Raw genomic sequence first — 139,670 nt, 5'->3', positions numbered from 1 at the left:
CGGTCCACTTGGCGACGATTCCCGGCCACGATCGCCCTGAAGTTTGTTCGAGCAGCATCGCCGCCGCCCTGGGCTTGCCCGCCCCACCGGCCTGCGTGCCGCTTGTACTCCCGCTGTCGGGTGGACACTTCCTCACCCTTCCCACGGTCCCGAGGTCGCACGCACGCACGCACCGGGGCCCCCGCGGCTTCCCGGATCGCCGGCCACCACTTACTAGTGAACGGCGCCAGCAGAATCTTGCCGCACTGGGAGTGCGCGTAGGCGCGGCTCTGGGAGTTGAGGTCGCACGGGTGGCTGTACGGCTCGATGCCGACGTTGGCGCACGACGCCAGCGCCTTCCAGCGGTTGCCGAAGTTCACCGAGTTGCTCTCGATGTCGCCTGCGCGCGCGGAGGGAGAGACGCGACGCCGTGAGCGGGCGAGTGTGTGCGCCGCCGACAAGCTCGGAGAGCACGCGTGTAACCTTTGAGACTTTTTTTGGGTTTCGTACGGCTGCTGATGCAGAGCAACGATAACGACAATTTCACATTCAGGTGGTTAAGCCCAGATAACCGCGTCAGCAGGAGCAGCGGAGTAGCGTATCGTCATCGCTGCGATGTTTCCTTCGAATTTGTGGATCGGGGCATTGGATCGTTTCCACCAGGGGTGGGGAACGTCCGGCCTGCGGGCCTTATCATTTGGTCTGGCCCTACCAAGGCAACCGCAGGCGGGACTCGAAATTCAACAAATCTAGGAGCAAACCTGGAAAAGCAGTTGCGAGTAGCAACATCGTCAACACCAGCTAACATCACACGCCTCGCCAAAGAGAAGCAGTTCCAGCCATCGCATTAGGGGTGAGTTAATTAAATGTTTGACCAAATATAACAGGCTAATTTTTAAGTTGATAATTTTGTATGGCCCGCGAATGATGTTATAAGTATCCAAATGGCCCTTGGCAGAGAAAAGGTTCCCCACCCCTCGTTTACACGTTGCACGGCCTCTGTTCTGAATAATCACAGGGTGTCCGCATCCGCTGATACCATGGTTGGTGCAGTGGATGTGGCTAGATGTTAACTACCTCGCCTGGTCTAGAGGAGATCGTGGGTTCGATCCCGACCCTGACGACGCCTGCTGTATATTTGGAGTTTGCGTGTCTCTCTCTCCCCGTGGTCGCGTGGATTTCTCTCCGGGTCCTCCAGTTTTTCCCTCCACATTTAGAATCAATGTCACGCGTTTAGAGTATTTGGCTGCTATAAATCTCCACGCGATGATACAGCCACTTCGTCCGGCTATCATTTGTGATGGCCAGGCGGAGCTACACAGCTCAGCGGGCACCTTACCTGGTCAAATAAAAATAGTTTCTAATTTCGTTTTGGTTTGAGCGATCCCCGTTTTGTCTACGCCCCTCCCCCCCCCACACACACACGCGGCCGATCTCGGACACCTTCGGGGGTGAGGAAGTCGTCCATCTGCACGCGGTTGAACGTTCCGCACAGGCCGAGGACGCGTCCCATCATGACGCTGGGCGCGGTGATGTAGAGGGTGGAGCGGCCGTCCCACAGCATGAACACGCCGTTGTCGAGGGTCACCTGGGATATACGCCGCGCACAGAGGGGGGTGGGGGAGAGATGTACGTATGTACATCGGACTTCTTTCGCGCCGTACGTTAGCAACAGCGCTTATCGGGCGAGCGGGGCGAGCGGGCGGGCGAGCGGGCGGGCGAGCGGGGCACACCTTCTGGAACTGCTGCGTGACCGACTCCACGTAGATGGAGCCGCTGCGGAAGGGCAGATAGTTGGGGTAGTCGGCGGCCGTGATGATGAGGTCCTGTGTGAGCGTCACCGTCTTATCTCCCGCCGTCACGTGCACCGCATTCAGCCGCTTGGCTCCCGAGCTGGGGCGGCAACGGGTTAGAGTCTCGGTCATCATCGCCGCCATGGCCACCACCACCGCGATGGTCGTCATTATTATCGCAGCGCGAGAGTCCTTGCCGAGTCTGGAGATGCTATCTATAGGGGACCTTCTTTGCCGGTATCAAAGTGTGAAAAATAAGAAGAGGTTTTTACCCCTTTATGACTATAAAACAGGAGTTGTGCTAAGACGTCCAAACGCCCAGTAAGATGCCTTTTGCAAGGGAATCGAGCCTGCATTAGCCGCACGTACTTGTGGCAAAAACATGCAAACGAGCACGCTCCGAAAATAATAATAATATAGATGCGTTGTCTTTGAAACTGATTGATCAACACTGCCCGTGGTGGACACTGCCCGTGGTTGACACGGGTCATGATGAACACTGGTCATGGTTGACTCTACCCACGGTGGACACTCGTAGCATTTTCCACCCCTAGTGGTCCCGACCAGTAGAAGTACGCACGCACACACAAACACACACACACACGCACGCACGTTGAACTTCTTCCGCACCGTACGCAGTCCCCCGTGCTCACCTGCACTGGTAGTACTCCACGTCGATGTTGAAGGCCAGGTCGTCGGGCGCCAGGTTCCTCACGGCCGTGTACGTGCAGTCGCCGAAGAAGTCGTACGTGCGCCCGTCGAACGTCAGGTAGTGGCCTCCGCCGGTCACCGAGCAGACAGCTGCGTGGGCGGAGGAGGCGGCGGAGGAGGTGGTGGAGGTGGTAATGGAGGAGGTGGCGGAGGTGGGAGGAGGTGCAGGAGGTGGGAGGAGGTGGGGGTGGGAGGAGGAGGTGGGAGGAGGTGCAGGAGGTGGGAGGAAGTGGGAGGAGGTGAGGGTTTAAGGAGGTGGAAGGAGGAGGTGGGAGGAGGAAGTGGAGGAGGCAGGAGGAGGAAGTGGAGGAGGTGGGAGGAGATGGAGGAGCTGCTTAGCTTGTGCGAGATCCGACACCATCGGGGAACACTCAAGGGGAGTTTCTAATTGACGCTGACGTAGTCGCGAGTTAAAATCCCCCCCCCCCCCTGGTGCCTGGCGCGCTCCTACGAATTACGATGAACACTCATAGTAGTAGTAGCCATCATAGTAGTAGAAGTAGTCATCGAAGAAGCACTCGAAATAGTCATAGTAGTAGTCGTAGTAGAGTAGTCGTAGGCTTTCGCGACCAATGTTATTCGTAATATGTGGGTTAGATCGCGTAAATACAAATGTGTCCGTTATCACACCGGTAGCTGATTGGCACGTTTTGTTCACGTGACAAACCTTCACTCATTGGCTGCGTCGGGTGGTGGCGGGTGAAGGACACATTTACATTAACGCTCTCTAACCAACAACAAAATACTTGATTACGGACGATGTGAGCACGACTTTCAGATTAATCACTCTCCACTCACCGTCGCAGATGTTTTGGGTGCAGTGCCAAATTCCGTACATGCACACGCTGCGGGGACACACGCACACGCACACACACGAACACACACACGCACACACACGAACGAACGCACACGAACCCAAGTTAGTGCATATTTCTCCGGCTCCAACTTCGCACATTAGTTTGCCGTTGTTCTTGTCTTACATAGATCAAGGGCTGTAGGCCACACGTGCACATAGCCTGGCGCACGCGCCGTGTTGACATCGCCTAATGGCGCTTGTTGTTGATGGTTTACGCTCTGTGACTAGATCAGCAAGGTGGAGTGGGGGGAGGTGGGGAACTCACCACTCGTTGCAGTCCTGCGTGACGCGTGAGCCGGGCTGGTACTCGGTGCGCATGAGCAGGCAGGGGCAGGACTCGCGCACCACGCAGGCGCCGTCGTACAGGAAGGTGCCGTTGGGGCAGTGGCAGCCGTCCACGCAGTGGTCGTCCTCGCAGTCGTACACCGTGTCGAAGCAGGTCCGCGGGCACGCCGAGCCGCACATGTCGTACACCATGTCGGCCGGGCACACCATGGCTGGACATGGGGGGGGGGGGGGGCGAGGGTGGGAGAGGTTCGCGCATGAGGACACGGGCGGTGGCGGCAGGCTCGTGGTCTCGCCTGGCCGGACCTCCAGTGTAAATAGATATTCTGATTTTGATGATTCTCACGGCCTGGCGGTTGGGTGGTTTGTTGGAGGAGGTGGGGGGGGTCACGATTGCTGTGGTTGTCGGAGACACTGAGCCAGCACCGCTAGGAGCCTGGATTTAAGCCCTGAGACTGGCCGTCTCTCTCTCTCAGGAAGTTCATAGAGGCCATGTTGGAGGCAGTGAGCAATCGTGGCCGAGACCGTGAGATATAATCTCTTGGACTCGGTTGTGTTCCACCTCTGTCCAGGGGGGGTTCACGATGCCCGTGTGGGCCACCACTGCTGAGACGCTGGGTTTAAAACTCTGAAAACCGGGCATCTCTCAAGTCTTTGTTTGCCGGGGCTCACGGTGACCGCGTCGTAGCAGCGGGGCGCGACAAATACGACCGAGGCTCCTCGTTTCAAAACTCTGGTTCTCAGAAGAGGCTCACAAATAGCCGCGTCCGAGACGCCGAAACCGTAACCGCTGAGCACCCGGCTCCGAATCACAAGAACAGCGAGGAGCGCAGAGCGGGGCAACTTAAGGGACAGTGTACGGGACAGCGAGTGGGACAGCGAGTGGGACACCATATGGGACAGCGTACGGGGCAGCGAGTGGGACAGCGAGCGGGACACCATATGGGACACTGTATGGGACACCGCACGGGACAGCGTGTGGGACAGCGTGCGGGTCACCGTACAGGACAGCGTACGGGACAGCGAGCGGGTAAGGCGAGGACGGTGCGGGGAAGGTGGGGGGTAATCCGAGAGGCGCCGATCGGCACTCACGGCATCGATCGGTCGCCCTCCAGTCGATGTAGACGCCGAAGCGCGTGCACTCCTGGAAGTAGGCAGCCATGGAGGCGCAGGCGCACGGCTGGTTGCCGGAGCACGCGCACACGTCGTCCAGACACGCGTCGTAGTACGGGATCGAGTCCACCACCTGGGCCACGCACGTGGACACACGCACGGATGAACACACTTGGGAATGGATCGTTTTTTTTACTTTTTTTACTTTACTGGGACCAGCGTCATTAGCTTAGAGCCAACATGAGACTGGGGCCAGTGGCATAATACCAAGAGGAACGCAAGACGCTGACGAGAATCGGACGGGGACCAGTGTTAGCCTGTAAGCAGCGTGAAGACTGAGACCAACGTGAAGCTTGGACCGCAGTCAGACTGGGACTGCCATAACAATGCAACGACCGGGACTAGTGCTGGACTGGGATCAGTTTTACACAGGAACCAGCTTTAGCGTAGAACCAACTTTAGAGTTGGGGATCAATGTTAGGCCGTGGCCGCGTGGATTTTTTACTCCGGGTCCTCCCCCTCCGCATTTAGAATCAACGTCGCGTGTTCAGAGTATTTGGCTGCTAAAAATTTCCACGTGATGAGCCACTGAAAAAGAAACCAATAGCTCAGTGGGGCTTCACCTGCTAAAAATAAAAAAATAGTTTAATTTGTATATTCTTTCAGTGATTCACTTGCCATTCCTATACTTTGCACTCTTATCGTGCTTGTGTCCTGTTAATTGTCGTGACGTTCTGACCCCGTGCCCTTGACTGGACATGTGTGAAAAAATAGAGCTTCGTAGCTCATCAGATTCCTCTGAATAAATATTCCGATTCTGTTCCGCTCAGGCTCTTACTGGACCGGACCCGGGGCAGCGGGGGGCAGCATGGGGGCAGCGGGGGAGGAGGGGGCAGGGTAGGCCCCGCGCCGTCTCACCTCCTGGCAGGGCGTGTTGAGCAGGTAGAGGCAGTGATTGACAGCGCTCCTCGCCAACTCGGCCGACTGGACGCTCAGTCCAGTGTTGCAGGAGCTGAAGCCGCAGTAGTTGGTCTCACGCCCGGCCATGCACACCTCTGCACGCGCGCACGAGACGACACGGAGATGACACGGAGACACCAGAGGTCCCTCCCGTCAAGGCCAGAGCGGCGCGCGTGCGGACGACGATGACAACGACGATGACGACGCGGAAGAGGTGGGGGGGAAGGAGGAGCGCGAGATCTGAGCGGACGTCAAGCGGTGGTACAGGACGGTCACAAGACGCGATGACGGGCAGGCAGCCACGGGGAGACATCGCAAGGAGTTACCGGTGAATAAAACAGAGTTATCGGTGAAAGAAATGGAGTTATCGGTGAATGAAACTGAGTTGTAGGTGAATGAAACTGAGTTATCCGTATAGGAAACTGAGTTATCGGTGAATGAAACAGAGTTATGGGTGAATGAAACTGAGTTATCCGTAAAGGAAACTGAGTTACAGGTGAAGTAAACAGAGTTATCAGTGAATGAAACAGAGTTATCGGTGAATGAAACTAAGTTATCGGTGAATGAAACTGAGTTACCGGTGAATGAAACTGAGTTATCGGTGAATGAAACTGAGTTACCGGTGAATGAAACAGAGTTATTGGTAAATGAAACGGAGTTATCGGTGAAGGAAACTGAGTTATCGGTGAATGAAACTGAGTTACCGGTGAATGAGATGGAGTTATCGGTGAATGAAACTAATTTATCAGTGAATGAAACGGAGTTATCGGTGAAGGAAACTGAGTTATCGGTGAATGAAACTGAGTTATTGGTGAATGAGACTGAGTTATCGGTGAATTAAACTGAGTTATCGGTGAAGGAAACTGAGTTATCGGTGAAGGAAACTGAGTTATCGGTGAATGAGACGGAGTGAAGGAAACGACCTAAGAAGAAAGCGACGAGGGGAAAAGGAGGAACCTAGTGGGTAGGGGCGGTGGGGGGCCACCGCGCGGAGTGAGGTGGGGGGGCAGGCCTCACCGCCCACGAAGGGCTCGATCCACGCGTTGGCGAAGGTGATGACGGACTGCAGCGTGAGGCCATGGCGCGTCGAGAAGTCGTCGGCCTGGTCGCGGTCGAACTTGCCGCAGAGGCCGCACGTCTTGCCGTACATTTCCTCGCCGACCTGCGCTCACGGACCCAGCGCAGCGGCAGCGGCAGCGGCGGCAAGGCAGAACTTTTGAGATCCTGCGCCCTCTGTGTACGCGTGTGCGTCGACCTTCTTTCGCCACCGAACGTAGCCGACCGTGCCCGTCGGAAGTGAAGGGAGAAGGTGCGGGGGACGACACCGCCGTGCGGAAAGGCGGCGGTTCGATTCCATCTCCCGGAGCGGCAGTTGTGACAATGGGCGGGTGGGGGGGAGGCGGTGGGGGAGCAGGGGGGGCGGGGTGGGGGACTACGACCCAGTTTCTCAGTTTTTTTTACCCGCGGTAATAACCACACAGAGCTGCCCGCGTGGCCGACGGTGAGAACAATGAGGAAAGGTGATGACGATGGCAACGACGACGATAAAATTGATGACATGACAATGACGGACTGTGACGAGTTTCGGCCTAGGACCAGCGTTAGCCTGGAAGACTGAGACCAACGTGAAACTTGGATTGCCATAATAATGGAACGACCATTAGACCGGGACTAGTGGTGGACATTTTTATACATGAACCAGCTTTAGCCTGGAACCAACATAAGAGTGGGGACCCACGTTAATCCGTGTTCGTGTGGATTTTTTCTCTCCGGGTTCTCCGGTTTTTCCCTCCGCATTTAGAATCAACGTCGCGCGTTTCGAGTATTTGGCTCCTGCTATAAATTTCCACGCGATAAGCCACTTCGTTGAGCTGTCATTTGTGGCCGGGTCGCTTCTGAAAAAAAGAAGCCAATAGCTCGGTCGGCTTCATGGCCAACGATGAGAACAATGACGACGATGGCGATGACGATGATATTGATGATATTGATGATATTGATGATGACCGCGACAATGGCCACGACACAACGACGATCACGACGACGACGACGATGGCGGCGCCGCCGACGATGGGCGGCTACCTTGAGGTAGATCGCCTCCGAGCCGTCCCACTTGAGGTCGAAGCCCAGGGAGGAGCGCACCATGATGTAGCTGCTGGACTGCTGGAACACGAACCCGTAGATGGTGGAGGGCAGCGCCACCACCTCGCCGTTGGACATCACCGAGGGGACGCCGTTGGGCTGGCGCCGGAGCTCGAAGCTCAGCAGCCCCACGTGGATGGAGAGGGCGCGGTCGCACGGCGCCCCGCCGGCCGGGCAGTCGCGATCGTTGTGGACGACGATCTGGAAGGTGTTGTCGGTGCAGTCGCCCGCCAGCAGGAACGAGCAGCGCCCGTCGAAGCGGAAGATGCGCCCGTCGAACGTGCGGTAGTGGTGCTGGCCCCAGCTGGTGCAGTAGCCCGTCATGTAGGGTGGCACCGAGGCGCTCTCGAACACGCCCGACCAGAAGCCGGTGCCCGACGGGACGATGGCGCTCGCCGACACTGTTTTTCACGCGGGATGCACGCGAGCGAGCGTGAGCGCGCGCGTGTGAGCACGTGAGCGAGCACGCGCGGAAGACCGCGTGAGTTTTCGTTTCTCTATCCTGCTTGCCATCGAAGGCCGTCCGAGGCACCATGGATTGGCTTGGCCAGCGCTCTCCGCCCAGGTGAGAGTTAGGGAGCGTGGACTCTTGATTGGTTTATCAAATTTTTGTTTGCATGTTCACCACAAGTATCTGTGGTTAATGCAGTACCATGATACCTCGCAAAAGGTTTCTGTTTGATGTTTTAACATCTTAACACAACACCTGTTTTATTGAAAGGTTAAAACCTATTGTTATATTTTGACACTGGCACGGTCCCGTATTGGGATCTATAATGTCCACGCACGCGCCCACCGCAGTATTAACCGGTGCCGCCGCCGATCCGGCACCACGAGCCCTTGCCGCCGCGGCGAGCGGAAAACGCGATAAGAGTACCGATTCATCGAGGGATAATCGCCGCGTCTCATTCATTGGCAAGCGAACCGATGGGATCGAGTCATCCCTTTGGTTGGCGTGACGTGGCGTCGTGTGAAACGCCGCCCCCCCTTCTTTCGCGATTGGCTAATACCCGCCACGATCGGCGACTCGCTTGCGCGGTCCGTCATGGTCGCGTCACGGCGCCAGCAGCGGCAAGAGAGAGACAGAAAGAGGCGGCGGGTACTCACGGACGCAGTCGGGGATACCGCCGGGTGGGTACCACTGCCCGCTGACGCAGCTGTAGACGGGAGCCACGTAGTAACCCTCGGCGAAGCTGTAGCTGGCGTCACAGCTGCGGAGCGGAGGGGCAGGGGGGGCGCAGGAGAGGACATTGCTAGGAGGCTCGATCGGGACGCGGGAGCAGTGGAGAGGGAGGAAGGAGATCGCGCGACTCACGTCACCGCTCGAGCCCATCGGCCGACAACGTCGCCGGCGCTCTACGAGATTTCTAGGAGGCTCTATGGGTACGCGGGGAATGTGGGGGCGGAGGAGGGCGGAGGAGGTGTCGGCCGCGCTCACGTCGGGAAGCACTGCTGGAGCCCGTCGGCCGACACGTTGCACGCCATCTGGCCGTTGAGCGGCGCCTGCGGCTGCTCGCACGAGTCGGTCGTGTTGAGGCAGTCGGGGAACGCGGAGGCGTCGCCGGGCAGCTGGGGGGTCCACGCGCCCGTGGCGTGGTCGCACACGTAGACGCGAGAAGATGCCAGGCGGGTGCCGCCGTCGCACGCCAGCGTGCAGATCAGGAAGTCGCCGCCGTCGTCCAGGCAGCTGCTGCGCCCGCCCAGGGGCGAGGACGGCGCCTGGCAGAGCGCGGCTGACGGTGGGAAGAGACGGGGGGGGGCGAAGGACGGGAGAGGAGAGAGCGGGTCAAGCTACGCGCTTCCAAGTCGTCGTAGCCGTCGTACCACACGGCCGAGGAGCGTCAGCTCGTTCGCGCATACGTCAGTGACGCGAGCTTGAAAGCTCGTCTCGCGTGTAGCGGTGCACCGGTGCACTCGTTACGGAGCTGCTGCTCGTGCCGACGCAATGACTGCTGAAATTGTACTCTCCCGGAAGGCCGCGGAGGCCGATGGGTTACGTTAAAAAAAAATGAAGCGTACTTTTTTTCGTTTGTTAAGTTTTGGTTTTACGTGCAGAGACGGACATGAGCGTACACAACGGTCCGCTCATCTCCGACGTCATCCGGCGGGGGGGGGGGGGGGGGCGAGGTCCCGCGTCGCCGCCGCGCCGCGCTCACCTTTCTCGCACTGCGACCCCTCGAAGCCACGGGCGCACCGACACGTGTCGGGCCACACGCACGTGCCCCCATTCTGGCAGCCGTCCAACGAGCCGAAGCACAACGCTGCCGAGGGGAAGGGGCGGCGGGGTGGGGAGCAGGAGGCGGGGGGGAGGCACAGAGAGGGTTGGCACCGTGGTTAGAACCCGTGGTAGACACCTCGCCAGGATCGTCCATAGATGGGGGGGGGGGGGGGGGTGCGGGGCCCGGGGCAAGCCACACCGCGTGGGCACTCGCTGCTTTAGAAGGTCGCGCTCGCCACACACAAAGCACGACACCTTGGCTGATCTCGTCAAGGAGCGTAAACCACCATCATCATCATCGCGCGCGAACTCCGGTCATCGTCCCAGCGGCAGCGGCTTCTGCCTGGCCGTCGAACAATGACGGCCGCCGGCATCGCCGCGTTTTCAGACGCGCTGCTTCTGCTAGAACGCTCTTCCGCGCACCAACGATTAGCGCGGTTGGCTACGTACGGTGCGATAGAAGTTCAAAATACACACATACTGCCCATAGACTAACACTACCCATTGACTCAACACTGCCCTCTGAAAGCGCGCGTCGCGTCCTTAGTTCGATGGCCGAGCCAAAAGCCGCCACTGCTGCTGCTGCTGCTGCGAGGATGACCGGAGTTTGCGCGATGATGATGATGATGGTTTATGCTCCTTGACGTCAGCGTGCGTGCGTGCGTGCGGGTGAGAGTGCGTGCGCTTACGCAGGCACGACGGGAAGGTGTCGGATGGGTACCAGACGCCCTCCGCGGTGCGGCACGTGTAGCGCGTGGCGGCCGCGTTGGGGTCTAGCACGAAGCCGGTCCGGCATGCCGGGGAGCACACTCTACAAGGGGCAGCAGGGGGGGGAGGGGGGGGAGTGTAGAGTCCACGAGCACCATCAGCATCGCAACCGCCAGTAGCGCCAGGGGCACCAGATTCAGGTGCAGCAGCAGCAGCAGTGGTTGTCGTCGTGACAATCGAACTCAAGTTCGATTGTCAGGGATGGGACTGTCCATCCGTCCCTCTCTCCAGCCACCCAGCCATGTGTGTGTGTGTGATGCTATGTGTGTGTGATGCTGTGTGTGTGTGATGCTGTGTGTGTGTGAAGCTGTGTGTGTGTGTATGTTTGGCCTCTGTGGAGAAGTCTCGTGAAGGACGCTACTGGGCAGTTGGAGGCAGTCGCCCTCCAACAACAACGGAGGGCGGAGGAGCGACGCTCACAACAACGAGCGGAGCGCCGGGTGGCTAAAGCACAGCAAGTTGGTACAGTAGGGGGCACAGGTGGTGCATCAGCCAGTCATCTCAGTCAGTCGACCCGTGGCACCTGGGTCTGCCCCGTGACCTCCTGCCAGCGGGCGTTCGACACTTCACCTGGCCTCAAGGTGCACATGGCCTGGCACAAGCGTCGTGGTGACGTCACCGCCACTTAGTGGCGAATGGCGGTTGTTGTTGTGCGTGATGGCGTTAGCTGTCAGCTGGAGGTCACTCACTTCTCATCGACAGTGATACGACACTGGACGCTGCCGTTGGAGGGAGGAGCCAGGTTGGGACATGATACGTCGGCTGAAAAGACAGACGGGAGAAGACCACGATGAGAAGGCCGTATCTGGTGTAGGCCAATCAGTTTCAAAGACAATGCATACATTTTTATTTGGGTCTTTCGGTAAAGTCCTCCTGATGACGATTGCTTGTGATCTTGATTTGAAGCTTTCGTGACTGCAGGAATCCAACTCTTTGGTTCTTTCGGTAAAGTCACGTGGGTAGAAGAATAATAGATCATGACGTTTCGATCGCAACACAAGCAATCGTCATCAGGTGGGACAGCCACAGCAGTTTTTGCTTGCTGTGGTAGTCCCACCTGATGACGATTGCTTGTGTTGCGATCGAAACGTCGTGATCTATTATTCTTCTACCCACGTGACTTTACCGAAAAAACCAAAGATGATTGCTTGTGTTGCGACCGAAACGTCGTAGTTTTTTGTTAATTTTTTTATTATATTTTTTTGTTCTACTTGACTTTACCGAAAGACGCAAAGAATATGAATTCCTGCAGTCACGAAAGCTTTAAGTCAAGATTGAATGCAGACATCATCAGAGCATGTCTGTTTGCATGTTCACCACAAGTACTGTGTGGTTAATGCAGACTTGATGCCTCGCAAAAGAGTTTTATTTGGTGTTCGAACATCTTAACACAACTCCTGTTTTATTGCCAGAAAGAGTGAAACAGCTATTCTTGTTATTTCATCAAGAGCAATTTTTTTCGAATTGGGTAAAAAAAAACCTCAAATATCCAAGACGGTGTCCTTAACGAAGAACGTCGATAAGCGGTCCTTAAAGACACGAGGTCGGCTGTCGCCACCAATATAATCCGTAATAAGTTGTTTGTTGTTTGTTGGGTTAGATCGCGTAAATATCAATGCGTCGTTAAACCCACCACCACCCGACACGGCCGAATCGTAAGGTTTGTCACGTAAACAGAACGTGCCCAATTCGTTTCTGGTTCAGCACTACACCAGTTGTGTGTTGGACAGTAAACCCACAACGACATTTACTATTATAGTGTAATGTATAGTGTAGTGTATAGTGTAGTATACTAGTTCAGCACTAACCGGTTGTGTGTTGGAGAGTAAACCCACAACGATATGTACAATTATAGTGTAGTGTATAGTGTAGTGTATAGTGTAGTATACTAGTTCAGCACTACACCGGTTGTGTGTTAGAGAGTAAACCCACAACGACATTTACAATTCGAGTAGCCGTGAAGTTTTGTGGGTAATTAGCCGCGCGCGGTTTTGGAGTCACGGGATGCCGACCTTCCTGGCTTAGGGGATCGGAGTGAATGAACGGCAAGACCGGAGTGGAACGCAAGAGTTGAGCAGTGAATTCAATTCAGAGTACTCACCACTCTGTAGGGTTGTTGTGGTTATCGTTGTAATGGATCTGCAAGTCACAGAAAATAGCAAACGATGGCAAATTAATATCTGTGGGACCTTTCTCTGCTAGGATCAATGTGATGAAAAAAATGTGTGGCGGACACAGACTTGATGCCTTACAACAGTTATCTATTTGGTATTTTAACATCTTAACACTTCTTCTTGGTTATTTCGGTAAAGTCACGTAGAAGGGAAGTAACGCAAGCAGCCGTCCTCAGGTGAATAATGTTTGTTTTCATTCTTCACCTGAGGACGACTGCTTGCATTGTGGCCGAAACGTCGTAAGAATTATTTTATTATGTTTTATTAGTATTATTTTATTACTTCCCTTCTGCGTGACTTTACCGAAAGAACCAAGAAGATGAATCCCTGCAGTCACGAAAGCTTTAAATTGAAATTTTAACACTTGTTTTATTGCCATGAAGGGTAAAGCCTATTCTTATTTTGTTCAGCAAATTAGTACACCGCTACGTATCATCATCATCATCATCACCCATGGTCAATCGACTGCTGGATGAAGGCTTCCCCAAGCCGCCACCATCTCTCGTCCAGCAGTGCACAGAGAATGGATTATAATGCCGCGTTAATTGCAGCATGGGGCCTTCACTGTGAGTGTTGTGCTGTGAAGGCCACGGTGAATTGTGGCACACGTCCTTACCCAGTGCTTGAAGAAAATGGAATGCTGTAGGGGAGACACGCACACACGCACACAGTGTCAGTGACTGTCATTGCGTAGGGAAATCTGTGGACAAAAGTCTATGGCTTGGTTCATATACACTGCTCGTCTGATTGTCGAACAAGTTAGGATGAGGTGTGATTTTTTTTTTCCATAATAGAGGTTTTTTGGGTTAGATCGCGTAAATATATAAATGTGTCGTTAAACCCACCGCCACCACCCGACACAGCCAACTAGTAAGGGTTGTCACGTAAACAGAACGTGACAATTCGTCACTAGTACAGCACTAACCGGTGTGTTGAAAAGTAAAGCCATAACATTTATAATCTGAGTACGACGTTTCACCAGTAATTACAACCAGCTTCATGTGTTAAGATGTGTGATTTTTTAAGTAAAAAACATTTTTTAAATGCCTGCGGCCTCGCGCACAATATTTATCGCGGAAAAAAAACTCTGCGGAAGAACTAGGGGGGAAAATCCAGAGGAATCTCCCCTGTGCGTTCCTCGCAGCCAGAGACCAGGTAGGGAGTGGGCAAGCGTTCGCTTTGTCCATCACATTAAGACTTGCGGGTAAACATAACGAATTTTTTAATTGCAAACTACTGAAAATAAATTCAAGATTGTCCAGTTACGGTTTGGCCATGTTTGCTTGTTGTAGTACAGAGTTAGACTGATGGCCTTAATCTAAGTTGTCTTGTGGTTGTTGTTGTTTGACTTGCATCCCACTGGGATTTTTGCACACAGTGTTGGTGTACGGTGATTTTTCTGCAATATTTTGTTGTCTTTTCTTGGATTTTCTGTTTGCACATAGTCACTTCAAGATGTTTTCTTGTTCATCTTTTTGTTTTTTTGTTTGTTGCGGTTGCACCCGATTCAAGAGCCGAATGGCTCACAGGGCTTTACCTAATAAATGAAACTTGAAAATTTGAAACTTGAAACCGAATCTTCAGTGCAGCGACGTGAGCAGTTGAGGCTCAGGCATGGTTCTACCTCCGGTGAGCCACGGCTCGGAGCCCACACCCAACTGGGGACTACGACGCGATATACATCGACACGAGGTGATATTCACAGCGTTACAAGGGAAGTCAATTCGCTGCTGCCGACCCTGTCCAAAGGGACGTTCAGTGGGCGGCAAAAGTAATAACGACGTCATACTCTTAGGCTTTTTCGGTAAAGTCACGTAGGTAAAAAATAAAATGTATAGAAGTAATAATAGCAATCAAATAATATAAAAAATCACGACGTTTCGGAGGCAACACAGGTCTCCGTCATCAGGTGGGACCGTCACAGCTAAAATTACTGCATCAAGTGATGCCGACGTCAAGTGATGCAGTCATTTTCACTTGATGCGGTAATTTTATCTGTGACGGTCCCACCTGATGACGGAGACTTGTGTTGCCTCCGAAACGTCGTGATTTTTTATTTTATTTTATTGCTCTTATTACTTCTATTAATTTTATTTAAAATTTTTACCTCCGTGACTTTACCGAAAAAGCCTAAGAGTATGAATCCTTGCAGTCACGAAAGCTTCAAATCTAGAATTAATAACGACGTCGCCCTTGAATTACCCGGGAAAGCCTCGTTGAGTCTCGAGACGCGGTTGTCAGGACGGGGTGCTGCTACGTTGGGATCCTTCCCCAAGTTCCATTTAAAGCAAAGCAGAGAAGCCGGAGAAACCCCACGGCGCTGTAACACTCCAGCAATGTCACCTCCTGGCCACGCGAGACAAGCGAAGATCGCCCCCCCCCCCCCCCCACGTGTAGCCTAAACAGACTGTTGGGGCAAGTGCTGTTAGCGAGTAGCACCGACGAAGGTCGGCACGGCACACGAGGGGGTGGGTGGCCAGCACCACGGCCGAACCGCCTTTGTTACCCTAGTGATGATGTTTACACACCGCCCCAGGTACTCATTTGAGGCTGAGTCGACCTACGGGAGGGCCCAAGACCGACGACACCAGACACAGCCAATCAGCAAGGTTTGTCACGTAAACAGAACGTGCCAATTCGTAACTTGTACAGCACACCAGCGTGTTGGAGAGCTGTACTCGTAACGAATTGGCACGTTCTGTCTACGTGACAAACTTTACTCATTGGCTGTGTCGGGCGGTGGCGGGTTTAACAACACTTTTATATATTTTCGCGATCTAACCCCCACAAAAAAACCTGTATTATGGATGATATTGGTCGCGAAAGCCTACTGCGTATTAAACGGTTCAGGTAATAATCGCTGTGTTTTGCTGAAAGTGGGAATCGAACTCGGGTCCTAGACGGCGCTGACAACCTCTGCGCCACCGCTCGGCACTGCTGGCCACACGTGGCAGTGGCCGCACCTGCAACACCTGGTGGTCAAGCCATCCAGGTACGGCTGCTGAGCTTTCGCGATCCCAAGAGACGGGACGCATTCGGGGCGACATGATCATGGGGAACCCTGTCAAATGTCAAGTTTGGCTCAGCTATCGAAGCAAGGATGGTCACCGCCATCGCACGCTTTCCGATGCACTTCTGCGGCCGTCTGGAACGCTCTTCCTTCCGATATTAGGAAGCCACCGAAGCTATGCACTTTTAAGTAATCATCTAGATTGACAAACTCATTTATTTAGAACTGCTTTTTGTGTTTAGCGTTGTTGTCCTTCCGCCGCACCTCCGATTAGCACGGTTGGCTACGCACGGTGCGAAAGAAGTCCAACATACATACAAGTCGAAGTCTGTCTCGAAAACTCGCCTCTGTAAAGTGCCCGTTTACCCTGCGCAGGTTCTGTTTATTTCCTGGCTTTCCATACACGGCGGTGGCGCAACGGTGGGATCTACGGATTAAATGCGCCACCTTACAAACGTAAATTAATATTATTATTAAACTGGCGGGGGGAGAACATTCTCCCTCCTTTCCGATCCAACCTTCGGCTCTCTTGAGGTATAGTCCCTTGGCCAGTGCGTGTGTGTGCGTGTGTGTGTGCGTGCGTGTGCACGAGCGAGGCCCCTTCCCCTCTCACCTGCCCGAAGCTCTCAGCACGAGCAGCTCCAGCACCAGCCAGGCAATGGTCGCGCCACCGCGGGGCGCCATGGCCTCTTGTCTCGTCGCCTCCTCTCACCCTCTGGCTCGATCGACCTCACCACGTCTTCCAAGAAGGTCACCCGCGCCGGACGATGCTGCCCTCGTAGCTTACGCCTGCTCGCCTTCGCTCGCTCTCTCTCTCTCGCTCACTTACTCTCACGATTCACCCGACGTGGCAGGCAAGGAGATCCTTCTCTGCCTCGCTGACTTGGGTGCTCATCGCATCGAGGTTTTATACCGGCGCTGGGCAAGGTGGGCTGGCGGGACGATCGGGGGTTGGGCTTGGACCTCGAAGAGCCCTCCCACGCCAACCACGTCGTCTCGAACGTCGATACGGCGACGGCAGAGGGGGGGGGGTCTCCACATCCCGGGCCTGCACGCAACGCCCCTCACACGCGGCACATCCTGAAATTGATTTTCGTCAAAAAAACTTTTTTTTTCCATCTTCCCCAATTAACGTTGTCCGTTAAAGGGCCCTCTCGGTTATTCTGAGGGCGCAGAGAGACCTCCAGAGCTCTTCGCAAGTGAACGAGTGCCCTTTCCAGAGTGGATTTGCAAAAGTGCACTTTTTTTGTGTGCGAGGTTAATTGAGGTTGATTGGGACACCAGAGGAAGATAAGATGCTCCGGTCCGTGTTTTTACAGAGTTGGCTCATCCCCGTTACAAACACGGTTGCCTAGCCTGGAGTGTGGAATCACTCACCACAGTTTGCTTTGTCAGTTGTTCTGCCAAACAGCCGATATATCCGCTCAGATGTATCATCATCATCGTCATCAGCAGGAGCAGCAGCAGCAGCAGCCAGGGTCAACCCACTGCTGGATGAAGGGCTCCCAGAAGCCGCCACCACCGCCATATTTCACGATCCAGCGGTGTAATAGTCCAGCCAGTGCCTGCTGCACGCACGAGCTGACCACCACGCTCCATCTCCTGTGGCAGACCTCCCCCAGCAAGCGTTCCATCCCATCGGCAGCCGCTCCGTAATCAATCTGGACATACGCAAGAATAGAGAACCGATTTTTGATTTGTTTAGAGTTGTTGTCCTTCCCCCCCCCGGCACCTCCGATTCGCACCGTTGCCTACGTATGTTGCGAAAGAAGTTCAACATGCGTGCGTAGAATAGGTGGCCACAGATTCCAAGAACACAGGATGGGATGTTACTATCCTTTGTGCAAGCACTTCCAAGAGTTCATGAACAGTGAGCCTGGTGAAATTTGGGGAGCGCATCGTCAGTAGTGAACCTTTGGTTCCTAGGGTGTTCCGGCCTTTCACACTATACACCCTCCCCAAAGGCGGCCAGCGACAGGGTGATCAATCCTATGCTTGCGTCCCATCCCAATTAGTCATAGGAGTTGCCTTGTTGTTGATAGCCAACATCCCATGGGATTAACTTAATAATAATAATTCACAATGTTCATACACTTCACAACATTTTACCTCGGCAAAAAACCCCACTTCACTATATTCTGGACAATGAGATATTATTTCTTTTTGGTGGGCTGTTAAGTTGTTCTCGAATGTACGTTGTAGGGTATCGGGTTGGAAGCTCATGTCCCCCAATTGAGCCGTGCCAAAATAAAAAAAAATCGCAATAATTTTCGTAGTCGAGTCGACTCACGATTATCCGCGTGCAGTTTATCCGATTTGCGGATTAGCCGCGCACCTGAGATTTTTGTACATGAATGAATAACCCACGGATTTTCCCTTCAGCACAATTGAACAATCTAAAAACAATTGTACGTTGTTATTCTTGGAAATGTTTATTAAAAGTCACTGGCTTAAACCGAACAAATATCTTGCATCCGGTTAAACCGAAATCCACGTGATTGCCTCTACAGTACAGTAGTTGCATATCTTTACAACTGTGGGCGCAGTTTGATTGATGTTTGTGGCGTGGCTCTGCTGCTGTCATCAACTTAGCGGTCCGAGTCTTCTGTGCAGGAGCAGGAAAGTGTTATCACTGAACGTGCGCATCGATCGCTCGATTGTTAGTTTTCGTTCTAAATGGAACGAGTACCAATTAAAAATATTTTCCTAACTTAAACAAAATTATCATGGGACTTTTTGCCAGTATCAAAGTATGAAAAGTAAGAATAGATTTTATCCTTCCTGGAAATAAAACAGGTGTTAGGATATTCAAACACCAAGTAGATGCCTTGATTTCCTTGCGAAACACCTCCTGTTCTATTGCCAGAAAGGCTAAAACCTCACCATTGGAACCTCATTTGCCAGTAGCAAAATATGATAATTTTTGTTGCCAGATAAAAGGGTAAAAAAACAATTATCAGGCTAAAACCTATTCTTATTTTTTTTATCTTTGATACTGGCAAAAAGCTATCCCATGATATCGCTGCTCATGCCGAGCTAGAAGTGCTTTGCTCGTGTTGCATGGTCGTTGTGCTGTTCGCCTTTTGGCGTTAGTCTCTGGTCTGACACTGGTGGTGAGACTGGGCCATGAAGGAGGCTGCTCTCTCTGATGTAGGCCAATCAGTCTCAACGACAATGCAAATATTATCAGAGCCACGTGTTTGATTGCATGTTCACCACAAGTAGTTGTGGTTAATGCAGACTTTATTCCTTCCAAATGATTTCTATTCGTCGTTTGAACATCTTAACGCCTCCTGTTTTATTGCCAGAAAGGGTACAACCTATTCTTATTTTTCATACTAAACATCTACATTAGTGTTTTTTGGAATAGAGATCCGCAGAAAACGGTTATATTCTTGGATTATCCGCGATTTTCAATCATCCTCCCCGTCATTAGCACGGATAATCGAGAGTCTGTCTAATTTAAAAATTAAACTTTTTGCACAACAATATAAAAAAAGACAATCTTATGCCTCTATTCCAGGCAAGTTAGTTAACATCTCACCACAGAGAGAGAGACACGCAAACTCCAAATATACAGCAGCAGGCGTCAGGGTCGGGATCGGACCCACGACCTCCTGTAGACCAGGCGAGGGAGTTACCATCTCGCCACTGCGGCGCTAACTACTTCACAAGCAGGAGAGTCCTGTATTGGGATGTTTAGCCACATGCTGTGAGAGTCAGGCTTCCCCAGAACCCCGAGAAAATGAGACCACCGCAAATACGAGGCGACGCTCAAAGCTCCGCACAGATAGATTCAACAATCCACCGCTACACTGCCATCTCGTGGCCGCACCTCGCAGCCCAAGCGGGCTCAACATCTCACAGGGCGCAACGATCTCTGCGCGATCCGTCAAACCCGGCCCTCCGAAGCATTGATTTAGCGACAAAGCACTCGAAGGTCAACATCACTTTTGAGTGCACTTGAAGATTTCGTAACGAAATGTGCCAAATTAACTTGGGTGCAAGTGAGCCGGCTACACAGTGTCCCCTGTAGGGAAAATCCTCGCCGAACGCGCGGCGGCGTTCACGCTACAACGTGCGGTGTTTGCTCTCACGCGCTTCTTCCGCAAGGGAACACGTTTCGCTCAACACAGAGCACGGGACCCGTGCCGTCATAACGCGGGACGCGCACACCGTTATAACGCAATTTCTGAGCGGTCGTTGACGAACTACTTTCTTAAGCTGCACGGCTGAGCAGTGCTGTGATGCAGTAATGCGGCGGAGTAGAGATTCTCATCGTAATCGTGAATGTTGATGGTTGGTACGAACATGAATCCTCACACCCCTAGATTCGATAAATTGTCACGAATTAATTTGATTAACTACTTGTATGTACCTTGAACTTCTTTCGCGCCATACGTAGTCAACCCACCCACCCCCCGTACATGACGCTGCTTCTGTGTGGCCACTCCCACTCTGAACTCCTCTCCACTCCACGCCCACTGTGGAAACGGACGCCGCTCCGAGCAGCAGCGTCGAGAGGGCCTGATGCTGCCACCCATCCTCATCTCTCCTGACCCTTTGGCTCCTTTTCCTATCCTCGTCTTAGCTCACGTAGATTTATATAGCAGCGCCTTGGTGCAAGGCGCTTTACAATAATTATAAAATTGTACACAAGATGACAGCGGTGAAAATAAAGAGTGGGGGTTGTTGTTGTTAAAAGTGGTTGTGTAGTTGTGGTGACAGTTGTGACGACAGGCAGGGGTGGTGGTGAGCCACCAGGGGTAGTTTACTCCTGCCTTACATGTCCTATCGGTCTCGTTTGTCCCGTCTTGTTCGAACTGTCTCGTTTGTATTGTCTGCCTCGATAATACTGTCAGAATCATTTGTCTAGGCACGTCTAATTTTTTTACCCCATTAGCCTGATAGGTGACATTTGCCCACACCGTAATTTGCATGAATCGTAACGGTACGGACCACAACACAACCGATTTTAATCCACGAAGAAGCGATTCGTCATTACGCGCCTCCTGTCAAAGACATCATCACTAACGTCTCTGTCAACAACTCCCGTGCCCTGCTACTGATACCGATTCTGCCACCGCTGCCGATGCTGTTGCTGCTGCCGATGGCGATGCTTATGAATTGTTCACACTTAACGCGACTCACGATCCATCTCGAAACAATTTCCACGAGCGGTTGCCGTTTGGCGTGGAGAGGGCATCGCGTGCCACCTCCAAGTGTCGAACGCCCTCGATCGCTCCCGAGGGCCCTTGCCGCGCCTGCCAAGAGCCCTTCGCCCCATCAAGAGGTTGGGGTGAAGACACCCGTACGTGGCCACGAGTGGAAGAGGCGTCTCTGCAAAGTGTCCGATGGACCACCGATCAACAAAGCCCTTGACCCTGGGTGACTCGAAGACACAGAGCTTGCCCGAGTGCATCTTTTAAATGAAGCACCCTGTTTGTTCCGCTTGTGAGCAGGCTGTTGTTTTACGATGCCGCTACGGAGCGGGTGGACTGGGCAATGCTCTTGTTATTAATTATTTATCTGAATCTGTTCGTGCGGCTTTAGATTTACAGCTGGTTTCTCGACTCACCGATTGGTTAAATCTTGATTTAAAGCTTTCGTGACTGCAGGGATTTATATTCTTGGTTCTTTCGGTAAAGTCACGTAGAAGGGAAATAATAAAATAATATTTATATATAATAAAATAATATTTATATAAAAATATTATTTTATTATTTCCCTTCTACGTGACTTTACCGAAAGAACCAAGAATATGAATCACCGATTGGTTGTTAAGTTGGTCGAAAAGTATGCGTGCGTCAACGTTTTTTATTGTTTAAACTCACCTTGGTTTACTTTGGGTTTGCACACGATGTTGAGACACTCTCTCCCCTCTGGGTGTCTCAGCAGGGACACAGAACTCTGGCATAGCAGCAGCGCATCACGACACGTTAGAGAACACCCCCCCCCCCCCCGCTGAAGCAGATATCACAGAACTACTTCAGAGATTCCTTAAAGTGACCTCTCATTCATTCACACCGCGAGCACTGCACTTTCCCGTACACGTTTGTCTGCAGCTGCTGTGCACTGCGTGTCAGTGAAGCGCAAACAAACACACGTGGTAGGAGGCTTTCGCGACCAATATTAACCATGAGGCTTTTTTGGGTTACATCGCGTGAATATATAAATGTGTCGTTAAACCCGCCACCACCCGACACAGCCGAATTGGTAAGGTTTGTCACGTGAACAAAATTTGGCCAATTCGTCACGAACATTTCCCTTTCACAGCTGACATATTTGCCGAAGTGAAAACCTAAGTAACAAAAATATATATACGTTTGTTTTTTTAATGCAGTTCATTCGTGACCAGGCCGAGTCCATCAACTCGCATACGCTTGAGAACCCAGTTGAATAGGTTAATCACGGGAGACTGAGAACCAAATATCGAACCCAGGAACTAAGCGGTGCTGACTCAGATACCTGGGTAGCAGAGTAGTCGGTGGAGCTACCCCAGTAGTGGGAGAAGTGATGCCACCCACCCATCTGTACCATCACAACACCTTCTCTCATCCGGTACAGACCATCAATCACCCTGAGTGATGCCACCCACCCATCTGTACCATCACGACACCTACCCTCATCCAGTACGAACGGTCAACCACTCTAGCTGAGTGATGCCACCCATCCATCTGTACCATCACAACACCTACCCTCATCCGGTATATACGGTCAACTACTCTAGCTGAGTGATGCCACCCATCCATCTGTACCATCACAACACCTACCCTCATCCGGTATGAACGGTCAACTACTCTAGCCGAGTGATGCCACCCACCCATCTGTACCATCACGACACCTACCCTCATCCGGTACGGATGGTCAACCACCCTAGCCGAGTGATGCCACCCATCCATCTGTACCATCACAACACCTACCCTCATTCTGGACGGACCGTCAATCACCCTAGCTGAGTGATGCCACCCACCCATCTGTACCATCACGACACCTACTCTCATCCGGTACGGACCGTCAATCACCCTGAGTGATGCCACCCTCATCCGCAGCGCACCCCAGTCTCTGCCCAACTGAAGCCCGCTCGGCCATTCATTTCACGTAAATAATTTCATCCGTGCCACAGATATTGCCCCACCTGTGCCACCACAATCCGCCCACGACGACGATGCTGTCGTTAGCTCCGGCGGGAACACTTTGCACGGACATTCGGGTTCAATTGAAGACTCTGAACGGTTGAATACTGTGACCTTAAAAGGAAACTGATATTTTAAACTGTAAAGCGATGATTAAATCTTAACTTAAAAGCTTTCGTGACTGCAGGAATTCATATTCTTTGGGTCTTTCGGTAAAGTCACGTAGATAGGTTCAAAGAAAATATCAAAACACTATGACGTTTCGATCGCAACACAAGCGGTCGTCTTCAGGAAAAGGGGCTAAAGATGACCGCTTGTGTTCCGATCGAAACGTCATAGTGTTTGTTTTTTGTTATTTTCTTTGAACCTCTCTACGTAACTTTATCGAAAGACCCAAAGAATATAAAGCGATGATTGTTTACAACTTTACACACACATACGGTGCAATGGTGGTTGTATGTGTGTTTGTGCGTTGTTAATCGATTAGTTTATGAATGTAGCGATTTGATTAAAAATCGGATGCACGCTTGCGATTTGATTATATAAAGAGCAATTGTGAGGAGCAGTGGAGTTTCGGTTAGCGCTACGAACCCGGCGACCTGAGTTCGATTCACACTCACGGCCAACACCGGTGACGATTATCTGAACCGGTCCTGAGCCTCCCCTAGGTCGACTCGGCCTAAAATGAGTACCTGGTGCGGTGTGTAGTAAACATCGCCACTGGGGAGACAAAGGCGGCCAGATGTGGTGCTGGCCACCCACCCCCTCGTATGCCGTGCCGGCCTTCATAGGTGCTGCTCGCTAACAGCACTTGCCCCGACAGTCTGTTCTTCTTCTTCTTTCGTATGGCATTGTGAAAAGTAACAGTTTTTATTTTTTCTTAATGATCGTCATAAATGAATGCAAAGGTTCCTCATCCAGTCCACTGATGTGGTTGACGCAGTGTGGATTTCAGCGATACCGCCAGAATGTGCATGGATGGAGAGCATTCATCGGTGATGCGCTTGATGGTTTGGGACTTCTCCACAGTCGCAGTTGGGCAATTCTTTGATCTTCCATTTATTGAACGTGTACGCGCATCTGCCGTGTTGTGTTCGAGCGTGGTACAGCGTGGTCCATAGTCGTCGTGGAAGAGAGAGTCCCGGTACTTCCACCGTCGGATCGCGAATTATGTTTTTGTTTGCCACGTCTGTAGCCGCCCACGATTCAAAGCACCGAGTAGCCGTGTCTTTATTTACGGCTGCTAGAACAGAGGCACGTATCCAGAACGCTTCCCTGGATTTTAGCCTTGGGCAGCGTGGGGGTTCCTTTAGATGTTGAGCGACAGAGTGAAGTTCTTCATTATCTTGTCGTACTCCCGGATCGTCGCATCATCGCCTCGGATGTTTGCCGGAGCGATGTTCGCCAGCAAGGGAAGCCACGGGAGCGGAGTAGACTTTAGGGAACCGCCGATGACACGAAGCGCGTTGTTCATTTCGGCATCGACAAGGTTCGTGTGAGGGCTTGCACTAGGCCTCGGCAAGGTAAGGTAAATTACCCTTTTACCTTACCTTGCCGAGACCTAGCTTGCACCCCACACCGGGGCACGGTACTCCGCAGTGGAGTGAACAAGAGCCTGCGTCGATATCTTTAACGTGCTGCCATCGCTTCCCCAGGTTGTTCCTGCAAGTTTCTGAATAATATTCACTCGTGCTTTCGTTGTAGCTTTCGCTTGTTTGAGGTGGTGATGGTAGTTAAGCGTCCGATCCAGGGTAACTCCTAGATACCGAGGGTGTTCATCATGCCTTAGCTTCGCCCCGCAGAAGTTAACGTTTTCGAAGCTTGTCTGTTGTTCATGTGGAAGGCAGAGACGACGCTCTTCCATGGGTTTTGGCTTAAGGCGCCAATTCTTGAAGTATTCATCTTCTTGGTTCTTTCGGTAAAGTCACGTAGAAGGGAAATAATAAAAATGTAAAAAATATATATATATTTTATTTTCTTATTTCCCTTCTACGTGACTTTACCAAAAGAACCGAGAAGATGAATCCCTGCAGTCACGAAAGCTTTAAATCTTGAAGTATCCTTCCAGAGTCTTCAGATCTATTCCGAGGACTGCCTCCGTGTCCTCCATCTTCCGTGCTTGGGTTGCGAGTGCGATATCGTCCGCATATGTGAACATATGGCAAGATCTTCTTGGTTCTTTCGGTAAAGTCACGTAGAAGGGAAGTAATAAAATAATAAAAATAAAACATAATAAAATAATTATCACGACGTTTCGGCCACAACGCAAGCAGCCGTCCTCAGCGTCTTTCCGACAGCCCTGTTCTTCACCTGAAGACGGCTGCTTGCATTGTAGCCGAAACGTCGTGATAATTATTTTATATTTTTATTATTTCCTTTCTACGTGACTTTACCGAAAGAACCAAGAAGATGAATCCCTGCAGTCACGAAAGCTTTAAATCGAAATATGGCAATCAAGATGTCGCTGCACTGTCGCTAGTATAGAGACTGAACAGCGATGGTGCAGGACTGTCCATTGTTCAATCTTCGTGTAGCTGCTGGCAGCTTCACCAAGGTGGACGGTGAACCATCGGTTGCTCAGCATTTCGGTGATTCGTCTAATTGTCGGGCGGCAAGGCACGGCTTTCGCAAGCTTCAGCAGAAGTCCCTTCCGCCATACGGTATCATAAGCTGCTGCAGAGGTCGGCTCGATGAAAGCTGTTGCTGTTTTGAGCTGGCGTTCGAAACCGGCTTCGATGTGACTTGTTAAGGCAAGCACCTGGTCGCAACAATTTCGACCAGATTCTGCTTACTCTTTGGTTATTTCGGTAAAGTCACTTATAAATATAAAATAATAAATTAAATACTAGCATACGACGTTTCGATTGCAACACAAGCAATCGTCATCAGATATAAATGAAATAGAAACACAAATCTAGTATACTTAGAAATGGAATGTAATACAACAGAGAGTCGGATAACATAACAGTCGACACCCTACCTGCTTGATTACGTTCTTCCTGAGAATGCTAAATTTGAGAGAGAATAAAACACAGAACCAGAGACATATAGACAGACATATAAGCATACAGATATCACAGAGATACACAGAGAGAGAACAAACATAGGCACACAGAGAAAGCCACGTCTCTGTGTCGAGGCCTTAAAGCAGCAGCAGCAGCAGATCCTGCTTGTTCCCCGGGAACTATTTCATCAAGCGTGGCCATCATCAGCCTCTTGAGAGGAAGCCGCTCCATTCGTTTGTAGCAGACACTGAGTCGGGAGAAAGGGCGGGAGTTTTGAGCGTCCCATGCGTCCATGCCTGGTTCCAGAATGGCTATTATCCTTGCCTCTGTCCACTCCTTGGGAACGATGCTTGTGGAATGGATTAAAGTGAAGAATGTGGCTAGACATTGTCTTGCTCTTGGTCACAAGTTATTGATTAATTCTGGATAAATAGCGTCAAGACCTGAGGCTTTTCCGCATTCAGTCTGTTAAGGCTATACGGTTGATCTGTGTGATGTTAATCGATTCGTTTATAAATGTAGCGAGTCGATTAACATTCGGACGCTTGTTCTCGATTCGATTATTTAAAAAAAAATCGATTATATTTTTATCTTGTGAATGTAGCGGCCTATAATGACCGGCTGAAGGGTTGATCGTTGAACCTATTACAGTGCGAACACGCGACACAAGACGGAGCCGAACTCATCGATTGTAAAACCGCTCGAATCGATTCACGTTATCGATATCAATAATCGACGCCCAACGCTTTCACACTGCGTGTAATCTTTACGACAGTGTTTTGTTGTTCAAAAGCGACGGACGTCGTTTGACTTTACGACCTTTACGGCTGAGGACAGGGGGATGTGACTTATTTATTTATATAAATCTTGCTTTACGACAAACGGTCGCTCGTCAGCTGGCGTGTTGCCCCTGGCAACCCGCGGGCGAGCCAGCGTTTGAAATCCGCGGGCGATCATCCTCGCGGATAATTAACTCGTTAAAGATTAATTAACTCCTAATTAACTTGATTAATTAGCGCGCGAGATGTCGCGCGAGGTGACGACGGCGACCTCGCTGTCGCTGAGCGAGTTCGACTCGGAGGATCTTCTGAGCCTCGAGAGCTCGGGCCCAGTAGCAGCAGCAGCGGAGGCTTCTGCTGCTGCTGCTGCTGCAGGGCCCGAGGTGAGGGCCGCGCTTCAACTGTGCCGCGTGCGGCTCTCTCAGAGCAGGCTGGCGGTGGAGACACTGCAGGCCAGCAGGGACGTGCAGGTGAGGGGCACCACGGGGGGAGACACGGGGACACGGGGGGGACAGGGACGCGCAAGGTGAAGCCACACGGGGACACCCAGCGAGGTGTAGGTGAGACCATACGGAGACACAGGTGAGACACGGGGAGACACGGGGACACAGGTGAGACCACACGGAGACACGGGGACACACAGGTGAGACCACACGGAGATACGGGGACACACAGGTGAGACACAGGGAGACACGGGGGAGACACAGGTGAGACACGGGGGAGACACGGGGACACACAGATGAGACACGGGGAGACACGGGGGAGACCGCACGGAGACACGGGGGACACATGGGGAGGTACACGTGAGACCACACGGGGACACACAGGTGAGACACGAGGACACAGGTTAGACCACACGGTGAGACCACACGGTGAGACCACACGGTGAGACACAGGGACACATGGGGAGGTGCACGTGAGACCACACGGGGACACACAGGTGATACCACACGGAGACACGGGGACACACAGGTTAGACCACACGGAGACACGGGGACACACAGGTGAGACACGGGGAGACACGGAGACAGGTGAGACCACACGGTAAGACACGGAGACAGGTGAGGAGACACGGGGACACATGTTAGACCAAACGGAGACACGGGGGAGACCACACGGGGAGACACGGTGAGACACGGAGACAGGTGAGGACACACGGAGACACGGGGACACAGGTGAGGACACACGGAGACACGGGGAAACACGGGGGAGACCACACGGAGACACATGGGGAGGTGCACGTTAGACCACATGGGGACACACAACTGTGCAGAGTGCATATCTCCTGGAACAGACTCGTCGTAGCGATCCTACAGGCTAGCAGCGACGCACAGGGGAGACACGGAGACACAGGGACCAGCAAGTGAGACACAGGGACACACACAGACACGTGGAGATAGGGAGGAGACAGCTGTGCAGAGTGCGATTCTCCCAGAGCAGGCTAGCAGTGGAGACCAAAGACAAAGATCCCCCGTATAGCCTGAACAGACTGTTGGGGCAAGTGCTGTTAGCGAGTAGCACCTGTGAAAGCCTGCACGGCACACGAGGGGGTGGGTGGCCGCCTTTGTCTGCCTAGCGGTGATGTTTACACACCGCACCAGGTACTCATTTTAGGCCGAGTCGACTTAGGGGAGGCCCAGGACCGGTTCAGATAATCGGCTCGCCGGGTTCGTAGCGCAGCGCGCTACCCGCTACAACTAGCACAGTGGAGACCCTACACACACTCACACGCGTGGCTGTTTATCCTCGTTGCATTGTGCAGGTGGAGGAGCTGGAGGAAAAGCTGAGCGATGCACTCAACGAGAAGAAGCTGCTGCAGGCTCGCCTGGAGAGCCAGCTCCAGCTGCAGGAAGAGGAGGCGAGGTACCGTGGTGGAGCGACCTCCTCGAGATCTCCTCCCCCCGCTCGCTGTCGCCCAGCGTCCTTGTGCCCAGTGCTCCCATCCCTACCGCATGGAAGTCCATTCCATGCGTGTGCACCGGGGCAATCTTATAGCATTCGGCCCACGAGAAAACACTCATTAATTGGCAGCTAACATCGTAATGTATCCTGAATGTAGCAGAGCAATAAACTGAACAATTTTTTATTTGAACAGGTAAAGCCTACTGAGCTGTACAGCATAGATCTTTTTCAGAAGCGGCTTGGCCACAAATGATAGTCCAACGAAGTGGCTTATCACGTGGAACTTTATAGCAGCCAAATGCTCACAACGCGTGACGTTGATTTTAAACGTGGAAGGAAAAACCGGAGGAGGACCACGGGTAGAGAGAGCGAGAGAGACATGCAAACTCCAAATATACAATGGGCGTCAGGGGTCCGGATAGAGAGGACCGCAAAGCTTTAGCAATTGTTAGCTCCGTCTCACTGCCTGGCTGCTGCTGCTGCTGTCGCCTTCCTGCTCGTGTGTCGTTCCTCCTCGAGCCTGCCGAGTCGTTCTTCGTACGAGAGCGCCGAGTGAACACCGCACGGCGTAAACGGTGACCTGAAGTCGTTCCAGAAGCGACGGCGTCGCGCCTACCCAACGAGATCCCTCACGCTGGTGCCCGCGCTCGCGCCCCTTCCCCTCCGCCACCCGCCGCAGGGTTCGGCAGGAGCGCACGCAGCGTGAGGTGGACGCCATCGTGACGCGGCTGCGCGAGGTGGAGGAGCGCAACCGCGAGCTGAGCGACCGCGGTGGAGCGCTGCGCCGGGGCCTCGTCGACCTCGAGCTCACCCCCGAGCAGCGCTCGGCGCTCGGAGCGCTGCCCGCCGAACAGCGCAACCTTCGCGAGCACATGCAGGTGCCGAGATGACACCCGCCCTCCCTCCCCACCCTGACGCTGACCGCCGCCGCCCCGACCCTAACTGTGCCGTTGCCCGTCTCTCACGGCGGCAGGTGCTGCTGTTCGACGCGGTTCACCCGCTGCGGGAGGAGTGCCGGAAGCTGAGCGAGCTGAAGAGCCGGCTGGGCGGCGAGCTGGGCGCCTGCCGCGCCGAGGTTTACAGCCTGAGTCAGGTGCGCGCGCGGGCGGGCGCCACGGCGCGCACAGCGGACGCCGCAGGAAGACGGCGGAGATCTATTTGCGTGGGCGGGGGGAGTGGCGGTGCGGCGGTTAACGCTCCACGCTCCGAGCCCGGCGACCCGAGTTTGATTCCCGCTCGCGGCCGATAACGGTGGCTAATATGTAAACTGGCTTTAAGTGAGTATCTGGTGCGGTGCGTGAATGTAAGCGCTGGGGAGACAAAGGTGGCCAGACATGGTATTGGCCACCAACCTCCTTGTGCGCCTTGCCGGCTTTCATAGGTGCTACTCGCAAAGAGCACTTGCCCCAACAGTCTGTTAGAGGCTATACAGGGGATCTGTTTATGTGTGTGGTGAGGGCTTGGAGGATGAGCGGCGTCGCCGTGGCGACCTGGAGACCCGTTGCCAGCGACTACTGTTGGAGCTGGAGGACGCCCGGCAACAGCTGGCCCTCGGGGACCATCGCCGTGACAACTACGACCGTGTCAAGCAGTGAGCACACCTGCATACAAGACAAAGACATAGTTCCCCCGTATAACCTTTAACAGACTTTTGGGGCAAGTGCTGTTAGCGAGCAGCACTTATGAAGGCCGACATGGCACACAAGTGGGTGGTGTGGCCAACCCAGTGGCGATGTTTAGACACCGCACCAGGTACTAATTTCAGGCTGAGTCAACCTTATGAAAAAATAAGCTAATAGCTCTGTTGGCGTTACCTGGTCAAATAAAAAAAATGTTGGAGTTAGTTAGTTGCTTACCTTTTCGATACTTTGCGCTCCTATCGTGTTTTTGTTGTAACTTTTTGACCCGCCCCTACCGTGGACATCTGTGAAAAAGAGCTTCATAGCACGTGGGATTCCTCCTCCAGTATAAGTAAACTTTGTGATGATACTGTGTAGCCGTGTCCGGTGACGCCGTAGCTTCCTCGCGCCGGCGGTGTCGTCCTCTCGTGCCAGCGAGCGGGACGCGCTGGAGCAGGACAGCGAGGCCTCCAAGCGGCGGCTGCAGGAGCTTGAGATGATTTCGGCGGCGGTTACCAAGGAGCGGAGCGAGCTGGCCTCCGAGGTGGGCGTCCCGGCAAGCGGTGCCGTCGTGGGGGGAGGAGGGGGGGGGGGGGTCAGGGGGAGACAAATATGGTCGGGCTCCATGTAGTGTTGTCACCTTTCCTGGTTTTCCCAGCATTGCCCAGTTGTCGAGGGCAGCTGCTGTCCCGGGAAATCTCCGCGTGTTTTTCCTAGACCTGGTTTTGCCACCTTCGTATGCACGTACGTACGTTTAACTTCTTTCGCCCCGTACGTAGCCAACCCGTGCTAATCGGAGGTGCTAATCCTTCGCGATAACGACAACAATAACACGCCGCGCCAGACAACTTGTTATCTCCTCTTCCGGTATCGTGAAATATTCTCTCTCTCTCTCTTCCCATGATGCATCCTAGCTTGTAGCTCAGCGGTGGCAACCCTAGCGTTAGTGCTGAGCCTTACCAGCAGGTGTCATGGTGGTGTTCAGTGCCCATGGTTACGGATTGGAGATGCCTGCAGCTTTCCCCTTGCTGCTACGAGATGCTTCCATGTGTAGGCGCTCTTGTCAAGTAGAGTTTATTATTTTTATTCTTGCCTTAGTTGCCATCCTGCTGCTGCAGAAACGTCCGCAGTTTTTGTCCATTTGCTGCAACGCAAATGGATTGGGGGCCGTCCATAAATGACGTCACGCACCTGGGGGGGGGGGGGGTCAGACATTTGTGACGATGTGTGACGAGGGGGGGGGGGGGTTTGAGAAATGTGACGTCACATCAAAATGCGCAACTTTAAATAAATATAGACAACACATTCTACTTAATTAAATAGACTTTTTAATAAATGTTTTCTCCTACAACATCAGAGTGCAGCGCCACATTAAATACGCACTACAATGACAATAGTTTAAATAGATTTAAAGCATGTTTTATTTTCAAAATGGAAATATGGTTTGGGGGGGGGGCAGAGCTTTGTGACGTCATATTTGAGGGGGGGTCTGACTTTTTGTCACGCCGTGTGATGAGGGGGGGGGTCAAAAATCGTCCAAAATCGCGTGACGTCATTTATGGACGGCCCCTTGTTTGCTATCGCCATTCCCGCCCATCACCTCGGCCGTGCTAGCACCGCTGTGCGCCGTCCGCTGTTCCAAACAACAGCAGCTACTGCTGCTGCCGCCGTACGACTCGCAGACCAAACGAGACGGCACCAACCAGACCAAACGATACCAACGAGACGGACAGCCACCCACAAAGGGGGCGAAAGAGAACCGGTTTTAGAATCCACTCACGACCCTGCGTCGTCACAGGTCATGCCACCTCAGGCGACTGAATCGGCGACCTTTCTCCCACCAGTGCCTGTTCTCAGGCCGACAGCACGGGGGCGATGTTTGTGCCACGTGTGCCTCTGCGTGTGCGCGTCTGCGAGTCGACTCGGCCTCGAAAAAGTACCTGCTGTGCGGTTGTGTAAAACATCGCCACTGGGGAGACAAAGGCGGCCGGGCGTGGCGCTGGCCACCCACCACCCCCTCGTGTGCCGTGCCGGCCTTCATAGGCGCTGCTCGCTAACAGCACTTGCCCTAACAGCGTGCTGAGGCTATACGGGGGGGGGGGGGGATCTTGTCTTTGTTGTCTGCAGGTGGCCGCTCTGCGCCAGACGGTCTCGCTGCTGCAGAAAGATAAAGACTACCTGGCGAGGAAAGTGTCGGAGTTGGAGGCACGCAGCTCGGTCGAGTCAGAGCGAGCAGAGAGAGCACAGGCTAGTGCTGGCCATCCATCCTCTATACGCGGGCGTGTGTGTGTGTGTTTATACATCTGCCAGTCATCTCAGTCGGTCAACCCGTGGGAACCTGGGTCTGTCCCATGACCTCTTGCCGGCGAGCCTTCGACACTTAACATGATGGCCTCAAGGTGCACATAGCCTGGCACAAGCGCCGTGTTGACGTCGCAGCCACTTAGTGGCGAATGGCGGTTGTGTTATGCATAAATCTGTTGTGTTATTTTGGTTGTTTATTTAGCAAAGGCATACTGAGTCAACCTGACTCTTTCTGGACGGTCCTGCCAAGTGTTCGCAGTAGTGGCTAATGATTGAGGTGTACATCTTCTTCTAGATTTGAAGCTTTCGTGACTGCAGGGATTCATACTCTTGGGTTTTTTCGGTAAAGTCACGTAGGTAAAAAAAAAAATCACGACGTTTCGGAGGCAACACAAGTCTCCGTCTTCAGGTGTGACGGTGGGTCTATGCAAGTCTGTGGATCTGTCTGCAAGCCTGCGTCCGTGTCCCTGCATAGATACCCATAGACTCGGTGGGCTAATGCCTGTCTCGAAGTCCAACCCTGTGTCTGTCTGCGGTGCAGGCACAGCTGGAGCTGGCAAAGCACGGGCGTGAAGAGGCGTACGAGAAGTACCTGAGCGCCCGGTGGGTGTCCCAGAACCCCCCGGCGCGTGCGCGGTTCGTTAGCCGGCGTCCCGGTGACACCGGGCCCGGAGGGTTTCCCCGGACGTGGGTGTCGCGGCGGCGAGATGTTGACCGCCTCGCCTGGGTGGGGCAGCGCGGGGGGGGGGGCCCTGCTACCCTTCCGCCCCTTTCTCGTGGTTCCGCCGCGCTGCAATAGATGCTTGCGGATTTTTTGTTGTCGTTATGTATCCTGTCGTTGGGACCTTTCGGTGTGGCTTGCCTGTTGAGAAACTGTTATGCGATCGAATCGATAATCGGTTGGTAAAACGATTACTTAAGTTATATCGCAACAACAACAAAAAAGCCTTTAGGGGTGCCACGGTGGCTAGGAGATGTTAACTACCTCGCCTGATATGCAGGGGGTCGTGGGTTCGAGCCCGACCCTGACGAAGCCTGCTGCTGTATATTTGGAGTTTGTGTCTCTCTCTCTCACCGTGGACGCGTGGATTTTTCTCCTGATCCTCGGTTTTTCCGTCCACATTTAGAATCAACGTGCGTTCTGAGTCTTTGGCTGCTGTAAATTACCACGTGATGACAAGCCACTTAGTTAAGCTATCATTTGTTGCCACGTCGCTTGTGAAAAAGAGCTAATAGCTCAATGGGCTTTACCTGGTAAAATAAATTCAAAATTTTTTTTTTGTGGGTCCCATGTTCTTGAAATGCATCCCAGACAGTCCAGGGGAGCTGTCATCGTTGTCATCGTGGTCATCGTTGTCATCATTGTCATCGTTGTCATCGTTATTTCGGCGAACGGGATTTGCCCCGCTGAGGCTGCGCGTGGGCGCGGTGTCGCGAGCAGGGAGCAGTACAAGTCCGAGTACGAGATGAGGCTGCGGGACGAGATGGACGCAGTCCGCGCGCAGACCAACCAGGAGATGGAGCGGCTCAGGCTCAACGGCAAGGAGATCTACGAGCGGGAGAACAGGTGGCCACGCACGCGCGCGTTGTGACGGGAGCGGCCGGATCTTTTGGAACTCGCGCGCAGTGCCGCGTGCCGGCGCTGTCGACGCACGCCATCGATCCCGAGACGGTTCATCGCGGTTGACGTTCGCGTAGCGCTGCCCAAGCGCATCTGCGCCGTCTCCGCGAGGGGGGGAATGGCACGATATCCCTGTGCTCGTGAACACAAATCAGGACTCAAGTCTCCACTTGTACAAGGGCAGCAGCCGAGGCTGAACTGCGCGAGAACGTTCATGCACAAGGTGGTGGTGGTGGTGACTGCTAACCGGGTGTCGTGGTCGACTGTTACGGTTGACGCCCTCCAGGAGCCTGCGGGAGGCTCGTGACGGAGCGATCGCGGAGAGGGACCGGGCGCGCGAGACCGAGAGGCAGGCGACGGAGAAAAACGATGCGCTCATGGCGCGGTACGGAGACACGCACGCACGCACGCACACGCGCACAAGGCAAATACAGAGATCCCCCATGTAGCCTTAACAGATTTTTGGAGCAAGTGTTGTTAGCGAGTAGTGCTTATGAAGGCCGGCACGGTACACAAGGGGGTGGGTGGCCAGCACCACGCCCGGCCGAGTTTGTCTCTACCAAGTAACCATTTCACCATAACCCTCGGAAACGTCCAGAACCATTACAGATTTTCACGATTGTCCACGCACACACGTGTGCGTATGCGTCACGCATGCGATGACACGCGTCCGAGTTTGTGCGCGTGCGTCTCTGCATGTTTTGGGTCACGCACGCGGCTGCACGTGCCCGCGCGCACTGGTCATCGTTACGATCGTACGAGCGTGCACGTGTGTGTGTTTGCAAGCAGCCTGGCGCAGGGGCAGCACGTGTGGGACACCAAGGCGGCGGAGCTGGGAGGGCAGCTCAAGGTGAAGACGTTCGAGGCGGAGAGGGCGCTGCTCGTGCAGGAGGAGACCCAGCGGACGCTGGGCCTCTGCCAGCTGCAGTGCGACAAGTTCCAGGCCAAGGTGGAGGTGGGTGACCAGCGGAGACTAACGACGCTCCGGTCCCCTCTTCAGCCGCACAACCGATCGGCGCACGCTGCTGTTAGCGAGCACCGACTAAGGCCGGCGCGGCGCACGAGTGGGTGGTGGGTGGCCAGCGCCACGCCCGGCTGCCTTTGTCTCCCCGGTGGCGATGTTTACACAGCGCTGCGTCGACCTAAGGGAGGCCCAGGACCTGTTCAGGGCCGGATTAAGGCACGGGGCTTTAGTTGCTGCAGCCCAGGGGCCTCCGCCAGCTGGGAGGCCTCTAGAGATGAAGTGAAAAGTTATTTCATTTGTGAACGCTGAATTTTATTTGTTGTTAGCCTTGTAAAAATTCATTGTATTTTTCTTTAACTTTGTTTTCCTTTTGAAAATATCACTGGGGGCCTCACGGTACCCGTAGCCCAGGGGCCTACACAATCTTAATCCGGCCCTGGATGGTGGCCATGAGCGGGAAATCGAACTCGAGTCGGCGGGTTCATAGCGCAGCGCTAACCGTTGCACTACCGCTCCCCACACACGACACGCCACAAAGACAAAGATCCCTGTATGGCCTTTAACAGACTGTTAGGGCAAGTGCTGTCAGCGAGTAGCACCTATGAAAGTCTCCCTAGTGGCCATGTTTACACCGCACCAAGTACTCATTTCAGACCGAGTCGACCTAGGGGAGGCCCAGAACCCTTTCAGATGATTGTCACCGGTGTTGGCCGTGAGCGGGAATCGAACGCAGGTCACCGGGTTCGCAGCGCTAAGGGCTCGGCGCACGCACGGCTCACCCGGCCGCCCCCGTCGCCCCGTGTCTGTGCGCGAGCGAGCAGCTGCTTACGAGGGAGTTCTACGCGCTACAGGCCGCCAGCGAGCGGCGCGCCACGGAGCTGAGCTCCCAGAATGCCGAGCTGCGAGCGCGCGTCGACACCTACGAGCGCCTGGAGGCGGAGCTGGACGACGTGGTCATGCAGTCGGCGCAGAGTGCGGCACTCGCACACACGGCACTCGCACACACGGCACTCGCCTGCACTGTGCCACACCGGCACTAGCAGGGGCACTGTGACACTTTCCAATACCGCGCAACACCAGTACTAGCGCAGGCATCATGACACTCGCCAACACTGTGCCACATCGGCACTAGTGCGGGCACCGTAACACCAGCCAAGACCACACCAGCACTAGCACGGCCACTGCTACACTCGCCAACACTGCTCCACACCAGCGCTAGCAGGGGCACCGTAACACCAGCCAACACTGTGCAACACCGGCACTAGCGCGGACACCGTGACACTCGCCAACACCGTGCCAGCGCTAGCACGGCCACTGCTACACTCGCCAACACTGCTCCACACCAGCGCTATCAGAGGCACCGTACACTTGCCAACACCGCAACACACCGGCACTAGCGCAGGCACCATGACACTCGCCAACACCGCGCCACAACCAGCCGACCTTCATAGGTGCTGGCTATGAGCGCTTGCCCCCAACAGTCTGTTAAAGGCTACGCGGGGGATCTTTGTCTTTGTGTGGCGTGCGTAGTGGAGAGCGAAGAGGAGGCGGAGAGGGTTCTCTTCTCGTACGGTTACGGCGCAAACGTCCCCACCACCGCAAAGAGGCGCCTCAAACAAAGGTACGGCACGCACGCCGTGTAGCCTGCGTAGACTGCTGGGGCAAGTGCTGTTAGCGAGCATTTACGAAGGCCGGCACGGCGCACAGCTGCCTTTGTCTCCCCCAGTACCTGATGTTTACACACCGCGCTAAATACTCATTTAAGGCCCGAGTAAACAATGCAGGAAGGCAACGATTGCCGACATCACTAAGATGGAATACAGCACCCAGAGAGAGTGCGAGAGAAAAACCTGAGGGGAGGCCCAGGACCGTTTCGGATAAACTCGTCGTGACCCGGCTAAAATCAATCCTGGGCCAGCGAGCGCGTAGCGCGGTGCGCCGACCGCTCCACTACCGCTCGCGGCAAAACACCGCGGTCGCCACACGGTCGCAGCGGCAGGGAAGGCACGCGGCGGGGGGGATCACCGCTCGGCGTGTTGTTGCGTTGCAGCGTGCACCTAGCCCGGCGCATCCTGGCGCTGGAGAAACAGAACACGCTGCTCCGGAAAGACCTGGAGTCTCACCAGCAGCAAGCGCAGGCCATCGCCAAAGAGGTAACGCGCCGGGACGGAGCGCCACCACCGGCACGCTAGGGGGCGCCGTTCGGCAAGCGTGTATCGTATGTTGTATGTATGTTGAACTCCATGCATACACAAGCGTGTATGCGCGTCGTACGTAGCCAATCGGAGGTTGCGCGACTGGCGTCAGCGACACGGTCCGGCGGTCACGCGCCGCTCGTCGCATCGAAGCCTCGCGGTTCGAATTCGGCGGCCGCCCCTGGCCAGACGCCACGGCGTACAGCAGCGACACGGCGCCGTCTGCTGCGCGGTGGACGTTGGAGATCCGCCCCCCCCCCCCCACGACGTCATTCGCAAGAGGAGGGCATCGTGTGTGCCTGGCGCCACGGTCCACCTTTGTGTCGTCGAGCGCCGTGATCCAGCGGCGTCGTTGCGCGTGTCCCCCCCCCCCGTCCTCCCCGTCCCCCCCACATCGCCAGCTGGAGAGCGCCAACTCGCTGCTGAGCGGGGTCCAGCAGCCGCACGCCTACCTCGTGGAGCGCCTGCGGGAGCGGGACCACCAGCTGCGGGACCTGGCCGACAGGGCGGCCAAGCTGGAGGCGCAAGTCGGGTGCGTGCGGCGTCGGCGGGCAAACTCGGCAGGACGTCTCGCGCCGTCCGGGGGTTTCCGGTTCAGTGTCCAGGGGGTGGAGACTCTTGCGTGTCGTACGCAGGCAACGGCGAGTGTCCGTGTTGCCGCGCAGAGCCGTCGAGGCACCGGGCAGCGCTAGGGAACGGTGGCTGCAGCTGTGCCGATTTTCAGAATCGCCGCAATCGGAATATTTATTTCATACCGGAGGAGGAATCCGATGAGCTTTGCAGGTCTCTTTCGCAGATGTCCAGTAGGGGGCACGAGAGTTAGAACGTTTACATCAATCAACAACGCAAAAATACGATGGGAGTGCAAAGTATAGGAAAGCTAAATAAATCGCTTAAAAATAAATACAAATAATACGAAGTCATGTTTATCTTACCAGGTAAAGGCCACTGAGTTATACAGCTCTCTTTCATAAGCGACCTGGCCACCAATGATAGCAGCTTAACGAAGTGGCTTACCACGTGGAAGTTTATAGCAACCAAATACTCTAAAAGGCGTGATGTTGTTTCTAAATGTGGAGGGAAAAACCGGAGGGACCCGGAGACAAATCCACGCGACCACGAGGCTCGAACCCACGACCCGAGTTCGATTCCCGCTCACGGCCAAACCCAGTGACGATTATCTGAACCGGTCCTTGGCCTCCCCCAGGTCGACACGATGAGTACCCGGTGCGATGTGTAAACATCGCCACCGGGGAGACAAAGGCGGTCGGGCGTGGCGCTGGCCACCCAACCACCTCGTGTGCTACTGTACCGGCCTTCCTAGGTGCTGGCGCTCGCTATAACAGCACTTGCCCCAACAGTCTGTTAAGGCTACACTGGGGTGGGGGGGTGATCGTTGTCTTTGCTTGATGCGCGCGCCGTTCAGTGACCTCCGCAAGGAGCGCGCCACCCTGCAGCGCACGCGGGACCACATGTCGGCCGACCTGGAACGACTGCTCAACCAGAAAGAGGTCGGTGAAGAATTACAAAAAAGATCCACGCACACACCGGGGTCGAACCGGGAATCGGGAGCTCTCCACCCCCGCCTGGGGACGCCAGAACAGACCGCAACAACGCATAACGACGCAACGCTCGGTCCACAGATACCAAGGAGACGTCGCAGCGATGATTCACTCCGGGGCGCCTGCTGACGCAGTTGTCCGACTTGACCACCCGAGCGTGAAATTGTAGTCGTCGTCGCTCTGCATCTACATCAGCAGCCGTACTAACCCGAGCGCTCTTTAAGCCCGTGACCCCTGGCCCCGTGACCCCTGCAGGAGCTGGCCGTGATGCGCCAGGTGGTGCTGGCCCTGCAGCAGCGTCGCGGTGCCGGCGGCGGCGGCGGAGACGCGGCCACCGTCCTCGGCGGCGCGGCGGCGCTGCGGGGGGCCCGACTCTCCGCTCCGTCCGTCTCCAGGGCCGAAGGGCCGTCGTCGCCGCACAAGCCGCGGCCCACGGTGTTTGTGAGTTCCCACGCACGCACGGCGACACCGGTTCACACGCAAGCACAGAGGTGGCCCGACCCGACTTGTACGTACGTAGAACTTCTTTCGCGCCGTGCGTAGCCGACCGTGCGGGGGAAGGGTAACAACGTCGCCTCCCCCAGACGTTTGTCGTCGCCGGCCCGGCGGATGTTTTGTTCCCACTCGTGGATATTTGGACGCCAAGGGTTAGTTGGGTTTGGGGGTTCGTTTTTTGTGACCATGGTTTGTGGTTACTGTTAGCATTAGAAAAGCTGCATTGGTTAGGACGAAGGACCAAACAGATGGTGGGTTTTCTCCGGGCGCTCCGGTTTCCTCCCACGTGTAAACACTCATTAATTGGCCGATAACATCTTACTACATAGAGGACTACAGACCTTGGGCAATCGTTGGTAGCGCTGGGTTCCTCACCACCACATGGCGGCTGCTGCTGCCTTCCTGCTCCACGTCTATGGTTTCTCCTCCCTGCACCGCCGAGTCGTCCTCTCTCTCTCGCTCTCTGAGTCGTCCCCTCACTCCCTCTCTGAGTTGTCCCCTCTCGCTCTCTGAGTCGTCCTCTCTCCCTCGCTCTCTGTGTGTGCGATGCCACCAGACGAAGCCCAGGAAGGCGCCGTCTAAAACAGCACCCACGCTGTGAGCTCCTGCGGCGACCGCCCGCTCCGCCACGCAGCGGAAGCCGTGCGGGGGCTCCCCTTTAAACCCCCGCACACACATACATACACACATACACACACACACATACACACACATACACACACATACATACAAACCCTTGCTGCGTGGAGCGTGGCACGCTCGCAACTCGCCCAGCCGCTAGCGCGGTGGCATTGACGCGGTGGGGTAGCCACTGGTGGTGCCTTACAGCCACAAGAGAGCTGAGTTCGGTTCCTGACCAGGGCGCCTTTTTGTGTGGAGTTTGTTTGTGCTCCCCCTGTTCTACAGTGTGAGTGTGGAGTTTGTATGTTACTCCCTGTTGTACAAAGTGTGTGAGTGTGGAGTTTGTATGTTCTCCCCCTGTTCTACAGTGTGAGTGTGGAGTTTGTTTGTGCTCCCCCTGTTCTACAGTGTGAGTGTGGAGTTTGTATGTTATCTCCCTGTTCTACAAAGTGTGTGAGTGTGGAGTTTGTATTTTCTCCCCCTGTTCTGCAGAGTGTGTGAGTGGAATTGTAATGTTCTCCCGCTGTTCTACAGAGTGTGCGAGTATAGAGTTTGAGTGTTCTCCCGCTGTTCTGCAGAGTGTGTGAGTGTGGAGTTTGTATGATCTCCTGTTCTACAGAGTGAGTGTGTGGAGTTTGTATGATCTCCTGTTCTACAGAGTGTGTGGAGATTGTGTGTTCTCCCCCTGTTCTGCGTGGGTTTCTTCCCATAGCTAAACCCACAAACACAGTGGAACTGGTATTGGCCACAACATCCGCAATGCTGAAACGTGACCTGCAAATCGCTCAATTGGGATTGCACACAGCAGTAGCAGCACCAATCACCGGCCCCTTACTCCGAAAACTTGGCAGGACCCTCCTGAGAAGGAGTCTCAAGGCTCTGCGATGCTTCCCGGGTGGAGCTCAGTGCTTTGTGTGTTACTCGCTTGTGTCGTCGTCGTCGGTAATGTGCTGCATCCGCCGCCTTTGTGCGTCGTCAATTCTCCGTCGTCGATTGCGATGCGTCCTATAATGCACATATTTTGTACAATCGGAATGTAATTTTTTTATTTAATAAACGTGCTTTGTATAACAGAATCTTTTTTAATTTTTTTCTAGTCCACTGTCCCAACAGAGCGGTTTCATTTCAACGTACATTGCAGTTGGAGTTACATTGTCCGTTATTCAACCATCTGGCAAGGCCATTGACGATTGATTGTCGTCGCTTACTTGCACGTTGTTCGCTCCTCACTCTCGACGGGAGAGGACGACTCTGAGAGGCGCCACGAAGAGGAGGGAGGAGGAGCGGCAAGGCGGCACCACCAGCTGCCCAAGCTTTGCGGTCCTCTATATATCAACCCTTTCCCGTTCCGAATGACGGTACGTGTGTGCACATCATCTCAGTCGGTCAACCCGTGGCACCTGGGTCTGCCCTGTGACCTGCCAGCGGGCGTTCGACACTTTACGTGGCCTCAACGTGCACATAGCCTGGCACAAGTGCTGCGGTGACGTCACCGCCACTTAGTGGCGAATGGCAATTGTTGTTGTACGTCATCGGAACAGAATCGGAAGGGAAACTAAAATCAAATGACCGTATCGGGGTACGTCTTTGCGTCGGAGGATTAGCACAGGTTGGCTACGTACGGTGCGAAAAAGAAGCTCAACGCACATACGAAGATGTACCGAGGCTCCCACAAGGCCGTGCTGGGTGGGCGTGTTGGTCGAGTTTGGTGCCGGCTATCACGGGGTGAGGTCGTGTCGCTACGGTTCTCTGCGCTGTGTTCAGTTTTGTCGTCCTCTCCGCACCTCCGATTTGCACGGTTGGCTACGTGCGGTGCAGAAGAAGTTCAACACGCAGAGATGATTGCGTCATTTCTCCAAGTTGTTGCTGAAAATGGTCGGCGAAGAGGGGGGGGGTAAGGGTGGTTGGGAGGGGGGGCGGTGAGTTGCAGTCCTATCACGAAATCGCACTTCTCGGAAAGGAAGCAGAATTAAGCAAGCGATGGCGATAGCGCCATAGGTTGAATTGTTTCCTCTTTGACAAAAACCGCGGGACTGCAGAGTCACCCTCTCTTGAGTGTTGACGCTGCTGCCCGCTGCCGCCACTCCACAACCCTCTCCTCCCGTCGTTCGCCTGCCGTGCGCCGGGCCAGCGCTCGCTCCACATCATCACCCGGGTGAGAAGCTACGCCACAGTCGGTACAACGCCCGGGGAGTGACCCAGCAGCGTCTGTAGCGTGTCGTCTGCAGCTTGACGAGGGATGCGGCACGGCTAGTGTCATTGATGTTTTGCCGGTGAACGAAATCAGTTTCGGTGGCGCGTCCGACGTCGAAACCCTGCTGAAGGCTCAGCAGGGTTTCTTTTTTATTGGGGGACCCTGGATCGTGCTTTGGTGGGTGACCGGCAGCGTGCATGGAAGATCGTGTGATACAGGGTTGGCCCAAAAGTCAGGACACATACGGGTTTTTAATAAAAATTAACTCTTATTATTATTACGTGCTCATGACTGCCGCCAGCACCCAGTGCGTGGTTCGAGTACGGTCGGATTACCCCCAGAAAACAAACCGGCGGCGTCGGGAGACCTTCATCTAGCAGTGGATTGGCGGAATGACTCGATTGAATGTGCATGACTAGTCCTACAATAACTGTGAATATTAACAAAGAGCATGCAGCTAAATGTAGCTGTGTGTGTACTATAAATATAGAGATATGGCAGGTCAACTCACCCTCAAATGAGTACCTGGTGTAGTGGTGTGTAAACATCGCCGCTGGGGAGACAAAGCCGGCCGGGTTTGACGCTGGCCTCCCACCCCATTCGCGTGCCGTGCCGGCATTCAGAGGTGCTACTCGCTACCAGCACTTGTCCCAACAGTATATTGAGGCTATACGGGGGATTTATTTCCCTTTATATCTGCCGGTTATCTGTCAGTCAACCCATGGCACCTGGGTCTGTCCCTTGACCCCGTCCGTGCCAGCGAGCCTTCGACACGTCACGTGGCCTCAAGAATGCACCTAGCCTGGCACGAGCGCAGTCGTCGACGTCACAATCACTTCGTAGTGAATGGCAGCTGCTGCTGCTGTTGTTGTGTCGGTGGCATTTGGAGCAGGGGCGGTTTCTTCATTAGGGCGATTGGGTGACGCACCACCAATGTCATTCAACCACAGAGTCACGCTAGCCGTCACTGTGCCTCTGGATATAGTCCAATCAGCGACATGTCACGTTTTGTGGAGTACCGCCTCTTTTTGGGCGATTTCACTCCGGCTGAGAATCGCCCCGAGTGGCCCCATAGACTTACATTCAAAGATGTTTTTTTTCGAACGGGGGGCGCTGCAATGCATTCTCTATGGCTTCCGGGAGGGCTCGCACTAACGTGCTTACGTCATCATACGTAAGCACGTTTCAGTCAACAATTTTATTTGTCGCCACCTAGTGGAATCTTTAATAAAAGAAACTTGAGTGGATTGTATTAATAGTGAGTATAGAAACAAACAAGATGTATTGTAAGAGTCACTTTATTTTTCATTAATATTAAAGAAGTGAAGTTGCCTTTACATGCTTAAGCTGTTAATTTATCCTTTGCATGGGTGGACCTTATCCTTATAAATCATCCAGACATTTGCCCCCCCTGAGAGATTTAGCAGGAGCCGCCACTGATTTGGAGGAATGGAAATATTTCTTGTTCACGTGCACGGACGTGACTTGGCCTTCATAGTCCAGCAGTGTGTCAACCACGGCTCACGGTGATGGTGGTGGTGATCGTGGTGATGGTGATGATGGTGGTGAAGGTGATGGTGATGATGGTGGTGAAGGTGATGATGATGGTGATGGTGATGATGGTGGTGATGATAGTGGTGATGATGGTGGTGATCGTGGTGGTGGTGATGATGGTGGTGAAGGTGATGATGATGGTGGTGGTGATGGTGATGATGGTGGTGATGATAGTGGTGATGATGGTGGTGATCGTGGTGATGATGGTGGTGAAGGTGATGATGATGGTGATGATGGTGGTGATGATAGTGGTGATGATGGTGGTGATCGTGGTGATGGTGATGATGGTGGTGAAGGTGATGATGATGGTGGTGGTGGTGGTGATGGTGATGATGGTGGTGATGATAGTGGTGATGATGGTGGTGATGGTAATGAAGGTGGTGGTGGTGATGGTGATAATGGTGGTGATGATCGTGATGATGGTGGTGAAGGTGATGATGATGGTGATGATGGTGGTGAAGGTGGTGCAGCGTGGCGTGTGGTTGGTAAGGCCGCGAACACCAGCCGAGTGTAGGTGAGCTGGTGGTGCAAAGTGCTCCGTTCTCAAACACGTTCTGACATAGGAGGAGAGAGGTTGGAGAGTGCGTCGAGGGGAGTAGAGTGAGATAAGAAGGGAGATGTGGGAGAGTGCGTGGAGGGGAGTAGAGTGAGATGAGAGGGGAGAGGTAGGAGAGTGAGTTGAGAGAGGAGAGGTGGGAGAGTGCATGGAGGGGAGTAGAGTGAGGAGAGAGGGGAGAGGTAGGAGAGAGCGTGGTGGGGAGTAGAGTGAGAGGGGAGAGGTAGGAGAGTGCGTGGAGGGGAGTGGCGTGAGATGAGAGGGGAGAGGTAGGAGAGTGAGATGAGAGAGGAGAGGTAGGAGAGTGAGTTGAGAGGAGAGTAGAGTGAGATGAGAGGGGAGAGGAGAGTAGAGTGAGATGAGAGGGGAGACGTTGGCACGGGCTAGTCCCTGGATGATCTTGCAGGCGCTGGGTGAACGCAGCTCCCTCTCTGTGACCTCACCCTGCCTCGCCACGTGCAGGTCCCAGACACTGCCGGTCGACGCGTTGAGGGGGGTTCTTGCGATGTGCGCCCTCGCCCTGCTGCTGCTGCTGCTGCTTCTGCCGCACGAGGTCCCGGGTGAGTTTCTGTGCACGTGAAGGGGCAGGGCTGGCGAAGGGAATGGGTGTTCGAGCCATCGCCACCACCACCACCACCATTGACCGTCACGTGGCACGTGCGTGAAACTGTGATTGGTCGTTACGGCCTTTGTGACGTAAACCGCTTGCTCGGGCGTGAAACCACCAGGCCCCTTCGCCCTCTCACACAGGTCACGACATCCTTGAAGGAGGGGCCAAACTTACGGTCTCATCATCACCAGCGCCATGCGCCACCACCACCACCACCTCCACCATCTGGTTTCAGGGTTTCCCCTTTGTCAGTGGCCTCTGGGTTGCCACTCCGAGGCCTGTCTCAGAGGGTTCACAACGGCCGCGGCCGACCCGACCACTCAGGGCTTCGCTTCAAATGCTGGTTGCTGCCGCCTTCCCAAGCGCGAGAGAATCGATGGACTGAATCGCCCCCACTGACGCAATGGACTGTTAACCGATGCGTACGTACGTAGAGTTGAGCTTTTTTCTCACCGTACGTGGCCAAGGGGCCGTCCATAAATGACGTCACGCACCTGGGGGGGGGGGGGTCAGACATTTGTGACGATGTGTTACGAGGGGGGGGGGGGGTTGAGAAATGTGACGTCACATCAAAATGCGCAACTTTAAATAAATGTAGAATTGTTATAACAACACTAACTGTTATAACACTCCTACAACATCAGAGTGCAGCGCTACATTAAATACGCACTACAATGACAATAGTCTAAAGCGATTTGAAGCATGTTTTATTTTCAAAATGGAAATATGGTTTGGGGGGGGGGGCAGAGCTTAGTGACGTCACATTTGAGGGGAGGTCTGACTTTTTGTGACGCCGTGTGACGAGGGGGGGGGCCAAAAATCGTCCAAAATCGCGCGACATCATTTATGAACGGCCCTCAACCGGAAATAGATTCTGAGGCCACGAATATCACCGGATGAGCCTGAAAATAAATCAGAGAACCACGGGGCCGTCTTTGCGATCCCACAACAGTGGGGACAAAGGTCTCTTCCGTGAAAGTAAAAAAAAAATCTTCGTCGATTTAAATGTTTCTTCCAGGCACAGAATCTCCCCCGGCGGTTTGGATGAAGGCCACTTTGACAAATCCCGCTGCAGCTCATACGGACGACCGTGGACGCGGTCGGCCCTCTCCGCCGGCGTCGATGAACCATCGCCACCAGCACGGCGGTAATCGCTTGTCGCGGTCGCTTCGGATATTTGACTCGCTGGGACCGCGCTCCGTCGCTGCGTTTGGCCTCGTTTCTCGGTGGCAGGGCTAAGGGTGCAGAGGCGCTGCTTCTGTGGCCGTCTGGAACGCTCTTCCTTCCAATATTAGGAAGCCAATGGGAGCTTCGCATTTTTAAATCATCATCATCATCTAGATTGACAAACTCATTCCTTGAGAACTGATTCTTGTGTTTAGATTGTTGTCCTTCCCCCGCGCCTCCTTTTAGCGACGTTGGCTACGTACGGTGCGAAAGAACATCAACATACAAACTGTTGTTTCTATTTTAGCACGTCAGGCCCACTGAGCTATTTAGTTATTTTTCAGGAGCGACCTGCCCACAAACGATAGCCCAATTAAGTGGCTTATCAAGTGAAAATGTATACTCTAAACGCGTGACGTTGATTCTAAATGTGGAGAGAAAAATCCACACGGCAACGGGGGAGAACATGCAACCTCCAAATATACAGGTTTGTACACACACGCGTGTCGGTTCGTACGCACACACGTGTCGGTTCGTACGCACACGCGTGTCGGTTCGTACGCACGTGTCGGCTCGTACACACACACACGTGCCGGTTCATACGCACACACGTGTCGATTCGTACACACACACACGTGCCGGTTCATACGCACACACGTGTCGATTCGTACACACACGCGTGTTGGTTCGTACGCACACACGCGTGTCGGTTCGTACACCGGCAGCAACAATGATACCGGGGCGGCCGCACGAGTGATACCAACCACAACCTCTCGGCAAACGCGCCCCACCACGCGGCGATGTCACCACCAGCCCCAGATTTGGACGTGAAAAACGAAGACGATGACGACGAAGTTGAGGAGGAGAAGTTGGACGAGGCGGGCTACGACTATGGCTCTGCTGATGGTTTCAAAGTCCGAACGGACCTTCCTTCAGAGGGTCCCAAAGCAGCTCACGTGCCCTCGTCGCATCCCACACGGAACTCCTCTTACAAACCAGCTCCAGCTGACGGTGGGTATCATTCTACTGCTGCTGCTGCTGGTGATGATACTTGTGGGGAGCGGTGGTGCAGCGGTTAGCGCTACGCTGCGCTCCGAACCCCGGCTACCTGAGTTCGATTCACCGCTCACGGCCAACAACCGCTGACGATTATCTGAACCGGTCCTGGGCCTCCCCTAGGTCGACTCAGTCTTAAAATGAGTACCCGGTGCGGTGTGTAGTAAACATCGCCACTGGGGAGACAAAGGCCACTCACCCCCTTCGTGTGCCGTGCCAGCCTTCATAGGCGCGTCTACTCCGCTAACAACAATTTGGGCTGTCCGGGTGAATCTTTGTCTTTCTGAGTCTCTTGTGTTGTTGTATCGTCTGGCGCTGTGCCCGCAAAGATGGTGGCAGCTGCTGGGGGACTGGCTCCTGCAGGGCCGGCATCGCCACCTTCGTGGCGATCTCCTGCTTCACGCTCCTCTTCCTCCTCGTCTCCGTCACCTTCTGGAGGAGGTGGCTCTGCTTCGGCAACGAAGGTGGCGCGCTTCCCTCGGGCAGTCCCCACTGCAGCTCCACAAGCGACACATTCGGACGAAGGCTGGAATCCTGCCGCCACGGTGGCTTGGAGATGTTAACTCCCTCGCCTGGTGTGCAGGAGGTCGTGGGTTCGGGGATACCTGAGTGGTGGGCGGGGCTACCTGAGTGATGAGCGGTGGCTACGTCACTAGTGGGCGGGGTTACTTGAGTGGTGGGCGGGGCTACGTGCGTAGTGGGCGGGGCTACCAGAGTCATGGCGGGGGGGGCTACCTGCGCGATGGGCGGGGCTACCTGAGTGATGAGCGGTGGCTACGTCACTAGTGGGCGGGGTTACTTGAGTGGTGGGCGGGGCTACGTGGGTAGTGGGCGGGGCTACCAGAGTAATGGCGGGGGGGGCTACCTGAGTGGTGTGCGGTGGCTACCTGAGTGGTGGGCGGGGCTATCTGAGTGGTGGGCGGGGCTACCTGAGTGGTGGGCGGGGCTACCTGAGTGGTGTGCGGTGGCTACGTCACTAGTGGGCGGGGCTACCTGAGTGGTGGGCGGGGCTCGTAGTCGAGTGGGCGTGTCCATGTGAGGCAGAGGGAGGGGCTTGCCAGCTGACCGTGTCCAGGTTGAGCCGTCCATGAATTCGGCCGCTTTAGAAGTCCGTTCAGAAATTCGTTTTTTTTTATTTTTCACGAAATTATCGAACGAATTTCCTTCGCTTTGTTTTTGCGCCAGGGAGCTGCGCCGCTTGGAAGCATCGAGGAACAATGGTTGTGTAGCGCGTGGGGACGACGACACCTCTCCATTCATCCCACGTCACTCAGGTACCCGCACACAGACAAAGATCCCCGACCCCCGTGTAGCCTTTAGAGGTTGTTGGGGCAAGTGCTGTTAGCGAGTAGCACCTACGAACGCCGGTGACGGCGGCCAGCACCCCGCCTCGGTCACCTTTGTCTCTCCAGGATGATGTTTGCCCGCCGTACTACAAACCTGTCAACCCCTTCTCAGTGCCCCACCTTATTACAGACCAAGTCAGACCTTATTGGTCACCCCGTGCCCCTTATACATCTCAACGTTCATCCCACAAAGTCCCATCACAAGGGAGAAACACAAACAAAGAGACATGTTTGTGCCCGTATTGAAACGGCTGAACGCCGTATGGAGCTGAAAACTCAATTTCCCTGTACAAGAATACGGGGTAAACCGTACGCGTTGACAGGTATGGTACCAGGTACTAATTTAAGGCTACATAAACCTAGGGGACAGCCCAGGATCAGTCCAGATAATCGCCGTGAGCGTCAATCACGACGGTGAATAATCGTCGAAATTGTTGTGGGCGCGTGCCGTGGAGATCCGCGGACGAAACTGCACGTTGGAAAGTGTGACGGGAATCCACGCAAAGGCACGATTTTTCTTCCTCGCTTTTGTTTTTGCAGGTCACGAGTGTGAGCGACGCTGGAGAGAGAAGGGGGGGGCACGGTGCCCCCCACCCAACGCGTCGTCGGATAACGTTCTTGCACTCGCGGTCACGCACGCACACACGCACGTACTCCTGTACGGACACACGCAAGCACACACAGACAAACACGCGCACGAGTACACACATGCACGCACACGTACAGACACACGCACAGACACACGCACACGCACGCACACGCACGCACACGCACGCACCCACAAGCACACGCAAAGACAAACACGCACACACGCACGCACCTCCGATTAGCTTCAAATCTAAAGTTGAACATAGTATTCACGGTAAAGTTATTTTCCTGGAAAGTCTCACGACTGAGTCTCAAGATTCGAATTCACGAGGGTCTTGCCTTGGGATGTTTGGCACCTTCCATATTTAAATTAAATGCTAAAAAACTCTTTTTAATTTCACCAGGTAATGCCCACGAAAGCTATAGAGCTCTTCTTTTTGAACTGGCCAGAAATTATATCTCAACGAAGTGGTTTGTCATGTGGAAATGTATAGCAGCCAAATACTCTAAACGCGTGATGTTTATTCTAAATGTGGAGGGAAAACCCGGAGGACCCGGATACAATTCAACGCGACCCAGGGAGAGAGACACGCAAACTCCAAATATGCAGCAGCAGGCATCGTCCGGGTCGGGATCGAACCCACGACCTCCTGTAGACCAGGCGAGGTAGTCAACATCTCACCACGGGGAGAGAGAGAGACACGCAAACTCCAAATGTACAGCAGTCGTCAGGGTCGGGATCGAACCCACGACCTCCTGTAGACCAGGCGAGGTAGTCAACATCTCCGAGCCACCAAATGGTGCTGGAGAAAACCCAGCGTACAAAGTGGATGACGCTCAAAAGGTCTGCAGGGATGTGTTTATTTAACCACGTGTCTGTCCTGTCATCGCTGAGCCACCCTGGCGCTTTAATCTTGATGGTTAAAAGTTAAATTGTGTATTTAGGTAACAAAAAAGCGATGTGGATCTTGTGATCATTATGGTCTTCATCAGAATTGGCCACGGTCTATTCACTCCTTCCTCCACACCGGTACCATTGCTCATGGCGAGACTGCAATTGTGTAATCCGTTTCGCGTCCGTGGTTTGGTCGGAGCTAATCTTATCACTCCACAATACCTCGTTTCGCGGGGGGGGGGGGGGAATTATGCAAGGTGTAAGCTTAATCTAACGATATGCTAAATATGGCAGGTGGTGGCGGAAGCGGTTTTGCGCAGCGGTTCGTGCACTGCGCCGGGAAAAAACCTCACACGCACGAACCTCTGATGAGCGCGGTGGGTGCTACGCGCGAGAGAAGTCCAACGTGCAGACGCGCGCGCGCGTACGAGGAGGGGCAGAAGGGAGCTGGCGCGGAGGAGCGGCGTCGGTTTTCACAGCGGGCCGCGGTGGGGGAGAGGGGGAGGGATTCAGAGTTGGGGGGGGGGGCACATAGGAGTCACGTGGTTTATGGGAGGTTTGAGCTGGTTTAGAGAGAGAGAGATGAGTAGATGAGAGATGTTCAGGGTGGGGGGTGGCTCACACCGAAGTCAAGTGGTTTACGGAAGGTTTTAACTTTTATATACTGTACACTATATATAAATATCATGGGACCTCCTTTGCCAGTACCAACATGTGAGAATAGGGTTCCCCCTTTTATCTGGCAACAAAACAGCTTTGTTAAGTTGTTAAAACACCAAACTGAAACCTTTTACAAGGAATCATGTCTGCATTAACCACAATGCTTGTGGTCAAAATGCAAACAAAAAACATACTCTGGTAATATGATGGCATTGTCTTTGAAACTGATTGGTCCACAACAAAGACAGCTTTCTTTTGAACCTCGTCCTCTGGTCTACGGGCAACACAAACAATGTTTGTGTCTCTTTGTTTGTGTTTCTACCTTGTGATGGGACTTTGTGGGATGAACGTTGAGATTTATAAAGGGCACGGGGTGACTAGTAATGGTCTGAAGCGGTCTCTAATAAGGTAGAGGCACTGATAAGGGGTTGACAGGCATGCGAACTCCGACTATACAGCAGTCGTCAATGTCGGGATCGAACCCACCGACCTCCTGTATACCAGGCGAGGTAGTTAACATCTCCGAGCCACCGTGATGATGATGATGCGAGATTTTTAGGGCACGGGGGTGACCAATATGCAATTGAGTCGTCACACATTGCATGCAATGCACAGCAAGTTCAGAAAACATCGCCCCCTACCGCCGGGCAGCAGACGAACGATTATTATCTGAACCGGTCGGCTGACCCTCCCCTAGGTCGACTCAGCCTCAAATGAGTAGCTGGTGCGGTGTGTAGCAAGGCCGTAGCCATGGAGTCAACATTGGGGGGGACCAAATCTTCCAGGGGGTCTGGGGGTCCCCCCCCAGAAAAAAAAATCTAAATTTGAAAACGTATTTCCTGCCTAAAATATTAAAAAAATCCACTAACACATGGGATAGTCTTTTTTTATTTATTTTGTACAATAACGTCTAATAGTGTATTGTATTACATTGCTCTGTTTTTTCTTTTTTTACCTTTTCTTGTTTCATTGTTTGTAATGGCAGAGATTAGGGATGATTAAAGTACAACCATAACCACAATCATATAAACAGCAATCTATGCATTGTTATATGAAGACACGTCCAGATATTGTGGCCAAGGTTTAGCAAATTATTATTTTCATTTACATGGCATAGCAAATTTTTTTTATAGCAATATATTGGGGAGGGGGACATTTTGAGCATATTTGAATATTGGGGGGGGGGGGGGGTGTGTCGTCGTCCCCCCATATATATTATGACGGCCTTAGTGTGTAGTGAAATCGCCACTGGGGAGACAAAGGCGGCCGGGACGTGGTTGCTGGCCACCCCCACGCGTGCCACAGTGCCGGCACTTGCGCCAACAGCCTGGTAAAGGCTACACGGGGGATATTTGTCCTTGCGTAGCTCAGGAAGCGTGCCCGTGGTCCATCTGTGAGGAAGTTGATAAGCGTTGGCAGCAGATTTGCGGCGAACAATTGTATATTTATTTTGTATTGTAAGTGTTTATAAAGGCGCAGCAGATCCAACAAAGGGCTTTCACAGTTCCGTACAGAAAGTAAAAAAAAAGCATTTGTAGTTTACTGAACATATCCTAGGAAATAAGAACGAGGGGGGTTTTAGCGGCTTTCTAAACGGGCAGGAATCTCAGCGGAGAGCGTTCCAAATCTGGGGCGCGACAAAAGGCGCTGGAAAAGGGCCGAGCCCCGAAACGTTTAATGTTGTCCCGAAAAGCGGTGACCGACAAGCGGCGCGAGTGACGAATTCTTGAACCGATCCTCGGGTCCCTCCCCCCCCACCGCCCCCCCCTTAGGTCGACTCAGCCTAAAATGAGTGCCCGGTGCGGCGTGTTGTTAAACGTTGCCACTCGGGGGGGGTCCAGGCCCGCTCGTCGTCATGTGCCGGTTCCGGCGGCCTTCAAAGGCGCCGCTGCTATTCGACAACGGCGCTTGCCCCCGCACGGTCTTCGTAGCCCGGGATGGGCAGCAGTTTCCGCAGTAGCAGCCCAGGAAGGGCAGCCCGGGCTGGGCAGCCCAGGAAGAGCAGCCTGGAGTGGGCTGTAAAAGCGTGGTCGAGTTTATCGGTCAAATAAATGTTGGAGGCGATTGCTTGAGCGCGTGCTTTGTGAGTTCAAGCACCGCCATTTTAACTGCACCTCAGGTTCAGGCCAATCGGTTTCAAGGACCACGTGTTGTACATTTGTGTGTGTGTGTGATCTTGGTATCACAATAAATGTGTGGTGAATGCAGACTTGATGTATTTACCTAATTGATGTGTATTTGGTGAATTGCTTGAGGTGCGCCGATGTGTCGTGGCATTTTAAAGCTCTGATTAAAGTAATAATCATTATTGGATTTCCATGAGAACTGGTGAAATCGTGAATCTGTTGTTAGCTACGCTCGCTTGCCCGGGCAGAGCCCTCGCTTACTCTGAAGACTCCTCTTCTTTGCAGCAAGGTCCTGACAAAGTGTTCGCAGTCGTGGGAGGGTGGAAGATGATTTCCTGTGCACCTACGTACGGTGCGAAAGAGGTTCAACGTACATAGCCCTCAGCCCATACGGCTTACTCCGTATTCCTTATTGGTCACCCCGTGTCCCTCATAAATCTCAACGTTCATCCCATCACGAGGGAGAAACACAAAGACATTTGTTTGTGCCCGTATAGAAACGGCTGTACGCCGTGTGGACCTGAAAACTCAATTTCCCTGTACAAGAACACGGGGTAAACCGTGATGGGTTGACAGCTGTGATGATGATGATGATGAGACATCGTCTCTGGCTGAGTTGTGGGATGTCTGTGCAAGCCGGCCGGATGTATCGGCTGCGCCCTGGTCCACTCCCCGAGACAGATTTGCACGAATAAGGTTTTTATTCCTTCTTCCAATTCCTGTTTTAAATAATTAATTGTCTGTGTAATGACGAATTGAGATGGCACTTTATTGAAGACACTTCACTTGACATCAGGCGGAGACTCCATTGCAACAGCCCCGAGTCTCCCACGCATCTCCCTTGTATACCGACCGAGGCCACGCCCCCCTTCTCGATCATTCTCGCCAACTCTGGACGCTCGCTCCACCGGCAGACTCCACCGTCCTCTTCCGTCGCCTGACCACGCCCCCTTCTCGATCATTCCCGTAGCCACCAGTCCCTTCGCATTCACAGCTGACTCCCCTGTCACTACCTCCCGTGGCCACCAGTCCCTTCGCATTCACAACTGACTCCCCTGTCACTACCTCCCGTGGCCACCAGTCCCTTCGCACTCACAGCTGACTCCCCTGTCCTTACCTCCCGTGGCCACCAGTCCCTTCGCACTCACAACTGACTCCCCTGTCACTACCTCCCGTGGCCACCAGTCCCTTCGCACTCACAGCTGACTCCCCTGTCCTTACCTCCCGTGGCCACCAGTCCCTTCGCACTCACAACTGACTCCCCTGTCATTACCTCCCGTGGCCACCAGTCCCTTCGCACTCACAGCTGACTCCCCTGTCATTACCTCCCGTGGCCACCAGTCCCTTCGCATTCACAACTGATTCACCTGTCATTACCTCCCATGGCCACCTCTACCGCCACTTTCGGCACGTGCCCTTGTCCTGGCTTCACCCGGGATTGTTCGTCCACAATGTTGCCCCTGGGGAAGAAGAAAAAAAAACACCAAATCTGTTCAATCTTCCCAGGACGTGAGAAGTGCCGGTGGTTTTTATTTCGTCACCGTAATGACACCGCTCGAGACGATGCATTTACACGTTCGTATTCATGCACCGTATGTGGAACTTCTTTCGCGCCGTACGTCGCCGACCGTGCTAATCGTCTTGTGGCACCGTGAAATATTTCTCCATCCATGGTGTTGCCCTGGGTGGGGGGTGTGGGGTTTGTTCCTTTGTAAATCAGACGTAGGCAACCCTGAACCCCAGGGCCGCCCCGAGCGCGTGGCTGGGCAGCCCAGGTGGTCACCCCACGCTCGCGCTCAAGAGGACCTCGACCCCCAGATTCACCGGCTCTGTCAAACTCGCCGATCTCGTGGTTTGGCTGTGAGGTTCACTCCGAGGATTCTTCTCGTGAGCGCGTGGTGCATTGGCAGCGAGAACATTTCCACGAAACCGAGAATTGGGCAACGCGGGTTGCCGGCATGTGGCCGCCGCAAAATTGACACACGGAGGAAGCGAGCCGGAGCGACACCACCACCACCACCCCCGCCCCGCCCCGCCAGCGATTTTCTGAGATTCGTTAGCGACCAAACGCAGCCCGTCGCAAACCAAGCCGGCTACTCGGTCCGCAGCGGTCGCAGAGCCTCTCTCCCCGCCTCGTCTCAGCCGCGATGATCGCGCGGATGGAAGATGTCGCCCTGCTGCTGGCCACGTCCTTGTTGAGCTGCTGGCAGAATGGTGAGGACTGTGTGTGTGTACGTGTGCGTGTCTGTGTGTACGTGTGCGCGTGTGTGTCTGTGTACGTGTGTTTTCTCATTTCTAGTTCTCCGCTCAACAATCGAGGGCTTGCGTGCGCTGGGGCGCTCAATGCCCCGGCGTCTGAAAGCGCCTCCCAACCATCACGCCTCGTCCCCTAGGGGACCCCCCCCCCACTAATGGCAGCTGTCCCTGTGCAGCACAAGGTGGAGGTGTACAGGGCACGCGTGTGTGTGTACATTGTACGTGCGTTGAACTTCGTTCGCACAGGTACGTAGCCAACCGTGCCAATCGGAGGTGCGGGAAGGGGGGAAGGACAACAAGCTAAACACAGAAAGCAGTTCTAAAGGAACGAGTTCGTCAATCCGGGTGATGTTTTAAAAGGGTGTGTCTCCAGCGGCTTCCCAACATCGGCAGGAAGAGCGTTCCAGACGGCCGCAGAAGCGCATCTGAAAGCGCCGCGCGACAATATGCAAGAGGTCGTGGGTTGGATCCTGACCCTGACGAAGCCTGCTGCTGTGTATTTGGAGTTTGCGTGTCTCTCTCTCTCATCATCATCACGGTGGCTAAGATATGTTAACTACCTCGCCTGGTACGGAAGAGGTCGTGGGTTGGATCCTGACCCTGACGAAGCCTGCTGCTGTGTATTTGGAGTTTGCGTGTCTCTCTCCCTCCTCATCATCATCACGGGGGCTAAGAGATGTTAACTACCTCGCCTGGTACGGAAGATGTCGTGGGTTGGATCCTGACCCTGACGCCTGCTGTATATTTGGAGTTTGCGTGTCTCTCTCTCTCCGTCGTGAGATGTTAACTACCTCGCCTGGTATGCAGGAGGTCGTGGGTTCAGTCCTGACCCTGACTAAGCCTGCTGTATATTTGGAGTTTGCGTGTCTCTCTCTCTCTCTCATCGTCATCACGGTGGCTAGGAGATGTTAACTACCTCGCCTGGTACGCAGGAGGTCGTGGGTTGGATTCTGACCGTGACGACGCCTGCTGCTGTGTATTTGGAGTTTGCGTGTCTCTCCCGTTGTCCCTTGCATGTTAGAAACGCGCGTTTCGAGGTATCAATGTCCACGCGGCGGTGAGCTGTCGTTTGTGGCCTGGTCGCTTCTGAATGAGAGCTCCGTAGCTCTGCGTCGCCTTGCGTGGTGAGATAAAAATGAAGAGTTTAGTTTTAAATAATAAATTACATGACAGGTGACGTTTTGGGATGTGGTCCTTCTTCGTTGCACATGATGGAGAAGTGAAAACACCCACGGATGCATCCGTATATGAGCAATGCTAGTCTATGGGCTGTGTTAGTCTATGGGTAGTGTTGAGTCTATGGGCAGTGTTAGTCTATGGGCAATGTCAGTCTATGGTGCAATGTCAGTCTATGGGTAATGCTAGTCTATGGGCAATGGTAGTCTATGGGCAATGTCAGTATATGGGCAATGCTAGTCTATGGTGCAATGTCAGTCTATGGGTAATGCTAGTCTATGGGCAATGTTAGTCTATGGGCAATGTCAGTCTATGGGCAATGTCAGTCTATGGGCAATGCTAGTCTATGGGCAATGATAGTCTATGGGCAATGCTAGTCTATGGGCAATGTTAGTATATTAACAATGCTAGTCTATGGGCAATGTGAGTCTATGGGCAATGTTAGTCTATGGGCAATGTTAGTCTATGGGCAATGCTAGTCTATGGGTAATGTTAGTCTATGGGCAATGTTAGTCTATGGGCAATGCTAGTCTATGGGCAATGCTAGTCTATGGGCAATGTTAGTCTATGGGCAATGTTAGTCTTTGGGCAATGTTAGTCTATGGGCAATGCTAGTCTATGGGCAATGCTAGTATATATATAAAAACAATGCTAGTCTATGGGCAATGCTAGTCTATGGACAATGCTAGTCTATGGGCAATGCTAGTCTATGGGCAATGCTAGTCTATGGGCAATGCTAGTCTATATAAACAATGCTCGTCTATGGCGAGCCGAGCCAACTCAAGCCGAGCCAGCCGCCGGCCCACGGGGATGAGAACGCTCACGTTGTGTCCCCCCCCCCACAGCCTACTTCCTCCAGATGGTGGTGAAGATGCGCAGGAAGTACAACATCAAGCATCCCTTCGTGACGGGCAACACCGAGCTGGAGATCGTCTACAGGGCCAAGTGAGCCACCCCCCACCACCACCACTCCACTACCGCCTCCGTCTGCCCCCCCACCTCCCAACCTCTGCTCTTAGCTCATTATAACAGTGCAGTCTGTTCTCCTATAAAGCTGTCGTTGCGTTCCCGTTGTGGAATAATCGCGTTGTGATGAGTGATAACACGTGGATGTAGGGAGTACAGCACAGCCCGCGATAACACGTGTGTGTGCGTGCGTAGCCAAAACCTGCAAGACTACTACCCCATCTTCCTGGTGACGATGTGGACCGCCGGCCTCTTCACCAGCTCTGGTGCGACCTCCCGACGAGCCCTGACCACCCACAGGGGCACCGAGGCCACGTGCCACACACACCACGACACCACGTGACCACGTGTCACACACACCACGCACACGACACCACGTGACCCACCTGCCACAAACACCACGACACCACGTGACCCACCTGCCACACACACCACGACACCACGTGACCCACCTACCACAAACACCACGACACCACGTGACCCACCTGCCACACACACCACGACACCACGTGACCCACGTGACCCACCTACCACACACACCACGCACACGACACCACGTGGAGGGGTGGGGAACCTTTTTTCTGCCAAGGTCTATTTGGATATTTAGAACATCATTCGCGGGCCATACAACATTATCAACTTCAAAATTAGCCCGTTATATTTGGTCAAACGTTTAATTAACTCGCCCCTAATGCGATGGCTGGAACTGCTTCTCTTTGGTGAGGCGTGATGATGTTAGCTGGTATTGACGATGTTGCTGCTACTCGCAACTGCTTTTCCAGGTTTGCTCCTAGATGTATTGAATTTCGAGTCCCGCCTGCTGTTGCCTTGGCATGGCCACACCAAATGATTTCGCGGGCATTGTACGGCCCGCGGGCCAGACGTTCCCCACCCCTGAGTCGTACGGCAACGCAGTCCGTGCCGGTGTCGTACCAACCCCATGCCCGTGCAAGGGACGTCGCGTCAATGTGTTCTTTTTGCTTGTCGCTTGAGTGATTCGTCTTCGCTTTCCGGATGCTTCGCACTCCGATCGTGTGTTTTGTACCGTTTGTGGTCGTGACCTTCTGACCCGCCCCCCTGCCCCTTCACGTAGCTCATCGGATTCCTCCGGTAGAAATCAAAGTTCCCACTCTGGTTCCATCGTCGCGTTCGCCGCCGTTGTCCGCGGCCGTTCGTGAGTGGGAATCGAACTCGGATCCGGAACCGGGTTCGCAGCTCGGCGCGCTAACCACTGCGCCGCCGCTCCACCGGATCGCTGCGTCGAATGCGTCGCATGCGTCGCGTTGACTGTGAATGGAGGTGGAGCAGAGACTGATTTGGGGAGCGGTGGTGCAGCGGTTAGCGCTACGCTGCGCTACTGAACCCGGCGACGCGAGTTCGATTCCCGCTCACGGCAAACACTGCCGGTGGCGATGATCTGAACCCGTCCTGGGCCTCGCTAAGGTCGACTCTGCCTCAAATGAGCACCTGGTGCGGTGTGTAGCAATCATCGCCACTGGGGAGACAAAGGCGGCCGGGGGTGGTGCTGGCCACCCACCCCCTCGTGTGCCGACCCGACCTTCATAGGTGCTACTCGCTAACAGCACTTGCCCCAACAGTCTGTTAAGGCTACACGGGGGATCTTCATATTTGTTTGCTGGGATTGATGGAAACGTTCATGATGTCCTCCACGTGTTACAAAGCTGACAATTCTCAATAACGTCTTCATTATTATTATATGCCTCCTTGTTTGGTCCCGAGTAAACACGCCAAAGTTGGCACCAACCACATGCCACCAACGTTGGCCAACGTTGGCCCAACTTTGGTGGCATGTGGTTGGTGCCACCGTTGGGGGCATGTGGTTGGCGCCACCGTTGGTGACATGTGGTTGGCGCCAACTTTGCGTGTTTCCTGTCTGCAGCCGCCGCCGCCTTCATCGGCCTCATGTACATCGTGGCGCGCTACAAGTACTTCAAGGGCTACATGGGAACGGACAACAAGCGGTGAGCGTGCGACACCGCGGCCCCCAACGCACGATCGCCCCAACGTCGGGTCAACGTTGCGGCCGACGTTAAACTCGACGTTCAACGGACGTCAACCCACGTGCCAACGCAAATGACAGCTCAACGGAGCGGCGTATCGTCACCGGTTGGGAATGTTTAACAGCGGCCGCATACTCACTCCTTAGACACGCGGCGTTGATTCTAAATGTGGGAGGGGAAAACCGGGAGAAGAACCCGGAGAAAATCCACGTAACCACCGAGAGAGAGAGACACGCAAACTACAAATATACAGCAGCAGGCGTCAAAGAGGATCGAACCCACGACCTCCTGTAGACCACGCGAGGGAGTTAACATCTCACCACGGAGAGAGAGACACGCAAACTCAAAATATACAGCAGGCGTCGTCAGGGTCGGGATCGAACCCACGACCTCCTGTAGACCAGGCGAGGGAGTTAACATCTCATAGCCACCGCGGCTCACTGCGGTGAACTCATTGGAGGGGGGGGGGGGGTATTGAAGTAACTGGACCCCCCCCCCATTGTTTTCACAAAACTGCGAGCGCGCCGGGAGTTGGAATCGAACCCGGCCCCCGCTGCCGCCGTGCCATGTGACCGTTGCGTCACAGCGGGAGCTGTCCCTGGGCACGTGGCGAATGATCATGGTCATGATAATCATTTCGACGACGATGATGATGATGTCATCGTAATTATGATTGCACCATCATCATTACGTGTCGGATTTTGCGAAAAAGTCAACGAGCCCACAGGCGGGGAGGCAAAGCTGAGGGCTGCTCGACAGCCCTGGCCCAGACAGGCAGAGGAGGAGGCCTTGAGGTGTTGTGGATATGTTTAGTAGTGTAGTGTATAGTGTAGTGTATAGTGCATAGTAGTGTAGTGTATAGTGTATAATAGTGTAGTGTATAGTGTAGTGTGTATAGTAGGGTAGTGTATAGTGTAGTGTATTGTAGTGTAGTGTATAGTAGTGTAGTGTATAGTAGTGTAGTGTATAGTAGTGTAGTATATAGTGTAGTGTATAGTAGTGTAGTGTATAATGTAGTGTATCAGAGGCCTTGAGATGTTTCTTCAAAGTCCGAGTGTCGTCATCTCCTCCTCCTCCGTCTTGTTGTTGCAGAGTCCCCGGCTATTTCCTGGCCAAGCGGTTGATGTTCTCGCTCTCGGCTCTCTCCGCCGTTGGGCTGCTCAACTTCGCCCTGTGGTGGTACTACCAAGTCAGCCTCCTCGACCACCTGAACCTCGTGGCCAAGGCAGCCTCGGCCCTGCTGCTCTTTGTATGAACGTGGCCTCGACCACGTGGCCTCGACCACGTGGTCGAGTTGCAGAGGTCAGGGCGCTGAGACGCCAACGGTGAAGGCCCGGGTTCGAATCTGGGCGATTGCCTGCGATTAAGGGGCCGTTCGTAAATGACGTCACGCACCTGGGGGGGGGGGGGGGGGTCAGACATTTGTGACGATGTGTGACGAGGGGGGGGGAGGTTTGAGAAATGTGACGTCACATCAAAATGCGCAACTTTAAATAAATTTAGACGAATATATTCTTAGGTTTTTTCGGTAAAGTCACGTAGGTAAAAAAAAATTAATGAAAGTAAAATAAAAATAAAATAATTTTACTTTTATTAATGTTAATGTTAATATTTTACCTACGTGACTTTACCGAAAAAACCTAAGAATATGAATCCTTGCAGTTACGAAAGCTTCAAATGTAAAATATAGACAACACGTTCTATTTAATCAAACAGACTTTTTAATAAATGTTTTCTCCTACAACATCAGAGTGCAGCACCACATTAAATACGCACTACAATGACAATAGTTTAAAGCGATTTGAAGCATGTTTTATTTTGGGGGGGCAGAGCTTTGTGACGTCATATTTGAGGGGGGGGGGGTCTGACTTTTGTGACGCCGTGTGACGAGGGGGGGGGGTCAAAAATCGTCAAAAATCGCGTGATGTCATTTATGGAGGCCCCTAAGCCGGCTTCTCAAATTGTTAGTGAGTTCATGACCTCGGCCTGGTCACGAGTGACTGCACACAACAACAAACAACAACAACAAACAACAACAACAAACAACAACAACAAACAACAACAAACAACAACAAACAACAACAACAAACAACAACAAACAACAACAAACAACAACAACATATTCGGTGAAATGTAGCCGTGCACTAAATTTGGCTAAATTCCAGCTCTGAGAATGAACAATATCGACAGATTCGACTCTCACGCGACGAACATGACAACATGCACGTGGGCGAGTGCTGCCCTCTGCTGTATGGAGCAGGGATCTCAGACGTAGCTCCTTGGTGTACACTTCCACTGGCCGCTCTCCGACACGGGAGGAGTGGTGTAACTGCTCTGCGAAAGTTCCAAAAGGTCAAACAATAGAATAATACAATGTAATAATACAAGATAACAATACAATGTAACAAGACAAACAATATAGCAATACAATAGAAGAATAAAATATAACAATACAATGTAATAATACAAGATAACAATACAATGTAACAGCACAAACGATATAACAATGCAATAGAAGAATAAAATATAACAATACAATGTGATAATACAAGATAACAATACAATGTAACAAGACAAACAAACAAAACAACAATAGATAACATCTAAGCAAATATATATTTAAAGGAATAAAATGTTTCAAATTGAATAAGTGGCTTTTAACCCCAACCCAATGTCCCCTCTCCCCCCACTGATGCTTCGTCACATGACCACGTGGTACGTGTGCCTAAAATAAATAAATAAAAACTCTCAACACGTGTGCTGTGACGACTGTTGTTCTTGGTTCTTTCGGTAAAGTTACGTAGAAGGGAAATAATAAAATTATAAAAATAAAACATAATAAAATACAATTCTCACGACGTTTCGGCCACAACGCAAGCAGCCGTCCTCAGGTGAAGAACAGGTCTGTCGGGAAGACAGCGTCTGAATGAACACCACCAGGCTTGGAGCGTATATTTAAGCTGAGTTGGAGGGGGAAGAGCGCCTTGACAAAAACAGGTCCCTGCGGGGTGGGCTGGTAGGAACGAACAAATACGATACGAAGGGAGAGTTTGAGGCCTAGTTCTAGGCTTTAGGCCTAGCTGTAGGCTTTAGGCCGCTGTGAGTTAATTTTTAATGTCAATGTTTTAATTTAAAACTATCTCAGGGAATTAAAAAACTATCTCAGGGAATTATAAGGGAATGTTACACTTGTTTAGCCAGGAAAGCCTCACTGAGTCTAAAGGTTTTTGTAGGGTCCTGCCAAGTGTTTGCAGTAGGGGGCGATCTTGCTACACCTAATCGGACATCGGACGGACGGACGATATAATCTATTGTAGGCTGGTTCACTTCGTTCCTACCAGTATAATTTGCATCTCTTACCTTATTAGTGAAACACGAAGGTTTTGGCGACCAACATCATCCTTACTAGAGAAGAGCGCACAAGACGTGGTGGTCACCACACCGACGCCTCAACACAAGGCACGAAACAGACGGACTTCTCCACACATCTGTCTGCGGACCTCCTGATGAAGCCGGTTGTGATTGCTGGCGAAACGTCGTACACTCGGATTGCAAATGTTGTGGCGTCGTGTTGTACGAGTAACCAATTTGCCACGTTCTGTTTACGTGACAAACCTCACTAGCTGGCTGTGCAGGGTGGTGGCGGGTTTAACGACACATTTATATATTCACGCAATCTAACCCCCTCCCCCCCCCCCCAAAAAAACAACAACTCTATTATCTTTCGATTTAAAGCTTTCGTGACTGCATGGATTCATCTTCTTGGTTCTTTCGGTAAAGTCACGTAGAATGGAAATAATAAAATAATAAAAATAAAACATAATAAAAATAATTCTCACGACGTTTCGGTCACAACGCAAGCAGCCGTCCTCAGGTGGAGAACAGGTCTGTCGATAAGACAGAGTCTGAATGACACACCCCAGGCTTGGAGCGTCTATTTAAGCTGGGATGGAGGGGTGCTTGCGTTGTGGCCGAAACGTCGTGAGAATTATTTTATTATGTTTTATTTTTATTATTTTATTATTTTCCTTCTACGTGACTTTACCGAAAGAACCAAGAAGATGAACTCTATTATCTCACTTTTATTAATACATATTTCGAAAGTGATTTGTTTACATATCCTATACTTTGCACTCCTATCGGTTTTTTTTAGTATTGTTGTTTTAACCTCCCGCCCTATCCAGACATCTGTGATCAAGAGCTTCATGGATAATCGGATTTCTTCCTCCAGTATATCATAAATTATGTTTATGAGGCTTCCACCACACATACCATATATGGTAAGGGGGGTCTGATCGCTGCGTCACGAGCCTGCCAGCCAATCAACGCGCGCCGAATTGAACTAGCGGACGAGTCTACTTGGACCGGTAATAACAGGGGCGTTCGCCAAAGTTCAACTCTCTCGTCCGCTTCGACGAAGGCGCTTTGCGGCAATCAATCATCGCTACAAACGCCGTCGTCTTCGGCCGAGGCGGTGCGGGCGAGCGAGCGGTTTCGTGCAAGTCTCGCTCTTCGTTATCAACCTCGCCCGCTACTTGGTATCGCCCGACGCTTGATAAACAACACGGTGATCTGGAGCAAACACCCCCCCCCCGCTCAATGGAGGAGGTGGTATTGCTGCTGCTGTGATGTAAAAAAAATGTCCCTTACGCTGAAACATCATCGCTCATGAATCGCGGCCGCTCCAATCGACTCGTCTAGAAACGCCGCGAGAGAGCTTCACGCAGCGGCGCCGACTCGAACGTAGGTCGAAGCACCACGTCCGTGTTCACGCTGACAACAAGGCGGCGTCTCTCTCTTCAACACCAACACCCCCAACCACCAACACCCACCACCACCTTCACCCCGACCACCCCGGGGTGTGTGTGGTAGTCCTAGTAGGGGGTGAGAGGGGTGTAACAAGGCCCTCCAGTGGCTCTGCGTGGTGTCAAGTGTTGTGAGAGGGGTGGTGGTGGTAGTGGTGGTTAGCGGTGATGGTGTTGTGGCTAAACTGGCGTGTGAAAGGGTTTAAAGTGGAGCTTTAAAAGTTAAAAGTTTTGCTCGGAACGGCCTCCTACGCTGCGTGTGCGCTCGCTGGCGACGGCTGCTGCTGCTGCCGAAGGCGCCAGGCCGTGCAGACGTGACGCTCGTGAGAGTTGGAGCGCCGTGGGCTCGGGCCGTGGGCTCGGGCCCTCGGCAAGGCCTGCGCGCTTAGGCCGCGGTCGTGTTGATGATGCGGGGACGGGGGGCGGTCGGCCCCCGGGCTCACGCTCCGGCGGGCGGGGTGGGGGAGGCCTCACGCATTGGGAGTGAGGCCTCATTAAGAGTGAGGCCTCACGCATTGAGGGTGAGACATTGTGAGTGAGGCCTCACGCATTGTGAGTGAGGCCTCACGCATTGGGAGGCCTCATTGTGAGTGAGGCCTCACGCATTGTGAGTGAGGCCTCACGCATTGTGGGTGAGGCCTCACGCATTGTGGGTGAGGCCTCACGCATTGTGGGTGAGGCCTCACGCATTGAGTGAGGCCTCACGCATTGTGAGCGAGGCCTCACGCATTGTGAGCGAGGCCTCACGCATTGTGAGCGAGGCCTCACGCATTGTGAGCGAGGCCTCACGCATTGTGAGCGAGGCTTCACGCATTGTGAGCGAGGCCTCACGCATTGTGAGCGAGGCCTCACGCATTGTGAGCGAGGCCTCACGCATTGTGAGCGAGGCCTCACGCATTGTGAGCGAGGCCTCACGCATTGTGAGCGAGGCCTCACGCATTGTGAGCGAGGCCTCACGCATTGTGAGCGAGGCCTCACGCATTGAGGGTGAGACCTCATTGTGAGCGAGGCCTCACGCATTGGGGAGCGAGGCCTCACGCATTGAGGGTGAGACCTCATTGTGAGCGAGGCCTCACGCATTGGGGAGCGAGGCCTCACGCATTGAGGGTGAGACCTCATTGTGAGCGAGGCCTCATGCATTGTGAGCGAGGCCTCACGCATTGGGGAGCGAGGCCTCACGCATTGAGGGTGAGACCTCATTGTGAGTGAGGCCTCACGCATTGGGAGGCCTCATTGTGAGTGAGGCCTCACGCATTGGGAGTGAGGCCTCACGCATTGGGAGTGAGGCCTCATGCATTGTGAGTGAGGCCTCATGCATTGTGAGTGAGGCCTCACGCATTGGGGAGCGAGGCCTCAAGCATTGGGAGTGTGGCCTCATTGTGAGCGAGGCCTTGCGCTTTGTGGAGTGAGGCTCACGCTTTAGAGAGAGGCTCACTCATTGAGAGTGAGGCCTCACGCATTGTGGGTGAGGCCTCACGCATTGAGGGCGAGGCCTCACGCGTTGTGGGTGAGGCCTCACGCATTGTGGGCGAGGCCTCACGCATTGTGAGCGAGGCCTCACGCATTGTGAGGGAGGCCTCACGCATTGTGGGCGAGGCCTCACGCATTGTGAGCGAGGCCTCACGCATTGGGGAGCGAGGCCTCACGCATTGAGGGTGAGACCTCATTGTGAGTGAGGCCTCACGCATTGTGAGTGAGGCCTCGCGCATTGTGAGCGAGGCCTCACGCATTGTGAGCGAGGCCTCACGCATTGTGAGCGAGGCCTCACGCATTGGGGAGCGAGGCCTCACGCATTGAGGGTGAGACCTCATTGTGAGTGAGGCCTCACGCATTGTGAGTGAGGCCTCACGCATTGTGAGTGAGGCCTCACGCATTGTGAGCGAGGCCTCACGCATTGTGAGCGAGGCCTCACGCATTGTGAGCGAGGCCTCACGCATTGTGGGCGAGGCCTCACGCATTGTGAGCGAGGCCTCACGCATTGTGAGCGAGGCCTCACGCATTGTGAGCGAGGCCTCACGCATTGTGAGCGAGGCCTCACGCATTGTGAGCGAGGCCTCACGCATTGTGAGCGAGGCCTCACGCATTGTGAGCGAGGCCTCACGCATTGTGAGCGAGGCCTCACGCATTGTGAGCGAGGCCTCACGCATTGTGAGCGAGGCCTCGCTCACGCATTGTGAGCGAGGCCTCACGCATTGTGAGCGAGGCCTCACGCATTGTGAGCGAGGCCTCACGCATTGTGAGCGAGGCCTCACGCATTGTGAGCGAGGCCTCACGCATTGTGAGCGAGGCCTCACGCATTGTGAGCGAGGCCTCAGGCATTGTGAGCGAGGCCTCACGCATTGGGGAGCGAGGCCTCACGCATTGGGGAGCGAGGCCTCACGCATTGAGGGTAAGACCTCATTGTGAGCGAGGCCTCACGCATTGTGAGTGAGGCCTCACGCATTGGGGAGCGAGGCCTCACGCATTGAGGGTGAGACCTCATTGTGAGCGAGGCCTCATGCATTGTGAGCGAGGCCTCACGCATTGGGGAGCGAGGCCTCACGCATTGAGGGTGAGACCTCATTGTGAGCGAGGCCTTATGCATTGTGAGCGAGGCCTTATGCATTGTGAGCGAGGCCTCACGCATTGGGGAGCGAGGCCTCACGCATTGAGGGTGAGACCTCATTGTGAGTGAGGCCTCACGCATTGGGAGGCCTCATTGTGAGTGAGGCCTCACGCATTGGGAGTGAGGCCTCATGCATTGTGAGTGAGGCCTCACGCATTGGGGAGCGAGGCCTCAAGCATTGGGAGTGTGGCCTCATTGTGAGCGAGGCCTCATTGTGAGTGAGGCCTTGCGCTTTGTGGAGTGAGGCTCACGCTTTAGAGAGAGGCTCACTCATTGAGAGTGAGGCCTCACGCATTGGGAGTGTGGCCTCATTGTGAGCGAGGCCTCATTGTGAGTGAGGCCTTGCGCTTTGTGGAGTGAGGCTCACGCTTTAGAGAGAGGCTCACTCATTGAGAGTGAGGCCTCACGCATTGGGAGTGTGGCCTCATTGTGAGCGAGGCCTCATTGTGAGTGAGGCCTTGCGCTTTGTGGAGTGAGGCTCACGCTTTAGAGAGAGGCTCACTCATTGAGAATGAGGCCTCACGCATTGGGGAGTGTGGTCCACGCTCATAGACAAGAGGGAGAGGAGACCGGCGCTTCGTGGCCTTCTGTCTTGTAATGGTCACTTGTCAAGGCCTGTGGCTTCAACGTCTTTGGGTCCCCCACTCTTCGTGGTGTGAGATTGACATGCGTGTTGTTGCTGCTGCTTCAATGAAACTCAAGTCCCCGTGGCATTGGCCTGATGTAGATGCAGAGCAACAAGAACGACAATTTCACATTCAGGTGGTCCAAGCCCAGATAACCGCATCAGCAGCGGAGTAGCGTATCGTCATCGCTGCAATGTCTCCTTCGAATTTGTGGATCGGGGCATTGGTCCGTTTACACGTTTCACGGCCCATGTTCTGGATGACCACAACCGGCACACTGCTACTGGAGAGTTTTAAATTTTGCATTTGTGCATCGTCAGGGGTTTACGCATCCGCTGCTACCATGGTTTGTGCAGTGGATGCGGTTTAGGGTGGATCCCAAGGCGTTTCGTGGAAGATCAATCCGCCGGGGATCATCTGCGTTGGGTCTTTCACAACAAGCCGGTGGTTGTTCGCGAGTTCTTTTGAACTCCATTCAGCGCTCCAGGCTTCAACAGGAGGTTGAACTCGTGTTGTTTGAGGTCAAGCGCATTGGTGGTGGGGGGGGTCCAACAGGGCTTTGCGTGACTTGAAGCGATGCCGAGGGGTGTTATCGAGGTCCTGGTGCTCGTGGAGTTGAGACTCGTCGCCGAGTCTCGTGTGGCAGTGACACCCGCCTGGCCCATGTTGGTGTGGGCCCCTGTGGGTCCCTCTGTGGGAGGGGGAACTTTCAAGGTGATCTCGCGCATTGCATTGCAGCGACTCCTATCAACAACATCTGTGCCAGAGGCCCCCTGCGGGAGATGGCTGTGGGATGTTCACAGCCTCGCCGGGTCTACAGGAGGTTGCGGGTTCGATCCCAACCCTTTGACGCCTGTTGTATATTTGGAGTTTGCGTGTCTCTCGCCCCATGGTCGTGTGTATTTTTCTGCGGGTCCTATGATTCCCCCCCCCCCTCATTTAGAAACGACGGTGCATTTCCACGTGAGAGAAGCCACTTCCCTGGGCTATTGCTTGTGGCCAGGTCGCTTCTGAAAAAGAGATATATCGCTCGGGGTGGGCCTTACCCATTAAAAAATTTATCTTGTTTTATCTCCGTTCTTACACACGGAGAGGGAGGTTCACCCGTTGTGGAGTGAGACGCCTTGAATTGTGGGTGCTCCTGCCTCGTGCGTGTTGTCGAAGTGATATTAGTCTGTCCCTCGGACTCCCGTGGGAGGAGGAATATCAAGGAAGGCTCTCGGCTATTCTGAGCGGGACTTGCGCATTGTGGTGTCAGTCAATAGTCTAGCTTGGGCTCCTGTGGATTGGCTGCTGCGGGAGGGAAGGCTCAACTCATGCTAGGGGTGCGAGGCTCGGGCATGTATGGCGGGACTCGACACTTGTCAATGTATTATGTAGCTTCTTTCCCTGTGTGTTCCTACTGGCATTTGGATCAAGCCAGCAGTGGATTAATCATGGCTAGGTGCTGATGATGCTGTTGTGGTTGTGTTGCAGTCGTCGCCCGAAGGAGACTGCTGCCCCGAGATGGCGTCAACGTTGGTGGAGCAGGGCAGCCTGGCGTTGGAGCTGCCCAGCTCGGCACCTGCGGTGGCCGCAGAGGAAAAACAGGTTGGTCTCACGCGTTCGCTTTGGCCCATGAGTCCCAACGGGAGTCGGTGGGTACCACCTGGGGTGGAAAATTGGACCAGAGTCGGGGCCGCGGGCAAAGATCTTAGCGTCGATACCACCATCAGTTTTATAGAAACATACCCTCTCGTTTCTTTTCACATTCTGCGGATCTTTCGTGTCGCATTCGTTTTCCCCAATAACCGTCCGCCACGGTGACCTTGCCAGCGTGCGTATTTTTGTTCGAGAGATCACGTTCCTCGTGAGGGGCATTGTTAGCAGTTTGCCGATCGGCCGTTTGTGGCCCAATGGCCGGCGGACCTTTGTGATCTGGCCGATGCGCCGTGGCGAGTCTGTGCCGACACCAGTGCACGTCTGTCGGCTTCACAGTTAAAATCCGGGCCTACACTGATGAACCTCCAGCCACTGCCCCGGCAGTGTTGTGTATGTATCATGGCAGCCTTTATTTTGCCAGTATCAAAAGTATGAAAAAAATATAAATGGGTTTGAACCCTTTCTGGCAATAAAACAGGTGTAAAGATTTTGATTTAAAGCTTTCGTGACTGCAGGGATTCATATTCAATTGTTTTATTTGTATTATTTTTATTATTTCCCTTCTACGTGACTTTACCGAAAGAACCAAGAATATAGGTGTAAAGATGATCAAACACCAAATCAAGTCCGCATTAACCACACGTATTCATGGTGAACATGAAAACAAACATGCTCTCATATATGGCAACTGATTGGCCTACACCAGAGACAGCCATCTTCATGGCCTTGTCTCACCAGTGTTAGACCACAGTGTTGTGTCTGTGTTATGCTTTTTGCACTAAACGAAAACCCAAATTTGATCGAGAGCATCCTTGCCTATAAACAACTAGTAGTTCACCAGCATTTTGGGACAAGAAAGCCTGGCTGCTGATGTGAGACACAAAATGTGAATGCCGGTCCAGATTTTTCAACAGCATTGGGACAAGCAAGCCTGACCGCTGATGTGAGACACAGAATGTGAATGCCGATCCAGATTTTTCAACAGCATTGGGACACGCAAGCCTGACCGCTGATGTGAGACACAGAATGTGAATGCCGGTCCAGATTTTTCAACAGCATTGGGAACAAGCAAGCCTGACCGCTGATGTGTGAGACTCTGAATGTGAAAGCCGGTCCAGATTTTTGCTTGTGTTGAACCAGTGCCATTGAAATTACGCACTCCCAGAAGGCCGTGTGTGCGTGTACGTTGAACTTCTTTCGCACCAACCGTGCCAATCGGAGGTGGTGGGATGCGGAAGAAATATTTGTGTATTTTTTTTGTTTTACGTGGAGCGACAGGTAAGAGGAGGGTGGGGGGAGGCGTATCTACCAAAATATTAATTTATTTGGAAAAAAAACCATGTAAGGTGGCGCGCACGCTCCGTACCGCGACTCGATCGTTCGTTTTGCTCCCGCAGGACGATTTCCCTGCCGTGGTGGTGGAGGCCCTGCCCACGCTGGACGGGAGTCTGTGCTACGCCGCGTACAGCGGTGGCGGCGGCGGAGGAGGAGGAGGTGGAGGAGTTGAAGGAGGAGGTGAAGGGGGTGGAGGCGACTCGACCATGCCCTGCGGGGAGGCGCTCATCGTGGCCCAGGAGCAGGTCATCGAGGATGCCCTCGTCGTGTGCTGCGGTAGGGACTCGCGAGTCGGCGTGCGGGGAGCCACGAAGCCTCGCTCGGAATCGGCATCTGCCGTTGGTCATGGACAGAGGTCGCAACCGGGTACCCGATACCCGTATCCTACCCGATACCCAGCTGGGTACGGGTACGGGTAGCCGTTTGCGACCCTGGTGCGGCCGGGTACGGGTACGGGTAGGCCGTGAGTCACTGGTGAGTAAATGTTTGTCACTCATTTCGGGTAGGGTACGGGTACGGGTAGGGAACGGGTACCCGTACCCGGTCGGGTACCCGTTTGCGACCCTGGTGCGGCCGGGTACGGGTACGGGTAAGGAGTCAAACCCCGTTTGTGACCTCTGGTCATGGCGAAATCCGATGAGTCCGTGAAGCTCTTTTTCCACGGATTTCCAGTAGGGGTCGGGGTCAGAAAGTTACAGCAACAAATTGGACAAAAACAACACGATGGGAGTGCAAAGTATGGGAACGGTAAGCAAGTCGCAAAAAATAAATACGTAAAATAAAAGAAGTATGTCAGTTCAAATTGCACACCCAATTCCCAAGCTCGCGGCCACCATCATTGGTGACGATTATCAGAGCCGTCCCTGGGCTTTCCCTAGGTCGGCTCGGCCTAAAATGAGTACCTTGTGCGGTGTGCAAATGTCGCCACTGGGGGAGACTAAGGTGGCCGGGCGTGGCGATGGCTACCCACCCCCTCGTGTGCCACAGTGCCGTCCTTCGTATGTGCTCGCCAACAGCGCTTGTCACAAAAGTCTGTCAACGGCTATACGTGGGACCTCGTGTGTTGCCTGCTTCCTCTGCTATCATTCCACTCGCGTATGGCAGCAATATGTCCAGGGGCTCGATGTCGACGTTGATCGGACTTCAGGAGAGAGAGTTTGTGTCGAACAACGGGCGTCACATCGTCTGCCCCAGCGTGCATCTTGCGCTGGTCCTACTACTCTACTCGTTTCTCGCAACTTGTTTTGAGTATTGTTATTCTATTGTAAGATATATGATGGATTTTTCCATGCGATGTGTATAAAAAAAACTGTTTGTCGCTTTCTCATTTGTGATTGTCATCACCGTCTTGGGGCCAAATATCTTCCATAGGAACGCATCTCCAATTCGGTAACGGAAGTCAATGGGTAATTTTGGGCTCGATAAAAATGGAATTTCACTTTCCAGACAACTTTTCGGGAAGGTATCTTTTGCGTCCACGTCGACGGACGCCCGTATTTGTGCGATCCACCAAACCTTGCCTCCATGTGATTTATTTGTGTGTTGCTCATCAGAATGGCAATATTTATTTCTACTACTGGAGGAATCCGATGAGCCATGAAGCTCTTTGTTGTCACATGATGCTGAAATCAGCCCAACTTTGCGGCCCGATTCAAGTTCTACAGTCATTCCTTGTCGTTAATTTCCATTGGCGTTATTACGTCGGATAAGCAAAAACATGAAACCTTGAATAATAAATAATAATTAGGGGGCTTCGTGCCCCCGTGTGTTTGCAAACGACGCAATATTATCGCGTAATTCTGACTTACTGGAGTTTAATTCTTACTTCCGTGATCTTTGTCGTCATGTTTGATGCGGTTTTAAAAATGAGAAGTATCATTGTCAAATTTGACGGTTGTAATTGTTCTCCAGCCCAATAATAATTATCGGCGCGTTAAGCCGCGTGACAATTTCATCTGGGCGCCGTGGTGGCCGGGAGACGTCAACTCCCTCGCCTAGTGTGCAGGAGGGTCGTGGGTTCGATCCCCAACCCTTTGACGCCTCTTGCATATGTGTAGTTTGCGTGTATCTCTCTCCGTGCTTGTGTGTATTTTTGTCCGGGTCCTCGGGTTTTCCCCTCCACAGTTAGAATCAACATCACGGGTTTAGAGTTATTTGGCTGCTAGAAATCTCCACGTGATAAGCCACTTCGTTGAGCCATCGTTTGTGGTGGCCAGGTCGTTTCTGAAAAGAGATTCAAAGTCTTAGTTTTTTTCGGTAAAGTCACGTAGGTATTTAAGAACTTGCATCTTGGAATCCCTGCCTCACTTGATACAGCAAATCTGGCTGTGACGGTCCCACCTGATGATGGAGACTTTTGCTTCCTCCGAAACGTCGTGATTTATTATTGTTTTATTTTTATTAATTTTAATTTCATTGTTTACCTACATGGTGACTTTACCGAAAAAACTAAGAGCATGAATCCTTGCAGTCACGAAAGCTTCAAATCTAGAGTCATAGCTCAGTGGGCCTTACCTGGTCAAATAAAAAGCTTACTAATTTCTAGTTTTCACTACCTCGCCTGGTATACAGGAGGTCGTGGGTTCGATCCCAACTGTGAGGCCTGCTGCTGTATATTTGGAGTTTGCGTCTCCCCGTGGTCACGTGGATTTTTCTCTGGATCCTCCGGTTTTATTCCCCTCCACATTTAGAATCAACATCAACGTCGCGCGTTTAGAGTATTTGGCTGCTTTACATTTCCACATCATAAGCCACTTTGTTCAGCTACCATTTGTGGTCAGGTCGCGTCTGAAAAATACCTCTATAGCTCAGTGGGCCCTGAACCTCGTCAAAACAATATATAGTTTGGCTGCCGGGTGGCGGGAGAGAGTCTTAACACATATTTTGTCTAAAATCGTTATATCGGTGGCTGCTAACAAAAAAACTGCATGTTAAAGTTTACACGATGTAATGTTTGGTCAAACGTCACGCGATACAATTTTTAGCTGTTCGCAAACAAGAATCGCCTTCTTGCTGTTTACAGAGGCCCTCGGACATTTGTCTTCACCGATGGTCTGCGCTGATAGACATGCACCACCAATCGACCACTGTCTCTCTCTCTCGCTATACATGGCACACCTGGCGCATGCACAGGATAGCCCGTCCGTTAACCCCCACTGCGTCTGCCACACCCGCCAGTGCAGGTGGATGGGGAGCCACGGAAACACAGCAACGGCACTCGCGCCACGGCTGTGTGGGAATGAGGAATTTCCACCACTCGTTGAGGGCATGCTTGGGAGATCCATGTGTGTATGTGTATGTCTGTGTGTGTTTCTGTGTGTGGGAGCGGTTGTGTCGCGGTTAGCGCGTTTCGCTACGAACCTGGCGGCCCGGTTTCAATTCCCCGCTCACGGCCAACACCGGTGACGATTATCTGAACCGGTCCTAGGTCGACTCAGCCTCAAATGAGTACCCAGTGGCAATGTTTACTGTTCACTGGGGAGACAAAGGCGGCCAGGCACGGGGTTGGCCAACCACCCCCCTTCTTTGTGTGCCGTGCCGGCCTTCATAGATGTTCACTTAACAGAACTTGCCCCGACAGCCCCTTAAGGCTACGCAGGGGAACTTTGTCTTTGGCGTGCTGCAGTGAGTGGTCGGTGCACTGTGCTCCAAACCTGGACCCCCAAAGGGTCAAGTTGGTGTCCGCGGCTTGCAGTGGGCGGAAATTTATCTGAAGTGCCTCTGCTGGGTCGACACGGCCCTGAATGAGCGCCCGGTGTCGTGTGTTAATATATCGGCACCGGGGAGACAAAGGCGGCCGGGCATGGTGCCGATCTCACACACCTCTCATCTCACATGCAAAAAGATCCCCCGTATAACCTTAACATACTGTTGGGGCAAGTGCTGTTAGCGAGCACCGATGAAGGCCGGCACATCGCACCAGGTATTCATTTGAGGCTAAGTCAACCTAGGGGAGGCTCAGGACGGGTTCTAATAATTATTGCTGGTGTTGGCCGTGAGCGGCAATCGAACCCGAGTTGCCAGGTTCATAGCGCGGCGTGCTAACCGCTACACTACCGCTCCCCACACACACGCACACACATCTCTGATCGCACATCTCTCATCGCACACACTTGGACTCTGTTTGCATGTGCAGCCTTATCGCCGCATTTTTGCGATTCGGCAGAAATGTCCAGCGCTGTGCTACATGCTGCAACAGGGCATGCAAACGGTCCACTCGGTCGTATGTGTTTTTGTTGAACTTCTTTCGCACCGTACGTAGCCGGACGTGCTAATCGGAGGTGCAGTGTTGAGTCTGTGGGTGGTGTTGAGTCTGTGTAGTTGTTAGTCTATGGGCAGTGTTGAGACTATGGGCAGTGTTAGTCTATGGGCAGTGTTAGTCTATGGGCAGTGTGGAGTCTATGGGCAGTGTTGAGTCTATGGGTAGTGTTGAGTCTCTGGGCAGTGTTGAGTCTATGGGCAGTGTTGAGTCTATGGGCAGTGTTAGGTCTGTGTAGTTGTTAGTCAATGGGCAGTGTTGAGTCTGTGTAGTTGTTAGTCAATGGGCAGTGTGAGTCTATGGGCAGTGTTGAGTCTATGGGCAGTGTTAGTCTATGGGCAGTATATGTGTACTTTTTTTCTTTTTTCGCACCATATGTAGACAGCCGTACTAATAGGAGTCGTCAGGATCGAGAATGGTGGTGCGATTCAAGAATGGATTCCTAATCTGCCTTTGTGGTGCTTTTAGTGTTATTGAGAAATAAAAATATACTGCAGAATGTATTCTGGTGGTGGGGATTGATAGCATCGGGCAATAGAATGCACAGTGGCGATCATCTTGAGCATTTATTCCATAGATTGCAAATTGGTCTGAGTCTTTAGCATTGATTATATATAGTGAATATTTGACATTGATTCTATATAATCTACTGCAATGAATATTTGACATTGATTCTATATAATCTAGTGGAGTGAATATTTGACATTGATTCCATAAAATCCAGTGGAGTGAATATTTGGCATTGATTCCATAAAATCCAGTGGAGTGAATATTTGACATTGATTCCATAAAATCCAGTGGAGTGAATATTTGACATTGATTCCATAAAATCCAGTGGAGTGAATATTTGACATTGATTCCATAAAATCCAGTGGAGTGAATATTTGGCATGGATTCTACAGAATCCAATGGAAGTGAATATTCATCATTGTTGCTAAAGAATCGAAACAAGCAAATGTCCCACGCATGAATCGATGATGTCAGTATCTTTAATAATCGATTAATCGTTATATTCCTAGCACAGGAGTTAGCGTATGCAGAGAATATAAACAAATCTCTTAAAAGTATGTGATTGATTGCCTTACGCAATAATATTAATTCGTATGTATTGCTAGAAAATAAACGATTCCTACGCTCACAAATCGGTATCAGAATCGCATGCGGAGATAATCGACGACCGTCGGAATCGAATCGAAACCATCTGTGCGGGAGGCAAAAAAATAAATAAAACCGGTGCGGCGGTGCACTTGGCGGAGCGATACACAAGTCGGAAGTGCGCTCCCATTGGCCGGGCCCCTCGCGCAATGCCGCGCTGTGATAGGTCGTCGCTTCCGGTTGAGCGCGCGCTCGCCCCCCCCGCCCGTCGCCCCCCCCCCCGCCTAACGGAAACGAAGGGGGGGGGGTGCGCGTGCCAACGGGGGCAACAAGAGACAAAGGTCCCCCGTGTAGCCTTTAGCAGACCGTTGGGGGCAAGTGCAACAACAAAGACAAGACAAAGGTCCCCCTCGTAAACCTTTCGCAGACTGTTGGGGGCAAGTGCTGTTAGCGAGCGGCTATGAAGGCCGGAACAGCACACGAGGGGGGGGGGGGGTGGCCAACACCACGCCCGGCCGCCTTTGCCTCTCTCACCCGGTGGCGATGTTCTACGAACCAAACCGCGTCACCCATTTAAGGCTGAGTCGACCTTAGTGTGGAAGGGCCCCAGGACCGCTTCAGATAATCGTCACCGGCGTCAGGCCGTGAGCAGGAATCGAACTCTGCTCGCCGGGTTGGAAGCGCGCTTTGTGGGGGGGAGGAAGAGGGGGAATGGTGGTTTGGGATTCATTCGCGACGGCGGCGGCTGTGGGTGGTAGTGCTGGTGGGTGGGTGGGGGGCAGTGGAGGCGGTGACGCGGCCCCGCGCACGCGCACGGATACCGAGCGAGGGAGAGAGTGAGCGCGCGCTGCTGGGGGCAAGATGGCGGCGAGCGTGTCTCGCTGGGCGGGCGGGAACCAACTGGACCTGCTCCTCAAGGCCGGTACGGGGACCTTGGCCGACACTGGCGACCCGAGCGAACCTCGCTCGCCTCCACGCACACACACACGGGAGGGGGGAGGGGGTCACGACGATATCGACAGCAGCCAAAGCGAGACGCAGCAGTGGGGTACATTGGCTAGCGGCGGCCGCCATAAGTCTTGCATTGCGATCTCAGTGTCGTGGGGTTTTTTCTTGTTGTTGTTGCTGCTGCGAGGGAAGGTGGTGAGGGTGATGGCCATGTTTGTGGTGAAGGCGCAAGGAGGAGAGGCATGGGGGGTGGGGGTGGATCGCGCGCGCGCCATTTGTGGCGCTGCGTGCTTTTCTTTATCCCCGTGCTGCTGCTGCTGTTGTGTTTCGCGTGGTTCTCCGTACGGCGCCGCCGTTGTTGTTATTGTTGATCACCTATGGGGGGGAGCGGGCGGGTAACAGGAATGATTGCTGGTTTGGCTTCCCCCCGCCCGCGCGAACAACCACCACCACCCCATGTGGCAGACGCGTTCGCCGTGTGGACCATGTGGGCCATGTGGTCGCGTGTGCTGCTGCTCCTGGGTTGCTGCTCCTGGGTTGCTGCTGCTGCTTCTGGGTTGCTGCTCCTGGGTTGCTGCTGCTGCTTCTGGGTTGCTGCTTCTGGGTTGCTGCTGCTGCTTCTGGGTTGCTGCTCCTGGGTTCCTGCTGCTGCTTCTGGGTTGCTGCTGCTGCGTGTGAGAGTGTTTGTGTGTACGGCAGAGCCCAAATAAGCCACGCACAACACTCGCGTTCTGTTACCAAGATGGGTCTGCCCTGCCAGCCGGGACGTTCGACACTTTTAAACTTTACTTGTCCTCCAGGTGTACCTAGCCTGGCACCGAGCGCTGTGGCGACGTCATGTTGTGTGGTCGCGCGCACACACGTGGCGCTTGTGTAAGACACGTGCTCGCGCCTTGTGTGCTCCGTGTGTGTCTGTGTGTGCGCTCCTTGCTAGAGTGTATGTGTGTGCTCCTTGCTAGAGTGTGTGTGTGTGCTCCTTGCTAGAGTGTGTGTGTGTGCTCCTTGCTAGAGTGTGTGTGTGTGTGTGTGCTCCTTGCTAGAGTGTGTGTGTGTGTGTGCTCCTTGCTAGAGTGTGTGTGTGTGCTCCTTGCTAGAGAGTGTGTGTGTGTGTGTGCTCCTTGCTAGAGTGTGTGTGTGTGTGTGCTCCTTGCTAGAGTGTGTGTGTGTGTGCTCCTTGCTAGAGGGTGTGTGTGCTTGCTAGAGGGTGTGTGTGTGTGCTCCTTGCTAGAGTGTGTGTGTGTGCTCCTTGCTAGAGTGTGTGTGTGTGCTCCTTGCTAGAGTGTGTGTGTGTGTGCTCTTTGCTAGAGTGTGTGTGTGTGTGCTCCCTGCTAGAGTGTGTGTGCTCCTTGCTAGAGTGTGTGTGTGTGCTCCTTGCTAGAGTGTGTGTGTGTGTGCTCCTTGCTAGAGTGTGTGTGTGTGCTCCTTGCTAGAGTGTGTGTGTGTGTGTGCTCCTTGCTAGAGTGTGTGTGTGTGCTCCTTGCTAGAGTGTGTGTGTGTGTGTGCTCCCTGCTAGAGTGTGTGTGTGTGTGTGCTCCCTGCTAGAGTGTGTGTGTGTGCTCCCTGCTAGAGTGTGTGTGTGTGCTCCCTGCTAGAGTGTGTGTGTGTGTGGGCTCCCTGCTAGAGTGTGTGTGTGTGTGTGCTCCCTGCTAGAGTGTGTGTGTGTGTGTGCTCCCTGCTAGAGTGTGTGTGTGTGTGTGCTCCCTGCTAGAGTGTGTGTGTGTGTGCTCCCTGCTAGAGTGTGTGTGTGTGTGCTCCCTGCTAGAGTGTGTGTGTGTGTGCTCCCTGCTAGAGTGTGTGTGTGCTCCCTGCTAGAGTGTGTGTGTGTGCTCCCTGCTAGAGTGTGTGTGTGTGTGCTCCCTGCTAGAGTGTGTGTGTGTGTGTGCTCCCTGCTAGTGTGTGTGTGTGTGTGCTCCCTGCTAGAGTGTGTGTGTGTGTGCTCGCTGCTAGAGTGTGCGTGTGTGTGCTCGCTGCTAGAGTGTGCGTGTGTGTGCTCCCTGCTAGAGTGTGCGTGTGTGTGCTCCCTGCTAGAGTGTGTATGTGTGCTCCTTGCTAGAGTGTGTGTGTGCTCGTGTGTGTGCTCCCTGCTCGAGTGTGTGTGTGAACGCGTGTATCGCTGCCGAGGGCGCGATTCGCCATTGGGCGCGAATACGGAAGAGGAAGAAGTGGGGTGGTGGGCGACACGCGGCCGTGTTGTTATTGTCTTTGTGTTGTTGTTGTTGTCTTTGTGTTGTTGTTGTCTTTGTGTTGGTGTTGTTGTTGTTGTCTTTGTGTTGTTGTTGTTGTCTTTGTGTTGTTGTTGTTGTCTTTGTGTTGTTGTTGTCTTTGTGTTGTTGTTGTCTTTGTGTTGTTGTCTTTGTGGTGGGCGAGGGGTCTACTTGAGCGTGCGCGTCACGTGACAGACTGTCGGGGCAAGTGCTATTCGCAAGCAGCAGCAGAAATCCCTTCTTGTGGCACATTGGGGGGGGGGGGGGGGTGGCCAGCACCACGTCCGGGCCGCCTTTGTCTCCCGAATGGCGACGTTTGACGTTGACACGCAGCACCGGCTTCTCGTTTGAGGCTGAGTCGACCTAGGAGGGGGGAGGCCCAGGACCGGTTTGGGTATTCGTCAGCATTTGTTTGAACCGTGAGCGGGAATCTGAGCTTGGGTTCGTAGCGCAGCTATAACCGCTACACTCAACAACAACAAGCACCACTAAGTGGCGGTGACGACGCTTGTGCCAGGCTAGGTGCACGTTGAGGCCACGTGAAGTGTCGGAACTCCGGCCGGCAGGAGGTCACGGTGGCAGCAGCCCCAGCAGGTGCCACGGGGCCCCACAGATACACACGGAGTCGTGTTTGTAGACGCACACGGTACAAATACCCCTCCCCATGGCATTGGGGATGTGAGCGAACGCCTAATTAGGGACTGCACACGAGGTGGTGAGGTGGCCAGCAATCCGCGGCCGCCTTTGTCTCCCCAGGTGTGCCATGTTCACACGTGGCACCGGGTTACCCACTCGAGGGCTGACTCGACCTAGTGAAGGCCCAGGACCGTAACTCTTTGATTGACTCGCACACTCGGGGCCCGACAAATCCACCACGTGTGAGTGTGTGAGTGAGTGTGGAGCGGTAGTGTAGCGGTTAGCGCGCTGCGCTACGAACCCGGTGACACTGGTTCGATTCTCGCTCACGGCCAACACCAGTGACGATTATCTGAACCGGTCCTGGTCCTCCCCTAGGTCGACTCGGCCTCAAATGAGTACCTGGTGTGGTGTGTAAACATCACCACTGGAGAGACAAAGGCGGTCGGGCGTGGTGCTGGCCACCCACCCCCTCGTGTACCGTTCCGGCCTTCATAGGTGCTACTCGCTAACGGCACTTGCCCCTACAGTCTGTTAAGGCTACACGGTGGATCTTTGTGGCCACGCGCGCTCTCGACTCGGCATGCTTCCGGTCTGCGCGTGCACTGCCCCGCTCTGCGTTTCCGCACTCGAGATGACTTCCCCTGCAGAGGAGGAGGAGGGAGTCCCCCGGCAGTGTTCACCAGGCCCGCAGTGATCACCAAGCCCGCAGTGTTCTCCAAGCACGCATTGTTAGAAGCGTTGTCCTGAAAACCTCGTGTGAGACGTTCTTCATCCAGCATTGGATTGACCGTGCTGTACACGCTTGTGTTTGTATACGCGCCATACAGTACCGTCAGTTTAACACGTAGGCTTTCGCGACCAATATTATTATGGGTCACATCGCGTTATTTATAAATGTGTCGTAACCCTCCACCACCCGACACGGCCAAACAGTAAAAAATGTGTCACGTTTTTCAAAGGACTAAATAATTCACTTCTTGAGCCCACCGGTGTGTTGAAGAGAGGATCAACAGCATTTTAAGTGAATTATTTTGTCCTTTGAAAAACGTGACACATTTTTTTACTGTTTGGCCGTGTCGGGTGGTGGAGGGTTACGACACATTTATAAATAACGCGATCTCACCCAAAAACCTTTATTATGAATACGGTACCGTGTTGCTTCTCTAACGATGCCTGCTTCTATCTATTTGGGGTTTGCGTGTCTCTCTCCCCCCCCTTCCCCCGTGGTCGCATGGATTGTTCTCCGGGTCCTCCGGTTTATTTCTTTGACGTCGCCACGCGTTCCGAGTGTTTGGTTGCGGTGACTGTCCACGCGATGAGAAGCCACTTGCTTGGGCCATCATTGGTGGCCAGGTTGCTTCTGAAACGGAGCTCTATTGCTCAGTGGGCCTTACCTGGTTAAAATAAAAAGTAGTTTTCTAGTTTGATCATTGTAATTGCAGGACTCTAATGATAGTGTGCATGACTGCACTGGAATGATAATGTACACGTGTGTAGGATTGTATGAGCACTGAGGCCGCCCATCAAACTCCCGAGACGGACCGATGTATGAACTGTAGACTCGGTACACGTCTGAAGTGTGTGGTATAGGCACATGCCGTTTGGAGTTTGCGTGTCTCTCTCCGTGGTGAGATGTTAACTACCTCGCCTGGTCTACAGGAGGTCGTGGGTTCGATCCCGACCCAGACGCCTGCTGTATATTTGGAGTTTGCGTGTCTCTCTCTCTCTCTCTGGCGAGATGTTAACTACCTCGCCTGGTCTACAGGAGGTCGTGGGTTTGATCCCGACCCTGACGACGCCTGCTGCTGCTGTGTTTTTGGAGTCTGCGTGTCTCTCTCTCTCCTTGGTCGCGTGGATTTTTCTCCGGGTCCTCCGTTTTTTTCCCCCTCCGCTTTTAGAATCGACGTCACCACGCGATTAGAGCGTTTGTCTGCTGCTGTAAATGTCCACGTGATGATGATGATGCTCAGCCACTTGGTTGAGCTGTTAGTTGTGATGGTCGCGCCGCGTCTGCACAAGAGCTACACAGCACGGTGGGGTTTACCTGGTGAAGTACAACGCAGTTTAACATAGTTTAGTTGTGTCCTTCACTACACACGTGTGGTGCTGCAGTTGGCCTCCAGTGACGCGTTTCCCTTTGCCTGCACGTTGCACTGCTGTCGGTGCGTGTTGTGTTGTGTTTGTCGTCGTTGTGACCTGCTGACCCCGTGGGGGGGGGGGGAGAGCATCGTAGCATATCGGATTCATCCTCCGCCAGTCTACATAAAGATTCTGGGTCTCTGTGCGAGCCTGTGGGTCTCTGTGCGAGTCTGTGGGTCTCTGTGCGAGTCTCTGTGGGTCTCTGTGCGAGTCTCTGTGGGTCTCTGTGCGAGTCTCTGTGGGTCTCTGTGCGAGTCTCTGTGGGTCTCTGTGCGAGTCTCTGTGGGTCTCTGTGCGAGTCTCTGTGGGTCTCTGTGCGAGTCTCTGTGGGCCTCTGTGCGAGTCTCTGTGGGCCTCTGTGCGAGTCTCTGGTTGCCAGTGACCTCCCCCATTCCCCTCCACCCCCTCCCCAGCTGCTGCTGCTGCTCGGTCACTGCCTCCCCACCCCACCATGTCTCCCCCCCCCCCACTTCATCTCCCACCGCCGTCTCTCCTCCCACTGTCTCCCTCCGCCGCTTCTCTTCCCTTTCCCCCTCTCGGCCTCCTTCCACCCTCGCGAGACGAAACCAACTCCGTGTCTTCTCATCGGCTGTACCCATCGTCTGGTCCCGTGACGCCCGCTCCCCATTTACACACCCGGGCCTCCGTTTGCTTGAACAGCAGCAGCCGTGTCGGTGACCCCACGATCTCTTCATTACGTCTTTTATTTCTTGAGCCATCTCTTCGAGTCTTTCGTCACTTCCGTGCTCGCAGTTAGGACGCAGATTATCATATGAATAATTTCCCATGTGCGGTTGAGTGATTTCCCCTCCCGGTCACGAACGCGGTGAGTGTCGCTGCATCACCGCTGTCGTGCCGCATATAAAAAGCCAGCGGTGGGATGTCAAAGGCCCCGGCGTGAGACTGTTTAGCGGCGACCGAGCGCGCAACAACCGCCGGCGACGATTTCAAATGGCTGTGCGCGTGAAGCCGACGCGTACCGCGCGCTGTGTCGCACTCTTCACAGAGGAGGGGGGCTAGGCCGCCGTGCATCTCGATACGCGACGACGACGACAAAAATGAAACCACTCGGCAAGAAGCACCTTTTGCGTAGCGTTCACAAATGACACGAGCCTCTTGGCTCTTCAACTGGCCCCCCCTGCAAAATATTCACTGTGTAGCGCCTTGTGTATTGGCGAGCCGCGCGTGTTTGTGTGTCGTGGCAAGTGTTTGTGTCGCGTTGGGGCACGCGTGGTGTGGCGCGTGGTGTGGCGGTGGGTTCGCGTAAGCTGCGCCGTCGACTCGGGTTCGATTCCTGGCCACGGCTGACGTGGGTGGCGAGGAGTGATATCTGGACAGGCCCCCCCCCGCCCTCGGGCTTACCCTAAGTCCGTGCATGATGAGTAAACATCAGAACTGGGGAGACAAAGGTGCGTGACACTTAACGCAGCGCTCCCACGGGCGTTGTTTCGGCTTCAATAGGTGCTTGCTAACAACACTTTCCCCAATCATTTATATGCCTCTACAGGGATATTTTCTTTGTTTATATTAGAGCAGCATATTTACGTAGTTTATTTGACGTGTGTGTACATGATCAAGGGCTTTGTTTATGCACGTTGCTACCTAAACACGTGTGCGCCTAGGTACCACAAAGCGGTGTGTGTGCGAGTGCATGTAGTGTGAACATGAGCGCTTTGGGAGACAAAGGTGGCCTGGCGTGATGGTGGCCACCCACAGGCCTCGTGTGCCGTGACCAACCCTTTTGACAAGTGGCCGCTGAGTAAAACGGCGCTTGCCCCAATAGTCTGTGAAGGGTGTACGGGGAGGGGGGGGCGTCTCGGCCTTTCGAGCAGAGCGATATCTGCACGCGCACCACACACGCGCTCCTAGCAGACGACTTTCAAACACAAGGACTCTCACTGATAGAGAGAGAGAGTGCTAAACACGGAAATGTAACACGGAAGTGGATGCCCCCCCCTCCTGCACCCCCCTCCCTGCCTAGCGGGGCCTCTGCTGCCTTTCCGCCCTCCCTCGCCAGGGTGTGCTGTTGACACGTGCTGGGAGGAATGCGCTTGGATAGCGTGCGGCGGTGGTAGTGCTTGGCTAGCGTGCGGTGGTGGTGGTATTGGTTGGCTAGGATGCGGTGGTGGTGGTAGTGGTTGGCTAGGATGCGGTTGCGGTGGTGGTGGTGGTGGTCGTGATTGGCTAGCATGCGGTGGTACATGTGGTGGTGGTGGTAGTGGTTGGCTAGCATGCGGTGGTGGTGGTGGTTGGCTAGGATGCGGTGGTGATGGTAGTGGTTGGCTAGGATGCGGTTGCGGTGGTGGTGGTGGTGGTCGTGATTGGCTAGCATGCGGTGGTACATGTGGTGGTGGTGGTAGTGGTTGGCTAGCATGCGGTGGTGGTGGTGGTTGGCTAGGATACGGTGGTGGTGGTGCCTGGCTAGCATATGGTGGTGGTGTTTGGCTAGGATGCATGCGGTGGTACATGCGGTGGTGGTGCTTGACTAGGATGCATGCGGTGGTTGTTAGTGATGCTTGGCTAGGGTGCGGTGGTGCCGTTACACAACCCTCGATTCACGTTCATAAATCTGTTACAAAGCTCTTCACTTTCGTATAGCTATTACACAGACCTCTTTTCACTTTTATGGAGGCCGATTATGCTGACCTATTCACTATCGTAGATAATTATTCGACGAGTATCTAAAAAGGTTAGCCAGTACAGCATGCGGTCACAAGGCAGTGGTGATCGCAGGGTGTTTCAAGTTCGTCTAATGTGGGTTCATCATGCGGCATTTTCGCACCCCTTGCGTGTGCAGGCAGAGTAGCTGGTGGTGAGTGTGCGTGTGTGTCTGCGTGTGTGTCTGCGTGTGTGTCTGTGTGTGTGAAGGGGAGCGGTAGTGCAGGGGCTGGGCGACGTTGCGCTACGAAACTGTCGATCAGAGTTCGATTCCCGCTCTCGGCCAACACCAGTGACGTTTATCTGAACCGGTCATGTGCCTCCCCTAGGTTGACTCAACCTAAAATGAGTGTAAACATCGCAACTAGGATAACAAAGGCGGCCGGGCGTGGTGCTGTCTACCCCACCCCCTCGTGTGCCGTGCCGGTCTTCATAGGTTCTCGCTTAACAGCACTTGCCCCGACAGTCTGTTAAGGCTACACGGGGGATCTTTGTCTTTGGCGTGCTGCAGTGAGTGGTCGGTGCACTGTGCTCCACCCCCAAAGGGTCAAGTTGGTAGCCACGGCTTGCAGTGGTCGACAATTTATCTGAAGTGCTCCTGTGCCTCTGCTGGGTCGACACGGCCCTGAATGAGCACCCGGTGTAGCACCGGGGAGACAAAGGCGGCTGGGCACGGTGCCGATCTCGCACACACACTCACGCGCATACCTCTCATCCGCCTTGCCGGCAGTACGCGCTCGCTCACGGCACTTGCCACGATGGCCTTTGTCGACTGCGCCGGTGGTGGGGGTGGGGCGGTTGATGGCCGCGCCCGCGTCTTTTGTGCGGCGTGTAGCGGGTAGCGTATTCTGCCCATGTGCCCTGAAACAGCCTTTCGTAACGGACGCGCGGGCTTGAGGGTTTACTATCCGGCCCCCCCCCCTCCACCCCCCCCCCCCCCGCGTGTAATTTGTTGTCGTTGTGCTGATTTGTTAATTAGCGCAGGTCGTGTTGGCAGGCCGCGCTTCCGAGTATAAACTGGCATCTTGTTCTCCCGTCGCTCGGAGTTCCCATTGGACCCGAGATTTCTTTTTAACGCTCTTTGGACCAAGCGACCGTGAATGTTGGAACATTGTTTTTCCCCCGGCGACGCCGCGCCCACCCAGCGTGTCGTTTGGGGGCGGGGGGAGAGGTGACTCTGCGTATGGGAGCGCTCAGCTCGCACCGTTTGAGTCTCTCATCCTCCACTGGTGTGGGTGGAGGTGGTCAATCGATCCTCTTGGCAGAAATGCTGCGTATGTATACTTGGCCTCCGAGCGGTAATTCTGGCTCCAATGATGTGGCATTTAGCACCGTTTGATAATTCTTCGTAGGAGCACAGGCTGGTGCTAAGACAAGCAAGACGAGGACAAAGATTCTCCCCCACCCATATAGGACCGGGTTGACGTATTCGGCGCTGTTATTGGTCGTGAGCGGGAATCAAACCGGGGTTCGTAGCGCACTGGCGCCGATGAACCACTGCGCCACCGTTCGCTGCGTGGTTCATAGACTCACAGCAAACAAACAAAGATCCCCCGTGTATCCTGAGCAGGCTCGTAGGACAAGTGCTGCTAGCGAAAGTCCGGCACGGCACACGAGGGGGTTGGTGACTAGCACCACGCCCGGCCACCATCGTCTCCCCGGTGGCCATGTTTCCTTACACACCGCACCGGGTACTCGTTTGAGGCCGAGTCTGCCTAGTGTAGGAGGCCCAGGACCGGTTTCGGATGATCGTCTCAAAAAGTGTTGGCCAGTTTTTAAAGAGGCGAGTTTTCAAGACGGCACTTAAATCTAGCTCGCGACTCCCGGCGGCCGTACGTCAGCACAGGGCAAAGCGTTTCGGAGCTCGAGAGCTGCACTTGCCAAATGCCCGGTCACCCCGGTTGAGCCCCCCCTTGCTTTGGTTCTGCGAGCCATGTGGGTAGCTCAATGTGAACCCTGCGAGCATCGGCTCCGTTGGTTGGCAAGGTGAGAACAGTTTCCCGCTGGCCGTGCGCGTGCCGTGCGCGCGACGCCGGTTTCTTCTATCGCGAAGCCTTGGGAGCTGTTCCCGCGCCGAATGCCCTTCAAGGAGACCTGAAGGGTCTTTAATTATTACTTTTAGGCTGTGATCCAACAAATACACGTGATTAATTGGGTGATATAGCTCGTGTACTTACAGCTGAAATTATTGTGTTCGCGAATAATTCGTGGGAAATTTGTGTAACAATTTGTAATGCAGACCGTACGATCGTCACGGAATTAGTATTGTCCGGTTCAACGTAACGCAGCAACCCGACTCGTCATTTTATTTTGTACCGTACGCTCGTCTTGCTGAACCAGGCAGCAGCCTTCTTTATCAGCGGTTTGGAGTCTACCTTAGTCCACCTGAGCGCACCTGAGTCCACCTGAGCCTGCCGCCAACCGCATCAATAGAGTTGGATGGGGCCGGCGCGGTAGCGCAGAGGTGCGTCGGGCGCCGGTTAAACTTGAGAAAGCGCAAGCGGGCCGCATACACTCCAGCTGCTGCTGCTGTGCAGCTCCCGTCCTGGACGCTTGCCGTTGTCTCGAGAATCGGCCGTGTAAGCGTCGGCACCGCTTCCGTGGAGGCGTGGCACCTTCCGTAGACCTCCGCCGTGTCTACCCGAGGCCAGCTTGTCCGTGAACACTTGCCTGTGAGTTGCTAAGACGACTTGCGGTGTGCGTGACGTTGCCCTCTTGTGTGGGGAGCGGCGGCGTAGCGATCGACGCGCTGCGCTACGGAGCCCGGCGGCCCGAGTTCGATTCCCAACACCAGTGACGAATGTCTTGAGCCGGTCCTGGGCCTCCCCTAGGTTGACTCGGCCCCGTGAGTACCTGGTGTGGTGTGTCGTAAACATCGCCACTAGGGAGACAGGCAGCCAGGCGTAGCGCTAGCCTTGTGCTGTGCCGGCCTTCATCGGTGCTGCTCTCGCTAACAGCACTTGCCCCTGCGGCCTGTTCAGGCTATATAGGGGATCTTTGTCTGTTACTTGTAACCGTGTATTTCTTGGCATACCCCCCCCCCCCTCAAGCTGTGGGTGTTACTTCGCCATACTTCATGACATCGGGCAGTGCGGATTTTGTAAAGGTGGGGAGCACAGAAGTATGGTGCAACGACGTTCATTGTATGCAGTTGACGATGATGACGATGATGACGAGGACGATGACAATGACAACGGTGACTACAATGATGACGACGATGGTGGCGGTGGCCGGCCGTGTCTCTGCAGTGGAGGTGTCGGCGAGCAGCCCAGAGGGCATGGAGATGAACGACGAGGTGTCCGAGCCCGCCGAGGAGGTGGTGGGCCCGAGCGAGGAGGGCGGAGGAGGTGGCGCCGAGGCTATGGAGGCGGCGGAGACGTTGCTCCACATGGAGGCCCCAGACCCCAACTGCGACGCTCACCACATAGGTGAGTCAGCAGGCGCTGAACAAGGACAACGGACGTTTCCATCGTGGTCATCGACATCATCGTACGTCCATCGCTCCATGCCCGCAGTGGACATCCTGATTCGGCGTCGTTATCTGCTTTGGCATCCACTCCATCGTTAGTCTCGACCCAGCGGCTGTAGTCCTGCCTAGCGACCTGTCAGTGACTGAATCGGCATTGCACGCCGCGGCAGTCAACACCCTCGATTGGCAGCCTTCTGACGCTCCAGGTCGCTCTGGCGAATACGAGAGGCTCCCTCCGCGTCTCCCTCGAGTTCTCGCCACGGTTTTAAACAACATCAACCGAAACGACTTGACGGGCGTACGCCTTTCTACGAGTTTCAGCCGCGGATTGCAATCGACCGATCGTCACTCTCCGTTCCTGCGTGCCCCCCCCCACCCCTCCGTGTCGTCATCGTCGCTGCAGTGGCGGCCGAGGTGGAGGTGTTTGTGCCGCCCGACTCCCCGGGATCGTTCGACAAATCTCCGTTGGACGACGGCGCCCAGTCCCCGCGGAAAAAGAAAGGTGATGCCCCCCCCCTTCCCCCACCTGCGTTCATCGACAGCAGTGCGCTTGCTTGCAGTTGCTTCACAGCAGAAAGGCGTTGCCAGTGATGATTGCCCCCAGCGACTGGTCGCCTCTGCAACTGCCCTGGTCGTTCTGCTGGTGTGCCGTGTGTGCCGTGTGTGCCGTGTGTGGTGTGCCGTGTGGATGTGGACGTAACGGCCGCGTCTTCGCCGTTTCAGGGCGGAAAATCAGGACGACTTGGCCGTGCTCCCCCTCTCTCAACCCGGACACGCCGGCCAAGAAGAAGTCGCGAGAAGGTAACGAGAGACTTGCAGAAGTTGGGTGCCCGCGATTGCACGTTCGCTCGCCCGATTAGTCGTTACGCCCGCCCGCTGACTCGCCCGCCCGCTCACTCGGTCGCCCGCCCGCTCGATCGCCTGTCCGGTCCGCCCACTCATTCGTTCGCCCCCCCCGCTGTGAATGCGTACTTAGACGTCGTCCCCGCCACCACCCCCCCCCCTCCCCGTGCCTTGCCCCGCTTGGCCCCCTGGACCACCTCCTTGGCCCTGTGCCAGGTTCGGGTGCGGCACGTGAGGCCATCGCATCGTCGCTGTCGGGTACGCCCGGCCTGGCTTGGGTTCCTGCCTGACTGGGAAAATAGCCACGTGGGGGTGACCACCCCATTACCACCATACCCTGAGAGTCCTGCGCTGGCTCTCGGCGTTTTTGGAGAAGGGGTTCACGAGTCTCATCGGCACCTCCGCTTTGGCACGGTTGGCTATGTACGGTGCAAAAGAAGTTCAGCGTACAGAGCCAGGCCTTTGAAACACAACGCTGCTCTGTTGCCGTGTGTTAGTTATAGGCAAGAGGCATTTCTTAATTTGTTTATACATTTTTTATTTTGCTTGGTAGAAAGTAGTAAGGTTTTTATTTGCTTGGTATGTATGTGTGCGTGCGTGTGTTGGGCTTCTTTCACGCTCTACGTAGCCAACCGCGTGTCCGCATAATGAATGTACAGATTTGTGGGAAAGCCGTTGGCATGAATGATGCTGCTGTCTAAAATGAAAGCGTTTATTTTTGTAAGTGTTATGACCGCCGCGGAACCTCAATGATCGAGCAAACTTGCGCTGACGTGTCGACCCCCCCCCTGCCCGCCCCCCGCCTGCGCGCAGGCCACACCGTGTACCTGTGGGAGTTCCTGCTGTCGCTGCTGCAGAACAAGAGCACGTGCCCACGCCTCATCAAGTGGACCGAGCGAGAAAAGGGAATCTTCAAGCTCGTCGACTCGAAGGCCGTGTCGCAACTCTGGGGCAAGCACAAGAACAAGCCCGACATGAACTACGAGACGATGGGTCGGGCGCTACGGTGAGCCCAGGGTCGGGGGGGGGGGGGGTGCCGGTTGATTCTGCCCCGTCCCGTGGGCTCGGGGGAGCCTGATGATTGGTCCCGGTGGCTCGTGTGGTTTTTGACAGCCGCGCGAGTGTGTGTCCCTGAGACTGCCCGGACGCTAGGCCGAGGTCGCGCAGACGTAACCCTAACCTGCACCTTAAACCCAGTCTCACACAGACTACTCGGTGGCACCACGGAGACACGAAGTTTACTACCTTGCCAGGTATGCAGGAGGTTGTGGGTTCGATCCCGATCCTAACGCCTTCTGTATATTTTGAGTCTGCACGCTCTCTCCGTGGTCGCGTGGATTTTTCTCCGGGTCCTCCGGTTTTTCCCCTCCACATTTAGAAACGACGTCACGCGTTGAGAGATTTTGGCTGCTGTGAATCTCTCCACATGATCGGCCACTTCTTTGAGCTATCCTTTGTGACCAGGTCGCTTCTGAAAAAAGAGCTGTGTAGCTCAGTGGAGCTTATCTGGTAAAATTAATAAAATACTCTGACCCTATCCATATTCTACCCCAAACCTACCCTAATGTTTGTTGTCTTGCCCTGAACCTCCGATTAGCACGGTTTGGCTTCGTACGGTGTGAAAGAAGTTCTACATACATACGTACAGCAACAACACCCGCTATTCGCCACCAAGTGGCGGTGACATCACCACGGCACCTGTGCCAGGCCAGGCGCACTTTGAGGCCACGTGAAGTGTCGAACGCCCGCTGGCAGGAGGTCACGGGGCAGACCCAGGTGCCATGGGTCAACTGAGATGACTGGCCCGATGCACCACCTGTGCCTCCTGCTGTATCAACTTGCTGTGTTTTAGCCGCCCGGCGCTCCGCTCGTTGTGAGCTCCCCACGAACTCTCACACACGCACAACAACGACCGTGGCGAGAACAGCGTCGCGATGTTTTATCGGGACATTCCCCCCCCCCACCCGACCCGCGGTGGTAAACTCACGAGGCAGAGAATAAACGGAGCCACTAGAGGGCATGAGAGCCACTTGGACCGGCACGAGCTTGGTGGGGTTTTCGCTGGGAGCACAAGTCGGCAGAGGGAGTCTCGATCGTGCTCCGCATGCGATGGTGGGGCTAGGCAGCTGCGCCTGCTTTGCTAGTTGGGGGTCAATCCGTTTTTTCTAGCCAATTGGTCAAATCTGTCACGCAAATTAGTTGCTGCTTCGGCACGCCGGCGTTGTTGGAGAGTAAACCCAGCATTTATATTTACTCGGTCTTAACTAACTTTGCAAAGGATAATATTGGTCACGAAAGCCCCAAGTGTTCAACTCCGTAATAACGATCTGGCTGGCTGATTGTGGCGAGTGTTGTGCGGGGAATCGGCGCGATGCCAGCGGCCGTGCCCCCCTCAACTCGCAGCTGATCCCATACTCCACCCACAACCGTACCAACAAACCATTCCCCACTCCACCCGCATCTGTGCCCACCTCCACCCGCAGCTGATCCCATACTCCACCCACAACCATACCCCCCTCACCCACAACCATACCCACCTCCACCCACAACTGTGCCCACCTCCACCCACAACCGTGCGTAGCCCCCCTCTTTTCCCCTCTTTTAACTCGCCCTCCCCCCCCACCTCTCTGTCTGCCGCCGCAGCTACTACTACCAGCGCGGCATCCTGGCCAAGGTGGAGGGCCAGCGCCTCGTGTACCAGTTCAAGGAGATGCCCAAGGGCTTCCTGGACGACCTGGGCGACCCGTCTGACGACTCGGGGCACGAGTCGGTCATCGCCTCGCTGAGCGCCGAGCTGCAGCAGGGCACCCCCCCGCCGCTGCGAGTCAAGGCGGCGGCGGCGTCTCCCGCCAGGCCCAAGAAGATGGGTGGGACGCCGTGCGTGACGACCGTCCGGTGGGTGGCGCGCGTCGACGGGAAAACTAAAATAATGATAAAAAAAAATGCACGTAATGTGAAAATGTTAATACGTAACACGAGAAGGATTTCTCCGCAAATCTGGCTGTCGCCTGATGAAGCTGGTTGTAATTACTGGCGAAACGTGGTACTCGGATTGTCAATGTTGTGGATTTGCTCTCCAACACACTACTAGTATACTACACTATACACTACTACACTATACACTACTACACTATACACTACTACACTATACACTACTACACTATACACTACTACACTATACACTACTACACTATACACTACTACACTATACACTACTACACTATACACTACTACACTATACACTACTACACTAGTGCTGTACTAGTGACGAATTGGCACGTTCTGTTTACGTGACAACCCTTACTAGTTGGCTGTGTCGGGTGGTGGTGGCGGGTTTAACGACACATTCATATATTTATGCCATCTAACCCAAAAAACCTCTTAAGGACAAAATAATGTAAACTATTAAACTATACATTTTTATTTTGCCAGGTAAGGCCCCCACTGAGCTGTGTTTCTGACACAACGCCCGCCATCACGAATGAGAGCTGGAGGCAGTGGGCGTATCTTCACGTTGGCAATTAACAGCAACCAAAATACTCTTGGAACGAGTTTAAGTCTTCTAAATGTTTGAGGGAAAAACCGGAGGACCCGGAGAAAAATGGACGCGACCACGGGGTGCAGAAAGAGCGAGAGACTCCAGCTCCAAATGTTCAGCAGGCGTCAGGGTCGTTATTAGACCCCACGACCTCCTGTAGACCAGGCGAGGTAGTTAACATCTCACCACGGAGAGAGACACACAAACTCCAAATATACGGTAGACGTCAGTGTCGTTATCAGACCCCACGACCTCCTGTAGACCAGGCGAGGCAGTTAACATCTCGCCACCGTGGCGGCATGATCACGTGACGTTATTACGCCGCTGCGACACGCGCAGTTTACGCGTCGCACCGTGCGTACCCCCCGTCCTTCTCGCGTGTCACCTCGCCGGCCTCATCTCTTTGTGTCGACGAGGGCCGATTCACGGGCCTTCCTCTTGCGGGGGGGGGGGGGGGGCGGGGTGGCACGCCAGTTGAGAGCCGCCGATCTGCGAGATGTCCCGAGTCGCTGGCACCGTCTCCGATTGTCGCTGACGCGCCGTCGCGCGCCCGCGCGTTCTCGTCCGCAGCGCGGTGCAGATGCCTTCGGTGATCTCCATCGACACCGCCTACCGGCAGTCGGTAGCGCTCTCCTCCGGCCAAGTCATCAACCTCTCCGGCGGGGGCGGCGGCGGCGCCGGCAGCCCGAGAATCCTGCTGCAGACGGCGGGCGGCGGCGCCCTGCACGACCTGCCGCCCGGGACCGTCATCGCCACGACGTACGTGAGCGACGCGGGCGCCGTCGGCTCGGCCGCCACTCCCGCCATCGCCGTGGGGGGGCAGCATCACCACCAGCAGCACCACCAGCCGCACGAGTACATCCTGGTGCTGACGCCCGTCGCCAACGGGGAGCACGGAGAGGCGACGCAGCTGCTGTTCTCGCTGCCGAGCGAGCAGGCGCAGACGGCGCCCGGCGCCGCCGCTCCGACGGCGAGCGAGGAGGTGCCGCTGCACATCGTGCCGCACTCGGATGTGGTCGTGTCGGAGAGCCCCGAGGTGGAGGTGGTGACTATGAAGGAGGAGAGGGTGTGACGGGTGGTTCGGGGGGATTGGGGGGGGGCGGCACGGCGCGGCCGCTGAACCCGTCCGCCCCCTTGTCGTCCTCCTCTTCCCGCTACACCCCCCCCCCCCCTTGACCCCGCGTGCCCGGCGGGCGTCACGTGGGTGTACATACCGCGAAAGGGATCAAAGTGGACTCGGGAGAATATACAAAACTAAATGACAATCAATTTATATGCTTCTCAAAGAAGAGAGTTGTTGTTTGTTTTGGTTTTCTGTTTATTTTGTTGTTGATTTCTTTCGTTTTATCTTGTTTGTTTTTGTAACTTAAAGCACCGTTGGAGCCCGCCAAAGCTGTCGCTTCCGTCGTAGTAAGTGCCATGACACACGCAGGCCTCCGCCCCCATCGGTTACCCCCCCCCGCCAATGAGGACGGTACCGTCGCCTGTACCGACGGACGTTCTCCCGTAACGAAAACAAGCATCCGCCGCCGCCACCTAGTTTAGACCAAAACAAATGTTTACCCCGCCTCTGGGCAACGGGGAGCGAACGACGTTTTTTTTGCAGTGCATCAAAACACTTTTTTCTTTCTTTTTAAGTGACACGGACTTCCGACCGTTGCCGGGGAATGTTGGCGCAGGTTTTGTCGGCCGCTGTTCATATTGTATAGAGCCTGGTATGTTGAAATTACCAGTATATTTTTGAATTCCCGACGACCCTTCTTTGTCTCGTACCTTATCGGTCGTTTCACGACGGCTTTAAACAAAAACAAACACGTCCTTCCGTTGCGTTATTGCGGCCAGCACCTCGGGCAAAATCAAATTCCCGTGTCCGCCGTTGTACCTGAAAACTTATGGCCAGCGCTCTCTTGTATCTCTCGCTGGTGTACAAATGCAAACTCAAACACTACTACCCCGGAGTTGCGTAACAGCGGGCTCGATTCACCGTCACTCTCCCCCACCGTCTCTCTCTGCCTCTGCTACAAATCGAAGAGGAGCTGTTTGTTGCTGCTCCCTCGTCCTCGGCCGCCGTGGTCACACGACCGCCCTCCTCGCCCCCCCCCCTCGCCCTCCTCCGCGTGTCACCGTGTCACCGCGTCCCCCGCGAGCTACGGGGCAGCGGCCACCTTGGCACCGGCGCGACATCCGGGATCGCAAGTCGCCGGTGTCGCTCGCCGGTTAGCAGCCACTGTGGCAACCCCCCCCCACCACCCCGGTGGAGAGTTGGGAAACGTTTTAATAATGCCGATGAAATTTCGGCAAAAATACTCGGGCGTGACCCCCCCCCCCGTTGGCTTGCGCAGAGAGAGCGGCTTTGGGTTTGCCCAGCCGCTTGACCCCCGCCCCCCCCCTCCCAAATTAATTTTCTCACCGCCGCTTAAGGTCGCCCGGCACTGCGGTGTCTCGCGTCTCGCTCCCAACGAGTACGCTGTTGAGTGGGCAGGTCCACGCCGATTGTTCGCATTTATAGAAACGTCCGGAGCAATAAACGCAACACGGTTTCTTTTCTTTTACCGAGAAAACGAAGGGAGCTGTCGTGTGGTGGGTGTATCGGTGTTGGCACGCGCTGCATCCAACCAGAAATCTGGGATAACGGCCAACGTAGCTGCGTTGCCTGCTGAAAGATGAAATACATTTTTTGTTTATTAGCTGTCGCGGTAAATAAGAGCCTGGATTTTAATTTGAGATTGGGACCCGGCGAATTTCTATTCGCTCAATTTCTTGTCCTCGCGGAATGCGCCGGCCTCGACCGCTGTGGCCTCGCGTGCCGCTCATTCGGCCGCCTCGCGGCCCTCAAGCAGCTTGGTCGCATCGACGAAGACCAGTTGTTGCTGTGGGGAGGGCCCATGCCACCTCCACCCCCACCCCCCCCCTTGCACGGTCTGTAACAGCCTCAGCCGCCGCCGTCAGACGGTGCACGGCACCTCCAGCAGACGCCGGCGGAGCGAGATGAGCGTGGTGAGGAGCCGTCGTTCGGTCATCGGCGGCGGCCGAAATCATTGATCCGTGACGACGGCGGTTTTGGCAAAATACGCAACCCCAGTCGATTACGCAACCCAATACGAGAAGTAGTGGCATTCCGGACCATCTTGACGCAAGCGTCATTGAAGCTTCCGATTGAGAAGAAAATTTTACTTTTCAGTGACTCTGGCGAGCCGCCGTGAGTACAGCCTCCTAGCGACACGATGGCGTGGTGGCTTTGTAGCTCGGCTGCTGTGAGTTTCGGGTTGTCGCTGCTGTGCGCTGCTGTGCGCTGTTGAAGGTGATCTCACGTGCAGCCCTGGGTAAGGTGTCTGTCCGACATCGACTCTACATCCGGTTGGATCTTCGTGATTTAAAGCCTGTCCCTTAAATTTCGATTTAAAGCTTTCGTGACTGCAGGGATTCATCTTCTTGGTTCTTTCGGTAAAGTCACGTAGAAGGGAAATAATAAAATAATAAAAAGAAAACATAATAAAATACAATTCTCACGACGTTTCGGCCACAACGCAAGCAGCCGTCCTCAGTTCATTCAGACGCTGTCTTCCCGACAGACCTGTTCTTCACCTGAGGACGGCTGCTTGCGTTGTGGCCGAAACGTCGTGAGATTTGTATTTTATTACGTTTTATTTTTATTATTTTATTAAAGCCTCTCCCTTCTTTTACCCCCCCCCCTCTCTGGTCCTTTTTGGTTGCCGATGAACACGAATTTGATGGGGGGACGGACAATAACGCAGTTTAGCGCCGAGCATAACGCGCGGGGTTTTTATGGTTAGAGCGTGAATGTAAGCGTGCCGTTAAACCCGCCACCACCACCCAACACAGCCAATTGGTAAGGTTTGTCGCGTGAACAGAACGTGCCGATTCGTCACTAGTCCAGCACTAACCGGTTGCGTTAGAGAGCAAAGCCACCCAACGTTTACAATCGGAGTCCGACGTTTCGGCAGTAATTACAACCGGCATCATCAGGCGGCAGCCAGACTTGTGGAAAAATCCTCCTCCTGTTTCGTTAGTTAAATAGAGGGATAGATGTGCGACATCTACTCTCCTTACTGATTGGCCGTGTCGGTGTTGGCGGGTTTAACGACACATTTATATTTACGCGATCTAATCTAATAAAAACCTTTGTTTATGGATAATATTGGTCGTGAAGGCCTCTTACTCTCTGCGTGTGGAGCAGACACGCCCTGTCGTCACCCACTGGGTGCTGACCATCCCTGGCCACACCGACGATGACATTGTATGTTTACAATTTCTTTCATTTAAAAAAAACTAAAATTCTTAGTTTTTTAAAGGTTTCTTAAAAGTCACCTTTTTGTGCGTTCACAGCAACCGTATACCCCCCCCCCCCCCCCCCCGCGAACTCTTCTTAAAGTGTCCCCGAAGTTTCTAATCGCCGCTCGTTTTCAAATAGGGGTACAAAAACACCCCGCACACGCGAAAACACAACTTGTTGTTCCAGGAGACCTGGGAGGGCGCCGGAGAAATTTATTTTTAAAGTGTCGAAGCGTGCCAGGGAGAGAACTCGTCGCAGAACCTGTACCCCCCCCCCCCCCCCGTATTCCGTGACATTTTCTACCTAATTTTTAAAGGCTCTCAGCGCGGGTAGCGTGGCGCGTGTATCGCAGGCCTCCTAAAACTGTAGATTCGCTATAAATGGCGCCACATATCTACAAACTAAGCCTGGCTGCGTCTACAAACTAGTGAGTGCAAGACGTACCGCATCGTTATACCGAGCATTGCAGCTGCAGCAACATGGGAGGGAAGAAAGTGGTGACGCCGTTCCAATCCCCACACACCCTTCAGTATGGGATGGAGCTCATCACGACGGAGGCCAATGGCGCGCAGTCCTGTCGTTGCTTGTTCTGTGTTCACCAAGGCCGTGATGTGGTCGAGGTGACGGGCGACTCGGGCCGCAAGCGCAAGAACCGCACCGACATCAAGTACTTCACGAAGCCGTTCCTGCCGCATCAGTACCGCCACCATCTTGAAGGGCAGCACAAGGAATCGTGGATGCTCTACCAGACGCTGTCGCCCGATGAGAAGAAGAGCTACTTCAACGGCATGGCCAAGCGCACCAACACGCTCCACAACTACATGGACCTGTCGACCGCGTCGATCGACTACGTGATCCAGAACAGCATCATTGAGACAATTATCGGGGACTTGTTCTTTCGCGATGACGACGAGGACAGCGGCGACGACGAGGACGCGGCCGCAGCCATCGCCAAGAAGGCCGCCAAGAAGGCCAAGGAGAAGGTCAACGCGATGAAGCTGTTCGTCAAGAAAGTGAACATCGAGACGGGGACGTATACGTACACGGCAACAATCAAGAACGAGATGCGCTTCGAGCTCGCCATGGACCACGTCGGTGTCGGCATGTCGTTCCGTCAAACGGCTGCTGCCATCGATCATGCCAGGATCCGCACCAACACGCCGAAGCTGCAGGGCATGAACGACCTCATCGTCGCACAGTCAATCCGTGTTCTGGTGGCCGTCGGGCTGCAGATGATCGCCAGGATAATCGACGATCCATCGGTGTGGGCCTCCTCTCTGGCTGGCGACGGCAGTACTCACCGCGGCCAGTCGTTCTTCGACCTGCGCACCCGCCTTTGTTACCGCGGCTTCCTCGTCAATCTGCACCTGGTCGCGATCCCTATGTTCGAGCGTCACACTGCTCAGAACATCTTCCGCATGCTCGTCAAGTTCCTCGACGCGCTGTACCCCAACTGGCGCGCCAAGCTGATCGGCTTTTCATCGGATGGCGAGAATACGATGACTGGGCGTCATGGGGGGCTGGTGACGCTCATTGTGAAGGAGGCCGAGAACGACGTCATTCGAATCTGGTGTCCGCCTCATCAGATCGATATTGTGGTCAAGAAATCCGCCGAGTGCGTCTTCGATGGCAGCTGGGTGAAGATCGTGTACGACTTTTCGGTGTACCTCCGCGCCCAAAACAACCTGATCATCAAGATGAAGGTCAAGTGCCCCAGGAAGGCTAACCGATGGGCCAATCTCGGGAATGTGCTCAAGTTCTACAAGCAGTACCGCCGAGCATTGATCGAGTACACTACTGAGAACAACCCCGCGAAGCTGCCCACCGCCGATTGGTGGGTTCTTACCTACGCGCTCGCGCCCGCCATCGACGCCATCAACGTCACTATCGTCCAGCTCCAGAGCCAGTCGCTGCGCATCGCGCAGCAGGAGGAGCATATTCAGTCGCTTATCGGGTCGCTCACCGTTTTGTTCAGTGTTGAGATTGTTGATGGCGTCAACAATCACGATGAGGCGTACGTGTCGTATCATGATCAGGCGATGCGCATCGCGTCTGCCGCGATCATTGCCCACATTGAGGACCAGGGATCGTTTGCGCAGGAGAGCTACGAGGGTCTCAATGAGGTCGACAAGACGAGGATCGTCAAGGAGAACTCGATATATGCGATGACGCTGATCGCGGGTCTCAACGACGTCAAAGCAGAGCGTAACGACGCCAATCGAGCTCTCGACCAGGATGCGGCGCCCGTGATGCCCGCTCAGCTCGTGAAGATGCGTCCTGGTGTGTTCGTGAAGGACGTGCTGCCAGTGCGTCGCGTGCATGTTACGAAATTCTGGTCAGCTGTGAAGGTCAACATGGTCGAGGAGGAGCATCGCCAACTGGTCAAGCTCTACAAGGAGGACACGATCATTCACGACGCCATCAACAAGCACACCAACACGACGACATTCAACGATGCGTGGGATGTGCTGCCGAGTGGTTTCGACAACCTCCGCGCTTTCAGCGGCGGGTTGGCATCGGTGCTCGCCAACACGACGGCGGTCGAGTCGGACTTCTCGATACTCAAGTGGGAACTCGACGAGTTCCGCAGTTCTATGATGCATCTGTCCCTTGAGGGTATCTTCCAGACAAAGGAGCGTCGCCTCCTGGTGTCGTTGCTTCGTTAGCGAGCGTAAATCAATGAAACAATGGGGCTCTATAGATGATCTACATTTATTCTACAAACTAATCCTGGCGGTGTCTACAAACTAAGCTAGTCTGTATAGTTTGTAGATATGCACAGTTTTAGGAGGCCTGGTGTATCGCCTCCGTCGCGACGCGCTGTTTGTGGCGGGGGGACGATCGCGACGCTCGTACGTAGTAAAACCTAAAACGGCAGCGACCACGTGACCGGAGGTTTGTTTTGGGTTGGATCGCGCAGACGTACGAATGCCTCGTGAAACACCGCCACCACCCGCCACGGCCAATTAGTAAGGTTTGTCACGTGAACACAACGTGGCAATTTGTTTAGAGTTCAGCACGCACACCGCTCGTGTGTTGGGAGAGTAAATACCGTGTTGACATTTTCGCCGCTCCGTACAACAGCAGCGGCAGCAGCAACAGCAGCAGCAGCAGGCGGCAGCCAGAGTTGCGGAGAAATCCCTCCCCCTCCTGTTTGAGTGGAAACAAATCCCGGCTTGCTGTACAACAGACCGTGATCTCGAGGAACAGCGCTATGTGTGTGCGTGCGCCCATTCGCCTTTTTGAGCGACGCGAAGTATATTTGACGAGAAAGAGAGACAGAAAAAACTACAAATTTCGTATTTTATTATTTAGACTTTTTGTAAACTCGCAACGTGTTCACCAACCCCCCCCTTCGTCGCGTGCCGACTTCCGCAGATGCACACACGGCCAGAGCTGGAGCCGTGACGTTTAGTTGGAGGGCGCTGCAATTTAACGCGTACTTTCGGTAATATTCACACGGTAATATTCACACGGTAATGTTGGCCGTGTAACCTACGCTTCCAAGATGTAGCAAATGTTCACTTTAGATTTATTGTTCCCCCCCCCCCCCCCCCGGCTAGAGGCGACTGTAGAGGTGGGTAGGCGGGGAGGGTAACGCTCGCTCGGATTTTAACAGAAAATTAGAACGGCGTTTGTTCATGCGTCATTTAGTTAGGTTTTAACCAGAGGGGATCCTGGGTAACGTTTGGGCATTGTCCAAAGGTTAACGGAGGTATTCGTCCGTTAATTGATAGCTCAACGAAGTGGCTGATCATCATCACGTGGAAATGTGTCGCGGGCAAATAGTCTGAACGCGCCACGTCGATTCTAAATGTGGAGGCAAAAACCGGAGGTGGACCCGGATAAATATTCACGCGACCACCGGGAGAGAGAGACACGCAAACTCCAAATATGCAGCAGGCGTCAGGGTCGTGGTCGAACCTACGACCTCCTGTAGACCAGGCGAGGTAGTTAACATCTCACCACGGGGAGAGAGAGACACGCAAACTCCAAATATACAGCAGGTGTCAGGGTGGGGATCGAACCTACGACCTCCTGTAGACCAGGCGAGGTAGTCAACATCTCACCACTGCAGAGTTTAGATTTCCCTGTCGCACAACCACTCGCTGGGACGTGGACAAAGCGGCCGCGTGAGCGTGGAGGCGGCTACCCGAGTCCCGATTGTCGAAGCGCCGCAACCTCTTACTCCGCCTGCGAGTTTCGTTCCGTGCCGTCTCTGCGCGTTACACCGCGAGCAGTCCTATGCAACTTTGTTGCTTCGGTGGCGTTTTGAGCTGCGCTTGCTGCCGCTTCCAACGCACGCCGTTCCCTTCACTCTTCTGGCTTCGGCTCGGTGATCGGTTTTGACGCCCTTTGACATTTTTTGCTCCCGACCATTTGGCCAGCGGAGCTCGCCGACACACGAGACGAAATCCGAGTTGGAGTTCTGCGTCACGGGAGGACCGCGGCTCTTTGGTGAGCCACGCCCAGCTGAGACCGCCAGGGATATCGGCCGAATCGATCTTCTTCTGTTTTGAGCGACGTGACAAAAAAACATTTTCACGTGATTTTTGGCCGCGCGTTTTGAGAGTAAGGAATTGGATCGCCGTGCAGTGCTCCCTCGATACTCGCGGAGGATGATGCTCTTCCCGGAAATGCTCGTGAGTAGGACATTTCTGCGGGTAACGATGTTGGCTTTGCGAATATCCTGCGCGGCTAAGTCTGCAGATGCGTCTAAATCTTCGAAATTCTCTCTCGCCACGATCTCTCTCCATCTCGTGTCGAGTCTCGGATGCGATTCCCGGATAGCCGAAATCGTGGGGGGCCATGGCAAGTTGGTGAGTAACGAGTTGGGGGTCCTGTTAGGAGGGGAGCCATCGCAGCGTCGTCCTCAATCCCGGCGCACACCGCTCATCGCTTTTGCAGCGGCGGCAGTGGTAGCGGTGCCTGCCCTCGCCTCGACCACCTGGTCCACGGAGCTCGCTCTGAACGCGCGTGGTATTGAGGTGTGTGTGTGCAACGAAAACTTCAAAAAATACTACTCTTGTGGGGGAAAACGCAACTTTTATAAAGAGTGCTGTGCGCTTAAAAAAAAATAGCAGAGGGTCAGTTTTGTTCATGTGTACTGAAGGTGGTTGGCTTTTATTTTAGCGGGTGAAGCCCACTCGGCTACTGGCTTTTTTTTTCCCAGAGGCGACCTGGCCACGTGTGATGGAAAGTCCAAGTGACTTGCATCATCATCATCACACGTGGGGATTGATAGCAGCAGCCAAATAATATAGATGCAGGTTTCTAAATGTGGAGGGGAGGCAAAACCGGAGGAACCCGGAGATTACTCTACGGGAACATGCTGCAGACTCCACTCACTGACACTACCAACACTCTCACACCCACTCACTACCAACACACTCACTAACAACACTTTCACTCACTCTCACCCTGCCACTCACTCACCCAGCCACTCACTCTCACCCAGCCACTCGCGCAGCCACTCACTCACCCAGCCACTCACTCTCACCCAGCCACTCACGCAGCCACTCACGCAGCCACTCACTCACCCAGCCACTCACCCACCCAGCCACTCACCCACCCAGCCATTCACTCTCACCCAGCCACTCACCCAGCCACTCACTCACCCAGCCACTCACTCACCCAGCCACTCACCCAGCCACTCACCCAGCCACTCACTCTCACCCTGCCACTCACCTAGCCACTCACTCACCCTGCCACTCTCTCACACAGCCACTCACTCACCCTGCCACTCACTCACCCAGCCACTCACTCACCCAGCCACTCACTCACCCAGCCACTCACCCAGCCAGCCACTCACTCACCCAGCCACTCACCCAGCCAGCCACTCACTCACCCAGCCACTCACCCACCCAGCCGCTCACTCACCCAGCCACTCACCCACCCAGCCACTCACCCAGCCAGCCACTCACTCACCCAGCCACTCACCCACCCAGCCGCTCACCCACCCAGTCACTCACCCACCCAGCCACTCACTCACCCACCCACCCACTCACCCACCCAGTCACCCACCCACCCAGCCACTCACCCATCCAGCCATTCACTCTCACCCACCCAGCCATTCACTCTCACCCAGCCACTCACCCACCCAGCCGCTCACTCACCCAGCCACTCACCCACCCAGCCACTCACCCAGCCAGCCACTCACTCACCCAGCCACTCACTCACCCAGCCACTCACTCACCCAGCCACTCACTCACCCAGCCACTCACTCACCCAGCCACTCACCCAGCCACCCACTCACCCACCCAGCCATTCACTCTCACCCAGCCACTCACTCACCCAGCCACTCACTCACCCAGCCACTCACTCACCCAGCCACTCACCCAGCCACTCACTCACCCAGCCACTCACCCAGCCACTCACTCACCCAGCCACTCACCCAGCCACTCACTCACCCAGCCACTCACCCACCCAGCCATTCACTCTCAGCCAGCCACTCACTCACCCAGCAACTCACTCACCCAGCCACTCACCCAGCCACTCACCCACCCAGCCATTCACTCTCACCCAGCCACTCACTCACCCAGCCACTCACTCACCCAGCCACTCACCCACCCAGCCATTCACTCTCACCCAGCCACTCACTCACCCAGCCACTCACTCACCCAGCCACTCACCCAGCCACTCTCACCCTGCCACTGAAGAAGACAGCGAGGGCCGGCGTTCCGAGCGCAGCGTCGTCGCCCGCCTACACAACAAACCGTTCCACCGGCAGGAAAGGGTTTTTTTGTTGCGCCCCCTGCAGCTCTCGTTACCGAGTTCCCCTACACGTGCAGTAGCAATATCCACACTAACTAGCCCAAGTAGCCCACCCACACTCCACCTTTGCGTCCGATAGATCGCGCCGTGGGCACGGGGAGTCATTCGGAGGCAGGGGGGGGCGGGTGCTTTTAGAATCTCCGGCGATGTCTGTGGCCTGGACTTTTTAACAATTTCTTATTATTACAGACCCCTTGTCTGCGACACGGCGTGTGTGTGTGTGTACATAGTGTTCAAATGAAAAAAAAATACCGCGTAACATCATTTGCAACATTTAATCCATGGAAAAGGAAGAAAAGTCGGAGGAGAATATATGCCTTAACCGTGTGCTTTTTATATACCTGTGATTATTCATTATCATGAATAAAGTACTTTGTCATAATATGACTCGAACGTTATGCATTTGTACGCTTTATTGAAACGCACTTGTTAACATCCGGGTAAACGTGCGGAGGAGATTCGCCGGACATCCCCGGTGTGGCAGGGACCTCCTGGAAACAATGTCTTGAGACTCTGTGCAACTCCTGGGGAAACACGTGGCATTTGCCAGACGTGGTGTGGATTTATTCAATTAAATTAAACTACATCATAGGACCTCCTTTGCCAGTACCAAAATAGAATAGGTTTTCCCATTTTTTCTGGCAACAAAACAGCTGTGTTAAGTTGTTAACACACCAAACTTTAACCTTTTACAAGGAATCCTGTCTGCATGAACTGGCAAAGTAGGTCCCATGATGTAGTTGCTCACCCCCAGCCCTCATTACTCTGATAGTGCGTTGTCTTTGTGCGGTACGCCTTTGGGCATCCTCTGGTCTCGCACCGTTTGAGACGAGGCTCAAAAGAAAGCTGTCTCTGGTGTGGACAAATCAGCTTCAAAGTCAATGCATATATTATCAGTGTGGTTTTCGTTTGCATTCTGAGCACAAGTATTGTGGTTAATGCACACGTGATACCCTGTAAAAGGTTTCAGTTTGGTGTTTTAACATCTTAACACATTTAAATTTTGATTTAAAGCTTTCGTGACTGCAGGGATTCATTCTTGTTTCTTTCGGAAAGTCACGTAGAAGGGAAATAATAAAATAATAAAAATATTAAACAATAAAAATTCTCACGACGTTTCGACTGCAACACAAGCAATCATCATCAGGTGTGAAATCCACAAATTTTCTTGCTGTGAATTTCACACCTGATGATGATTGCTTGTGTTGCAGTCGAAACGTGAGAATTTTTATTATTTAATATTTTTATTATTTTATTGTTTCCCTTCTACGTGACTTTACCGAAAGAACCAAGAATATAAACTATTTGTTATTTTTACCAGATAAGGTCCACTAAGCCATTAAGCTCTTTCGGAAGCGACCTGGCCACAATTGATAGCTCAACAAAGTGGCTCATCATCACGTGGGCATTCATCGCAGCCAAACACTCTAAACGCGTGATGTTGAGAGACACGCAAACTCCAACAAGAAAATTTGTGGATTTCACACCTGATGAAGATTGCTTGTGTTGCAGTCGAAACGTGAGAATTTTTATTGTTTTATATTTTTATTATTTTATAATTTCCCTTCTACGTGACTTTACCGAAAGAACCAAGAATATATATCTTAACACAGTTGTTTTGTTGGCAGAAAAAAATGGGAAAACCTATTCTCATGAACTAAACTACGTTTATATTTGAGCAGTTAAGGCTCCACTGAGCTACGCAGCTCTTTCAGAAGCCTCCTGGCCACGGATGATACCTCGACGAAAGTGGCTGATCACGTGGAAATGTATCGCGTCCAAATTCTCTTAATCGCATGATGTCGATTCTAAATGTGGAGGGGAAAATCTGAGAGATCCACGCGACCCAGGGGAGAGAGACACGCAAACTCCAAATGTACAACAGACGTCAGGATCGGTATCGAATCCACGACCTCCTGCATACCAGACGAGGTAGTTAACATCTCCCAGCCACCGTGGTGGATTTATTCCTAGCACGGCGGCGGCTCATGCCCGGGGTTGGCGGATCACGCCGAGATGGAGCCCCGTTAAGGAGCGAGGCACCCACCAACAGTGTGGTGCCTACCACGAGGTAAGGTGGGTGGCCAACACCACACCTGGCCCTGGCGATGTTACCACACCACACCAGGTACTCCTTTGAGGCCGAGTCGACCTAGGGGGGGACGCCCAGCACCGGTTTGGATAATCGGCGTCGTTGGCCGTGAACGGGGGGAGCCCATCGACCCACGCCGCGGTGGCTGCTCCGGTCCACTGGACACGTGACCCCCTTCGGACACGTGACTCGAAACAACTCCACAGAACAGAGAGAAAAACTAAAATATTGGAAAGGTTTTTTTTTCTTTTCAGAAGACAGATGCGTAACCGCGCTGCCAGGGGGCTTTGGAATAATAAAAACCCCACAAAACTACCCCCCCCCCCCCATGGTTGTAGGAGCGGTCCTGGAGGCGACCCGGGAGAGGTGGTTTAAACACATTCCTCCTGCGGAGGGAGATGGTAGGAACGTTGGGTTGCTCGGTCAATGGCCTGCAGGGTCAACGGCCGCGTGGTGTATTCCGTAAATATGCCCGACTGTGAGGGCGGGCACAAGCCGGCGTGAGTAGGTTAAACGTTGAGTTTCATGAGGGCACCATAACAAAATATTACAACACTGAGCGCATTTCTAATTACATTTTGAGTTCCGAGATACGAACAAATCGACTTACGAACGGTCCCCGTTGGGGGAGGGAGGGTGACGTCACTCCGTTCGTAAGTCGAGGACCGTCCGCAGTCAACGCCAGGGCCGAGACAGTAACGCGCGCGGTTGGCGGCCATCTTTGTAAGGGACGACTCCATTGAATCTTGGGCCACGTGCGTGGTGGGGGGTGCGGGTGGGGGAGCGGTGGTGCAGCGGTTAGCGCGCTGCGCTCCTGAACCTGGCGAGCCGAGTTCGTTCCCGCTCACGGCCAACACCAGTGACGATTATCTGAACCGCTCCTGGGTCTCCCCTAGGTCGACTCAGCCTCAAATGAGTACCTGGTGCGGTGTGTAAAAACATCGCCACTAGGGAGACAAAGGCGGTCGGGCGTGGTGCTGCCCACCCACCCCCTCGTGTGCCGTTCTGACCTTCATAGGTGCTCGCTAACAGCACTTGCCTCTACAGCCTGTTAAGGCTACACGGGAGGAGGTCTTTGTCTGTGTCATTACCCTACGTAAGATGGCCGCCTGGTTACTCCGTCGCGTTTCGCGTGACGCCACCCCCCCTTCCACAGTGCCGCTCACGAGCCGCAAGGTGACACGCGCGGGGCCTGTGGAGTCCGTTGCGTTTCGTTCCTTTTCATCGTTCGCGAACGATTAAAATAAAAACTTAATCGCTCCTCGTTTGCGTCTCGTTCACCCCCCCTGTCCCTTGTGTGGACAGGATCGACATGATGGTGGAGGGAGCGCCACAGGCCGACCCCGAGCTGCAGCGCTTCATCGAGAGCGAGACGCAGCGGCAGCGCTTCCAGCAAGTGGTGCACAGCGTGACGGACATGTGCTGGGTGAGACTCGTTCATTCGGTCGTTCATTCCGTCGTTCATTCAGTCGTTTATTCAGTCGTTCATTCAGTCGTTCACTCGGTCATTCATTCACTTGGTCATTCACTCGGTCGTTCACTTACTCATTCACTCGGTCATTCATTCACTTAGTCATTCAGTCATTCATTCAGTCATTCACTTAGTCATTCACTTACTCATTCACTCGGTCATTCACTCGGTCATTCACTTAGTCATTCACTCGGTCATTCACCCAGTCATTCACTTAGTCATTCCAGCAAGTGGTGCACAGCGTGACGGACACGTGAGCTGCGTGAGCCTCCCACATTCAATCACTTATTCCTTCACTCATTCGCTCGCCCTATTCGTTCACTCATTCACTCGTTCGCGGCTGGACTCAGAGCCGTCGTTGCCAGCAAGTGGGGCGTGCAAGGCCGCAAGGTCACAAGGTCACGGTGCCAGGGCACGTGCACGCAAAGAAGCCCCCAACATGTCTGTCTTGTTACATCGTGAAGGGACCGTCGGCTGAGCAACTGCGCTGCTCGTTCATTCGTGGAATGAGACCGTCGTAAACATCCACGTGTGGTCACTGATGAATGAAGAACCTTTTCCGAATGTATGTTGAACTTCTCTCACACCGTATGTAGCCAGCCGTGCGAAGTGGAGGTGCAGTGTTGAGTCTATGGTGCAGTGTTGAGTCTATGGGCAGTGTTCCGTCTGTGGGCAGTGTTGAGTCTGTGGGCAGTGTTGAGTCTATGGGCAGTGTTGAGTCTGTGGGTAGTGTTGAGTCTGTGGGCAGTGTTAAGTCTGTGGGCAGTGTTGAGTCTGTGGGCAGTGTTGAGTCTGTGGGCAGTGTTGAGTCTGTGGGCAGTGTTGAGTCTGTGGGCAGTGTTGAGTCTGTGGGCAGTGTTGAGTCTGTGGGCAGTGTTGAGTCTGTGGGCAGTGTTGAGTCTGTGGGCAGTGTTGAGTCTGTGGGCAGTGTTGAGTCTGTGGGCAGTGTTGAGTCTGTGGGCAGTGTTGAGTCTGTGGGCAGTGTTGAGTCTGTGGGCAGTGTTGATGTCTGTGGGCAGTGTTGAGTCTGTAGGCAGTGTTGAGTCTGTGGGCAGTGTTGAGTCTGTGGGCAGTGTTGAGTCTGTGGGCAGTGTTAGTCTATGGGCAGTGTTCAGTCTGTGGGCAGTGTTGAGTCTGTGGGCAGTGTTGAGTCTATGGGCAGTGTTGAGTCTGTGGGTAGTGTTAAGTCTGTGGGTAGTGTTGAGTCTATGGGCAGTGTTGAGTCTATGGGCAGTGTTGAGTCTGTGGGCAGTGTTGAGTCTGTGGGCAGTGTTGAGTCTGTAGGCAGTGTTGAGTCTGTGGGCAGTGTTGAGTCTGTGGGCAGTGTTGAGTCTGTAGGCAGTGTTGAGTCTATGGGCAGTGTTGGAGTTTGTGTGTCTCTCGCTGTGATTTTTCTCCGGGTCCTCCGGTTTTTCCCTCCACATTTTAGGATCAACGTCACGCGTTTAGAGCATTTGGCTGCTGCGATAAACACCCACTCTTCGTTGAGCTATCACTTGTCATAGCCAGGTGGCTTCTGAGCCAAGTACCTCGGTGAGTCTCTGCAAATTAAATAGTGTACGGCGGCGGGAACCTTTTTGTCTGTGCGTGCCTGTGTGTGTGCGTGTGTGCGTGTGTGCGCGTGTGTGCGTGTGTGTGTGCGCGTGTGTGCGTGCGTGCGTGCGTGTGTGCGTGCGTGTGCGTGTGTGCGTGTGTGTGCGTGTGTGCGTGTGTGTGTGTGTGCGCGTGTGTGCGTGTGTGTGCGTGTGCGTGTGTGCGTGTGTGTGTGTGTGCGTGTGTGTGCGTGTGTGTGCGTGTGCAGGAGAAATGCATGGACAAGCCCGGACCCAAGCTGGACAGCCGCACAGAGGTGTGCCTCGTGAACTGCGTGGGAAGATTCATCGACACGAGCAAGTTCGTGCTCAACCGTCTGGAGCAGAACAGCAAGGGGCGGCTGGGCATGGGCGAGTGAAGAGGATCCGATGCTCCGTGCGCGTGCGTGTGTGCGTGCGTGTGTGTGCGTGCGTGCGTGCGTGTGCGTGCGTGCGTGCGTGTGCACACTCAAGTCACAGCATGCACGTGGGACACGCACGTGGATGCATGCACAGTCACACGTACACACGCATAGGCCGTCCTTGTGATGGGCACGCACGCACAGGCGCTGCATGCTAGCGATCGTACGCATGCAGCGTACGCACGTATGCACGTAGACACGCGCGCACACACGCACACAGCCGTCATGTCTCACTAAGTGGGGGTGACATCACCAGTGCAGCAGTTGTGTCAGGCTAGGTGCACTTTGAGGCCATGTGTACTGTCAAAGGCGCCCGATACACATACTCGCACGCTCATACGACACTGGTACAGATTCACTCGCTCGCCCGTGCACATGTACAATGCGCCAGAATCCATCGTTGTACTGTATACTATGCTCCCCGTCAGCTTTAAAGACCACTGGGATTATATAAGCAGAGGAGAGTGCGGCTGAGGCGGTTGTCGTCATGTACAATCTTCACGCCTTCGCTCTCATTCCCTCACCACCTTCACCGCACTGAGCAGCTCGGTGAAGTCCGGTCAAACAACCACAACGGTCCCCTCCCCTCCCCACGCCCCTTACGGCTTTGGCGGAGGCCCGGCATCCAGAGAGTGGGCCCACGAATCGAGGCCGCGGGTGAACTTGCGTAACCGCCGGCAAATGGCGCTGCCGTCTTCACGGTTTGTGGGCTCCCCTCGTTTCGGCGCAGAGAGCGACGTCGTACCGAAAACCCCGCGGCGTGCCGCCGTGGAGACGGCCATTGTCGACCACGCGGTCCGTCCATGGCCGGCGGACGAAGGCCCTGCGCTGAAACGTCGGCTGCCGCATGCGGAGCCCAATTTTGATCGCCCGATTGATTATTAAAATGGTTTTCCGCTAAATATCTCGCCGCATGACATTTTCTACAGTCTTTCGGTCTGCGAGCCCCGAGCAGACGTTCATCTCGGTTGGTTACGGTACGGTGAGACCCATGTGTCGGAGCTAGGCCTCGGCAAGGTAGGGTAATTTACCCTTTTTACCGGGTTAAAGGGTAAATTGTCGACATGCCAAGGGCTAAGGTAAAGGGTAGGGTAAATGTAGCGTGAAGTATTATCCGGTGAACACGTTGTTTACCGCTCGCTAGAAGCTCCGTGGCGCAGTCCGTGGCCTCCATTTAAAATTGGAATCATCGGGAGTATTCTATATGAGTAAAGCGCTCTACCTCGCATTTAACTGTTATACACCTTTTTCATGTGTAGTAGTACCCCAGTAATTACCCTGTAATCAGGTAATTTGTATGGGGTAATGGTAAAGGGTAGGGTAAAGGTAGGCTCGTTGCTTTTTGACCTGTTACCTTACCTTGCTAATGGTGAAAGCTAAGGGTAGAGCGATTGTATTGTGGTAAAGTAAAAGGTAGGGTAAAGGTAGGCTCGTATTTACCTTGCCTTGCCGAGGCCTCGTCGAAGTGGCTTGCAGCGAGTTTTTTTTTTAATTTTTGAATGAAAGACACGAGCCGCTTGTTTTATTCGATCGCGTCATCGCTTTTGACGTCAGGGTCACGTGACTATGACGGAAAGCCATGCCGGTGTTGTGCGCGCGTGCTCTGCAAAGTTGTCTGACGTTTCGGTCGACGTGGTCGAGAGCCGCTTCTTCAGGAGCGATCCAGCTCCCTAAAGACTCGTTCGTTCGCTTTCCCGAAGAATATCCCCAGCACCGTGGATCTGTGACAACCGCGCGGACCTACTCCGTAGCCTCTTAATATTTGCACGTACCCACGCACGTACCCACGCACGTACGCACATACCCACCCACACGTCTGTGCATTGACATAAATCGCTGTTTATTTAAAACAAATATATGGATACCCGAACTCCTACCATGTGCCAGAGTGCCGCACTTTTTTAAATCCTTTATATTAAGTTCGCTTGCTTGCTTACGACCGGGCAAATCTTTCGGTCGTTTTTTAACCCACTTCCCGTGATCCAATCGAGCTGACATTTTCCACACAGACTCGTTGTGCGTGACAATTAATGTTCGTGAAAATGTTTTTCCAAAATTTTACACTTTTTAGGACAAAAATATATTTAATTACCAATTGCTTAATGGTGCAATGCAATCATCTGACCCATAGGTGGCAGCCATCTCAAGCCAGAGGACGAGAGGACTCTAGCCGCCACGCATATAAAGGATTTATAGTGAAAAACTTTGTTTTTACGGGTTATACTTGTTTTAAATGACGAGACGCAGGACCGGTGGTGCCATTGGACAGGACACGAGGCTGTACAACTCTCGCAGTCCGTGTTCCGACGCCGGGAATATCACTCGCCCCTAGTGGTACAGCATGTACCAAAGGGTGGTACGTGTGCACACCACACCTGCGGAAAATGAGAGTTGCGTACGTACGTGCGTGTGTGTGCGTTTTAACACGTAGGCCTTCGCGAGCAATATCCATAATAGAGGTTTTTTTTTGGGTTCGATCGCGTGAAGATATGAATGTGTCATTAAACCCGCCAGCGCCCGACACGGCCAATTAGTAAGGTTCGGCACGTAAACCGAACGTGCCAATTCGTTACGAGTACAGCACCACCGGTGTGTTGAGAGCCAAGCCACAACATGTACAACACGCAACTGATGTACTGTGTGGGGGCTCACGCCCCCCCCCCTGTCCTTGAAGTTGATTGGTCCACACCCGAGACAGCTTTCCTTAGAGCCTAGTCTCACATGGGTTGGACCCAAAAATAATAGTCAAGGACAGTGCACATTATCAGAGTTAGGTTTTTTGTTTGCATTATGACTGCAGGTATTGTGGTCTATGTGTAATGCGGGCGAAAGCGACCTTCCGGATGTGACGTCACGAGGAGGCGGAGCCAGGTGACGTGGGTGAAAGGTAGGGGGTCCTTAAGCGGGTAAACCGGAAGGAGAAGGCAGTCGGGGTGTGAATGGAAAGGTGTGGGGCCACGCGGGCGTACGAGCCGAGGGGGCACCGTCAGAAGCGGGAGCCAACCCTGGGAACAGTAGGGAGCTACTGGGAGGTGTAAAGCTGCAGATAGAGATAGGCAGTAAGGCTGTGTGCGAGGAGCAGCGGGGTGGCTGCCAAGAGTCGCAGGAGCGACGAGAAGGCGAGACAGCACGAGGCTGTCAGAGCTGCAGCAGGAACAGCCAAGGGAGCTGTGTGAGAGTACAGCAGCGGAGCTGCTGTGGGGCTGCAAGAGCGACAAGAACAGCAGCGGGGCTGCTGATGTGGACTGGAGTGACATCGGAACCAGCACAGAGAGAATAAGAGAGACAGCCGTGTGGGAACGCAGTACGGACCGAATAAAGGACACTGAGCCAGAGATCGTGGTCAAGTCTTTTATTACACTGGGGTCAGAAGTGAAACGGCATGTCTAAGCAAGTAAGGAAGAAAATTCCCCCGGCGCCAGCATCGGCTTCTTCGTCCGACGACGACGAATTCCCTCCGACCACGGATTCTGCTGGGGTGGTGGAGGAGAGCCCTGCTGAGGCGAGCACGGGGACGGGCGTGGAAGATGTCGGCGCGATGGCGGGTCCGTCAACAACATCGGACGCTCACCAAAGATGGCAACAGGTGGCAGAACAACTGGAGACACTCAAGGACGTCCTGGCGCATCTATGTCACCTCGTTACGCCAAGGACGACGATGGAACGAGAAGGTGCTCCACGGGCCGCCACGTTGCCTGCCCTGCCGCCGCCATTGGCCACGCGGCAAGAAGACGCCATCTTGCGCGCTCCGCGGCGCCAAACCGCCATCTTGGCCACGCCGCGGGCCGACGCCATTTTGAATTTGCCTCCAGAACAACCATCATTGGAAGACGGCGTAAAGAGGAGTTGGAGTCGCCACCTTACTACAGTTAAGGAATTCTCTATCGGGGGCGATTGGAGCGCTTTCGCCTGCCGATTTTTGGCGGCGGTTCGTTCAGCAAGATGGACCGATGCGGAGGCCTTGGAAGTGTTGCCGACTCTACTGGACGACGAATCTGTTCGATTTTTCCGTTCCATAACGGCCGATAAGAAGAAGACTTTATGTGGAGTTTTTGAGGAAATGGCCGACGCCTATGAGCCACCTGACGACGCGCATCGGCGATTCGCTCAACGACAACGAGCACCCGAAGAATCGCCCGTGGCGTTCAGGGGTGCGGTGTTGGAGCTGGCCATGGCAGCATATCCTGACACGCCACAGGATCTGCTCGAGCCTCTCATATTGGGAAAAATGCTGGAGCTGTCTCGGGATCTGGGGATCCCCATGCCTGTGTGTGGGCATGAGAAGCTCACGTCCCGGGCGGCAGCAAAGTGTCTGGATGCGCAGTTTAATCTCCGTCGCTGGAAGCAAGTGGCGGCATGGACGGGTGGGCCCGTCAAGGAAGGAGGCGCGATGGGGTGGGACCCCACAAGGGCGATCTATGTGCCGGATGAGCGGGGTCCACAGGAGCTGACGGCTGCCTCCTCTCCATGGTCGGGACGCGGAAGGCCGGGGCCGCGCGCTACGCCATCGGGACGGGGCCGCCGGGATGCAAGACCTGCGCTTCGGCGCAACGAGGCCGATTGCTTCCGCTGCGGCCGTAGGGGCCATTACGCCAAAGATTGCTGGGCCCGCTTCCCGGGTCCGCCGCAGCAGGAGCCCACAACACCGGACAAGCCGACCAAGGAACCTCCGAAACAGGCATGTCGGCACGCACCAGACACTCGGCAAGGCTTTACACCTCACCCACCACCCTTGTTGCGCGATCCTATTGTTGTTGTTAAAGAAAGGCCATCGACGGGGCCTTGTCATTCAGTTACGCAGTGGCGCAAATTGGCACGGAGAGTTGTCGCGGCCGCTACGGGTTCGTCCACTGTGCCGGGGTCCATACAAGGTGTGGACGTGCGCATTTTGGTCGACTCGGGAGCGTCTGCGACTATTATATCGGATGTCATTTTCCATCTGTTGGGCATTCCGCCGGGGGCTGTGCGTCCGGTTTATGGGTCTTGCGTCGCTGCGAACGGGGGTAGTATGGGTATCGTGGGCCAGGTGGATGCTAAGATATCTATAGGGGATGTGTCGGCTTCGGGCGTTGTGTTAATATCGAGATCTTTGGCGGTTCCTTGCTTACTAGGCACGGATTTTTTGGCTAAGATGCCCATTTTGATTAAAATCAATGAGAATTGTATTGAATTGCCGGGGGGCCGTCGAATCTCGTTTCTGCCGTCGCCCTGGGGGCGACCTGCTTCGGCCGTACAGGTGCAGGCGCTGTCCGTCGCATCTGTGGACGTCCCACCTGGTTCACAGATGCTTATACCCTTGCGGTATCGGAAGCCCCTGCCCAATCGGCTAGGAGCACAAGGGGTCTTGTTGTCACCATCCGCCACGATAACAACGGGATTGGCGTTAGTTGGGGCACAGACCATCGTCCGGCCGGATCAATTACCGGTTTTACAGGTGCTTAATGCGGGGGTGGAAAACATCCGTGTTCCGGCCGGTACGGTTGTGGCACATGCCACTACGGCGTTTGCGACGCGCGATTGTCCGCATCGCCGAGGAGTGGTCGCTGGTGTTTCCGAGCCAAGGGGTTCGGATAATCGTTGGATCGCTACCTTATGTGATGAAAATTCTTCCCTGTCCGTGGGGCAACGTGATGCGCTGCGTAAATTGTTGCTGACGTATTCGGATGTGTTCAGCTCCGACGATTTGGATTTGGGACGCACATCGTTACTTTCCCATCACATTGAGACGGGCGACGCTGCCCCTATTCGGTTAAATTCGCATCGGATGAGTCCAGCGGAGCGAGAACACGTTCGGGGGGCGGTGGAAGACATGTTGGCTGCGGACATTATATCGCCATCTAACAGCCCATGGGGCGCTCCTGTGGTCTTGGTTAAGAAAAAGGATGGCAACTTGCGATTTTGTGTCGATTTCCGGAAATTGAATAAGATATCGGTGGCAGATGCGTACCCCCTGCCGCGTATGGACGACTCCCTTGACGCATTGTCGGGGGCTAAGTTCTTTTCCACACTGGACCTCTCTTCGGGATTTTGGCAGCTTCCCCTTGACGAGTCCTCACGGGAGAAAACCGCATTCCGTACGCCGCAGGGGTTATTTCAATTCAACTGCCTCCCGATGGGATTGAATGCGGCCTCTGCTACATTTCAAAGATTGATGGAGCTCGTTTTGACGGGGTTGCAGTGGGAGACGTGTCTTATATATTTGGACGATATTATTGTGTTCAGCCGCACATTTGAGGAACATTTAACGCGGCTGGAGACAGTGTTCACGAGGATGCGCTCTGCCAATTTGAAATTCAAACCAAAGAAATGCCACCTACTGCAACGGTCCGTCCGTTATTTGGGGCACATTGTGAGTGCAGAGGGGGTGTCCACGGATCCGGAAAAGACGGCGTGTGTCCGGGATTGGCCGACTCCGGCCTCTGTGGGGGATGTTCGGCGCTTTTTGGGATTTGCCTCGTATTACCGAAGATTTGTGCCGGGGTTTGCGACGATTGCGAGGCCCTTGCATCTCCTTACGGGTAAAGGACGGAAATTTGTTTGGGGAGAGCCGGAAGAGGCGGCCTTTCGGAGTCTGCGTGATCTATTGGCTACGGCCCCGACATTGGATTATCCCGATTTTGATCGCCCTTTCATTCTTGATACGGACGCGAGTGACACAGGTATTGGGGCGGTATTATCACAGTCTAAAGGGGGCGTAGAGCGCGTCGTGGCGTATGGTAGCCGAGTCTTGTCGCCTGCGGAAACACGCTACTGTGTCACTCGTAGAGAACTTTTGGCGGTTGTTTTTTTCCTACGGCAATTTCGACCGTACCTTTACGGTCGTTCTTTTATTGTGCGTACGGATCATGCGGCCTTGCAATATGCACTTAAAATGGACCAGCCATCGGGACAGTGGGCACGTTGGTTGGACACGCTGCAGGAATTTTCCTTCCAAATTCAACATCGGAAGGGAGTGCGCCATGCGAACGCTGACGCACTTTCCAGATTACCAGGGCGCGACCCTTGTAAATGTGCGTCGGGGACGCATAGGTGTTCGCCGATTCTGAACCCCCCTCAGCCGCTTACGTTGGCCGTCGGGAAGTCGGATACTCCGATGGAACCGGGACCGACTGATGGGGTTTTGAATCTGCCGCGGTCTGTCTGGATTCGGGAACAGATGATGGACGAGTCGTTGTTGTCCATGCGGAAGCGGTCTATGAGGGACAATGGGAGTCCGAGTTCGGCTGTGGGGCCGCGAACCGCTCTCCGAGATGGTCTGCTTATGTGGCAAGAAAGGTTCCAGGAAAGCTGGCGTGTGGTGGTACCAACGTCCTTGCGATTTGAGTTGATTAGAACTCTCCATTGTGACACACTATTGCATTTAGGGGTGCAGAAGACCTTGTTGACGTTACGTCATTATTTTTGGCACGGCATGGCGACAGATGTCGTAGGGCACGTGCGCGCGTGCCCTGAATGCGCCCGGCGTAAGCCGCCTAAACATCCTTACGTGCCGCCTCTCCAGTCGATTCAGGTGTCTCGAGTCAATGAATTGGTGGCACTGGACATATTGGGACCCTTCCCACCATCGGCGAGGGGAAATAAATATTTGCTGGTAGGGGTTGAGTATCTCTCCCGTTGGCCGATGGCCTGGCCGTTGCCCGATCAGTCGGCCGCGGCCATCACCGACGCCTTTTTGTTTGGGTACATTATGGACAAGGGGGCGCCGGAGAGACTCCTCACGGACCAGGGCCGAAATTTCTCTTCTAAATTATTGGCTGAAGTGTGCGCAGGCCTTGGGACTAAGAAGATACGGACATCTCCATACCATCCGCAGACGGATGGTATGGTTGAGCGGCTGAACAGGACATTGTCTGCCATGCTTTGCCATACTGTGAGTGAACAGCAATCGGATTGGGATCTGCACATCCCCGGAGTGCTTTCGGCGTACAGGATGACGCCCCATGCGGCTACAGGGTATTCGCCGTTTTACCTTATGTATGGTCGGGAAAACGTGCCTCCGGTGGATGTGCAATTGGGTACTGGGGTGAAGGGACCTCGTAAACCACTCCCTGAATACATTCAGGACACGGTTCGCCGGGTTACGGAGGCGCGGGAAAACGCCCGCGTGGCTACGGCCAAAGCCCAGGCCCGGAACGAGCGGTATGCTCGGCGGTCTGAGGGGGAGTGCCCCTGGAAGGTGGGAGACCTGGCCTGGCTCCATTGCCCGCAGGTGCGGCCGGGGACCTCTCCTAAATTGCACAAACCTTGGCATGGTCCTGTGCGCCTCATTGAGGTTCCCAATCCACAGTCGGCGCGCGTTCAGTTTGGTTCTCGCCGTTGGTTTGTTCATACGTCGCGGTTGAAACCATATGTTGCTCCCCTACGTGATGCGTCATCTCCCAATGTTGCCTTGCCGGGGTCTGTTGCTGCTGACTCTGACTCTTCCCCGCCTGCGTCCATTGATCTTGCTGGAGCGCCTGTCGTACCTGTTCCAGACAGGCCGACCGTGACACCGCGGGGGAGGAGTGGGCCTGTTCGGAGGGCGCCTGCCAGGGCTGCGGGACCTTCAAGCCCGGCGACCCTTTCGACCCCGCTGCAGGCGCATTCGCGGAATACGACCAAGACTGATTCGTCAGGGACACGAGATGTCGGTGGACTTCCAATCGCAGCAGGGGAATTACCCCCTGTCATTTCTCGTGTTCCATCGCGTCCCCGTTCTACAAGTGGGCCGCCGACCGTCCGGGACGGGCCGGCGACCCGCACTCGTTCCAAATCGCTTACGTTTCGTTGATTGTATGTTGTTATTGTTCTTGTTCTTGCCGTCATATTTATCGCATGCTTTCGTACGTTCGTCGATGTTACTTGTGTGTTGTTCTTGTTGTTATATTGCATGCTTAGTGTCCTTTAAGGGGGAAGGTCGGTTCACCGCATTACGCTTTGGTGTTGTTCAGCCGAGGTCGGCTGGGTTTTTTCTATGGGGGAGGGTGGTGTAATGCGGGCGAAAGCGACCTTCCGGATGTGACGTCACGAGGAGGCGGAGCCAGGTGACGTGGGTGAAAGGTAGGGGGTCCTTAAGCGGGTAAACCGGAAGGAGAAGGCAGTCGGGGTGTGAATGGAAAGGTGTGGGGCCACGCGGGCGTACGAGCCGAGGGGGCACCGTCAGAAGCGGGAGCCAACCCTGGGAACAGTAGGGAGCTACTGGGAGGTGTAAAGCTGCAGATAGAGATAGGCAGTAAGGCTGTGTGTGAGGGGCAGCGGGGTGGCTGCCAAGAGTCGCAGGAGCGACGGGAAGGCGAGACAGCACGAGGCTGTCAGAGCTGCAGCAGGAACAGCCAAGGGAGCTGTGTGAGAGTACAGCAGCAGAGCTGCTGTGGGGCTGCAAGAGCGACAAGAACAGCAGCGGGGCTGCTGATGTGGACTGGAGTGACATCGGAACCAGCACAGAGAGAATAAGAGAGACAGCCGTGTGGGAACGCAGTACAGACCGAATAAAGGACACTGAGCCAGAGATCGTGGTCAAGTCTTTTATTACATATGCAAATATGACTCCTTGTAAAAAGGTATCAGTTTTGTTGCCAGATAAAAGGGTAAAAAAACAATTATCATACGTTTTACTGGCAAATGAGGTTCCCATGATGTCTGACCAATTTCATGTAATGTGAAAAGATTTTCATAGGCAGAATAAATAACATTTAAATTAGACTGAGCATAAGCGCAATTCAATTGGTTTGGTAATAGCAAGGGAAAATAGAATGAAGTGATCTCCAAAAAATAAGTACTTTTTGACTGTAAATAAAATTGTAAGGAGTAAAACGTACTTTTTTCCCTAAAAAAATGTAATTAAGTAAAAGTATTGATTTTTATTCGTACTCAAGTAAAGTAAAAATCCCCAAAAATAATACTTAAGTACAGTAATCAAGTAAAATTACTCAAGTACGTTACACCTCTGCCTCTCACCCATTCATCCACACACCCATTCACCCACTCACGCATTCACCTACCCACCCACTCACCTACCCAGCCACCAACCCACTTACCCACTCACCCAACCACTCACCCATTCACCCACACACCCATTCATCCACTCACCCACTCACCTACCCACCCACTCACCTACCCAGCCACCAACCCACCTACCCACTCACCCAACCACTCACCCATTCACCCACACACCCATTCATCCACTCACCCACTCACCTACCCACCCACTCACCTACCCAGCCACCAACCCACTTACCCACTCACCCAACCACTCACCCACACACCCATTCATCCACTCACCCACTCACCTACCCACCCACTCACCTACCCAGCCACCAACCCACCTACCCACTCACCCAACCACTCACCCATTCGCCCACACACCCATTCATCCACTCACCCACTCACCTACCCACCCACTCACCTACCCAGCCACCAACCCACCTACCCACTCACCCAACCACTCACCCATTCGCCCACACACCCATTCATCCACTCACCCACTCACCTACCCACCCACTCACCTACCCAGCCACCAACCCACCTACCCACTCACCCAACCACTCACCCATTCGCCCACACACCCATTCATCCACTCACCCACTCACCTACCCACCCACTCACCTACCCAGCCACCAACCCACCTACCCACTCACTCCCAACCACTCACCCATTCGCCCACACACCCATTCATCCACTCACCCACTCACCTACCCACCCACTCACCTACCCAGCCACCAACCCACCTACCCACTCACTCCCAACCACTCACCCATTCGCCCACACACCCATTCACCCACTCACCTACCCACCCACTCACTTACCCAGCCACCAACCCACCTACCCACTCACTCCCAACCACTCACCCATTCACCCACCCACAGAGGCCACTTTAGAGACAGAATTGAGTAGTTTCCTAATCGTAGCCATGGAGTACAAGTTATACACGGCATTGTTAACGCTTGTGTGATGTCACGGTATTACGTCACGCGCTGGCATCCCCGGCTTTTACACAAAGCAAGGGTTGTCATCGCGCGGCACGGCCGAAAGATCACACGCGGGATGACGTCACGGTCGACGGTTTCACACGCGGGATGTGTCTGTGTGTCTGACGTCAAGGCCGACGGTTCTGCTGGCGGGATGACGTCACGGCCGACTGTTTCACGCGCGGGATGACGTCAGGGCTGACGGTTCTGCTGGTGGTATGACGTCACGCCGACGGTTTCAGTCGCGGGTTGACGTCGAGGCCGAACGGTTCTGCTGGCGGGATGACGTCACGATCAACGGTTTCACGCGCGGGATGATGTCACCGCGCGAGACGTGGTGACGTCACTAGAAACAACCGTCTCCGTGACGTCACGGCGACATCAAGCACAGTGGATGTACAGTGTGCAGGCGAACGAGACGTGGAGCGAGTGAAAGTTGCGTGTAAAAGTTGCGTGTTCGTGTTTAAAAGCTTCCAACAGAAGGAAGGAATCGGAGTGAACGGGCGCTGCAGGCCAGAGCGTCCAGCCGCGTGGTTTGTAAGTTGCGGGGTTTCTTTATACTTCGCGAGGCTGAAACTTTATTGTTGAAGTCCGTGACGTGTGTCTGTGTGTGTGTCTGTGTGTCTGTCTGTGTGTGTGTCTCTGTGTGTGTATGTCTGTGTGTCTCTGTCTGTGTGTGTGTCTGTGTCTGTGTGTCTGTGTGTCTGTCTGTGTCTGTCTGTGTGTTTCTGTGTGTGTGTGTCTGTGTCTGTCTGTGTGTGTGTCTGTGTGTGTCTCTGTCTGTGTGTGTCTGTCTGTGTGTCTGTCTGTGTGTACTCTTTGTTTTTTTCGGTAAAGTCACGTATGTAAAAAATTAAATGAAAAAACAACTAAATGAAATCACGACGTTTCGGAGGCAACACATGCGTTACTGTTGCTTGTGCTGCTGCTACTGCTTCTGGTTACTGACTGTATTCCTATTGCTGCTGCTGCTCCTGCTGCTGCTGCTCCTGCTGCTGCTGCTGCTGATCCTGCTGCTGCTGCTGATCCTGCTCCTGCTGCTGCTGCTCCTGCTGCTGCTGCTCCTGCTGCTGCTGATCCTGCTGCTCCTGCTGCTGCTGCTGCTGCTCCTGCTGCTCCTGCTGCTGCTGCTGCTCCTGCTGCTGCTGCTCCTGCTCCTGCTGCTCCTGCTGCTGATCCTGCTCCTGCTGCTGCTGCTGCTGATCCTGCTCCTGCTGCTGCTGCTGCTCCTGCTGCTGCTGCTCCTGCTGCTGCTGATCCTGCTGCTCCTGCTGCTGCTGCTCCTGCTGCTCCTGCTGCTGCTGCTGCTCCTGCTGCTGCTGCTCCTGCTGCTGCTGATCCTGCTCCTGCTGCTGCTGCTGCTGCTGCTCCTGCTGCTGCTCCTGCTGCTCCTGCTGCTCCTGCTGCTGCTGCTGCTCCTGCTGCTGCTGCTGCTGCTCCTGCTGCTGCTGATCCTGCTGCTCCTGCTGCTGCTGCTCCTGCTGCTCCTGCTGCTGCTGCTGCTCCTGCTGCTGCTGCTCCTGCTGCTGCTGATCCTGCTCCTGCTGCTGCTGCTGCTGCTCCTGCTGCTGCTGCTGCTGCTGCTCCTGCTGCTCCTGCTGCTGCTGCTGCTCCTGCTGCTGCTGCTGCTGCCGCTGCTGCTGCTGCTGCTGCTGCTCCTGCTGCTGCTGCTGCTGCTCCTGCTGCTGCTGCTGCTGCTGCTCCTGCTGCTGCTGCTGCTGCTGCTCCTGCCGCTGCTGCTGCTGCTGCTGCTCCTGCTGCTGCTGCTGCTGCTCCTGCTGCTGCTGCTGCTGCTGCTCCTGCTGCTGCTGCTCCTGCTGCTGCTGCTGCTGATCCTGCTGCTGCTGATCCTGCTGCTGCTGCTCCTGCTGCTGCTGCTCCTGCTGCTGCTGCTGCTGATCCTGCTGCTGCTGCTCCTGCTGCTGCTGCTGCTGCTGATCCTGCTGCTGCTGCTCCTGCTGCTGCTGCTCCTGCTGCTGCTGCTGCTCCTGCTGCTGCTCCTGCTACCTGCTGCTGCAGGTGACGTCCTGCCCAGCTCCGGGAGGCGAGGCACGAGTCCGCATGGCGGGGCGTGAGGCCGAGCGGCAGGCTCGCGAGCTGGTCCGGGCCGTCACGGAACTGGCGCCCGGCACCGCCAACTTCTCCCTGGCCACCAGCTTCGTGGCGTCCACCTTGAGGCGAGTGCGGCTGCGCCGTCTGATCATCTCAGAAGCCTTCGATTACTCGACCTAATTGGCACGTGTAAGCCGATGGTGGTGACTGTTGTTGTTATTGTTGTTGTTATACAGGTTTCACCGATATCTGGACGTGGACCGACACAAGGTGATCCGTGCAATAGATGGGTGAGTGACGCGTGGCATTTAGCAAAATTAAGTGCAGGGCTAAATTAACGTGAGTGGCTTTGTCTCTATTTTGTTTGTGCGGTCATTGGTTCCCAGGCTGAGATCTCCCAACTCACTTCTAAACTAAACTTAGACACTATTTTTATTATTTTACCAGGTAAGGCCCACTGAGCTATGTAGCTCTTTTTTTCAGAAGCGAGCCGGCCACAAACGATAGCCATACGAAGTGGCTTATCACGTGGAAATTTCTAGCAGGCGAATACTCTAAACGCGTGATGTTGATTCTCAATGCGGAGGGATAAAAACAGAGAAAACCCATGCGACCACGGGGAGAGACACGCATGGAAATTGCAAATATACAACAGGTGTCAGGGTCGAGTTCGGACCCACGACCTCCTGTGTACCAGGCGAGGTAGTTAACATCTTGCCACCGTGTGCGCCTCATTGCTTTGAAGAGCCACTGTAACTGTCCCACTGAAAGATCATTCTCAGCACGCCGCTTTAACGTGGGGTAGAGAGGAGAGAGAGAGATTTCTTCCGGAAGACTCTGAATTCCCCGGATTATAAGACGTATCTCCAAGCCACTTCAGTGTAAGCCCAGCGCAGGACAGAGGTCGCTATCGGGTACCCGATACCCGTACCCTACCCGATACCCGGCTACCCGTACCCAGCCGGGTATGGGTACCCGTTTGCGACCCTGGTGCGGCCGGGTACAGGTAGACCGTGAGTCACTGGTGAGTAACCGTTTGTCACTCATTTCCCAACGTCTCTTATCACAATTCAAGTTCCTAGAATCAACCCACCCGCGCCTGCAAAATGGCTTCATCCCAGAGGTCGCAATCAGGTACCCGATACCCGTACCTTACCCGATACCCGGCCGGGTACGGGTAGGGTACGGGTACGGCCGGGTACGGGTACGGGTACCCATTTGCGCCCCTGGTGCGGCTGGGTACGGGTACGGGTAAGGAATCAAAACCCGTTTGCGACCTCTGGCGCAGGAGAGGCCTCCATCACGAGCAAGCTGCCACCCCCCCCCCTCCCCCGCGTGTGCGCACGCAGGATTCATGAGAAGCTGCTGGTGCATTCGGACGGGCTGAAGGCAGGCAGCTGGCGGAGCCTCACCCACGGCTTCCTACACTCTCCCCTCCTCCTCACCACCGAGCACAATGTGAGCCCATCGGCTCGCCGGAGTGGAGTAAACTAAATTAGAAGTAAACTGAGCAATTTTTGTTTTAACAGCTAAGGCCCCACTGAGCTACTTTGTAGCTCTTTGCTCAGAAGCGACCCTGGCCACCACAAATGACAGCTGTACGAAGTCGCGTGGAAATCTACGGCAGCCAAATACTCTAAAAACGCACGTCACGTTGTTCATAAACGTGGAGGCAAAAACCGGAGAAAAATCCACGCGACCACGGGGAGAGCATGCAAACTCGAAATATACAGCGGACGTCAGGGTCGCGATCGCACCCATGACATCCTGTATATGTACGTGTGTACCGTAAGTAGCCGGCCTTGCTAATCGGAGGTGCGGTGTTGAGTCTATGGGTAGTGTTAGTCTATGGGTAGTGTTGAGTCTATGGGCAGTGTTGAGTCTATGGGCAGTGGTAGTCTATGGGTAGTGTTGAGTCTGGGTAGCAGTGTTGAGTCTATGGGTAGTGTCAGTCTATGGGCAGTGTTGAGTCTATGGGTAGTGTTAGTCAATGGGCAGTGTTGAGTTTATGGGTAGTGTTGAGGCTATGGTGCAGTGTTGAGTTAATGGGTAGTGATAATTGGTTCTTTACCCTTCTATCTGGCAACAAAACTGACACCTTTTTACAAGGAGTCATGTTTGCATAGACCGCAATACCTGCAGTCATAATACAAACAAAAGAACATAACTCTGATAATGTGCACTGTCCTTAAAGTTGATTGATCCACACCCGAGACAGCTTTCCTTAGAGCCTAGTCTCATATGGGTTGGACCAGATGACGCCAAAAGGCGCACAACTCAAAGACAATGCACCATCAGAGTATGAGAGCTCGGGGCAAGCATCTACACTATGGGAACCTCATTTGCCAGTAAAAATATGATAATTGGTTCTTTACGCTTCTATCTGGCAACAAAACTGACACCTTTTTACAAGGAGTCATGTTTGCATAGACCGCAATACCTGCAGTCATAATACAAACAAAAGAACATAACTCTGATAATGTGCACTGTCCTTAAAGTTGATTGATCCACACCCGAGACAGCTTTCCTTAGAGCCTAGTCTCATATGGGTTGGACCAGATGACGCCAAAAGGCGCACAACTCAAAGACAATGCACCATCAGAGTATGAGAGCTCGGGGCAAGCATCTACACTATGGGAACCTCATTTGCCAGTAAAAATATGATAATTGGTTCTTTACCCTTCTATCTGGCAACAAAACTGACACCTTTTTACAAGGAGTCATGTTTGCATAGACCGCAATACCTGCAGTCATAATACAAACAAAAGAACATAACTCTGATAATGTGCACTGTCCTTAAAGTTGATTGATCCACACCCGAGACAGCTTTCCTTAGAGCCTAGTCTCATATGGGTTGGACCAGATGACGCCAAAAGGCGCACAACTCAAAGACAATGCACCATCAGAGTATGAGAGCTCGGGGCAAGCATCTACACTATGGGAACCTCATTTGCCAGTAAAAATATGATAATTGGTTCTTTACCCTTCTATCTGGCAACAAAACTGACACCTTTTTACAAGGAGTCATGTTTGCATAGACCGCAATACCTGCAGTCATAATACAAACAAAAGAACATAACTCTGATAATGTGCACTGTCCTTAAAGTTGATAGATCCACACCCGAGACAGCTTTCCTTAGAGCCTAGTCTCATATGGGTTGGACCAGATGACGCCAAAAGGCGCACAACTCAAAGACAATGCACCATCAGAGTATGAGAGCTCGGGGCAAGCATCTACACTATGGGAACCTCATTTGCCAGTAAAAATATGATAATTGGTTCTTTACCCTTCTATCTGGCAACAAAACTGACACCTTTTTACAAGGAGTCATGTTTGCATAGACCGCAATACCTGCAGTCATAATACAAACAAAAGAACATAACTCTGATAATGTGCACTGTCCTTAAAGTTGATTGATCCACACCCGAGACAGCTTTCCTTAGAGCCTAGTCAGATAGAAGGGTAAAGAACCAATTATCATATTTTTACTGGCAAATGAGGTTCCCATAGTGTAGATGCTTGCCCCGAGCTCTCATACTCTGATGGTGCATTGTCTTTGAGTTGTGCGCCTTTTGGCGTCATCTGGTCCAACCCATATGAGACTAGGCTCTAAGGAAAGCTGTCTCGGGTGTGGATCAATCAACTTTAAGGACAGTGCACATTATCAGAGTTATGTTCTTTTGTTTGTATTATGACTGCAGGTATTGCGGTCTATGCAAACATGACTCCTTGTAAAAAGGTGTCAGTTTTGTTGCCAGATAGAAGGGTAAAGAACCAATTATCATATTTTTACTGGCAAATGAGGTTCCCATAGTGTAGATGCTTGCCCCGAGCTCTCATACTCTGATGGTGCATTGTCTTTGAGTTGTGCGCCTTTTGGCGTCATCTGGTCCAACCCATATGAGACTAGGCTCTAAGGAAAGCTGTCTCGGGTGTGGATCAATCAACTTTAAGGACAGTGCACATTATCAGAGTTATGTTCTTTTGTTTGTATTATGACTGCAGGTATTGCGGTCTATGCAAACATGACTCCTTGTAAAAAGGTGTCAGTTTTGTTGCCAGATAGAAGGGTAAAGAACCAATTATCATATTTTTACTGGCAAATGAGGTTCCCATAGTGTAGATGCTTGCCCCGAGCTCTCATACTCTGATGGTGCATTGTCTTTGAGTTGTGCGCCTTTTGGCGTCATCTGGTCCAACCCATATGAGACTAGGCTCTAAGGAAAGCTGTCTCGGGTGTGGATCAATCAACTTTAAGGACAGTGCACATTATCAGAGTTATGTTCTTTTGTTTGTATTATGACTGCAGGTATTGCGGTCTATGCAAACATGACTCCTTGTAAAAAGGTGTCAGTTTTGTTGCCAGATAGAAGGGTAAAGAACCAATTATCATATTTTTACTGGCAAATGAGGTTCCCATAGTGTAGATGCTTGCCCCGAGCTCTCATACTCTGATGGTGCATTGTCTTTGAGTTGTGCGCCTTTTGGCGTCATCTGGTCCAACCCATATGAGACTAGGCTCTAAGGAAAGCTGTCTCGGGTGTGGATCAATCAACTTTAAGGACAGTGCACATTATCAGAGTTATGTTCTTTTGTTTGTATTATGACTGCAGGTATTGCGGTCTATGCAAACATGACTCCTTGTAAAAAGGTGTCAGTTTTGTTGCCAGATAGAAGGGTAAAGAACCAATTATCATATTTTTACTGGCAAATGAGGTTCCCATAGTGTAGATGCTTGCCCCGAGCTCTCATACTCTGATGGTGCATTGTCTTTGAGTTGTGCGCCTTTTGGCGTCATCTGGTCCAACCCATATGAGACTAGGCTCTAAGGAAAGCTGTCTCGGGTGTGGATCAATCAACTTTAAGGACAGTGCACATTATCAGAGTTATGTTCTTTTGTTTGTATTATGACTGCAGGTATTGCGGTCTATGCAAACATGACTCCTTGTAAAAAGGTGTCAGTTTTGTTGCCAGATAGAAGGGTAAAGAACCAATTATCATATTTTTACTGGCAAATGAGGTTCCCATAGTGTAGATGCTTGCCCCGAGCTCTCATACTCTGATGGTGCATTGTCTTTGAGTTGTGCGCCTTTTGGCGTCATCTGGTCCAACCCATATGAGACTAGGCTCTAAGGAAAGCTGTCTCGGGTGTGGATCAATCAACTTTAAGGACAGTGCACATTATCAGAGTTATGTTCTTTTGTTTGTATTATGACTGCAGGTATTGCGGTCTATGCAAACATGACTCCTTGTAAAAAGGTGTCAGTTTTGTTGCCAGATAGAAGGGTAAAGAACCAATTATCATATTTTTACTGGCAAATGAGGTTCCCATAGTGTAGATGCTTGCCCCGAGCTCTCATACTCTGATGGTGCATTGTCTTTGAGTTGTGCGCCTTTTGGCGTCATCTGGTCCAACCCATATGAGACTAGGCTCTAAGGAAAGCTGTCTCGGGTGTGGATCAATCAACTTTAAGGACAGTGCACATTATCAGAGTTATGTTCTTTTGTTTGTATTATGACTGCAGGTATTGCGGTCTATGCAAACATGACTCCTTGTAAAAAGGTGTCAGTTTTGTTGCCAGATAGAAGGGTAAAGAACCAATTATCATATTTTTACTGGCAAATGAGGTTCCCATAGTGTTAATGGGTAGTGTTGAGTCTATGGGTGGTTGTGAGTCTAGGGGCAGTGTCAGTCTATGGGAGAGAGATTCCCGTTGATTCCGAATTTGTAGTTGCGATCTCCTGTAGGGACCTCCGATGAGCACGATCGGCTACGTACGTTGCGAAAGAAATTGGAGGCGCACACGCACACAGATGTTGACGGCGACGATGACGATGACGACGACGATGATGACGATGACGACGACGATGGTGACGACGTCGATGACGATGACGACGATCATGACGTCGATCGCGTGCGCGCCGTGCCAGACGGAGGCCCACTACGCCGTGCTCTTCCTGCTGCTCGCCTTGTCGGCTTCTCCGTCGAACACCGAGTACACGGAGCGCCCCGTCGCCCAGCCTCCAGGTAACCGCGGCCGCCGCCCTCACCTGTGAAACAAAAAGAGCTTCACAACTCATCGGATTCCTCCGGGATGAACAAAAATGTTGTGATCCTGATTTCGCGTGAACGCGGCAACAGCTTGCGGCAGCGGCGGTGATTGTAGCAGAGGTCGCCGTTGCAGTTCACATCCGGTGATCAACGCCGGGAGGGGGTGGGAAGCATGGGGTTGGTGGGGGGGGCGATGGGGGTGGTGGGGGGGGCGGTGCAGTGGCGGTGCTAAAAATGAAGTGACTGCCTCAGTGGGCTGCCTGCTAGGATGGGGATGGTTTAGTTTCATTGCTATGCGAGTTGGGCGATTTGTTTAACTTTCTTGTACTTTGCACTACTGTTGTAACTGTTGTTGTGACGTTCTTACCCCGTGCCCCTAATTGATATCTGCGCAAAATAATTAGTTCATTAGCTTATCGGATTACTCCTGCAGTCTAAATAAATATTCTGATTGCTAGCATTGCTGAAAGCTTCCGAGTGAACGCCACCGACTGACTGTAAGAGTGGGAAGAGCTTAATCCAGATGGCGGTGCCGATGTCGAAGCGATTATAGCAGTCGCCGGACGTTGGCGTCGTCGATTGCATGCTACGTACGTACGAATGTTGAGCTTCTTTCGCACCGTACGTAGCCAAACGTGCTAATCGGAGGTGCGGGGGAATGACAACAAACTTAACACAAAATGCAGTTCGAAAGAAAGTCGTTTTCAATGTAGATGATGATGTTGATTTGAAAGTGCATAGCTCCAGTGGCTTCCTAACATCGGAAGGAAAGAGCGTTCCAGACGGCCGCAGAAGGGCATCTGAAAACGCGCGATGATGCGGCGACCACCGTCTTTGTGCGAGGGGTAGCCTAAGCCGCTGCGAGGAATGACCGGAGTTTGCTGGGTGGTTTATGCGTTGCCTTGACTAGACCAGCGAGGTATTGTGGTTCATTTGTGTCAAGCGTTTTGTGTGTAACGAGCGCGACATTTGTAACGCGTTCGATCGGCAACCGGAAGCCTATGCAGCTCGACGAGCACTGGACGGACACGCTCGGATCTTGCGGTACCCGTCACGACGTGGGTACTGCAACATCCGACGTTACGAAGTTAGGCGGAAGGAAGCAAGGAATGACAGAAGGCTGATGACCTCTCGACCTTGATCTTTTCGCCAGCGGCGGAGGAGGTGTTTGACTGGGCGAGCTACCTGCGGGAAGACGTCTTCGCGGGACCCTACCCGGACACGCCCGTACGCACGCACACGCGCACACGCACACGCACACACGCACACACGCACACACGCACACACACGCACACACGTACACGCACACACACGCACATGCGCACACACGCACACACGCACACACGCACACGCACACACACACACGCACACACGTACACACGCACACACGCGCATGCGCACACACGCATGCGCACACACGCACACACGCACACACGCACACACGCACGCATGCGCGCACACGCGCACACGCACACACGCACATACGCACGCACACGTACACACGCACACACGCACGCACGCACACACGCGCATGCGCACACACGCACACATGCGCACACACTACTTTTTTATTTATTTACTAGGATTACTGTTTTACCAGGTAAGGCCCCCACTGAGCTACGCAGCTTTTTTTCAGAAGTCACCTGGCCACAAATGATAGCTTATCACGTGGACATTTATGGCAGCCAAATATTAAAACGCGTGATGTCGATTCTAAATACGGAGAAAGATCCACGTGGCCATGGGATTGAGCGAGACACCGCAAACTCCAAATATACAGTTTAACACGTCGGCTTTCGCGACCAAATATACAGCAGCAGGCATCGTCAGGGTCGGGATCGAACCCACGACCTCCTGTAGACCAGGCGAGGTAGTTAACATCTCACCACGGGGAGAGAGAGAGACACGCAAACTCTAAATATACAGCAGCAGGCATCGTCAGGGTCGGGATCGAACCCACGACCTCCTGCACACCAGGCGAGGTAGTTAACATCTCCCAGCCAGCGTGGCGGATTTATCCTGAGCGTGGCTGCGGCTCATGCCCGTGTGATCCAGGGTTGGCGGATCACGCCGAGATGGCGCCCCGTGAAGTAGCGAGACCAACAGAGTCTGGTGCCTACCACGAGGCCGTGTCATGGCGCGGGCCGGTGCTGCGGTGACGTCACCAAGCCCTGCCCCCCACCACCTCCCATCCCGCGGCACACGCGTGGCGCCCCAGGGTGGCACGCACGCACGCACCCTCCCGGAGATTTGTCTCGGTTAACGACGTGCGGGGCCACGCTTGCTGTCTGTGCAGGAGTGGTCGGAGGAGGATGAGGAGGAGGAGGATGAGGAAAAGAAAGGATTCCGTCGTGTGGACTCGGGGATTCAGGCCGATCGGAGTCCCGTGCTGCACCCCGGTCCTCCCAAGGGCACGGACGTCTCAAAGCCAGCAGGTTCTTGCTCATCATCGTCGTCGTCGGCAGCATCAGCATCATCGGCATCATCGGCATAATCATCATCGTCAGCATCGTCATCATCGTCATCATCGTCAGCATCGTCAGCATCATCGTCATCATCGTCATCATCATCAGCGTCATCATCGTCGGCATCGTCATCATCGTCATTGTCATCATCGTCATTGTCATCATCGTCATCATCGTCAGTATAATCATCATCGTCAGCATCATCGTCATCATCGTCAGCATCGTCAGCATCGTCATCATCGTCAGCATCGTCATCATCAGCAGCCTCGTCATCATTGTCAGCATCATCATCATCGTCATCATCGTCATGAGCGTCGCCATCTCACCGTGCCGTGATTCCGCCGTCCGTCCCTCGCTCCTGCACGCGAGACCGACCTCGTTGCTCACGTCTCGCGTGCACGGACACCTCGCCGCGGATTAATTGGATCGAAATGGATCGTCGGCTCGTTCCTGCTAGAGTCTGTTCTGTGGTGAGCCGTGGCGTAGCGGTTAGTGCCGCTTCGCGACGAACCCGGCGACCCGTGTTCGATTCCCGTTCACGGCCAACACCGGTGACGATTATCTGAAACGATCATGGGCCTCCCCTAGGTCGACTCAGCCTCAGATGAGTACCTGGTGCGGTGTGGAAACATCGCCACCGGGGAAAGAAAGGCGGCCGGGCGTGGGGCTGGCTGCCCACCCCTTCGTGTGCCTTGCCGGCATTCATAGGTGCTACTCGCTAACAGCACTTGCCCCAACAGCCTGTTCAGGCTGTACGGGGGACCTTTGCCTCCGACAACGTGGTAGTAGTTTGATTTAAAGCTTTCGTGACTGCAGGGATTCATAATCTTGGTTCTTTCGGTAAAGTCACGTATTATTTTATTATTTCCCTTCTACGTGACTTTACCGAAAGAACCAAGAATATGACGTGGTAGTAGTTGCGTTCCTGAAGAACGCCGCGTTCTTGACAAAAAAACGCGTGAAATAACAAATAAATATGCAATGTAGGGGTAAAGCGTCAGCGCGTGAGATGCGTTACACGGGGCTGAACAACGAGCGAGGCGCGTGGGGCAGCATCTGGAAGCATCTCGCAGCATCCCATTTCCTCGCCGAGGCTGCCGCACGACCGCTTGTTCCGCTCGCCCGATGGAGCTGCATCCGCGCTACAGAAAAAACAAATTTAGCGTTCCCCCGCTACTAACAACGTTCATCGCATTGTTATATCCGCGCTCATCGGAGAACGGGACTGTACGTGCATCGGCGTGGAAGAGTAGGCCAAATCCCCTCCCTCCAGAGAGGTGGCTCCCTTCGAGCTCCGTCCGGTGGGAGCCGGCAGCGGTGATTGGGGTGGTTGGTGGTGACGTTGGTGGTGACGTCGGTGATGACGTCGGTGGTGACGTCGGCGGTGACGTCGGTGGTGACGTCGGTGGTGCACGTGGCGTGTGTTGTTGTGTTTAGAGAAGGAGAGCTGTGACTATCGCTGGCTCCGTGAGCACCTTGTGCGTCGATACTGGGCTGTCCCGTTTCCCCACTGCCCGTGTAGCGCTCACCTCCACTCCAACTTGGCCAAGGCCTGGTAAGGCCATGAACACAGCACCCTGTTGTATTATGTAAAGACACGGTGTTCATAACTGGTGGGACAAACTTACCCCCTTGTGTGTATTTCGTGATATCTCTCCTAGTATATATACGAGTACAGATTAGACACACACACATATTACGCACGTACACATACACATGATTACATACGCCTTGCAGCATACCCACATAACAAACAACCACTTACAGACAGACAAACGTACATACATGCTCATGTGCACACACACACCAACAACAATAAGAACACACAAAAGAAAAAGATGCCCCACATAGCCTTAACAGACTGTAGGGGCAAGTGCTGTTAGCGAGCAGCACCTATGAAGGCCGGCACGGTACACGAGGGGGTGGGTGGCCAGCACCACGCCCGGCCGCCTTTGGTCTCCCCAGTGGCGATGTTGACGCACCACACCAGGTACTCATTTCAGGCTGAGTCGACCTAGGGGAGGCCCAGGACCGGTTCAGTTAATCGTCACCGGTGTTGGCCGTTGGCGGGAATCGAACCCGGGTCGCTACACCACCGCTCCCCACTCACACACTCACACGGACACATCTGCCCGCACACACGTGGATATGTACGCACGCCCACGTGCCTCCTCCGGCGCAGCCGCCGCCGCCGCCCTGTGTCCACGCGTGACGTCTCTGCTGTGTGTGTGGCGACAGGGAAGGGTTCCTCTGCGAGACGGACGCCCTGTCCGTGCCCCGGGCAGGTGCTGTGCTCACTGAGGCACAGCTGGTGAGGGAGACCCTGTGGTGAGTGGACACCGCACTCTGCCTCGCTCCAAAGACAAAGATCCCCCGTGTAGCCCTAACGGACTGTTGGGGCAAGTGCTGTTAGCGAGCAGCACCTGTGAAGGCCGGCACGGCACTCGAGGGGGTGGGTGGCCAGAACTAAGCCCGGACAGATTTGTCTCCCCAGTGGTGACGTTTCACACGGCACCGGCTACTTATTTGAGGCTGAGTCGACCTAGACGAGGCCCAGGACCTGTTCAGATATTCGTCACTGCTGTTGGCCGTGAGCGGGAGTCGAACTCGGATCGCCGGGTTCGTAGCTCAGCACGCTAACCGTTGTGCCACCGCTCCCCCATCGCTACACACACACGTACATGTGGGTTGGTGTTGTGAGTTAGTGTTGAGCCTGTGAGTTTGTGTTGTGGGTTTGTGTTGAGACTGTGGGTTGGTGTTGTGAGTTAGTGTTGAGCATGTGAGTTTGTGTTGTAGGTTGGTGTTGAGGCTGTGGGTTGGTGTTGTGAGTTAGTGTTGAGCCTGTGAGTTTGTGTTGTAGGTTGGTGTTGAGGCTGTGGGTTGGTGTTGTGAGTTAGTGTTGAGCATGTGAGTTTGTGTTGTAGGTTGGTGTTGAGGCTGTGGGTTGGTGTTGTGAGTTAGTGTTGAGCCTGTGAGTTTGTGTTGTAGGTTGGTGTTGAGGCTGTGGGTTGGTGTTGTGAGTTAGTGTTGAGCCTGTGAGTTTGTGTTGTAGGTTGGTGTTGAGGCTGTGGGTTGGTGTTGTGAGTTAGTGTTGAGCCTGTGAGTTTGTGTTGTGGGTTTGTGTTGAGACTGTGGGTTGGTGTTGTGAGTTAGTGTTGAGCCTGTAAGTTTGTGTTGTGGTTGGTGTTGAGGCTGTGGGTTGGTGTTGTGAGTTAGTGTTGAGCCTGTGAGTTTGTGTTGTGGGTTGGTGTTGGGGCTGTGGGTAGGTGTTGTGAGTTAGTGTTGAGCCTGTAAGTTTGTGTTGTGGTTGGTGTTGAGGTTGTGGGTTGGTGTTGTGAGTTAGTGTTGAGCCTGTGAGTTTATGTCGTAGGTTGTTGTAGGTTCCCGTTGAGGCTGTGAGTTCGTTGTATCACCCGGCGATGTTGAGTGACATTGGCGTGTCCCGTGTTTCCCCCAGGCTACTGATGGGCACCACGAACCTCTTTGCGTTTGAGGTGCATCACGGGAAGGTGACGGTCCGCGAAGGCATAGGCGTCACCCACCTTACTCCGGTAACGCCTACATTGTGTGAGATTATCAAACGAACGAATCGCGTGGCCGCGTGGCCGCGTGCTTGGCTTCCGGGGTCAGACTCACCGGCACCGTTGAGATCCGGCGATCGAACCACCGGCGTCTCGGCTGAGTCCGACGACGGCGGCTGAGTAGCCGCGCAGCGACGGACGCAAATTCGCGGTGGCTTCGCCACGGCGCTTGCGCCAGGCTAGGTGCACCTCGTGAACTGTCGAAGGCTCCCACCCAGCCGCGTGGTGCCCAGCCACGACACCCTCTCTAGCGCCATGGCGGGCCTTCCTAGGTTGCGCACACGCTCGCTAACGGCACTTGCCCCTACGATTGCCTGTCGGGGGGATCTTTGTCTTTGTTGTGTGTGCGCATGTGCGTAGCAGTTAGCTGCGCTGTGCTACGGACCATGCCATCCGAGTTCGATTCCCGCTCACGGAACCCGTCCTGGGCCTTTCCCCTAGGTCGACTCGGCCTCAAATGAGTACCTGTTGCGGTGTGTAGTTAACATCGCCACGAGGGAGACAAAGGCAGCCGGGCGTGGTGCCGGCCATCCAGGTCGTGCCGGCCTTCACAGTTGCTACTCGATTGGAACCTCATTTGCCAGTAAAAAATATGATAATTGTTTTTTTTACCCTTCTATCTGGCAACAAAACTGACACCTTTTTTACAAGGAGTCATGTTTGCATAGGCCACAATACCTGCAGTCGTAATGCAAACAAAAAACATAACTCTGATGATGTGCATACAAACAAAAACGAAAAAACATAACTCTGATGATGTGCATACATCATCAGAGTTATGTTTTTTGTTTGCATTATGACTGCAGGTATTGTGGCCTATGCAAACATGACTCCTTGTAAAAAAGGTGACGGGAAGGGTAAAAAAACAATTATCAGGTGCTACTCGCTCACAGCACTTGCCCCAACAGTCTGTTAAAGCTACGCGGTGGGGGGGGATTTTTGTCTTTGTGCGTGCCAGGCGAGTCTGCGAGCGTTGCTGGGCGACGTGTGTGCGTTCGGCGAGGTGACTCTAAGGCTCCAGGCCTTCGTCGAAGACACGACGCGGCCGGCCAGCGACGAGGTGAGGACGGCGGGGGACACGCGGTGACCCCCGTAGGGGGCGAGCGTTTGGCGTGCGTCGGTGGCGCTGGGCGAGGTGGCGTTCTCCGCCTAGCCTCGGCGTAGCTGCGTGTACACGCACGGCTCGCCTTGGTAGTCCCCGGCCTGGGGGTACGCGGGCTACTGGGGGTACGTGGCAATGTTCCAGGGGGTGCGCGAGGCGATTTGTAAAACGCGTGAAATTACATCGTACGTGGGAGGCGTTGGCGAATGACCGCGCTGTATGAATCTCCGTCACGCTCCGTCACCCTCGGTCGCGCTCTCCCTAACGCTCCGTCACGCTCCGTCACGCTCCGTCACGCTCCGTCACGCTCCGTCACGCTATCCCTAACGCTCCGTCACGCTCCGTCACGCTCCGTCACGCTCTCCCTAACGCTCCGTCACGCTCCGTCACGCCCCGTCACGTGGTCACGGCTCGCAGGCTCCGCCGTGCCGCACGCTGCAGGCGTTCGCCTTCTCCCTCGCCGAGTACCTCGGAGCCTTCCGTCGGGAGCTCACCGACGTGGAGCGGCGCGCCATGCGGCAGGGTGAGTTACGCGCACCTCACCGCGGGGCGTCGGCAGGCCTCGGCAAGGTAAGGTAATTTACCCTTTTGACCGCATCACCCAGACACACAGCAGCACGCGTGACGCCGTGTGACGCCGCGTGACGCCCCGGCGTGTCCGCGCGTGTCCCAGAGGGCCCGACGCTCACGCTGTCCGCGCTGCTGGAGGAGCTGCGCTCGCGACGCTCCGGGCTGCTGCAGCTGAGACGCGCACTGGACGAGGGCATCGCACCGCACGGGGGGTCGAGCGGGGGGTCGAGCGGGGGGTCGAGCGGGGGGTCGTCCGCTGCCGCCACCCTTTTCCCAGCGCCCCCCGCTCACGTGCGCGCGGCCCGGCTCATCAACGCGCTGCACCGTGCAGCGGTGGAGCATCACAACACGGGGCACGCCACGCACACGGTAACAACAACGACACGGGACATGCCACGCACACGGTAACAACAACAACAACAACACGGGACACGCCACGCACACGGTAACAACAACAACGACACGGGGCACGCCACGCACACGGTAACAACAACAACAACACGGGGGACGCCACGCAAACGGTAACAACAACAACACGGGACACGCCACGCATCACAGAGACGCAATGCGTCTCTGTGATGCCTGTATGTTGTGCGTGGCGTCTGTGTGATGCGCGTCGTGCGTGCTTGCGTGGTGTCTGCGCGTGCTTCTGTGGTGTCTGTGATGCGTGTCTATGTTGTGTGTGGTGTCTGTGTGGTGCGTGTCTGTGTGATGCGTGTCTATGTTGTGTGTGGTGTCTGTGTGATGCGTGTCTGTGTGTCTGCGTGCTTGCGTGGTGTCTGCGCGTGCAGGCCCAGCTGCTGCTCACTCTGTTTGTGAGCTCCCTGCGGCCGTCCCTGGAGATGGCCGGTGAGTGCGTGACCCTCGGCCACCTCCACGACCCCGCCGGGGAATTCATCCTGGAGAGGTGAGCGACCCGCCCCATAGACGACACTTTTATATATTTTAAGACCTCTATTGTGGATGATGTTGGCCTACTGTGTGTTAAACTGACGTAGCAGTAGGTTTTCGCGACCAATGTCATCCATAACGCAGGTTTATTTTTTGGGTTGGATCGCGTGAATATGAACGTGTGGTTAAGCACCGCCACCACCCGACACAGCCGATCGGTAAGGTTTGTCACGTGAACATAACGGGCAGCTCAACCGCTATTGGATACCCATTGTAATTGATATGCATTCATGAATCCCCCTTAGCAAGCGAAGGGCTCGCAAGTGACGCCGTCACGTCAGAGGTCGCAAACGGGTTTTGATTCCTTACCCGTACTCGTACCCGGCCGCACCAGGGTCGCAAACGGGTACCCGTACCCGGACGTACCCTACCCGTACCCGTACCCGGCTTGAAGAGAGGAGCGGAATGAGGTTAAGGAGGAGGACTACTTAATGTACAGGGGCAGTGTTGAGTTTGTGGACAGTGTTGAGTCTATGGGCTGTGTTGAGTCTATGGGCAGTGTTGAGTCTGTGGCAGTGTTGAGTCTGTGGGCAGTGTTGAGTCTGTGGGCAGTGTTGAGTTTGTGGGTAGTGTTGAGTCTGTGGGCAGTGTTGAGTCTGTGGGCAGTGTTGAGTTTGTGGGTAGTGTTGAGTCTGTGGGCAGTGTTGAGTCTATGGGCAGTGTTGAGTCTGTGGGCAGTGTTGAGTCTATGGGTAGAAGTTGATTCAAGTGGAGGGGTGCAAGGAGGGAGATGCACTGGGAACGGCATTGGGCACAGGCAGAAGGAGGACGAGAGGGCGGACGCGTGTTGGCGATGCGCCGTTTATGGAAACCGGCTGCGACGCGCGTTCACGTGACGGTTGACCAGTCCTGCGTCGCCATCTCGCCCTGCGTGTGTGGACGCGCCCGCCCACCCGCCGCGACTCACGCAGAAACCGCGCGGTCTGCGAGGAGCACGAGGACTTCTGGCAGAAGGCGTTCACGCTGCGCCACTTCCCGCGGGACGGGGGCCGCCGGTCGGCAGACGGGGGGGTCGGAGCAGGAGACGGAGTTCCCTTCCTCACCCCCATCCTGGACAAGCTGCTGCTCGTTGGGAAGTCCTGCGCCTTGCTGCTGAGCCTGCAGGGAGAGCAAACCGCCAACGTCCCCGCTTCGCCGGACCGTGGGGGTACGGCCTTCACGCAGTAGCCCAGCGGGGCCTTAGCTGGTAAATAAAAAAAGAAGAAAGTTTTGACAGAGACGGTGCGGTTGGGTTGATCCCGTGTCCGTTTCTCCCCCCCCCCCGCCTCTCTCTGTCCGTCACCAGAGCTGGGCAGCCGGAGTCTCTACGACCTCTTCGTGCGTTCTCTCCTCGCGCACCTCGGGGACGGCCACCGCCTCCCCGTGCCGCCGGCGACGCCGACGCCGACGACGACGACGACGCCGCAGCCATCGGCCTCCGTCGCCCTCCCCGTGAACGACGCCGGCGCCGGCGCAGAGCACAGCTCGGCGAGCCGCGGGGGGACCGCGGCCGCGCTGGTGGTGGATGGAGGGGGCGGCAGGGGCGGCGGCGGGGTGAGGCACGTTCTGCACGAGGTGCAGGAGGCCGTAGGGAGGCACCTGCTGGAGCCCGCTACCCACGATCCTCTGCTGGCGTACAACTTCTCAAGGTGCGTCGGGCGCACAACTCTTCACCACTGGCACTGCCACCTCTCCTGATTTTCCCTCTTTGTCAAGGTAGCCGGTGAATCGGCAGATTCCGGCGTGGTGGGGTGTAGCGTGGGTTCTCCCACCTCGAGCGAAGACGCGCCGGCTTTGCGTGGAAAGAGTAGGCCAAATGACCCAGTGGCAGGGCTCACCAGAGCTCGCTCGCATGGTGAGTTGAGACCTGGAGGGCGTGAGCGGACGCGCCCGCCCGCCCGCCGTGCAGGGGGAAGGACAACGAACTTTGATATTCTTTTCACTCCTATCGTGTCTTTGTATTGTTTGTTGTTGTTTGTTGTTGTAACATCCTGACCCCGTGCCCCGACTGGACATCTGCGACAAAACAGCTTCACAGCTCATCGGATTCCTCCAGTGTAAATACACATTCTGATAAAGCCTCCCTCTCTCTATCTCTCCTCCCCGACTCCCAGGCTGTACTTTGATCTGACGCCGTCGGTGGCGAGCGACGTGCGGGGGGAGGGGGGCCCGGACCCCGCCGGAGGAGGGGGGGGCCGTGCTGGGATGGGGGTGCCCGGCGGGGAGACGGGCCCCGCCACTCGGAGGGCCGGTGACGCACCCCTCGAACAGATGCTCAGCGATTCCCTGTACCCGCACGTGCAGCGGCAGTACCTGCTCGTGTGCGGGCAGCTCATGGCCATGCTCAAGGAGCGGCACGGGTGTGGAACTCGCGCACGCACCGTCACGCACGCACAGTCACACACACACAGTCACACATACACAGTCACACACAGTCACATACACAGTCACGCACACACAGTCACACACAGTCACACACACACGGTCACGCACGCACAGTCACACACAGTGACATACTCACAGTCACACACACACAGTCACACACAGTCACACACACAGTCACACACAGTCACACACACACAGTCACATACAGTCACATACACACAGTCACACACACACACAGTCATACACAGTCACGCACACACAGTCACACACACACAGTCACACATACACAGTCACACACAGTCACATACACAGTCACGCACACACAGTCACACACAGTCACACACATACGGTCACGCACACACAGTCACACACAGTGACATACTCACAGTCACACACACACAGTCACAGACACACAGTCACGCACAGTCACACACACACACACAGTCATACACAGTCACACACACACACAGTCACACACACACAGTCACACACACAGTCACACACACACAGTCACCCACACACAGTCACACACACACAGTCACACACACACAGTCACGCACACACGCATCCAAAGACTAAGGCCCCCTATGTCGGCTTCACAGGATGTTGTGGGAAGTGCTGTTTTGCGTGAAAGTCACCATCTAAATAGAGCACGCTTGTGTGTATGTACGTTCTTTCGCTCCGTACTTAGCCCACCGTCCTCATCGGAGGTGCGGGGAAGGACAGAAAACTAAACACATAAAGCAGTTCGAAAGAAATAAGTCTGTCGATCTAGATGA

General features: G+C 54.1%; 7 protein-coding genes across 9 annotated transcripts in view; 6 read left to right on the top strand and 1 right to left on the bottom strand.

Annotated features, from left to right (window-relative positions):
* The window catches only part of LOC144950949 (von Willebrand factor-like), a 14,792-nt gene extending 3,755 nt beyond the window's left edge, over positions 1 to 11,037 (bottom strand). The window contains exons 1-16 of the mRNA XM_078881132.1: positions 11,031 to 11,037; positions 10,744 to 10,827; positions 9,993 to 10,097; positions 9,275 to 9,569; positions 8,944 to 9,047; positions 7,777 to 8,237; positions 6,715 to 6,859; positions 5,656 to 5,792; positions 4,717 to 4,870; positions 4,380 to 4,574; positions 3,605 to 3,836; positions 3,282 to 3,328; positions 2,426 to 2,573; positions 1,713 to 1,872; positions 1,423 to 1,567; positions 137 to 379 (exon numbers count right to left, since the gene is read on the bottom strand). Of these exons, the coding sequence (XP_078737258.1) occupies positions 137 to 379; positions 1,423 to 1,567; positions 1,713 to 1,872; positions 2,426 to 2,573; positions 3,282 to 3,328; positions 3,605 to 3,836; positions 4,380 to 4,574; positions 4,717 to 4,870; positions 5,656 to 5,792; positions 6,715 to 6,859; positions 7,777 to 8,237; positions 8,944 to 9,047; positions 9,275 to 9,569; positions 9,993 to 10,097; positions 10,744 to 10,827; positions 11,031 to 11,037 (2,662 nt within the window). The remainder of the gene's footprint in view (positions 1 to 136; positions 380 to 1,422; positions 1,568 to 1,712; positions 1,873 to 2,425; positions 2,574 to 3,281; positions 3,329 to 3,604; positions 3,837 to 4,379; positions 4,575 to 4,716; positions 4,871 to 5,655; positions 5,793 to 6,714; positions 6,860 to 7,776; positions 8,238 to 8,943; positions 9,048 to 9,274; positions 9,570 to 9,992; positions 10,098 to 10,743; positions 10,828 to 11,030) is intronic.
* Positions 11,038 to 27,028: 15,991 nt separating this feature from the next.
* On the top strand, positions 27,029 to 41,275 carry PIBF1 (progesterone immunomodulatory binding factor 1). Of its 2 annotated transcripts, XM_078881204.1 has the most exons (18): positions 27,035 to 27,396; positions 28,689 to 28,789; positions 29,508 to 29,706; positions 29,802 to 29,921; positions 30,286 to 30,419; positions 30,883 to 30,991; positions 32,575 to 32,694; positions 33,293 to 33,354; positions 34,193 to 34,318; positions 34,659 to 34,757; positions 35,162 to 35,327; positions 36,158 to 36,308; positions 36,867 to 36,957; positions 37,387 to 37,489; positions 37,933 to 38,063; positions 38,958 to 39,042; positions 39,349 to 39,534; positions 40,145 to 41,275. In XM_078881204.1, the coding sequence occupies exons 1-18, from the start codon at positions 27,172 to 27,174 to the stop codon at positions 40,187 to 40,189; spliced, it is 2,253 nt and encodes a 750-aa protein (XP_078737330.1). In that variant the 5' UTR covers positions 27,035 to 27,171; the 3' UTR covers positions 40,190 to 41,275. The 2 variants fall into 2 exon arrangements, with proteins under 2 accessions (XP_078737329.1, XP_078737330.1); XM_078881203.1 differs by lacking the exon at positions 40,145 to 41,275 and having other exon boundaries at positions 27,029 to 27,396; positions 39,349 to 40,124.
* Positions 41,276 to 42,303: 1,028 nt separating this feature from the next.
* On the top strand, positions 42,304 to 49,402 carry LOC144950971 (uncharacterized). Its single transcript, XM_078881159.1, has 7 exons — positions 42,304 to 42,364; positions 44,976 to 45,073; positions 46,142 to 46,270; positions 47,104 to 47,301; positions 47,676 to 47,810; positions 48,532 to 48,620; positions 49,233 to 49,402. The coding sequence occupies exons 2-6, from the start codon at positions 45,019 to 45,021 to the stop codon at positions 48,573 to 48,575; spliced, it is 561 nt and encodes a 186-aa protein (XP_078737285.1). The 5' UTR covers positions 42,304 to 42,364; positions 44,976 to 45,018; the 3' UTR covers positions 48,576 to 48,620; positions 49,233 to 49,402.
* Positions 49,403 to 55,037: 5,635 nt separating this feature from the next.
* LOC144950922 (microsomal glutathione S-transferase 2-like) lies at positions 55,038 to 60,767 on the top strand. The gene is made up of 5 exons (XM_078881100.1): positions 55,038 to 55,175; positions 57,239 to 57,338; positions 57,555 to 57,625; positions 59,260 to 59,341; positions 60,473 to 60,767. The coding sequence occupies exons 1-5, from the start codon at positions 55,109 to 55,111 to the stop codon at positions 60,633 to 60,635; spliced, it is 483 nt and encodes a 160-aa protein (XP_078737226.1). The 5' UTR covers positions 55,038 to 55,108; the 3' UTR covers positions 60,636 to 60,767.
* A 3,215-nt stretch (positions 60,768 to 63,982) lies between these two features.
* LOC144950902 (ETS-related transcription factor Elf-1-like) lies at positions 63,983 to 95,718 on the top strand. Of its 2 annotated transcripts, XM_078881067.1 has the most exons (9): positions 63,983 to 64,123; positions 68,893 to 69,006; positions 70,455 to 70,668; positions 87,582 to 87,761; positions 88,206 to 88,304; positions 88,526 to 88,603; positions 89,459 to 89,651; positions 91,289 to 91,540; positions 92,754 to 95,718. In XM_078881067.1, exons 2-9 carry the CDS (start codon positions 68,923 to 68,925, stop codon positions 93,253 to 93,255), a joined length of 1,602 nt encoding a protein of 533 aa, XP_078737193.1. In that variant the 5' UTR covers positions 63,983 to 64,123; positions 68,893 to 68,922; the 3' UTR covers positions 93,256 to 95,718. The 2 variants fall into 2 exon arrangements, with proteins under 2 accessions (XP_078737193.1, XP_078737194.1); XM_078881068.1 differs by lacking the exons at positions 63,983 to 64,123; positions 68,893 to 69,006; positions 70,455 to 70,668 and adding an exon at positions 76,540 to 76,667.
* A 10,726-nt stretch (positions 95,719 to 106,444) lies between these two features.
* LOC144950906 (mitochondrial import inner membrane translocase subunit Tim8 A-like) lies at positions 106,445 to 110,674 on the top strand. The gene is given in 4 exon segments (XM_078881071.1): positions 106,445 to 106,491; positions 106,493 to 106,519; positions 106,649 to 106,769; positions 108,616 to 110,674. Coding segments are annotated over 4 exon segments (345 nt in total). The 3' UTR covers positions 108,766 to 110,674.
* Positions 110,675 to 119,973: 9,299 nt separating this feature from the next.
* The window catches only part of TUBGCP5 (tubulin gamma complex component 5), a 31,816-nt gene continuing 12,119 nt past the window's right edge, over positions 119,974 to 139,670 (top strand). Inside the window, exons 1-17 of the mRNA XM_078881069.1 lie at positions 119,974 to 120,290; positions 121,773 to 121,930; positions 122,042 to 122,095; positions 123,155 to 123,263; positions 127,738 to 127,834; positions 129,012 to 129,085; positions 130,155 to 130,293; positions 131,761 to 131,878; positions 132,562 to 132,651; positions 133,781 to 133,874; positions 134,863 to 134,964; positions 135,424 to 135,529; positions 135,680 to 135,945; positions 136,368 to 136,483; positions 137,439 to 137,674; positions 137,813 to 138,155; positions 138,621 to 138,866. Of these exons, the coding sequence (XP_078737195.1) occupies positions 121,815 to 121,930; positions 122,042 to 122,095; positions 123,155 to 123,263; positions 127,738 to 127,834; positions 129,012 to 129,085; positions 130,155 to 130,293; positions 131,761 to 131,878; positions 132,562 to 132,651; positions 133,781 to 133,874; positions 134,863 to 134,964; positions 135,424 to 135,529; positions 135,680 to 135,945; positions 136,368 to 136,483; positions 137,439 to 137,674; positions 137,813 to 138,155; positions 138,621 to 138,866 (2,306 nt within the window). The 5' untranslated portion in view covers positions 119,974 to 120,290; positions 121,773 to 121,814. The remainder of the gene's footprint in view (positions 120,291 to 121,772; positions 121,931 to 122,041; positions 122,096 to 123,154; positions 123,264 to 127,737; positions 127,835 to 129,011; positions 129,086 to 130,154; positions 130,294 to 131,760; positions 131,879 to 132,561; positions 132,652 to 133,780; positions 133,875 to 134,862; positions 134,965 to 135,423; positions 135,530 to 135,679; positions 135,946 to 136,367; positions 136,484 to 137,438; positions 137,675 to 137,812; positions 138,156 to 138,620; positions 138,867 to 139,670) is intronic.

Source organism: Lampetra fluviatilis, chromosome 60 (genome assembly GCF_964198595.1).
Source record: "Lampetra fluviatilis chromosome 60, kcLamFluv1.1, whole genome shotgun sequence".
NCBI classification, from domain to species: domain Eukaryota; kingdom Metazoa; phylum Chordata; class Hyperoartia; order Petromyzontiformes; family Petromyzontidae; genus Lampetra; species Lampetra fluviatilis.
The sequence above is the reverse complement of the archived record's forward strand: the minus strand, read 5'-3'. Positions and strand labels throughout refer to the sequence as shown.

Bases quoted from the DNA above. Each gene is read 5' to 3' on its own strand.
- LOC144950902 (XM_078881067.1), top strand. From the start codon at position 68,923: ATGGCGTCAACGTTGGTGGAGCAGGGCAGCCTGGCGTTGGAGCTGCCC. The intron at 88,604-89,458 runs GTAACGAGAGAC...GCCTGCGCGCAG, and splicing joins CAAGAAGAAGTCGCGAGAAG to GCCACACCGTGTACCTGTGG. The intron at 91,541-92,753 runs GTGGGTGGCGCG...TCTCGTCCGCAG, and splicing joins CCGTGCGTGACGACCGTCCG to CGCGGTGCAGATGCCTTCGG.
- LOC144950922 (XM_078881100.1), top strand. From the start codon at position 55,109: ATGATCGCGCGGATGGAAGATGTCGCCCTGCTGCTGGCCACGTCCTTG. The intron at 57,339-57,554 runs GTGAGCCACCCC...GTGCGTGCGTAG, and splicing joins GAGATCGTCTACAGGGCCAA to CCAAAACCTGCAAGACTACT. The intron at 59,342-60,472 runs GTGAGCGTGCGA...TTGTTGTTGCAG, and splicing joins ATGGGAACGGACAACAAGCG to AGTCCCCGGCTATTTCCTGG.
- LOC144950971 (XM_078881159.1), top strand. From the start codon at position 45,019: ATGTGCGCCCTCGCCCTGCTGCTGCTGCTGCTGCTTCTGCCGCACGAG. The intron at 45,074-46,141 runs GTGAGTTTCTGT...TGTTTCTTCCAG, and splicing joins TCTGCCGCACGAGGTCCCGG to GCACAGAATCTCCCCCGGCG. The intron at 47,302-47,675 runs GTGGGTATCATT...GTGCCCGCAAAG, and splicing joins CAAACCAGCTCCAGCTGACG to ATGGTGGCAGCTGCTGGGGG.
- PIBF1 (XM_078881203.1), top strand. From the start codon at position 27,172: ATGTCGCGCGAGGTGACGACGGCGACCTCGCTGTCGCTGAGCGAGTTC. The intron at 34,319-34,658 runs GTGGCCACGCAC...GACGCCCTCCAG, and splicing joins ATCTACGAGCGGGAGAACAG to GAGCCTGCGGGAGGCTCGTG. The intron at 38,064-38,957 runs GTGCGTGCGGCG...CGCGCCGTTCAG, and splicing joins AAGCTGGAGGCGCAAGTCGG to TGACCTCCGCAAGGAGCGCG.